Source organism: Emys orbicularis, chromosome 2, assembly GCF_028017835.1.
Source record: "Emys orbicularis isolate rEmyOrb1 chromosome 2, rEmyOrb1.hap1, whole genome shotgun sequence".
Lineage (NCBI taxonomy): Eukaryota > Metazoa > Chordata > Testudines > Emydidae > Emys > Emys orbicularis.
This window is the reverse complement of record NC_088684.1, coordinates 179974483-180095579: the sequence shown is the minus strand read 5'-3', so window position 1 is coordinate 180095579 and position 121097 is coordinate 179974483. Positions and strand designations below refer to the sequence as shown.

Below are 121097 nucleotides of genomic sequence, written 5' to 3'. Positions count from 1 at the left end.
CACTGCTTGCTCTTTCAATTCCACTGTGGGTGAGCACCTGTAACAAGAGGTGAAACTTTACAAAGAATGTATCTGTGATAGTCCTTTGGCCTATGTGTGATTGATAGTAACTTTAGTTATTCCATTACAAATAACACTATCAAATATTTTCCCTAAACAGCCATCATTGTCTAAGGCTTTTATTTTACTCTCCATAACTTTACTGAGTATGAGCTGTACTCTGGTACTCTTTCACCTACCAGTACACTAAGAGTCACATTCTCTACTGAGATCCGCCCTCTTTGGTCTCTCAGGCACCACAAAGAGGGTGGATTCTAGCCAGCAGAAAATTTCCCCGTCAAATGTGCATTGAATTCTACAGAAAAGGACCTGGGGATTACAGTGGATGAGAAGCTGGATATGAGTCAGCAGTGTGCCCTTGTTGCCAAGAAGGCCAACGGCATATCGGGCTGTATTAGTGGGAGCATTGCCAGCAGATCGAGGGAAGTGATTATTCCCCTCTATTCAGCACTGGTGAGGCAACATCTGGAGTATTGTGGGGGGCCCAAAACTGGACACTACAGAAAGGATGTGGACAAATTGGAGAGAGTCCAGCGGAGGGCAATGAAAATGATTAGGGGGCTGAGCACATGACTTATGAGGAGAGGCTGAGGGAACTGGGGTTATTTAGTCTGCTGAAGAGAAGAGTGAGGGAGGATTGGATAGCAGCCTTCAACTACCTGAAGGGGGGGTTCCAAAGAGGATGGAGCTAGGCTGTTCTCAGTGGTGGCAGATGGCAGAACAAGGAGCAATGGTCTCAAGTTGCAGTGGGGGAGGTCTAGGCTGGATATTAGGAAACACTATTTCACTAGGAGGTTGGTGAAGCACTGGAATGGATTATCTAGGGAGGTGGTGGAATCTCCATCCTTAGAGGTTTTTAAGGCCTGGCTGGGATGATTTAGTTGGTGTTGGTCCTGCTTTGAGCAGGGGGTTGGACTAGATGACCTCCTGAGGTCTCTTCCAACCCTAATATTCTATGTTTCTATGAATATCTTGTCTGATTTTAAAAAAATAGCAGTTAATATCTGATGCAGCTTACTCTCTTATCCAATAAAAATGGATCAGGTATAATCTATTTTTAACTATAGTCTGATTCATAACTTTCTTGAATATTTTTCTTGTAATCTTTTTCTAATAAAAGAAATTCAAATTTGATCTCATACTAATTACTCAATTCTGATATACAGTAAATACAAGTCACTTTTACTAACAGCTGTTCTTGAGGGAAGCAATAGTAAAAGTGTATATATAACTTTAAAAAATGAAGGTTTTTTTGTAGTTGGATTAGTCAAAAGGGTTCTCTTATACTTGAGACTTCCCATAAGTATTATGTAAGAGAGTCAAGTATCAGAGGGGTAGCCGTGTTAGTCTGGATCTGTAAAAAGCAACAGAGGGTCCTGTGGCACCTTTAAGACTAACAGATGTATTGGAGCATAAGCTTTCGTGGGTGAATGCCCACTTCGTCAGACGCATGCCTGCAGGGGGTTGGACTAGATGACCTCCTGAGGTCCCTTCCAACCCTGATATTCTATTCTATGTGCTTTTCCTTTTGGGAATCTTTCCAATGAACTTAATACATAAACAAACCTCAAAAATATCATACCTATGTACTCATAGCAGTCGCCTGCACGTTCATGGTAACTTAAGCCCTCATTAATCATATTCATCATGTGGGCTGTCACTGGGTAATGACTGGCAAGAATCCTGGCTAGTCTGAATGTGATAAGCAGGGTTGGGTCTGGTTCCTGTTTAGATAGAAGCTGTGGAACAAATTCCCATGATGCTGCCTGGATGTAGACAACTAGGCTGTGGGATTGGGTTAATAAATGAATGAAACGTTGAGCTTTGAACAGAAGCTCGTTTATCTCATTTTATTAAAATTGGACAAATTTAGTCATGGTACAAAACTATTCATTAAAGTGATATTAAACAGCTGTTTTTTAAAAAAAACGTGTTGTTTATTGAGGGGTAGGGGAGAAGCTAAAGTTGCCTACATGCCTATGCTTCAAGAAAGGCTATTGGTGATTCAGAAAGTTGCCCTTTCCCCTTGGCTGGTACTGATCCTCTGTGTTAGCATAGCATTAAGAGTGCCTCGAACGTGAGTGAAGCTTTCTTTCCAATATCCTGCCAGCTTACTCTCTCTATAGATACCATGGCCCTGTATGCAAGGGTTGAAGGGCTAGCCCCAGCATCCGAGCTAAATCCCAATTTGAATCATTGTCCATCAGGACAATTCCCCCTGCATCTCCGTTGGTTACAGGATTCTTTACTTCCTGTTTTACATTGATGTGTAGGGTTGCTATGTGCTATCTTTCACCCCCCTAGATCCATTTCAGTGGTGGCTGAAGTGACTCCTGTAAATGATTTGTCTCTCTCACCAACAGAAGTTGGACTAATAAAAGATACTGCCTCACTCACCTTGTCTCTCTAATATACTGGGAGCGACATAGCTACAACACAGCATAAATATAAATGATAGTCTTTAGTGATACTCCATAATGCATAGTGCTGTATAAATACATTGTAAATACTAAGATATTGTGCACATAGTGTAAAACCAGCAGATCACTTTTTCCTGGTGCAAATTTCCACCTTAATATTAGCATAATATTTACATCTTAAATGTCAGAGGTAAGGCCAAGGAGCACACTTTTGCAATGGATAGAGCTCAGTAAGAGTGATGTAAACACATTTGCAAGAAATTAGCCAAACCCTATTTCTAAGTTCCCAGTGATTGTTGCTGTTAGAGGGGAAAAGGGACTTGGGTTTCTAGCTGGGTGGAAAAGATGGTGAATATGAGAAACTGAGGTAAACAGAAGTCATTTCAATTACTTTAAATAAGGGGGTAGGGAGGAAAGGAAAAGAAGCACAAAAACAAAGTGAAGAGGAGCAAAAGAGAAACTAGGGAAGAAAAGAAGTCTCAATGCCTAGAAATTCCCCGTCGTCTGAGGGTATGTCCTCACAGTATAGTTAGCTCAGGTTCTTAGTCAGGTGTTGCCCCTGTAGCCCCCTCTCAGCCACACGCACATCTCACCTGAGTTTAGTGCATTCAGGCATAGCTGGGAGCATGGGTTAGAGCCTGCTTTCATTCTGGGTGATAACCAGCCACCTTTGCTGTGAGCATGCAAACTGACTCACTTCAGCACTGATAGTCCTCCACCACCTTGCTGTGAGCATGCAAACTGACTCACTTCAGCACCGATAGTCCTCCACCGCCTTCCCACAATTCCCTCCATCTGCCCAGAAGGACAAACAAGTTCGCCCATAATTCACTAGGAAAGAATCATAGCACTTACAGCAGCACAAAGAACCATGAGATATGCCTCCAGAAGCTATAGTGACAAATGGAGAAGTGCAGCACCATTGATGACAGAGTAACTGGGTATGGCTTTGAATTGTGGCTGCTCGCACCTGGGCTACACTAACTCAGGGCCTTAGACCCAAGTGCTGATCACTTAGGGTACCTGTGTAGTGAAGACATATGTTAATGATATGAAAACAAATAGAAAAATAAGAATCAGCATCTAAGCCAAAGTGAGATGTAGCATAAGCACTATTTTCTGCCATCATTTCATGGCTTAGGAAAGGGAATTGGTCCCGTCCATCTCATCTATGTAATTTCTTAAATCCGTGGACTGAGTTGCGGAACTAGACCAGGGATATACAACTGGACAAACAAGAAGCTGCAGCGGAGCTAGTGAGTTAGGCACACTTGCCCAAAGTGTTCCAGCTACAGTAACAACTAAAACTTTACCTTTGCGTTTGTGCTTGCAGCATCCTTTGATGTTGAATGATTTTTGTATTTGCAATTAGAAAACATTGTGGAAAAACAAACAGCCAAAAATGTGCTATATGCATAATGTATTCTTGAATGCAGAAACTCACGAGCGCAAAGCACACTTATGGCATACGCTTTCACTGAATGGTCAACATTGTCTGGCAAGAGAGGCAGGTGTACTAAGCACCAGCCTACTTTTAAATGATTCTATACAACTACACCAACAGTTCTAGGCATTCTAAGCTGACTATAAATAAACCAGCAGATGAGATCAAAAGATGAGTGGGCTCTAGCAAAGGAGCTAGTTTGCTAAATCAGCTTTCAGATAACACACAACATTCGCTTATTACACTGCTCTACAGCCAAGATGCTTCTGAAATAAATGTAGTCAAACTTTACTAATTCTGGGTCACTGAGAACGAAAATGATGCTTAAAATTGTTGATAGGCTCTAGTTTTCAAGATATGCTATTGGGTCAGTATATACGACCCTTGACTTGGGAATGGCGGAGGATAAGTGAGTTATAAAGGGAAGGGATCTCAGTTTAAACCAGAAATGACTAAAATACATCTTTGACTGGATCTATGAATAAATCTATGACTGGGTTTGGACAGTACTTGCTTTTTAGGCAAAACAATGAATGATGCAATCTGAAGCTGGTATTGCGTCATACATGATATGAATTGCATCATGTTATTCCTAGAAGTCATGGATGATGCAGTCATAACCAAGCTTACATCACTCTGCTGAACAAATTGCCCTATATCAGCTCTAGAAATCATACAGCGTCGTGCTCTCTTATTTGTCAGTGTTTGATTTTGCAAAGGGACACATTTCTGTTTAGCCAAAGTGAGCAGAGATGCCTCGTACTTGTGTGAACAGTGCAGATAACTTCTGCTATGTTTGTGGTGAAGTGACTTTTGCATCACACAAGCGCAATATAACCACTATAGTTAAGAAAGCCTATCACCTTGATTTTGGCTGCAAAATTGGAGATCAGGACAAGAGGTGGGCCCCACACATATGCTGCAACACTTGTGCAACAAATCTTCGCCAGTGGTTGAACAGGAAAAGGAAATCTATGCCTTTTGCAGTGCCAATGATTTGGAGAGAGCCAACAGATCATATCAGCAATTGTTACTTCTGCATGGTGCCTCCAGTTGGGAAAGGTGTGTCAAAGAAGAAAAAGTGGACTGTGCATTATCCAAACATTCCATCAGCTATACGCCCAGTACCCCACGGAGAAGGACTGCCGGTTCCTGATGCACCAGAATCATTCTCTCTTGAGTCAGACGAGGAAGAGGATGAAACTTCTGGTCTTGAACCATCAATGTCACAGGACCCACATTTTCTCCCATCCTCCTCCTCTGAACCACACCTCATAACACAAGGTGAACTGAATGACCTTGTCAGGGATTTGGAACTATCCAAGAGTAAGGCAGAGCTGTTGGGCTCCAGACTACAGCAGTGGAATCTCCTGGCAGGTGATGTTAGGGTTTCCATGTTCCGTGACCGTCAAAAGGATCTTGTCCCATTCTTCTTCATGGAAGGTGATCTTGTAGCCTGCAACAACATCGAAGGTGTGATGGCAGCCCTCAACATCGTTCACGATCCAGATGAGTGGAGACTGTTCATTGATTCATCGAAGACGAGTCTTAAAGCTGTTTTACTGCATAATGGCAATGTTTTGCCATCAATTCCAGTTGGTCATGCAGTTCATATGAAGGAAACCTATGACAACATGAAACAACTTTTGAGGTGCATAAACTATGACCAACATCAGTGGCAGCTTTGTGGCGATTTGAAGGTTGTTGCTCTCTTGCTTGGTCTGCAGACTGGATACACAAAGTACTGCTGTTTTCTCTGCGAATGGGATCGTCGTGCAAGAGATTCCCACTACCTCAAGAAAGATTGGCCACTCCGACAGTCATTGGAGCCTGGGAGGAAAAGTGTTCAGCATCCACCACTTGTTGAATCAAGGAAGATTTTGTTACCACCCTTACACATCAAGCTGGGTCTGATGAAGAACTTTGTCAAGGCCATTGACAAAACACAAGCAGCTTTCAAGTACCTCCATGGAAAATTTCCAAGGTTAAGTGAAGCTAAGATAAAGGAAGGTGTCTTTGGTGGTCCTCAGATTCGTGAACTTCTTCGAGATGATGCATTTGACCATGCACTGTGTGGCAAGGAAAAGACGGCATGGAAAGCCTTCCAGTTAGTGGCAATAAATTTTCTCGGAAACAACAAGGCAGACAACTACAGGTTGTTGGTGGAAAACCTCCTCAAGGCATACAAAAGCCTTGGTTGCAACATGTCACTAAAGATACATTTTTGGCACTCTCATCTAGATTTTTTTCCACCGAACTGCGGAGCAGTGAGCGACGAGCACGGCGAGCGATTTCACCAGGACATTGCGACAATGGAGAAACGCTATCAGGGCAAATGGAGCCCATCAATGCTTGCAGACTATTGCTGGACAGTGACAAGAGATGCTCCATTTAATGAATACAAGAGACAAGCCAAGAAGCGCCGAGTAGACACTGAATAGGACTAAACTATGTACAGAATAGTTTTTTGCCTTTTGTTTCATAATAAATTTTATTTATATAACCCCTTTTGCTGATTTTTAAAGTGTTACATAAACAGGACAGGTGAAATATTATCATGTAAAGCAACCATAAAAACATGAAAAGACCTAGGTTTACAATTTATGATTAAAACTCTATCTACACAATATACATAGACATAAAATGTAAAAACTTAAATATCTTAGAAACAGTAGCCAATCAGTTGTATTAATTGTCATATTTGAATTCAGCACATCAAAATACATAATAAATAGCACATTTTATCTCGGAAGCAGACGACTTCTCAAAAATTGTAGACCAGTGTTATAGGACAAGCACACTTTGGCCCCAAATGCCCTTTGACTAGGAATGGCAGGGTGGACTTCGTTTGGGCTTATTTGCTTTGTGCTATATAAAAATGCCCCACTTAGGAAGGTCATTTATCATTGAAATGTTCTCATTTTTCTAAAAGTGATTCTCTATTGCCACATTGCCTTGGATACATAAACAGTACACACCACTTTTGCCTTATCAGTATTTAATTAGCAGAGTCAAACAAATATTTATGTAGTTAGTTGTGAGGGAAATAGTCTGTGCTGGCCAAATTCTGTGTTACGCCTGCACAATCCCACTGAAGTCATAGTGTTTGTAAAGCTGTACAAGAGGGCAGGATCTGGCTTAATGCTTTTGCCACAGACCCAGGCAGGCTTCCTTTGCTGGCTAACCCCCAATCTGCTGTGAGGAACCCACCCTCTGGAGTCCCAGGTATTTTAAACCCCTAGAGGCCAGTCATTGTCTCAGTCTTGGGGTCCCAAAGCCTCTGTCTAGCACTCCCTCCTGAGAGCTGGAACCTGCTGTTCAGCTGCCTTTAAGCATATGCTTAAGCGCTTTGCTGAATAGGGATGGATTTAAGAAAATGCTTTAAGTTAAGCACATCTGTGCTTTGGTGAATTGGGGCTGTGGTTACTATGCTGCTATCATAACCACTTAAAAGATGTTTGTCTAGTTTTAGAGCCTTCAGTCTCAGATCATTACAGTCTCATGAACACATCTCAGCCTTATACACTCTGTACCTCAACCAGATGGGTATGCCATAATGCAGGGGTTCTCAAACGGCAGGGCGGGACCCCCAAAGTGGTTGCAATCCCATTGTAATGGGGTCGCCAAGGCTGGTGTTAGACTTGCTGAGGTCCAGGGCCCAAGCCGAAGCCTGAGCCCCACCACCCAGGGCTAAGGTTATATGCCCCTGCCCATCTTTGCCCTCCCCCCCCAACTCAGGGTGGTGGGGCTCAGGCTTTAGTCACCCCCTCCTGGAGTCGTGTAGTAATTTTTGTTGTCAGAAGGGGGTCATGGTGCAATAAAGTTTGAGAACTGCTGCCATAATGAACTTGAGTTGATTTAGCAGTATCAGGCTAATTAAGGAGTCAATCTCAGGGCTACCCACAGCCCTGGTGCAGTAGGGGCGGGGCAGGCAGGGGAGGGACCAGAACATCATGCACTCTGAAAATGAATTTGGCCTATGGACCCTAGAGCACTGGAGCTAGCAGCTGTGGTTTGGCTTAGCCCCCAGCTTGCTCTAAGATGTACGTGGGGCTGGAGTCAGGGGGATAATCATGGAGCCATAACCAGCTCTCTGACAGATCCCCCTCTCTGATGCAGCCCACAGAAGCTAGAGCACAGAGACTCTGGCCCAGATAATTGTACATATTTTAATTAAATAATACTATGTCACATACACAGTATACATATCCTGCGTGCACATATACATACATGGAATTACACAAATACATAAACACAGCTCCTTGAAATGGGCCACTGAAAATCCCAGGCTTATTCTGTCAGTCAAAGGATGGTGCAGGCCATCCTCTTGAAATTCTGTGGGATTTGGACCCTCAGCTCAATTGGGCTCCTTTGAAAACCCTAGCCTTAATTTCTAGATTCCCAGTAAACTAGAGTAGTGGACTGTAAAACACCCTTTCTTTAGAGGTTTTTGAGTTAAAAAACTGACCTTTCCATCAAAAAAAAAAAAAAAAAAAAGCTCCAAAAAGTCATGTTTTATTTGATTTCTGTTGTTCAGGTGACCAACCATACATGCTTAGGGATCACAACTTCACAAACGACAGAGTTCTTTGAGGCAGTCATGTTGGGTCTGAGGCCTCTATGGAGAAAGAAGGTCATCGGAGGTTTTCAGTTCTACTTATCAGATTTTAGCCAAAGACATTTCCATAGGTGTGTTTATTGAGGAAGTGATTGCAAAAATAACATTCATTCCAATAGTATGTATGGGACAATTCAGTGGTATGTTGCACTATAACATGTTCAATCATAGATTGATATTAGTTTTGTAGGAAAGTACCATGTACAGCTTCCAACATAGTACTTCTACAACTCTTAAACAGCACGTTATTGTGATATTATCTGCTAATACTATTTTAGTGTACGTTCTGATAAAATAGCTTCATTCTATTACTTTTTATCATACAACTGCAAGGCATTGAGGAATATTTATATTTATGGATAAAGGCTCTGTGATTAAGTTAAAAACCTTATTGAGCACAGACTACTTTTTTTGTTTAAAATAAAACTAAATAATGTTGCAATGTTAAAAAGTCATTGAGGGCGAGCAAATGCACCATTGATAGATAGTTACATCTGCCCAATCATCCAACAGGCAAGACAGTTCCTCTCTCCAAAGTCCATTTGCTCCACCGAGAAAAGAATGTGTTTGCTTTTTCAGAAGGGATTATATTTATTGACGGCTCTTCCTGGGAGTAAAGCATTTATTGTCACAACACTTTCTGTCAACAGTAGAGTAGCAGCCTAGGAGCTTGAGATCAGAGACCAGTTTAAGTACTGTGAATATCCAGACTTTTATTCACGATGAACTTGTATTCATTTTTATATGTTCAGAACTCCAGAACACTCGTTATATAGTCCTAGTGTCATAATAAGATGCTTAGCTCTTACACTAAGCATCGCTTTTCATCACAGTACTTCGCAATCATTAACGAATCCTCACATCGCCCCGAGTAAGATAAATAGATAAGAATAATGATCCCCATTTTGACAGATAGGGTAACTAAGTCTGAACGGAAATGTGTCTTTCAAAGCTAGAAGTGGGAGGTGTCAGTCAGTGAAGTGTTTTTAACCGTAGTTTATACATTTATTGCCAATTACCTTAACAGCTAAATTACAAAATGACTTGTAACAGACAGTTTAATAGTTAGTATCATTTACTTTATGAAAACAAGAGGCTAACATGTATTAACAGATTTATTGATCACTTTACCGACTTAAGATACAATTTTATACAATCAGTAGCAGTAACATACATTATGAAAAGCTATACTCCTTAGAAACAATGGCGTATACAATATGAATTTTACTAAAAGTTTTCAAACCAAGCTTTTACAGTGCTAAACAGACTACTGCCATACTCAGACTTTTCCTCTAATCATCAGGAATAATGTTGTTTACTTGACAAAGTAGCTTGTCCATGGTTAATGTGGTTTTAGAAATCAGCAAGACAACTTTAAAAGGTTTAAACATCCATAACATTGTCATTACTTTAACATTCACACTGATAAAGTGATATATTTAATACTTTATAGCATTATTAAACAGTGTAAAAATATATTGCATATATATATATAGATATATTTGTTTCCTTTTTCCTGAAAAAAAACCTAGTGCAAACTAGTAGTATATGATTCCCTTTCAAGTTTCTTTCTTTATTTTTTTTGTTAGATTGAATAGTAGTTGAAATGAAACTAAGATATGGGAACAGAGAATCACTGATGTGCTCCCCTCTAACCTCTGTCATAGCTACTAACCCCTTGGTGCACTGGTGGGTCCATCTTTCCTGCCATTAAAGCCAGCGGATGAAATCCTGTCCCCATTGATGTTAATGGGACTTTTGCCATGGACTTCAGTGGGGCCAGCATTACACCCGGTGTGTTCTGCAATGAAAAATGCCTGGCTCCCTTCACCAAGAGGTTAAATACCGCAGTATGTTTAGCCACTACAGTAAAAATTAAGAAATGCTACAGTCAAATTGTTCATTTGCAATAATGAAAAAAAATCAGTGATAAATTAGTCTGAAAAAAGTAAACTTGTAAGGTTAAATGATCTTAGGTTTTTACAATGTTGAAAATTTCACAGTGGACACAGTATGCTAGTACAGATGAATGTTAATGTTTGCAATACTAAACATTGAGTATAAGGTAATCATAAGTACACAGCAGCTTCCTGGTTTTCTGGGCCAAGACGAAAGACATAACAAAACAGGAACAAGAAATAAGATTAATTTTAGCTATTTATCAGGCTGTACACGGCTCCAAGGAAAACAAGAACAAGACCCATCTCCATGTTGCAAACAACTATCTAACACAGATTGCTGCTACTACTCTAGCCAAAGCAATTCTCCTTCCACACTAGTGGGCAGGTCCTGACAGTAAGCACATCCAGACATATGTAGATCCAAGACAATATAAGCCAAATCAGATGTGTATATTGGAACAGGATGAGACAGATAAAAGATGCAATTAAAGAGCAACGGATAATATGCATAAATAAATGGCCATGGCTGAAAATGAATTATAAAAAACACCCAGAAACTGAATTCAAAAAATACTCTTCTGTATAAATATATATTTTTCCGGTGATGTTTAAATTTATGACATGATTAAATCTTGGTAACGATAAACCTCAACCTACATACCCATTATTGACCATTTCTTTAATCGGCAGCATTTTGAGACAAACAAACCATCTTATACTATTGGCATTATGGGGGAAAACCTCCCAGTGGAGTTGTCTGCTGAGGCTAATATATTCTGAATCCAGCACAGAGAAAAAACACTCATGTTACACACTATAATTTGTTGTTGTCTTTGACTTTGTGACTTCATGTAATTCATTGCTTAGTGAATGTACTTTGTCAACAGGTTTAGGTTCTTGTGTGTGTGTCCAGGCTTTTACACAAGGCTTTTATAAAAGATGTGTGTATAGTTAGTAAGAATAATTTACCACAGAAAAATAAAAAGCTATATTTGATGGCTCCATTAACACGATCTGTCTTTAACAGAGCCCATGCTGAACTATTTCACATTTTTAAAATTACTTTGTTTAAAATAGCACTTGAGCAAGTACCAACACAAATTCATCTACTGTAAACTGGAACCTGAAATAATGCACCATCATCTGGAAGTAGATCACCTTTCTGTCTTTCCTCATTTTTTTTAAACCATCCATAGAATAACTCCTGATTAAAATGGAGAGTTATGTGAGGCACGTGAGTATATTTTTTCAAGGCTGTATTTTTAGTTAATTTGAATATAACTTTATTCATGTGGCACTAAAAATCAAAAGTAATTGAATCTTGAGCATGCATTATTAAGAACACTGGCTGAAATAACCACTAAGTGACGGGTCTCTTTAAAACATATATTCAGAAAAAAATTAACAGTACAATGGAAACGGCTTCCATCAAGTGCCATGTACTTTTCAGTTATTCAGGAAGTTAACAGATGCTTATACATATATTTCAAAAATTAGCTCATCACCTGATGACTGATTGACTTCAGTGGAGAGTGCTGGATGATCAGCACTTTTCAAAATCAGGCCAGTTATTTGGATACTTAAATAGGAATTTAGGAGCTTAACTTTAGACAGCAACTTTGGATAATCTTGGCATTTGTTTATATACTGTTTACACTTGCCCAAATAGATCTGTATACATGAGAAAAGATGGTACAGTATAATAGCCATTTCAGAATGGCATTAGAACACTTCAATAATACCATGCATGTGTCAATATCCAGCAAATGTACTCACGACTATTTTCCTTATTTTTAATCAAATTGCTTTGTGTTATAGCAAAAATCCACTTACCCCACATAAGCAGGAAAGAGGAAGGTAGTTTGAATGAAATAAGAGCTAATCCAAAACCCAAACTAATTCCAATCCTTTTTTCAAGGTTAACAAAAACTAAAATTAGACATGTCTTTTTACCTTGTTTTGAAATCCACCTCTCTGGCTTCAGAGCAATATAGATGAGGAAATATTGGAAAACTATGAAAAATAGCTGTCCTTGCAGTCTTCCCACAGCTCCTGATGTCATGATCAGTTCTTGGGCAATGGAGGTTCTGTCTGCAGCGCATCCAAACCTTCGGAGGCTGCCCCATCACTAGTTTGACAGTCAAAGTTTCAAGAGCTTCCTTCTTATATTGCCATTGCTTTGGGGATCTAGCAAGTGATTGTGATGGTGGTAGAGTGTCTCTTGCTGGCTTTATGGATAAAAATATGAAAACAGTGTAGGCACTATTTTCAAATATTTGGGTGCTCCAATGGGCATGTGGGCACCAAGTGCCAATGTGGGATTTATTTAGGTGTCCAGCTGAGGCACCCAGTTTGATTATGTAGCTTGTAGCATTTATTATGAGTTTAGTGTGAGTTTGATCTCTCTGCACTGATGTTTCATATTTTGAATGTTACTTTTTGGGCTTGTGAAATAATTATGGGCCCACACCTCAGGCCCTGTTCCACAGGAGTAAAAGGACACATTATTAGTCCTCCCCCCCCTCCCCATGATTGTTGCTGAGGATGGCTGGCCTGCTGTAGTGTTCTGTACAGTAACTGCAGACCTGTTTAACAAAAAAAGGGGTGCAAAAGTGCATGAGGCCAAAGAGCTCAGAGTATGAATCAGGGCTCCCTGCCATGGATAATTGTAAAATGTTGCCCAGGGGGCATGTGAGGGCATCCATTCTGATGACCTACTGTCCTCACCCCGACTGACAGCTGTTTCCTTTCCTAGTGGAACATCAGGAAGTGCTCCTGTGATGTTACCTCCTCTACTCTGCAGCTGCCCTGCAATGTAGTCCAGTGAGGGACAGTTGTGGACACGGCCCCCCAGAACCAGGAACGGGTTAGACATCTGTGCAGGAGCTATAGAGCTGCTCTGACAGGGATTTCTGTCCTCCATTGTATGGAGAGGGCTTTGCAGTGTCAGAGTCAGGCCAAGCCACACAGCTCTGGTCCGGTTTGGTAGGAGGGACAGGATTTGGCACCAATAGCTTTAAGTTTTGGATCAGCACCTATATGGCACAAATACTAGTTACATCTACAGTGTAGGTACACACACGTACACACCTGCTTACAAAACATGTACAAATCTTGTGTATAGTATTACTCACTACTGAGTAATTGGCATGGTAAGTAAAGTACTTATAGTTTGCACTACAAATAGAATGTACAAAAAGGTGTGCTTACTTTGGAACACACTGAAGACTAATAGTTTGGAGGGCATGTGCTAATGCATGCAACACATTACATTTTCTCCTTATTATGAGGTCAAAATGGTTCTTGGCCAATGGAGGGCAGAGAACACTTATTCGGGATTACAAACAGGACACAGATAGACGCCCCCAACAAGTACATACATACATCACCATAAGGCAGGGTTATGCTTTGAACAGCAGTACGGCATTGCACACCGAGGCACAAAGAATCAAACTTTATTTTGTAACAGTTAATAGCCTAAAAGAAATAAAAATTGATTTTCAAATTAGTTTTAAGATGTTTTGGGAAGGATAATGCGTCTCTAGAAAAAACATGAAGGTACAACCAGCACTGCAAACCAAGTCAGTAAAAATTACTTCTAGATCTGAAGCATGAAATGAAATGTCAGATGTTGTAAATTAAAAAAAATTAATAGAGCTAATGGAGGGAAAAAACCAAGCATTGTTCAAAATATTTATTCAGGGTTCAGGCCTTCTATAACCCCAGCATGTTTTCTTGTCCACAGAGTGTCAATAAAATGCACTGGTGCCGTGCTTTAGCCAAAAAGATCTTTGGATGGGAATCCCTAAACTGCTGAAAACTATGAAGAGGCTTTTGAGTTTAAAGATACCAAACAGAAAACCAACAATAAATCTCTTACTGAAGCCACAGTTACTAGGAAATTTTGGTGAACTGCAAATATAAATCTGGTGGCTTTATCCTGGCCAGTCTCCCTGTGTAAAATATTTACTTAATCTGGACTCATAAAAATACTTGATTACAATCCATCATGTAATTGCTCATGCAGAAGAGTTGTTAAAGCAAAATTGCCCTTTTAAATGCATGCGATATCGTAAGGCTGTTACAGCTTCCATGGCCATAAATAAAAGGACAAAAACGTTCATTACTGACTGCTTTATATAAATGAGATTACAGGGAAGAAATCCTAAAGCGTGAGAGAACTACGCTGACTAAACATTAAAGCACATCATGTACTCAAAATCATTTATTAAACTAGCACTAAAGCAAGAATCGAATATGATTTTTGTGTAACTTCACTTTTTAAAAATCCATTTGTTTCCCCCAGTCAGCACTTTAATTTCTTGGGCCCTGAGCCTGAAAAGACTAACAATGCATTGGTTAACTTTGCACACAGGGCGTAAAGTTAAGCACATGTGTAAGGCTTTGCAGGACTGGGCCCTGCCTTAGTGTTAATGGAATCGTAGGCATAGTATGACTTCTATATTTTGGGGGGAAGAGGGCAGCTCCAGTCAGGCCCACAGTGTCTGCCCCAGGCTTGCAGTTTTGGGGGGGGGGGGGGGGAAGATGCAAACTATGCCCATGAATGCAATTTGTTTTTAAAATATAGATTTTGATATCTGCCATATCACATTTGAAGTATCTTGTCATGTTTCAATACTATGAACTTCAAAGGATGCAAAATCAAATTATAAATGAAAACAAAAGATGAGGACTGCAAGATTTGTACAGTGACTTTTGTGTGTGTGTGTGAACGGAGAAGCATTGGGTGCTTCAAATCAGACTGACGTGAATGCCCAGTGAGATGGAACGGACTTAGATGCATGGAAAAAGATCACAAGCAGAAAACCTGCAATGTACACAAATCCTGACACGGGACCATGCCATTTACCCTGCCTAGAGTAATGATGTACAATAGAAGCATACCTACTACTACACTGCTTAATGGGGTGCAGCGTGCTGCCTCCTACACATATGGCTGTTATCCTCCACACACCCTGCTCTCCAAGTGCAGGGGCTGCAACTGTGCCTGGCCCACATGCAGGCTACACAAGGGGCAGGCTCTTTCCATCCTTCCCACACTGAGCACCTTTGTAAGGGCTAGGTAGACACTGAATCTAAGAAAGTAAGTGTCTGTTTTGTGTTCTCACCTCCAGTTAGCAGCAGAGAAAAGACTCATCACAAAAGATTTTCTTTCCTACTATCTCCCCTCTTCACCCTCATTTTAAAGTAACTTTTCTTCACCTGTTCTATTTGGCTTTTAAAAATTGGCAATTGAAAAAATATTAAAATAGATACGCATTTAACATATAAATGCTTCTGTCAACCTATAATGTTGCTGTCGGTGTTATTTTCTTAAGGCCTGATCCAAAGCCTATTGAAGTCAATAGGAGACTTTCCATTGACTTCAATGCTCTTTGGATAAGGCCCTTTTAGAGCATGTTTCTTTTGGTAGGAACTTTGGTGGGCTTGGAAGGATTCAATTTTTATCTTTATATGTTGGTAAACGTCCATGTCATCGCACACACGAACCAACAGAAAATATTTCCATAGATAATCATCAAAATTTATCAATAGGCAATGTAAGAAAAATGCTGCTTGAGAACTTACTAGAATTTGATTTAAGGATATTTACTTTGTGTATTACGACATACGATGTTGATTTAGTTGGGATTGGTCCTGCTTTGAGCAGGGGGTTGGACTAGATGACCTCCTGAGGTCCCTTCCAACCCTGATATTCTATGATTCTACAATTTGTGGTTTAACGGTTGCAAAGCTACCTTTTTTGATGTGCAACATCAACTGTCATTAAATAATTGTCTGACCACCCCCAACTGGGAAAGTTTAACTACAACCTGCACCCACTAGCCTTAGGGTCCGGATCTGCACACTCTCCAAACATGGAACTCCTGTACACAGTCAGTCCCTTTATGTTGTAAGGCTTCTCAAACACCCAGAGCCACAATTTTGAATCTCTTCACTTCTGTGCCCTGCCACACTTGTGTAGCAGTAGAGCACAGCAGCACTCTTTGAAGCCTTGACACTCTGTGGGATCAGCAGCATTTCAAAGATGTGAAAGCTCCTACATCTCGCACTGCAGGAGTGGGTACAGCCTGTCACACTAGCTGAGGCAGCTTCCTAGTGATGAACAGTGAAGTCAACAGGAGTTGATGGGGCTCAGCAACTTGCAGGACTTGGCCTTCAATTTGGGCTTGATGCAAATCCCATTGACTTCAGGTCAGGCTCTCAACGACCGTGTGAACTAAGGTTGTCAAGTGATTAAAAAAATCACAATAAATCACGTGATTAAAAAAATTAATCGTGATTAATCACGCTGTTAATAATAGAATACCATTTATTTAAATAATTTATGGATGTTTTCTACATTTTCAAATATATTGATTTCTATTACAACACAGAATACAAAGTGTACAGTGCTCATGTTATATTTATTTTTTATTACAAATATTTGCACTGTAAAAAACAAAAGAAATAGTATTTTTCAATTCACCTCATACAAGTACTGTAGTGCAATCTCTATCATGAAAGTTGAACTTACAAATGTAGAATTATGTACAAAAATTAACTGCATTCAAAAATAAAACAATGTAAAACTTTAGATCCTACACGTCCACTCAGTTCTACTTCAGCCAATTGCTCAGACAAACAAATTTGTTTACTTTTGCTGGAGGATAATGCTGCCCGCTTCTTGTTTTCAGTGTCACCTGAAAGTGAGAACAGACATTCACATGGCACTATTGTAGCCGGCGTCACAAGATATTTATATGCCAGATGCGCTAAAGATTCATATGTCCCTTCATTCTTCAACCACCATTCCAGAGGACATACATCGATGCCGATGATGGGTTCTGCTTGACAAAAATCCAAACCAGAGCGGATCGACGCATGTTCATTTTCATCATCTGAGTCAGATGCCATCAGCAGAAGGTTGATTTTCTTTTTTGGTGGTTCGGGTTCTGTAGTTTCCGCATCTGAGTGTTGCTCTTTTAAGACTTCTGAAAGCATGCTCCACACCTCGTCCCTCTCAGATTTTGGATGGCATTTCAGATTCTTAAATCTTGAGTCTAGTGCTGTAGCTATTTTTAGACATCTCACATTAGTACCTTCTTTGCATTTTGTCAAATCTGCTGTGAAAGTGTTCTTAAAATGAACATGTGCTGGGTCATCGTCCGAGACAGCTATAACATGAAATATATGGCAGAATGCGGGTAAAACAGAACAGGAGACATACAATTCTCCCCCAAGGAGTTCAGTCACAAATTTAATTAATGCTTTTTTTTGTTTGTTTTTTGTTTTTAAAAGAAGCATCATCAGCATGGAAGCATGTCCTCTGGAATGGTGGCCAAAGCATGACAGGGCATCCGAATGTTTAGCATATCTGGCACGTAAATACCTTGCAATGCCGGCTACAAAAGTGACATGCAAATGCCTGTTCTCACTTTCAGGTGACATTGTAAATAAGGGCTGGTCTACACTGGGGGGGGAATCGATCCAAGATACGCAACTTCAGCTACGTGAATAGCGTAGCTGAAGTCGAAGTATCCTGGATCGAATTACCTGGGGTCCACACGGCGCGGGATCAACGGCTGCGGCTCCCCCGTCTTAACGAGACGCGATATATTGATCCCGGATAAATCGATTGCTACCCGCCGATATGGCGGGTAGTGAAGACGTACCCTAAGAAGCAGGCAGCATTATGTCCTGTAAATGTAAACAAACTTGTTTGTCTGAGCGATTGGCTGGACAAGAAGTAGGACTGAGTGGACTTGTAGGCTCTAAAGTTTTACATTGTTTTGGTTTTGAGTGCAGTTATGTAACCAAACAAAAAAAAAATCTACATTTGTAAGTTACACTTTCACGATTAAAGAGATTGCACTATAGTGCTTGTATGAAGTGAATTAAAAAATACTATTTTATCATTTTTACAATGCAAATATTTGTAATAAAAAATAATATAAAGTGAGCAGTGTATCCTTCATATTCTGTGTTGTAATAGAAATGAATGTATTTGAAAATGTAGAAAAACATCCAAAAATATTAAACAGAATACCATCTGAAATTTATTAAACAGTGTGATTAATCGCGATTAATTTTTTTAATCACGATTACTTTTTTTGAGTTAATCACGTGAGTTAACTGCAATTAATCGACAGCCCTAATGTGAACTTTGCAATATTCAGATTTGATAGTGTTTTACAAATAATTCAAGGTTTGTTACACATCTGTTTGTTGTAGTAAAATGACTGTCCTTGAGCACTATCCAGATTTGTAGCTTTATGGGACATTTCAGGAAGGAATGTATTCTCTACACTTTACCAGTTACTCTGTGTTCCACTGCTTTTCTGGAATAATTTGGCCATAACAAATATCTGAAAGTGGGTTTGTGCTGTTACCTCTCCTTGAAGGGGAAGGCAGCTAGCCAGTATGATGTGTAAATGGATAACTAACATTTCCTTTTCCAGGAACTGGAGTGTTCAGGAAAAGTGGATAACTTTGAAACACTTGGAAAGGCTTCACAAACAAATACTTCCACACTCTGGCAGACCTGGTGTATCTCTAAAATTGTGTCAGGTAACCAGAGCCACCAAGGAGGGCTAAAAGGGGGGGAAACACATACAAGACCTTTTAAAAGCATGCACTGGGTTGGGCAGACTTCCCTCTCTCCTGAAAACCAAAAATCAAAACAAACTATAATCAAACAAAAAATTCCAAGCCCATGAAGGAGTTCTTCCTTTTGTTTATTATTATTTTGGTTTCACGTTCATGTGTTGGTTTGAAAGGTCAGTGGTGGCAAAGTTACAGAAAAGGCTTCTATAGAAAGTCAGCAGAAAACAAAAGACAATCTGTTCAAAGGCTGAGAATCTGTGTTCAGTGTCTGGACATGTGCCAAATACAGGATGTTGGCCTGCATGAAAAACTAGCATATGTTACTGCTTACTGTATGTAAGTAGCTCACTAAAGCTAGCTGTTCTGTATACATTAGAACCCTGACACAGATGGTGGCAGAGAGGCAACAGAGGTGATTAACCTGTACTATCTGGAGTTACAAAGTTAATGCTTGAACTCCTTTTAATAGAAAGCAAAGCAGAATTTTAAACGGTTATCAAATACCCAACTAAAAGTCCTCCTTTATCATCTTATATTATACATTGTGGTGCTTATTCTGCTTTGTGGAATATCAATAACCACATGTAGAATATATAGATCAGCTAATGAGCCCCTGCACTTTTTCTGTATGGATATTTCTCCTTACTTTTTAAGCAATATCAAATGAGTGAGGTTTTTCAATGATTTATCAATTAATACCACTTGTTATGTGGGCCATATGTGGGATACTTAGTGGCCAGTTCGTTAGATCATTAAGACTGTGGTCCTGATTCTCCTCTTACAGCAGCCCTAAACCAGTGAAAATTTATTGCCTTCAAAGAATTATTCCTGACTTACACTGGACAGTCCAAATAAGAGGAGAATAGAGCCCCTAGCTTCAAACATAGAACACTTAACAAATCAGTTAGCTAACTTTAGTAATATATCTTTAGAGGGGGTGAGATGCACCTAATTGTGAATAAAGGACTAACAAATTACTATTTTGTGGTGATAATTTAGTTGTCCTTACATGAACTTATGTATTTCAGAGTTGTCACAGACCTTCCTTAACTCAGTCAGAACTTAAAAGGAGCAGGTGCCTGTGTATGTGTGTACATGTGCATGAGAATTCGTGCCTAGCTCAATGAAAATCTGATCAGTGGTGTTTAGTTCACACTTAACATAAAGTTTAAAAAGTATAATCCATCTTAATGCCCCCTTCATTTTCACTGTGCAAACCAAAAAACAGATTGCAACCAAGATTAATATTTCCATCAAGACTTCCTTAGCAATATATCTAGTTCCTCTATATATCATGTTAGTATATTAGTGCCTTTTATGTCCTGTAGTTTCAGTTAGAACCATGCTACCAATATACGCGGTAACTTCAGGAAGTACAGTATTGGTTTTGAGAAGTCCTGGGTTTTGGGGGGTAAGGAAACGAGGGCTAGTATCTTCCACATCTTTCTGCTGACAAATAAATTGGAACCTAAATAGGCTCAGCAAGGAGGAATAAGTCCTTTGTTGTTCACAAATGGTGTAGGAAAATCTATTTCTTTTCAGGATAGCAACCTGTTACATTACAGCCATTTACTTCCCACTAGTACAATACTGAATTTTTGTCTTTGAGGGCAGAGCTGGATCCTCTTTAAGACATCTTTCAAATAAATAAGTATTCAAATCACACTACATAAATATTGGGGTGCTCTTCGGAAAGGCTGCTATCACAGGAAGATTTACAATGACCCTCTTTTCAACTATCTGGAGAGCGGTTTTCTTCTATACCCAAGAAAGAACTGGACGTTTAGGAATGTTTGAGATCTTTTACCAGCATTGACAAAGTGTGGTAGAACAGCCCTTGCATTTGGTTTCTTGTCTAAAGCTCAACAACTTTGTATTTTATATTTTTGCCAATGTAAGCATGAGGAATGTAATGAAGTGTTGCTGTGCTGCAAGTATCTCAGCAGATGTTGAAATCAGTTCCAGTTCCTGAAAACACTTCTCGCCAACATAGTCTTCGTATTCACGATAACTGAAACATATGGGATTCATCGACATCATTCTTACAGGTATATTCTCTCTCTTTTTAAACTCCCCAGGCTTACTTGCTTCCTTGTACTTTATGATCATATGTGCCTGCGTGCTTGTACCCAGGCACATAGCCCGACGCGTCAACCAGGTCTTCTCGTCCTGCTTTGCCTCTTCCTTTCCCACTTGGATCAAACCTCTCTTTGTGGGAACCAGTGAATTTTGACGTGTCTGTAAGTCGTGATACAGTTGGAGATGAAATGGTTTTCTATTGGGAGAAAGACGACAAAAGAAAATACTTTTAATTGACAAGAAAACTACTTTTAACATTATAAATCATTAACTACTGTTGATATCGGAATTGCAGAGTAGTGATACATTTTAAGAGACCGAAAACAAATGAGAAATGTTGGTTTTGTGGCACTAGATGTAATGACTTCATTAGTTACAAATTGGAGTACAGAATGGCTTTGGGCATGAAGGCCAAAATTTCAAAAGTGGTTCCAGATTTCGGGTGGGGAGGGTGGAACATCTGGATTCATGTCCCTACTCCAATGAATATCCAGGTAAGTGCCCTGATCATCAGGCTATGGAGTCACACACTTTCTGGCCTAATAATAATTATTTTTTAAAAAGTGGAAAAGCTTCAGCAGAACAGATTTAGAGAGCCCTGCCCGAAAATATCCCATAGCCCAATGGTTAGGGTAGTCTCCTGGGAGATAGGTGACCTGGGTTCAAATCCCTGCTCCATATGAGACTAGGAGAACCTCAGTCTCCCACATCCTAGGTGAGTGCTCTGGCTACTGGGCAAAAGGGGGGGTGGTACCACTAAAACCACATTTTTTGGCAAGAAATAGGTGACCTGGCTTTTACTCAATAGCTGGGATGAAAGGAGAGAAAAAGGTATTTCACAAAGTCCTATGGGATCATGAGAACTTCATTTTTGACCAGAAGCAGAGGTAAGATAGTGGCCATCTTTGACAATTTAGTTTTGTAGATTTATAGTTAAGTCAGAGGAGAAGAGAAAAAATACAAACACGCAGTTTTACACCTCTGTGTTTTTTGCATTGTGATAGAAGACAGAGAAGGTGTGACATCTTTGGTGCTGTCAGTTGATGCACCTGGCACTAAGATGATCAGTGTCCAATAATACTTGCTAATCTATCTCATGTGGGTGCTGCAGTATTAGTAATTGTTTATACTGTATTTTAAAGACAAAGTGCCAATACTATTTTTGTGTGGCCCAGTGCATGTTAGGGGAAAGAGAGTGCTTTCTTTGAGATAAAGCAACCTTCAGGACAAAAGATAATAGTTAACATGCAATTGTTTGCTGTCTTTTATGTTTCTTTCTTGATTTACAAAATACTCACAGTACAAAGGATTCTTGACATGAAACACAATCTGGTAAAAAAAATTATTAAAAAATAATTCATGAAAGATTTCATAATTTCAAAGTTGTTTCTGTTTTTGAAAGACTTTTTTAAAAAATCAAAAATTGTTTTTATCTAAACTCAGTTTTCAGCAAACCAATGTTGATAATAATTTTGATAACATTGGGAATAAAATTGATAAAAATCACCAAAAAAAACCCACCTCTTGTCTAGACTTCAGCAATGCAATATACCTTCAGCCCTTAGGAAACTTCAATTAGCACAAAACGCTGCAGTGCACGTCCTCAGTTACACAGGTGACTGAGAGCACACCAGACCTGTCCTCTGCTCTCTACACTGGCTTCCCAGAGAATTTCTGATCAAGTTCAAGGTCTTAGTCCTTATCTTCAAAGCGTCCTGGTGTGGGCTTGGGATATCTAAAAGACTGCCGGCCGTAACTGACAATTACTCTCCTCTGGTACAATGGAACTCTCAACAACAAGAGTAAAGCTTTTCTGTGCAGGAAACAGAACCTTCTCTAGGGGTGATCTCAGATCATGGGATGAACTCTCCCAGGAACTAAGCATCATCACAACCTCACCACTCACCTTCTCTAATATAAACACATAGCAACAGGTACATTTAACAACAACAACACCCTACCAAAACAAGACACTCCATCACACACGCTTCTCCCTCTGGGGAGCAGATGAGAGAACAAACAACATGACAGATGTGTAATCACACTGCTTAATGCACTACTGGAAGACGCTCAGATACTACAGCAATAAGTGCAGTATAAAAACCTACACAGAACAGAAAAAATCACAACCCCTTCCCTCCACCATGACCCCAAAATACCCCCAAAGTTGTTTTCCATTTTTTTTAAATTTGTTTGTTTGTTTAATAAAGAAAAATAAGACTATTTATCCACAAAATAGTTTTGTTAGAAAAAATTTGACCAGTCCATCTGGTCACATTAGCAGGTTTTTATAACAACACATTGTAAAAACAGACAAGCAACTTCCATTAAATACAACACAACTCAAATACGTACTCCCTTTGTCAAGAGAGCTGAGAGAAGAAAAGCACTACTTTCACTTTGTCCTAAAGGTCAACATACAGGTTTTAATACACCTGTCATAAACATACAGCTAAGGTAGCATAACATCCCTCTTTACCCTGTAAAGGGTTAATTCCTCTTTTACCTGTAAAGGGTTAATTCCTCTTTTACCTGTAAAGGGTTAAGAAGTTCAGATAACCTGGGTGACACCTGACGAAAAGGACCAATAAGGGGAGAAGATACTTTCAAATCTGTGGGGGAAGGTTTTGGTCCGTCTCTCTCGGAGACAGCCAAGAAACCAGGTGGGGAAATTACATCTTTTTAAGTCTATCTGAACTAAGCATCCGGTCTTGCAGAAATAGTAAGTAATAGCAGAAAAGAAATGCGTTAGATTACGTTTTGTTTTAGCTTGTGAATTTTTCCTGTGCTAAGAGGGAGGTGTATCCCTGTTTTTATAACTTTAAGGTTTTGCCTAGAGGGGAAATCTTCTGTGTTCTTAGTCTTTTGTTATTCTGTAAAGTACCTACCATCCTGATTTTACAGAGGTGATTCTTTTACCTTTTCTTTAATTAAAATTCTTCTTTTAAGAACCTGATTGATTTTTCATTGTTCTTAAGATCCAAGGGTTTGGGTCTGTGTTCACCTGTACCAATTGGTGAGGATATTATTCTCAAGCCTCCCCAGGAAAGGGGGTATAGGGGCTTAGGGGATATTTGGGGAAGGTAGGGCTCCAAGTGGCCCTCCCTAAATGTTTGTTTAAATCACTTGGTGGTGGCAGCGATACTAAGGCTAGAAAGGAATTTGTGCCTTGGGAAGTTTTTAACCTAAGCTGGTAAAAATAAGCTTAGGGGGTCTTTCATGCGGGTCCCCACATCTGTACCCCAGAGTTCAGAGTGGGGAAGGAACCCTGACAACACCAAAGGCAGATATTGTCTCCAATGTCAAGGACCCTCCACCACTGAGAGCAACCTGCCCCCATCACCAGTTAAATAATGAAGCTGAATGTTTCCAAATTATATTTTGCTTTACACGAATGACATTTGATGGGGACATGCAACATAACAACAACATAGTGGAGGTGGCCTTAAAAAATTATGTAAACTTTTTGTTAGATATTGAATAAACCAATTTATACACTTCTCCCCTCCCCTCCCTGCAAACAAACCCAACACACCTGAAATGTCTGTTGAGTCACTGTGAAATGATGGAAACCGCTGCAAGTGTGGTTCAGAGCTCTCTGCTCAGAATACCACCAGGTTCAATCATCACTGGGATTCCTTGTCTGCTATTGTCCACTTTTTAAGGTTTCAGCCATTTTGACTTTATGAATTATACCTGTGCAGTGTACAGCTACAGTAAGGCATGGAGCTATGCCATGCCAAGAGTCAGACCATTGTGAGATCAGAGGTAGCTCAACCAATCACCACCCTTACTCTGCAGTTAGTTTGCATGGAACAATTTCATTGATTGTATGAGGAAGACTGCACAGATGGTGGTTTACTTGGTCCAACTGCCATCCGCACAAATCAGCACAATTCTCCCAAAACAATACAACCCCCACACAAATTAACACCCACACCCACACAATGGGATTATTGTGTGTGCTGGTTGTGGCAAACATCATTCATGTTTGCAGCTTTTTTTACACGTATGACTTCACTAATTATACTGGGGAGACAGGACAGGCTTTCAGCCACTAGTACACAGAATAAGATGTTCTACAGTGCAACTTTGGGGCTTAGTTTTGTGGTGGAAAGGTTAGATCATGTGGAAATAGGCCAGCATTACAGAAAACGTTGGTAAGAGCTGAAAGAATGAGGCTTCTGGAGTATTTATTTCTCAAATAATGTTGTTGAAAGATATCTGGGCCCTTTTTGACGCTTTTTTTGAGCTTTAGCCCTATATGAATCCAGGGGTAAAGCTCCACTTTACCCTTGGATTCATACAGAAATGAAAATGCTGGCTGGGAAGAAGTGCCACTCTTGCAAATATGTATATTTTATTGGTTTGTTTTGGCATGGCAGTACTTTATATGGGGCTTTATTTTGTTTGTCCTGATTTATCACAGATCACCCGTACACTGCAGTCACAGTGATAGTAGGAAATACACCCCCATCAGCACTTGCCTTAGCTGCACAACTAGACAAAACCAAAGTGTAATAAAATGAATAAGCTCAGACAACAGGACAGCGGAATTGGACTCTTGGCCTGATGCCCAACAAGGATCTTACTGTTGTTAATATGTACCCAGAGCATTAGTGTATCTGACATGTACTCTGTATATAGATAGTCACATGCTGGTGGGTGGGCAGCTTAGATACTCCACAGCTACTTGTATTAATGCTGACCACAACTGTCCACTGCTGCAGCTGTCCTAATTCACAGCTGACTGGTGTGGGAGACATGCTAGACCTCAGGCACAGAGTTAGCTTGTTAATTTCCTTGTAGCAAATAACCCAGTTCTGCTTTCTTCCAGGCAGAACACCCATAGAGTTTTTGAAATGGGATTGTAAGAACAAGATTGTTGTGTGGGCTGGCGTCCATATCCACACCTTGCACTGCATGTAGATTACTTGCATATGTGTGTACTATTTGTAGAGCTGTTTCAGCACATCCACAATACATTACCACCTACTGCAAATGCAGCACCCTCAGGATATGACATGCCCGTCAGGAGAAGCAGGAAGCCGGGGGTTCTTGCTGCAGAATTCAGGACCAGTTTACTGTGGAGTACCCAGGCTCCTGTGTATAGTCAAGTCTCCCTTCCAGCCCCCACATCACTTGCTGTGAAGATTTCAGTGGGCCAAAAAACATTGATAATTGTCAAAAAATAATTTAAAATACCAATGTAATTACACAGAGCACGGAGTTTGCAACAGGTGTGAGCAAAGGGTTAGTCAGGGCTTTGGTGCAAAACACATGGCCCTTTCCTCTCCATCCTCCACCACCCCCAGACACGATTTTCAGTATAAGGAACAGCTAAATTAGGCAATTGGTGAGCAACAGCATGTGTCCCCATCTGTTATACAGGCTGGAAGTGGAGGGGAGAACCCATCTCAGCCCCTTGGCTGCTCAGAACAACAGTTGCAGCAGCATATCAGCAAAGGGCAGGTTGTAAGACAAAATGCATTTGGGGCATTTATTGGTCAGGGTTATTTATAGGTGTCTAATTCCCTCTCTGTAAGTGAGAACCAGGAGCTTCCTGCTACAAGCATCTCCCCCATTTGGACAGTGCTGACCCAAGCTCATTGAAAAAATAAATAAGCCAGAGCAGATTGTATAGTCTGTGGGATGAGCGAATGACCCCAAGTAAGCAGGAAAAAACTTAATCAAGCTGTGATGCTTGCCGAAGTACCCTTCAATTTCCCCGGACACTGGAAGCAATTGTAGGGGCTGTTGGGGCTGGAAACTTGCAAAAAGCAAAGCTTATTAGTAAGTAGTCAAAGGGGTAAACTTAGTTTTTTCCCATATGTGTTTATAGAACATTGTTGCTAAAATAGTTCTTTACCTGCACACCACAGGATGCTACCAACAATTAAGGCTGTTTGTTTTGTAAACAGAAATAATCCACATGCAAGAGACAATCTTTTCAGTGTGAAGTTATTTAAGATCACGGTCCCTATTGTAAAACACACACATTGTGTAGCACTCGCCTCATCTTCATCTCTGCTTACTTTGCTGAACTTCGGTTTTACACGTTATACATTCTCAGGTCACGAGACGCCCTCTACGTTTTAGGTGACTTCCTTAAACTTCAGCAGATTAGTCTTCAGGACAGAATTCAGTTCTGATGGGTTGTAAGGGCACATCTCAAAGAGTTGGATGAAAAATGATATGCTCCAACTTTTTCTCTTCCCCCCTCCCCAACCTTCTCCCCCCCCGCCCATGAACAGCAGTGACAAGTAGAGGTTTAATAGACTTGTCCATATAACCCAATTCAAACCCTAGGATTGCTGAAGTTAGGATGGAACACACACAGAGAGTCAATTTCTGAGCAGATGTACAATTGATTTAACCCCACTGGTTTCACTGGGACTGCAGAAGGTGTACATCAGTGCAGAATGTCTCCAATGTCAACATTACAATGCACAAACAATAGTGCTACATTTGTTTTCAGAAGTTGCCAGTCATTTACCTGGGAACTTTCTTCATTTTGGGAGTTATTTCCCCAGGTATCTACACATTTTTCTATTGTTATCTCATAGAACCCCAATGCTAGGTCTAATGCACATCAACAAAAAGGTCCATACGTCTTCATCGGTAAGGATCAAACCCGTTTTCAATGCCATAGCAATACTCTCTCTAAAGTGTGGTAAATAGCAATAGATGTAATAAAACAGCCCCATCCTACAATTTAGCAACTCTTCCTCATTTCTCTAATTGTCTAGTTCAGCGTTTTTCAAAGTTAGGGTCACGACCCAGTACTGAATTGCGGCATGTCAGGCACTGGGTTGCTCTGGTCAGCACCACCGACCGGGATGTTAAAAGTCCCCTTGGCGGTGCTGCCCAGCTAAGGCAGGCTAGTGCCTACCTGTTCCGACACCGCGCTGCGCCCCGGAAGTGGCCAGCAGAGGGTCCGGCTTCTAGGCAGGGGGGCCACAGGGCTCCACGCGCTGGCCCTGTCCTGCGCACTGGGTCCACACTTCCATTGGCTGGGAACCAGGGGTGGGGGGGGTTGTGGTACCTGCAAGCGAGAGTCGTGCACCTCCGCCTAGGAGCCAGACCTACTGCTGGCTGCTTCTGGGGTGCAGCACAGCCCCAGGCCAGGCGGGAAGCCTGCCTCTGCACCCTGGCTGCGCCGCTGACTGGGAGCCACCAGAGGTAAGTCAGCGCCCCAATCCCCTGCCCCAGCCCTGAGCCCACCCAAAACCTGGAACCCCTTCCTGCACCAAACCCCTCATTCCCAGCCCCAGCCCAGAGCCTGCACCCCCATCCCAGAGCCCTGACCCCCTCCCACACCCCAATCCCCTGCCCCAGCCCAGAGCCCCCTCCAATACCATGAACCCCTCATTCCCAGCCCCACCCCGCAACCCTCACCCCTGCACCCCAACCTTCTGCCCCAGCCCTGAGCCCCTCCCACACCCCAAACTCCTCATCTCCAGCTTTGTTGGGTTGCGGGCATCAACAATTTTCTTCAACTGGGTGCCCAGAAAAAAGTTTGAACACCACTGATCTAGTTTTCCAATAAATTCAGGTCTGTGGACTTTGCAACATGAGAGTTTAAAATCATTAGCAAGTTGATGTGAAGGCCTATAGCAAATTCACCAACCAACCACAATTCCCAATGAAGCCATTGGAAAATGAGGATGCTCATTACCTCTGAAAAATCAGGCCACAAGCCTTCAAAACAGTGTCTCAATTTCACAATCTTAGAACAAAGAAAATAGTGATCCCACCCATCATGTGCATTTCCATCACAAGCTGGAGCCATCTATTGAGAAGAGTTCCAGCACCGGGGAGTCAAGAAGTATATGTAAGAAACATCAAAGTAGTATCCATGGAGACTGACAGAGTCTCTCTCCAAATTAACTGAGTAATGCGTAGGTCTTTTCTCCAATTGTATCTGAAGGTATTGAGACGAATCCCACCCTTGTTTGTATTACAAGCAGGTGATGACAAGCCTGTCTGGCCTTAGCAAAGTTTCCCAAGAGACATATTGATTGTCCACCATGCTTCCAGAAGTGTGAACATCCAACAGACAGAGAATTCTACCTTGGCAATTTCATATTTCTTTTGGATTTGTTCAAAAGACAAACAATAGCTTCAGTTTCCATTTCTTTGTCTTCCAGGTTTTCTTGGTCCAGGTATGTTCACAGATTGTGAAATTTGTACATGCTCAGATAGACGAATACTCAGACGATACTACTTCTACTACACTTACTAGTTTTCTAAATGCTTTGTTTACATTAACAGAACACTAAAGAAATAGTGAAGTTGAGTGTAGACCAGGTCTTTGAAAACATAAACAGATAGCATAGGCAGATTTAGTTCCTTCCACAATCTAATTTGCTCTCACTCTGTAGTGATTAACGAATGGGTTTCTCATTCTTATCAAAAGATCAATCCAGAGAATTTCACACTCGCTGCTATACAGAATTAGGAAATGCAAGATGCTCCTTTGGCCAAACTCATTTACTTCTAATGAATTCTTGGTTAATATAAGAATAAAATACTTTTCTACATCCATGAAACAAATGGCATTGGAATGTGGGATTGGGAAGATGTGGACAAAATGATCATGGTAAGATGTACATTTTCAAGCAGGTCTGTTTTCCTACAAAGACAAGGACTTTCATCATTCCAGGTCTCTTCTGTCAGAGGTCAATTGAGATACCACAAAGCATGATTTGGTTAAGGTCAATTGTTCTTTATATATCCTGGTATTTAAAAGAATTAAGCAGGCCAATAGAAACACTGGTCTTCAATAACTTTTTAGTATTCTGACTTAACTACAACTTATACTAAGCCTGGACTAAAAAAAATATCCAAAGTACCTGTAAGGCAGGGGGCCTGAACAAGAAGATTTTTTTCAAGGCAAGCATGTGGTTGTTTACACAGACTTATTTTAGCCTCCAGAAAACCAAACTGAATCCCCCATATTGCTTCTTCATCCCTGCTATTCTGATGCAAGCAAGGAAAAGAGGAACTCTTGCCTTCAAATGAAAGGGATCCAGTGGACACTAGTTTGTTATAAGTAAACCTGTAGGATATTTATACAGCTTCTTCAGCTGGCTTATGAGACGTTCCAAATTTCAACAGAACTCCCTGTATGTGCTGTTGTGTCTGCAACTTGCTCTATCAAAGTGTTGTCTCTTCAGCCATGGACAAAACTAAGTATGGGGGCTGGACTGGCAATTGGTCCATGGATAAACTATAGGTGGGAGCATGTTAACTCTTCTCAGTAGCACATCTGCACTATACAGTATGGAGCAAAGAAACAGCTGCCCCTGCATGGATTCTTCTTCTGTACGAGTTGTTTTTTAAATTCACGTTAGTAAATGGCCTGCATGTTTGAGATGATGGCCAATTTATTTATTTCTGATTTTGTTTTGCCATGTGGGCTATAACTTTATCCACTCTACTCCTTTATTTGTTCTGAGTAGACTCTTTTGAAATACAGAAGGTATGATCTCTGCCCCAAAGAGTTTACAATCTAGGAAATATCTTATAGTCTAAAATATTACTATGTAATCTGAACCATGTATCTCTTTGTCTGGAGTAAATTGGTTTTATATCCCACATGGGCCGGGGTAGGAGTTCAAACAGGACTTCAGCCTGATAACTTGAATTTTAGACAGTGCTTTACAATTACTGGTGAGGGGATTACAGGTCTGTAGATCACACCTTCCCAATACATTCATCATTATATGGAGATATACCTATCTCATAGAACTGGAAGGGACCTTGAAAGGTCATCGGGTCCAGTCCCCTGCTTTCACAGCAGGACCAAGTACTGTCCTTGACAGATTTCTGCCCCAGACCCCTAATGGCCCCCCCTCCTAGAAGTGGACAGGAAACCCCTCTTCTGAAAAAGGGTTAAGTTGTCCAGCAGCCTGAAAAGGAGGATACTTGGGTGTTACAGCAGTGACAGAACTTGGAAGAGAAGCCAACCCTTAGACCAAAGCATCTAAATTTCCCTTTTCCTTCAAAGCTTCAAGGATTGCTATTTAACTGGAGCACCCAAATGATCTCCCCATCCCGCTAAGTTAAAGGAGTTTTACTTCTTGCTATATGGCCTCTTGGTCAGTGTTTGTTTCTGATGTAAATAACATCTTATAACATTTGAAGAGAGGGACGAAGTTATGTGCTTGTCCCCACCTGTGCCTAAAAAAAACAAAAATGTAACACTGTATTTAAATTAACTCTGTGGTTACTTTAAATACAGTGCTACTTAACCCACTTAGCCAGCCACCTATCTTCTCCTTCATACTGATGGTTTTTAGCTGAAGAGCAGGCAAACAGTTCTGCTCTTTAATTTAGCAACCCTTCCAGCTGCTTGAATTGTATGATAATTAGCCACACTTAGAGGCACCGTATAAATAAAAAAAACTAACTAAATTATTCTCAAGACAATACTTCACATACAACTGACCTTCTGTTGTCAAGACACCATTTTATGATCCATCCCCTAATGAATATTTTCAATCACAAAAAAAGCGTGTGCATGCATATACCTATATATCCGGGCTATATCTGGTAATACCCATTTGCACATGTAATTACCCCAACTTGGAATGGCACAAAGCTGAACAGAGCTCCACTTTTAAAAAAAGATGAATTAAGTTATTGAATCCAGCATTTTCCTGCAGAGCAGAGTTAAACTTCTAGCCCTTCTACAAAGAATCCATTCTGGATTGCCAAATTAAGCTGCCCAAGGCATTTTCTGAAATATCAAGAGCTGCTTGGTGTAGAATGAGTAGATAAAGTGCTGAGAGACACAAAAGACCCATGACAAAGTCTGGGTCATCTTGATTTGTCACAGGCACTTTCCCAAAATACCGCTTACCTCTTTCACCACCAAAATTGGAATGGAATTAATTTATGGGATTCTCTGGACTCCCAAGAATTACCTCTCTTCCCTTCACTCAGTTATCTTCACTCTCCCCAACATCTGAGCCATCAGTTGCAATTTCGGTTTCCATGCTTCTGCCAACATGAGGGAAAACCCCTTTACAAAAATCAATGTTCCAACACATCTGTTTGCAATGCATAACCATTTGATAATGTTTTGCAGGAATGCTGATGCAGCTCACATTCTAGAATACAGATCAACATTTCCACTCATCTTCGTATCTGGCTGCCAACTGTTGTCTTTCCAGTCACATCAATCAACAGATAATTTTGTCATTCTAAAAACATTCTGAAGAAAAAAAAATATGAATCCCTTATAGCAAAAGTTCCTGTGCCCAGCACCTTCCAATCTCAAAAGTAAGGACTAGTAGATCTCACTGCTGAAGCAGAGATCTCCCTAAGCAAGAATGGGCAGTCCTTTAAAATAGATGTGCTCCACTATAAAAAAATCTCAGCCAAAACTCAACCCAAGGTAAGCCATCAAAAGCCCTTGATCTTCCACTGAAGTCTACCAACATCTGAGTCCCACTTCATAATATTTACATCCTCCAGCAACTGCAATAGTGGGATATGCCTAAAATATTATTTGGGCCCCAAAAATGGCCCCCTGAAGTCTAAAAAGACCATCAAATACACATCCCAAGAAATACAGATTAATTCTGTCTTCAGCAGAACTCAATGCACAGCCCTGATATGCACACACAAAATCAGTTAAAACATGAACAGTCAAAAGCATCAGAAAACGAAAACAAAAAAGTAACCCTTGGAAAACATTTTATTGGCCTCTCCACTAACGTCTTAAAATGTATTGCTCCTCTCTGCACGGTGGTAAATCTCAACATTAAACTAGACTGGCATGAAGAGCTGGTAGGATCAAATTCTTTCTGGGTGCCATTGAAAACAACTTTGTATCTCAATTAAATGTCATTCTGGCTACTAACTCTCAGAATAAGCTTTTATTCTAGAAACCTGATGATTGAGGAAAGTATCTGGAGTTACTGGATTAGTAGACAGACTACTGTGGAAAGCTTCCAACTCCGGTTTACACGATATTATAGGTTGTTGCGTCTGTTAACGCCTCGTGGTCACCAAGAACAACAGGTATACTATAACTCCTCCTCCAACATTCAGGGGAACAGAATAAAACTGGGTTCCACCTCAATCAGAACCCTCCCCAAAGCAATGATGGAGAGCGCCTCACAGCATATTTTAAGAACCACAGGATCCCATCTGAGTTTCACTTATGAGATCATAGCTGTTAAATGTATCAATTTAGAAGTCCTGCATAAGGAATAAAAACTAATTCAAAATCGGCCCTCATTTCCCCAGGTTTGATTTTCTTCCACCCCACTCCCCAAATTCCATTCTCTCCCCCGCCCCCTTTCCCTTCATGTTATCTATGCTATAGCTTGCCGATACAAGAGGGAGCAGTGCAGGGGAGAGTCATTCTGCCTGCCTACCACAGAAAAAATCATAAAGAGATGTCCAAAAAACCAGTGGTGGCATCTGTTCATCTCATCCAAACAGCTTGGTTTCTTCAAGCTTCATTGGTTTAGAGTGAAAAATAAATTAAATGGTTTAAAAAAAACCCCAAACACTACTGTGTTGGCATATCTCAGGGTATGTCTACACTGCCGCGCTAGTTCGGCGGCTGGGGATCGAAGTTCCGGGTTCGATTTATCGCGTCTGGTGTGGACGCGATAAATCGAACCAGGAAGTGCTCGCCGTCGACTGCGGTACTCCAGCTAGACGAGAGGAGTACCGCGGAGTCGACGGGGAGCCTGCCTGCCGCGTGTGGACCGCGTCTGAACCGCGGTAAGTTCGAAGTAAGGTATGTCGAATTCAGCTACGTTATTCACGTAGCTGAATTTGCGTACCTTACTTCGACTTGGGGGGTAAGTGTAGACCAAGCCTCAGTGAGAATACTAAGCACTTACACAGTGCTACACTGTGCATCTGCAAACAACTCAATGCCCCTCAACACATGCAGGAAGCAGGTATGTGTGCATTGTTAGCCATTGCTCATTTAAGTACCTAATTACTGACAACACCAAAGATTAGAAGGGGCCTGGAGTAAGCTTTATAGAATGTGTACAAATCAAAGTAAGTAGTGAGTTAGTTAATATAGTTCACAAGGTTAAGCGCTCCAGCAAGGCTGAAATGTAACATAATTTTGGCAGATGTCAAACACGATAAAGGGTGAAACATTTATCCCATTTCAGTCAATTGCAAAGTTACTACTGATTTCAAACAGAAACAAGATTTGGCCCTTAATTAATCGAACCTTAGAACTGTAGCATCATTATAGTTATCACAGATTTCAAAGATCCTGTAAAAACCTGGTAAGTACTACAAGGATTATGAAGATTGCTCTCTCTGAATCGGTCTCTCTTCTCCAGAAACTCTCACTGTGTATTGGCATTCGTCCCAGAACCTCTCCTTGGAAAAACTGTTTAAAATTAAAGTTTTAATTAAAAGACCTAGGCTCAGTTTCAGTAAGATAGTTGAACACATGCCTAACTTTAAGCAAGTGAATTGTCCCATTGACTTAACTTCAGCGGGAGTACTCAGATACTTAAATTTAGGCATGTTTTTAAAACTCTTCCAGAAACTGGTCCTATGTTACTTTTTATCATGTATGCTATTTCATTTTGCATTTCACTCAGTTTTGATAGTGAAAATAAATGAGCCCATGTAACTGGGCCAGATGTTACATTGTTTGGGTGACAACAGTAGGGAAATGGGGTGGAGAGGAGGAAAGCAACGAAACTTGACATTAAAAATAAACAAATCTATCAACACTAGGCTTTGTAAAACTTGATTTTGTTACATAAAACCTATCTATTGGGACTAAGCTATCTAACAATATCTCTACCAATATTAAAAACACTGAACAACGTTATGGGTCTCACAGTCTTAAGGGGGGGGAAACAGATTTAAGAACAGACCATACAAAACTGAGAATTCTGCCCTTAACATTCCTATGTCCCATATCGTGCGCTAGGTTTATTTTAAGACTTAAGTCCTTGCTTTCTTTTGGTTTTGTGAATTTAATCAAAACCTTTTAAAGTTGTTTAACAAGTTTTGTCTTTAACTCCCATTTTTCTTGCAGCACAACTTATAACGAATATTACTCTGCTCAGATCACATGCTAGAGCTCTCTTAATTATTTTGACTCTCTTTTCTTATTGGGTGGTACTGAGCAGCATAGCAGGACTATGTAGTATCCTTTGTAATAGTGTGATACTGAGATATTTCATGAGCTTTGTTGCCATTTATTTCAGCACAAACATTTCAGCAGCAAATATCTGCAATGACCAGTGATTGGACACTAGATGGGGAGGACTCTGAGTTACTTCAGAGAATTCTTTCCCAGGTGTCTGGCTGGTGGGTCTTGCCCACATGCTCAGGATCTAACTGATTCCCATATTTGGGGTCGGGAAGGAATTTCCCAGGTCAGAGTGACCCTGGTTTTTTTTCAACCTTCATCTGCAGCATGGGGCATGGGTCACTTGCTGGTTTAAACTAAAGTAAATGATGGATTCTCTGTAACTTGAAGTCTTTAAACTATGATTTGAGGACTCCAGTAAATCAGCCAGAGGTTGGGGGTCTATTTGAGAAGTGGGTGGGTAAGATTCTGTGGCCTGCAGTATAAGATTCTGTGGTCAGGCTAGATCAGTAGTGGGCAACCTGCGGCCCGTCAGGGTAATCTGTTGGCGGGCCACCAGACAGTTTGTTTACATTTGCACGGCCGCCCGCAGCTCCCCTTGGCCAGGAATGGCGAACTGCAGCCACTGGGAGCTGCGGACTGCCATGCAAATGTAAACAAAACTGTCTGGCAGCCCACCAGTGGATTACCCTGACGGGCCATGTGTGGCCGGCAGGCCGCAGGTTGCCCACCACTGGGATAGATGATCATGATGGTCCTTTTTTACCTTAAATAAAGTCTCTGAGTCAGTGTTTAGGCTCCTAAAAGGAAACAGCTTTGGAAAGGAGAGTGAAATTTATTGTATGTCACTACTCAAGTACTACTGTACCGTTACTCCAGATATGATCGGGGCTTTTCCTTCGATTAGTTTATGTATTTCTTGAACTGCTTCCTCATTGCTCTTGTCTTTAAATCGTTTCTTGGAGAGTTCTTGAAGAGCTTCCTTAAACTGATCAAAAGTAATCGTCCTAGAAGATTTCCCCCTGGCAAAACACACACACAGAAATCAGAAGAAATTACAAAAAGGATACACAGTCCTCCAAGAGAAGGATAACAGATGCAGTCTGCAATAGTGAAGAACAGCCAACATACAAATACTACATAAAAGGAATTGCCCTTCATCCCATTAAGACTTTCAGTGCAGCGCCTCCCCAGGACAGCTTCATCTTGCTTTCTTGAATGTCACTGTAACAGTAATGAACCTCGCTTGGCTAGGCTTCAGAATTGAGGAGAACCTAAAGGAATTGGACTACTGCTCATACTTCTCTCGGAATGCTTGGACCAGTCTAAACCAAGGTCTAAAACTACAACTAAAACTTAGCTCAACCTAACTACGTTTCTCGGGGGGGGTGAAAAAAAAATATCACATATCCCTGAGAGACATATTTAAGCTGACCTAAGACTGGGTATAGACAACCCTAGCTTGATGGAAGAATTCTTCTGTCAGCCTAGCTCCTGCCTCTCAAGGGGTGAATTTACTACAGTGAGAAAAAAAACCCACTTCCATTCCTGTGCTGTGGTAGTGGTTGTAGTGTAGACATAGCTGAAGATGTAATCTAATTTGGGTAATTATTTGTAAACTCAGTTTGCATAAATGAAACGAGTGACAGCAGTTTAGGCCAGGTCTACACTAAAAAGTTAGGTGGACCCAAGCTACATCACTCAGGGGTGTGAAAAATCCATGCCCCTGAGCAATGTAGTTAAGACGACCTAACCCCTGCTGTAGACAGCACTAGGTCAACAGAGAATTCTTCCATCAACCTAGCTACTGCCTCTCAGGGAGGCAGATTAAATACCGTGATGGGACAACCCCTCCCATCATTGTAGTGAGTGAGTGTGCAGTGGTTTGAATATAGACATAGCCTTAGTGTTGAACGCAAAAGGTGACTTTAGATGATATTGCATAGGTCTCCTCTTTGAAATGATGATTAGGACCTACCCTATCACACAACATGTATTTTGTGATATGAGCATTGTGCAAATCAAGCTTAAACAAATGATAAAGAAAACATGTCACTTTTAATTCCTCATCCTCAAAAAGCAGCATACAACCCATTAGCACTGCATGTCTGATATCATATCCTATTAAGTTAAATAATAAACTTATTTTAAAATAGGACTTCACTTCTCTCTGTGGTGTCCCATTTATGAGACAATATTCACAAATAAGAATTTATGGAAAAGGTTATTTGAGGGCTTGATATTCATGAAAAGCACAGAAATTCATAGTTGAAGCTGAAACTATCATTAATTCTTCGTGTTGTCTTGATAAATGATTAAAAGTGAAAATGAAAGGTGCACCACATTTCCAGGCTGGTGACTTGCTTGGTTGTTTTTATTTGCTAGAGTGGAAAAGTGTGCTGTAGAGGTGCCTATGGGTAGACTTTGATAAATTATTGCTTCTGAAAATACCTTTTTAAGAAGAAGTCAGTATATATTTAGACACTTTCATACATTATACACCTGACAGACCATAGTGACCCATTTAGAAGAGCTCTGAAAGCTCCTAACAAGAATGTCTGAATAATCACTGTGAAGATGTGTTTAGTCAAAAGGGCATTTATGTAAATCTGCCTTTTGGCAGTTTAAATAAAAGTGCATTTCAGACAGAGAGCATAACTTCAGTTCACAGATCACTTTCCAATAGCAAGGCACGTTCTGATTTTTAAATCAGACTAATGTAATTTTAAAATGAAATTATTAGACCATAGCAAGGGGAAATTACTTGCCATAGCTTAATTTGTATGGAGGTTGTTTTGAATTTTGCTAACAACAAAAACTACACCTCTTAAAGTGGATATAAATATATATCTTTCCACTTGCCTAATTTAGTTTCCCCAAACATTTAGACCAAAATTTACACTTCTTGCCTTTGAGCCATTTAGACATATAGACATATCCCAGGCTAAAATGTAACGTACTAAGGGTATGTCTACGCTACAGCAGCCCAGCTACAGCACTGCTTCTGTGCTGCAGTAGCACTGTAGTACAGATCCTTCCTACATCAAGAGAAGAGGTTGTTCCGTCGATGTAGGTCATCCACTTCCCCAAGAGGCAGTAACTAAGTCAACAGAAGAATTCTTCCATCAATTTAACCCTGAACAATGCAGCTAAGTTGATCTAAGTTTAGGTGTATACCAGGCCTAAGTATAAAACCTTTCCAGAAAAGCTGATAGTATTGTTAATGCAATCCCAAAAAGCAGCATCTCTAATATAGAGGGATCCATTCCAGTACTTACAAAGTTAGGAAACTCTCAAAGTCAAAAACTGTTTAATGCAGAGATCTGTGTTGCTGGGCAACATCAGTCCAGTTTGCAGCCCAAGTGTTTCTTTTTGTGCCAATTTAAAGAAGCGTCTTGACAAAATTAGCAAAAAACCAGACAAGTCCTTTCAGTGATGACAACTGTTTATACAGGTGTAGGTGATGGATGGTGAGGACAGGGAAAGTGTGTGCTGGCAACAGAAAAATCAGGCTAGACAAACTGCACTCAGAAATCTAATTTGACTTTAATGACTAGATGTCATTATCATCATAAACAATAATGTTAGGTCCTTGCAGGACCTCAAAAAGATGTTGGCAAACATATCAGATTCAAATGCTAATGTCATTTTCTGTGCAACTATCCTGTTACGGAACGTGCCTGACACAAGCAGGCATAGTAGAATGAGGACAATTCTTAAGCAGATTTGTAAACATGCACTCCAATTGTCTCTCATCAGAAGGGATGATAAAGAAATTGAAGCTAGATTTTGGTTTGAATTAAAGGAAGGCAGTTTGTTAATGTATTCCCACCCACCCCCACCCTGCAACAAAACAAATGGTGAGAATCTAAGTTTTAGGGCACTGGAAGTGACCTAAAACAGCAAAGTCCAACAATTCTCATTTCACTTTTGTGCACTCTAGTACTATTTGATACAAAATAAATCTGAAATCCTCAGGCATGAAGAAAAGCTTTCTATGAACTGAGGCCCAAAAGCCCACAAAGTTTACAACACCTAACGTTTAGATGCACAGCCACCAAGTGGAATCCACAAACCTCAAGTTAGGCTCCCAGACTCCCTATACAATGCACGGGGAGAGGGAGAATGAGATCCATAAAAGCCAGCACGCTAGGTGGGGAGCTGCCTGAGCTAGCCAATAGCAGATGCCGAGGAGCAGATGTGTTCTAAGCCCTCCCTCCCCCAGGTAGTTAGGCACCTATATCCACTCACAATCCAGGGTTGGGATCCCTCTCCTGGGGTCAGGCACCAAAGCAGTTTCTTGTAAGATGGCAGCAGTAGACACCTAAATCTACACAGATCAGCCGAGGGAGGACGATGATTTCCCCCTTATAACCTTTAGCCCAGTGAACTCACCTGGGATATGGGTCCGATTCCCCCCTCTGCCTGATGAGAGGGGATATGAATAGGGAACGGCCACCTCTCAGATGAGTGACTTACCCACCATGCTAGGGAATGTTCCCATGTGGGGCTCCCTCAAATGCTGCTGTTGAAGCTGTTCATCTGTGCATATATAATTAAATAGTCACTGGGCCAGACAAAGAGAGAGAATGACTCTATAGTCCAGTGGTTGGGGCAATCATCTGAGAGGTGGGAAACTTGGGGCAATGCCTACATTAACATGGTGTGAGGATCATGCTGGAGCTGAGGCATGAGATAGGTGTCCAGGCACCTAGACTTTGTGTTGTGCACATGCCGACACGCAGAAACTTAGGTGGCTAGGGGACTTTAATGGTATTTAGGCACTGATGGATTTTAGGCGCCTCCATGGTAAGGCAGCAGCTGAGCAGGGGATTGATCTTGATGGCACCTAAATATTGGACTTCGGCACCTAATGCCCTTTTGTGGACCTGGGCCAGACTCTCCCTGCACACACCGTTGGCTTTTCACTTGACATGTCTGTATGCTCATTAACATGTTTTTGCGTTTGAAGGAACAGAGGTTGGTAGTTGGCAGAAGCATGTAAGAACTGTCAAGCACAATTCACTTATCCTGTCATAGTCAAGGGTCGCTTCCTCTGGTAGTCATTGAAGATGAGTATCTATGACAGGATTTGTGCTTGTGGTTCCAAAAGGGAGGTGGGGAGGGAAAGAAGAGAAAAGAGCAAAGAGAGGCCGAAAGAATAAATACTGTAAAGATGGTGTTATCTAGTGACTACATATAAAACTCTTGGGGTTTTTACAGCAAAGAGGAATACATTGTTTCCAAAAAGTGAATATGTTTATGCAATAATATTTTACATATGCTTTATATAGGGAGCCTTTCATCTCAAGAGAACCCCAAAGCACTTAATATGGTCTAAGTTCTGCTGTATGTACACACACACACACACACACACACACACACACAAAATGACTTCAGCCAGTACTGAAATGCCTCCATCTTTGCGACAGAACACAGTAGCTGTTTGTGACTACTCACGTGCTAACAGAACACAGTAACACTAGATAGCATGTTTTTTAAAAGACAGGAAGTGAAGAAGAATACGATCTCTAACTAAGACTGCAGGGGAATGAGGCAGGCAGACTGTACTGTAATTATCCACCTGGAATTTGGCCAGGAAGCTTGTTAATGGGATTAACATCCCTATTCTTATCAGAAATGCCAAGGGATCTTTAATGAGCACAATAGGTCAGCACCTTGTCTTGCGTCTCATCCAAAAATGCAGCACCTACAGCAATGCAGTGGCCCATCATAATGCCACACCAAGGCACAGGTTCAGCACTGACTCACAGCAAAAGGGGCTGCTGACAGAATTTCCAACACTACTTTTTAGATGTGAGTTATACCTGGAGGTCTCCCATCCAATACTGCTTAGCTCATGAGGTCTGACAGAATCACAATCCCAGTTGAAATGACTGCATATAGTCAGTATAATCCATGGGAATTAATAATGTTGACTCTCTGCCAAACAAATTTTATTCTGGCATGAAAAGAACTTTTATCAATTACATTTTTTTCACAGCTGCACTTAGTTGATAAGAGAGTGACACTGATTTACCTTTTTTGTTTGGTTAAATGGGGAATAGTGGGGAAAGGGGTATGCAGATCTGACTCCTTCCAATCAACAAAATGGACAACCCTATCTCAAAAAGTCTGCAGTGTTCACTCTCACACTATAAGACAAGAAATACCTAAGACATAACCACAACATATATTCTAATTCCCCACCACAAAAGTGCATGCTGGAGCCACCACAAACAGATGCCTGAAAAAATGAAACAGTTTAATTTAGAGAGATCTATTCCATATAAACAGTGAAGAAATTAACGCATGATTGGCAATATGAGCTATGCTATATGGTATATAGTGTTGTAGCTGTGTCATTCCCAGGATATTGAAAAGACAAGGTGGGGGAGGTAATATATTTTATTGGACCAACTTCTGTTGGTGAGAGAGACAAGCTTTTGAGGTACACAGACCTAAGGAAGAGCTCTATATAGCTCGAAAGCTTGTGTCTCTCACCAACAGAAGTTGGTCCAATAAAAGATATTGCCTCACCCACTTTGTCTATGCAATACTGGCAGTACAACTGGCTTCTAGGGAGCTCCTCACCAAATTAACTTCTGGGCTGAATTAATTATGCTTTCTTCTCAGTCCCAAAGCCGTTGTGCCCCCCCCCCTTTTTTTTTAAGTTGGCAAAAAGTCTGTTCAGCTGTAGCGTCTAGCGTGAAACCCTCCACCACCCCACAACCACTCCCAATATTATTCAATTATATCTAATAGCTTCATTAACACAAAAAACTCTGGGTGGTATTTTCAAAGGGAAATAATGGAATTAGATGCCCAGTGAGATTTGGGCACCTAGACTATGAAAATCCAAACTTCTGTGAATTTGACCAAGTGACTATACAGAGGAAAGAGTGAAGCTCACTATTATTACTATTTGCAAGGTGGTAGCACCTAAGAGCCCCAGTCATAGACCAGGACCTCCCCGTGCTAGGTGCTGTACAAACACAGAACAAAAGGACAGTCCCTGCCCCAAAGAGCGACAATCTAAGACAGTATAAGACAATACAGGTTGTTGTCAAATTCACAAAGCAGGGGAAAAAAGACTCCAAAGAAGCCAAATATTTTCTCTCATTTTTTCAAGTGTGGTAATCTTAGGTGTTATGTGCAATGCCAGTAAGTAAAATACACATGGGATCTAAAATGAAATTCGCTCATTTTTCGCTCAGAAAATGTAAGATTAAGAACAAATTTAACCTGTTATTTTCTTTACTGATTTAGGGCTTAATTCTACCCCCATTGACTTCAGTAGGAGTTGTGCCTGAGCCCTTAAACTGCAGCATTGTTGATCATCCAGAAGCATCAAGTAATGCAGCCAACCCCGCAGCTGCAAGGACAACTCCTGGTTTATGGGTTAGGGGCTCCACCCTATGGACAAGATTAAATGTCAGTGCTAGGTTCACTGCTCATGGACCAGTGCTGGTGGTGTTAAGCACAAGCCACTTCATGCTTATTGTGAGGTCTCTGATGGTATAAATCTAAATTCAACCCAGGTGTATCATCATTATAGTAAATGGGATTATACCAGGGATGAATGTGGCCCAATAACTTGAGCTCCTTGGGGAATCAGAATATCACTTCCTTTATTTTAACTTTGGCTGGACACATCCCAGGTGTCCTCTCCCCACCACCTATTTAATAGGAAACTTCCATCTACTGTTTCTCTCACTCCCACCCACAACACACCACTTTTTATTTTGGTGCATCCGATGGAATTAAGCCTCTTCCAGCTGCCATGGCATACTAGCTTGTGAAAGATGGGAGTAGAAGAAAGTTGCACACTTGATTCTGAACCTTACGGATAAAGGTCCCAATCAAATGAAATTGTAGGAGCCCAGGTTTGCCTGATCCAACCCTGACACACACACACCCCTCCACACAGTGAAATACAAAGTGAACCAATCAAGCAGAACCAGTCAGACTCAAGTGGTCAACAGATCTCCCAACAACCTTGGATAGGACTCGATGCATATCACTGGTGAGTCACCCCAATCCTGCAGATTCTCTCTATTTACATTTCAGAGGATGACCCAGCAGAACCGACTGTCTTTCTACTGAGACTTAGCTCTGAAGTTTCAAGGTTTGTTTTCTGAGGCTGTAAGTACTGCACAATGTACAAGACAATCAGGGCCTCTGGGTGGTTCCTGCTTTTTCAAAGGCCCCATTCACACAATACAGTTGAAACCATTTCCATCCATATGGTGCACAAGGGCCAAGGAGTTAATGTACAAAAATAGAAAGTTTCCATTAAGCAATTGTTATAAAGAATCAGACTCACTGTGTATGTTTGTAACTTGTTTTTAGGAGCTCATTACAAAATAACTATCTTGTTTCCATGGGAATAACAAAACAAATGTATTAACTTCCATGTGTTAAAAGTTCATAGGACTGTCTCTTCCCACTCCAAATGGGCTGACTCCAATTAAGTATCCCAAAGAAGAGATCTGAACTATTCGGTCTCTTCCCTTTGGTTTTTTACTTCAAAGGGGTTAATGGAAGTCTGGGGAAGAAGATAAAATACTCACTGAAAAGAAAGGACAAAGAGGAATGCACTGGAAGGAAAGTGTAAACAACCCATTACAATATAAACACAATGACAAAATCAGATAGAGGAAATGCAAATTAAAACTAATTGACTAGAAAATGAAACCAACAGGAAAATCTTTATAATGGGGTGTGCAAAACACCAAGGCTTTTATGAAAATATTGAAACAGTAGAGGTGGTGTGTTCAATTAAGAAAACAAGAGAGTCATGAAAGGGAACATGAATATCATCAACTTAAAAACCTCTCTGCGCTTGTTTGTGACATGAGGAAATCTTTATCTTTAGGAAGGATACATTCTTACATACCATTCTATTTTAAGCTCGACTTCTTACACAAGCTGAATCACTCAAATATATCACCCTGGTGCACAGCAAGCATAGCTGAGCACATAATTCACAATACATTTGATAAATGTGGGTTTTATCCCCATTTGTGAACAAATTATACATTCTTAAAATTGGTTATTCAAAATTAGTCATTAATTTTTTCTTCCTCTAGTGGGTGAACTACATAGCATGCTCAGGAGGGCAGATTCTGAATTTAGGCCTTGATTCTTCACCTGGTTTTCTAGGATTTAAATTTATACCAGTGAAAATCTTAATTCAGATCCCTGACATCAGTGCAGTGTCTCTGACCATACTCAAGTGTAAAAAGATCAAGAACTGGCAGAGGGCAGATTGTAATTGCAAATTTTATTTCAGTGATTATTCAAGCTTAACTTTCAACTTTTGAAAGTATCTGCACTAGTGTAATGCCTGAGCAATCTCACATCACAGGATGTGAACAACTATGTTGAAATTTACACGAAAACTTTTGTAAATATTCACATATTATTTCTACTCTTTGCTCAACTCCTGTAATAAATAATCTAATTTCAGCAAATTAAGGGTTCAACTTAATAGATGAGAGAAATTACGCAGATAGATACATTTCACCTCGGCATGAAGACTTTCCGGTGCAACCTTAGCTTTAAAATTTCCTGACTTTTAGTGCCTCATCTAGCACATTTAATGTTTCATAAATGGTAGGTTTTGCATTTAATTTCCTAGTTTTAAGAGGGAAAAGAAAACCTGGGAGCAATCAAAGAAACTTCCCATTACCCTATAGGTTTCTACATTGCACAGGTCACAAGTTCCTCTCTCAAAGCCAGCAAAGCTTGTACATTTTGTGGCCTGAGTGCACACTTAAACAGAGATCCACTGTACATGCAAAGGCAGGATCCATGAATCTGGCTCTGATGTGAAGGGGCTCATCAACCCACAAAGCGTGGTTCTGAGGGAAGCACCACCAAAGTCTGACATGGGGATTGGGGACCAGGAGATAGCATTAATAGAGCTGGGAGGCCATAAACACTTTTGCAAGTGGGGAGTGAGTTTTGTTTGGATTGGATGCAGGCCTATTTAGTCCACCACTGTGGTTGTGTGTGCAAGTCTGTTCTGCAGTCACTGTTGAAACTTGTCAGTGTTGCCTTGAATAAATAAATAAATACAGGTACATTCAGGGGGCATCTGCAGGAATTTAAATTTGACCGCTTTTGGAGGGGCATTTAAACACATGATGTTATACGGAAATCCAGTACACCCTCACGATAACGAACCCCTGGGGATCCAAGCCATTTGGCCATTATAGCCAGGGGTTCATTATAGCAAAAAAGAGGAGGTGGACAGCTCCTTCAGTCCCAGGGTTGTGGTGTGGGCACAGAACTCCTCTGACCCTTGGGCTGTGGCAGGGGGAAAGAGAGCTTCTCTGGTCCCGAGGCCAGAGGAGCTCTGTGACCCTCCCGTGGCCCTGGGTCCGGAGAAGTTCTGTGCCCCTGCTGATTATTTGGGGGGGGGGGCGACCCGTGCCCCTTCTTCCCCCCCCCTTGGGCACATCCCTAGGTACATCAGTATTTGGAGTATTCCCTAGATTTACTGTAATGAGAGCCCAAGGAATGTAACAAATACTGAGGTAATTTTATTTAGTTATTCAAGGCATCTGGCAAGTTTAACAGCAACTGATGAAATTCTGGACATAAGGAATTTTATGTGTTTGTTTTTCAGTGCGTGCGCTCAAGATATAATTTGTAGGCAATAATATCTGTTGTTTTTTTCTCCTACAACTAACACAGGCACAAGTCCTCAGTGAGGACAGTATTCAAGCTTGATTCCAAACTTCAGCTCTCCTTGCTTTAGCCTGGTCTAAAAAATGTGGCGAGGGTATTGTGACAGACCCAGACCAGTGGGGTACAGGAGTCTGGTAGAGGGCAAATATACTGGTCACTGGATGAGTAGTTTTCTGTTCCCTGAGTGACCAGAGCAGGGGCTGCACTAGAGTAATCAGGAACCTGCTAGAACCAGTTAAGGCAGGCAGGCTAATTAGGACACCTGGAGCCAATTAAGAAGCTGCTAGAATCAATTAAGGCAGGCTAATCAGGGCACCTGGGTTTTAAAAGGAGCTTACTTCAGTTTGTGGTGGGAGTGTGAGGAGCTGGGAGCAAGAGGTGCAAGGAGCTGAGAGGGTGAGGGTGTGCTGCTGGAGGACTGAGGAGCACAAGCGTTATCAGACACCAGGAGGAAGGTCCTGTGATAAGAATAAGGAAGGTGTTTGGAGGAGGCCATGGGGAAGTAGCCCAGGGAGTTGTAGCTGTCATGCAGCTGTTACAGGAGGCACTATAGACAGCTGCAGACACAGGGCCCTGGGCTGGAACCCGGAGTAGAGGATGGGCCCGGGTTCCCCCAAACCTCCCAATTAACCTGGACTGTGGGTTCTCCCAGAGGGGAAGGTCTCTGGGCTGTTCCCCAACCCACATGGTGAATCTCTGAGGCAAGAAAATCTGCCAATAAGCGCAGGACCCACCAAGATAGAGGAAGAACTTTGTCACAGTATGTTTGTGGGCTTTGAGTTTTGGGGGGTTCGGTGGTTGTTTTTTGGTTGGTTGAGGGTTTTTTGTTTGTTTGTTTTTTAAAGTGAATAGTAGCTTTTCTTTCCCATCCTCAACAAACTAAAGAGTTTATGGGATTTTGCTCAAACTTTCCAGAAATTTTTCATTTTTGAGCACGGCTCAAACATTTGTCAGCCTGAGTTTGACTTTTTATCCCTGTATGAAATCCAGGAGTTAAAAGTGCAACTTTTTTCAACCCTAGCTACAGCAGCACTACCAATCCCCTCTGGTAGTATTTCAGAGTGTGCTAAAGGCACTAACTTCTGTTCATTCATCAGTATCGTACCTCTTTCAGGTATTTTCTAGCCTGCTACTGCCAAGAGCAGTGTCTCTCCTTGATGTCATCTATAAACACAAAATACATTAGCACCAGTACTTTGTGTCAGGTGCTCTGGACTGACTGGCACCAAAATGGGATTTGAAAGAAAAGAGTTGTATAGATCTGTGGATAATGCAAGCATTTGTTTGGCAAGTTTATTCTTTTTGTCAGGGATATTTGTTTTAGTGGCACTGGCGTGGAGTCCAAGGCTAATTTGTCTGTGTAGAAGGAAGTAGATTATCCATCTACCCGCCTGGTTTTGTTTCTCTTTTCATTGTGCAGCTTACACATTCCACTTTCAGCTCTTTGGAGGTTAATAGCTCAGTACTTTTACAGCCTGTGCACTCAACAACTATGACTGCTACAATCAATGATACTCTTCCTGCGAGCTGGTTAAATCCTTGGTGCAGATAAGTTAATGGTACTCTGCCAATGCAGTTTCTCGACTGTCTGTATTTATACGTTCCGTGAAGCTGCATTTTGTATTTCCACCAAAAAGTAAATCACAAAAAAAGTACAAAGGCCACAGTCATAAAAGATGAACATTTCCAAATGAGAAGAGGGTAACATTGTACACTTCCTGTGTTCAAACCTATCAGAGCAGAACCCACCCTAAGCAAGAACTTACAAACAAAACAGACAGAAGTGAAGAAGAAACTATTCCAGTGATATAACCCTTTCAGACCTTACTAGGCAATACCCTTTATTGCTCCTCGGAAGATCGGACTAGGCTGTCAGATAGATCAGCAGGCAGGAATAAGTCAATGAAGGTAATATAAAGAAAATCAAAAGGATAACAAAAACCAATGGCTCGCCCCCAACCAAAAGCCTCTGCCCACAGTCTATCCATGGTGGAGACCTGGAGCTGGGCACCTGGACACTGGGGCTTATGGAGTCTGGATGTGTCAGTAGTCAGTACTGGGGGGACAAATGGGTGTCATCCTGAAGGCACCTGCAGCAACTGATTCCAGGAGCAGACTTGGGTTCATAAAGCCAGAACCAGTAATTTTTGCTAAAATAAGTCACTCAAGATGAACAGGCAGCCTCGAGTGTACAGCTCTTCACAGGCAACTGCCTGCCCTACAGCAGCCAAACAGAAAAACTGGCCTAAAGTACAGAAAGCTGTTATTGCTTCTTTAGACACATGTGATCTCTCTGGCTCCAGCATCTCTGCCAAGTCAGAGATAAGGTGCTGTGACCTGGAAGAGAAATAAAGAGGCTGCATTCCTTATCACTGTGCAGTTCCACCAGCTTTCTCACTGCACTAGAGCAGAAAGGCATCAGGATGAACTGTAGAATGATAACAAAGGGATTGGAGATCCTCATTTGTATTTTTAACAAGGATGTTGGCGCATACAATAAGGAGCTTCTCCTTTACCTATTGAATTCCTGACCTAGATGCAAAGGGCTCTTTAGGGACATTACAATGATAGAATCAGCGATGCAGAAGTCCCTTTGGAGTCAATGACTGAGCAGCACAGGCAGGAGAACATATGCCATATAGCAAGGCACCGAACATCATGGCATTGTTTCGTCCTTGCCATTTGAAGCCAGGAAAAGTATTGCGCCCTCTGACATGTTAAGTTTCCCACAATGGAGTCATTCTAATGGTAAGGCTGAAAGACCCATTCCAATCCAATCCATATGTTTTAACCCCTTTTAGTAGTGTTAAAAACTTCTTTTGGCTTGTGAATTGTCACACGCAGGCTCAGAGCGGACGTGAAAGAGTTTGGAAAAATTTGAAGCAGGTCACCCAAATGGATTTTGGGGACCCACCAATAGCAGTAGGGATCTTTATGCTCTTCTCATGCTAACTGGGAAAACAGGAGGCAGATGTTTCTTTGGAGGATTCTCCTATAGCCCCTTCTCTGCTTCACTTTTCTGGTGTTTCCTTCCCCTGTGCTTTGTTCACATTAAACGCTCATTTTCATTAAAATGAAAGGCTAAAAATACATGTTCACCAGAGATGGGTGAAGGGGAAGAAGGCAACTAAACAACAACCTGTGAAGGCGTGCAGGGAAAAACAAAGGGAGTGCAAAATGCAGACTGAATTCAGTGAAAAGGATTAATGGAAATCAGGAGGGCTTATCAGGTGAAAAGGAAACCTAGGCAGAAAATAGGTCAGTTAATAAATGATTGGGGTAGGGGTTGCAAAATGAAATCAATGACTCCAAACTGGCTGAAACAATTAATTTGTTTAAAGAAAAGAAACCTAGGAAGTTAAGAAGCAGGGACCATGTAATAATAGCTATTCATAAAGAGCAGGAAAAGGAATATTTGGAAAACTCAAAAATCTAAATATAAGGCAGACTAGGGAATATACATGCAGATCTGCTGCTAAAGGGATTTGCTAATTAACCTACTGCACCAGTGTTGTACTCGACCCTAACTTACATTTGGAGAGAGATGTTGACCTGGGGAAGTACCAAAAGGCTGGGGAGGGACGTGGGGGGAGAAAAAACAAAATGTGGCACCAATTTTCAAAAAAGTCAGGAGGAGACATTTTGGCTGCCACCACTCTGGCCTCTCTCCCCTAAATTTCCACCAAAGTGAGAGGCATGCGAGAACTGCACAAAGAAAACAAACACTTGCGAATAACAAGAGGGACACATACAATAAGAAAGTTGTAAGACTAAACATTAAAAACGCTGTCCGGGGTATGTCACTTTAATCCTCAAAATGCTGCCTAGTGTCTGGTGCATGAGTCCTGGAAATGGCATGTTCTTTGGGGCACATCAGGAGGGGGAAATTTGGAAGGTGGGAGCAAGGAGGGCTGGCATCACTGGCTGGTGCAACTGGGAGGGCAGGTACTCAGACCAGTGTGCGTGCCGGGGGTCTGATAGTCACAAGAGAGTTTGGTAGGGTAGGCTCACTTGTCAAGGAGACTCTGTGAGAGTTAGATAAGTGAGAGATGATTGGAAGCAGGACCTTGCCATGAGATGGGAGCTACTAAGTGGATTCTTAAGTAGGAGACTGAGTGCTTCAGGGTTTGAGAAGGGTGGTGGCAAATCAGGCATTTGTTGTGTCCTACTGCAGAGACGAGCACAGCCATCCTCCATTATTAGCAAGAAACAAAAAGAACTAGGCTCTTATTGGCCTCCACCATGTCTGGAACACACATGTCGACTGCATGAAAAGAGGGCAGCGTTAGTAAACTGCAGAGATCCAACAACCTACCATGGTGACAGCTGCCAGAGACATCTTTAAACACACCAAAAATATGAAAATCCAAAAGGGTGAAGTCATAGTGCCCCATGCAGATAAAGACAGTGGTGGAGACTGCTTTCAACAGCTAATCATTTTACTATTCAGTGTGCCTCACAATGGCCAAGTTCTGACTAGTTCTTACATGCATTAGTGATAAGAAACTCTTCTCTTGTAATAATACTACTTAGCACTTATACAGTATGACAGATATTGCAGCCTTGGCGTCTTTGGGAGCCAATGTATTAAATGTATGAATTGTTTATGTCTGATTGTGCTCTGCTCCATGGGGAGAGGGTTGTCACAGCTCCTCCCAGGAACTAAGAACACAGGGGTGTGATTAAGGCAAGTCACTGAGACTAAACAACTCTAGAAAGGTACCAGCCCCTGGAGAGATTCATACTAGGTTTTTCAGAGACTAGGACACAAAGAAAGGACTTTTGGTATACAATGATGAGCTTGAGCTCACAGATGGTCTTCTTCTGAACCAGCAAATGGACAGGATCTTCTATCCAAGGGAGGCCCCACCCGGGCGGAAGGGTTAGAAAGACTTGGGCCTACTAGGGCACAAAAGACTAGTGGGTGGTACTGGGTATGGACAGTGTTGGTTTAAATCTGTATTGTTTTTGTGATTTATTTGTCTAATGTTTTTACCTTAAGAATAAATGTGCTTGCTTAGTAAGATCTGTATGATAAGTCATAACTGCTGGCAGTACCCTGTTCATAGCCCTTGGAGAGAGAAAGCAAAGCACAGGTGCTGGCCTTTAGACAGACTGGCTTGCTGGGGATATCACAGTATAAGGCAGGGAGCTGTGCAGCCTTAAAATCCCATCAGAAGACAGAGAGATGCGGGTGTCTACCTGTAGCGAGGCGATGTGGCTCCCCGCCGCCCCGGAAGGGGAAGAGCCCATCCGGAGGCCGGAGTGGGCGGAGCTAGGGAGTTCTGAGCCCGCCCCTCAGAGGGTCAGGCGGCGACCCGGAAGTATAAAGCCGGGCCCTCAGAACTCAGTCAGGCCCCAGCAGCCGGAGGGACCAGACGTCTGCAGCCTAGCTCAGGGCTGGGAAACCTCCACGGCCTGGAGTGACCACCAGGAGCCGCCGGGCCTGCCCGGCGCCCGCTACCCCGAGGAGCCGCCGGGCCTGCCCGGCGCCTACTACCCAGAGGAGCTCCCGGACTTGCCAAACGATCCTTGGCCGGATGAACCCATGCTCCAGGATCCCTCCGATGCCAGCACCCAGGTAGGCCCAGAGGGGGAGTCTGGAAGTAGCCCGGGGGCAGCCGACCCCAGTCTGGCTGCAGCACTGCCAGAGCCGATGTCAGTGTGTTGCGGCCAGGATCCCCACTGATGAAGCAGCGGGTCTTCTGCCACTGCTAGGGCCCCGGGCTGGGACGCAGTGGAGTGGGAGGGCCTGCGTCCCCCCCCCTGCCACCCACGAGTTGGGTGGCAGTCTCCCCCTCTCCCAGGCCTGTTGAGGCTCAGGCCTATTACTGTGGCTCAGCCCTGCCTGAGGGCCTGAGCTCTGCCTCAGCGTTTGTTGCCCCGCCCTGACCTAGGGCCTGGGCTGAATACTTTGTTTACTGTTGCTCAACCCTGACTAAGGGTCTGAGCCCTGACCTAATGCTGGTGCCCGCCCTGAGCCTAGGTTGGGCTTCCTGTATCTTTCAGGACTGCAAGGGCTGCCGGACGAGACCCGACAGCCAGACAAGGCACTCAAGCCCCAGCAGGGAGTGAGTCGGTGTGGCTCCCCGCCGCCCTGGAGCGGGTCGAGCCCCGGCCAACTCCTGTACACTACCCAAGAGAGATGATGGTTAGAAACTGGACATCTTAAGTGGGTGCCCTTGAGGGACTACGGAGGGGAACCAGAGGTGCAGCTACCCTGAAACTCTGACATACAACATTTTACATTTCAAAGTGTCGTGCTAACTAGTTAGGAGACTAATACAGTTACCATGTGCTTGGACTGCTCTTTCTGTGATTGGAAAGCAACAAAGCAGACCATGGCAAAAGACATTACTCCTAATAGAATAGCTGAAATCCCAGGGCAGATGACAGACTAAAGACCCAACATCTGTACTTTGTCTGCCAATCAAATAGTACATGCATTCCAACATTGAATGCGTAGGGAAAGAAGGTAGGCAGCCACAAATAAGGAATCCTTCTAGCGTTAATGAGCAGTTCAATGGAAGTGGATAAATCACGGCCCTATGATGGAAAAATAAAGACAGGTTAATAAGTGCATTTTGATTCACTCTCCACAACAGTGTGAAAATATTTGTTTAAAAAGGAGCCCAGTCGACATACTAGTGAAAATATGCTCAACACAAACACTGCTGAAAGGAAGCTGGAATACCATCACAGGCTGAGTAAGGATAACTTTGAATAACCAAACCGAGTGCTCCAGTAACAAGGAATGCATTTTGCCCCAAGCAACAGTCAACTATCAAATAAACAGACTACAGAAAACAGCTTAAAGGTAAACAAAACAGGAAATAAAATTTTCAGAACAAAAACAATATGATCATCAGCTGTTTTTCATAACTTCTGTTTTTTATCAACCTCTATATTTTATGGATACATGGAAATTAGAGCTGGAAAAGACCTAGCTCAGTTGTCCCCAATCACTAATATCAGTGTTGGCACTTCAGGCTTTTAATGATCAGTACCACTGCCGACCTTAATGCAGCGCTTCTGCGCTGAGCACCTACATGCTACAACTGCCCATGTCCCAATCAGTGACGCTTGTTTTACCCCGGTTACCTAATAATTGGGGTCTTGTGTGTTGTTTGCATTGGAGGAGAAATGGAGTCAGGTATTTCTTTGATTCAATCCTGTTTATTTAAAAGAATGTACATAAGTCCTGTTTTTCTCAACACAGTAGAAATCAAACAGGAGATGGTGCCTTTGCTCACAGTTCAAAACCTCTTTCTAGCCAGCACTCTACCCAAAGGCGCTCTCGCTCAGCTTTTTCTCAGACTCATGCTACAAGCGCTGTCTGTCTGTTTCTAGGGCTGGCTTGCATGCTACTCTCTGTGTGCGCTTCTGTGGTATTTCTACTTTTTTCTCTCTCATTCACTCCTATGGTGTGGCGGCTCCTATTGTCTCAGATATCTACCATAAACATGGCTAACGGCTTTTTACATTTATCCTGAATGAAGGACAGCTATTTCAACCACTAGCTTCAGCAAGGTTTCAGCTCCAGGGCTGGAGGACCGATGGAAAAAAAAATAGTGGGTGCTCAGCACCCACTGGCAGCCCCGCGGATCAGTTCCTCTCCCTCCCCCGCAGCGCCTCCCACCCGCGAAAATCAGCTGTTCAGCGGCATGCAGAAGGTGCTGGAGGGAAGGGTCGGAGCAAGGGTGGGGCACACTGGAGGGAGGGGGCGGAACAGGGCTGGAAGAGGCAGGGCAGGAGCAGAGAGGGGGCAGGAAGAAGCGGGGTGGGACCTTGGGGAAGGGGTGGAGTGGGTGTGGGGCTTGGGGGTCGAGCACCCCAGGGGAAATGAGGAAGCCAGCGCCTATGGCTTCGAGTGCTACAATCCTGGGGTTCTAGCAGTGTTTCTCAAAGGGCAGCATGCATTCATCCCAGGACTCGCTGGAGCCCGCTGAAGAGGTATACAGCTCGGTGAAGTAACTGGGAAGGAAGAGCTTCATTTTCCCAAAGAGTGCCTCAAGCTTTCAAATGGTTGGAAAAAAGCATTGGGTTAGAGCACACACAAATGAATGGGAAACAACAGACACTAGCTAATCAGCCTACTCTGGACTCACAAGACTGTTGGTGTAATGTCCATATGTCTTTAACTGCCCTCCCTCCCTTTAACCTCCCTTCCCATTCAAGAGACCTGTAATGAAATTCTGCTTTGCACTGTGAGCAGGTGGGATTCCTATCCTGCTTCACACAGATTATACACACACTGTATAGATCACACATTGACCTCCTCCTTGTAGTTTAGCTTTATGGTAACACAAGCAGAGACAACATTTCCCCCTTCCCCCCAGACATCACCCTATGCTTTCTCCCTAAATCTGGATCTTCCTAGCATTTTCCCTAAAGAACATATCTTTATCCCTAGCTCCTTCTGCCTGAGAAAGACATTCCCAGTGCTTCTATATAGAACTCCTTGCTTGGAGCTCATTGGATAGATTTGATCTAACTTCAGTGTCTCGGCAAAAATAGCCCCACATCGCCATACAAGGTTCAAGCATCTAACATCAGGATACTCAACGGAAGAGCCTTACATCCCTATGAAGGATCTTAGGGCTTGGCTACATTACCACTTACTTCGGTATAATTTATATCACTCAGGGGTGTGAATAATCCACACCCCTAAGCAATGCAAGTTACAGCGACCGAAGCACCGGTGTAGATAGCGCTGTGGTGGTGGGAGAGCTTCTCCCGCTGACAGAGCTACCACCACTCGCGCAGCTGGAGTAATTAAGTTGACAGGAGAGCTCTCTCCCGTCAGCTTAGAGCATCTTCCCCATACACGCCACAGGTGCAGCTGCACTGCTGCAGCCCATCTAGTGTAGACTAGCCCTTAGCATCGGTCACGCCGGTAATTATGCCGGTAACTGTGTTAACCCATTCCACATCCGAGTGATATGGAAAAAACCAAGGCCGGGATTTATTTATTTTTAATTGAAGCTAATCATGACAAATACAAGTGCAAGGTCAATTTGAATATTTTATTGGTCAAGATCAACACAGAGTAAGAAAGCAAAGTTTGGTCTCATGGGGAACAATGTCTGGAACCCTTGGTTTTATATATATATCTATATATATAGATATATATATAGATATATATATAGAGAGAGAGAGAGAGAGAGAGAGAGAGAGAGAGAGAGAGAGAGAGAGCGCGAGCGATATACCTATCTCATAGAACTGGAAGGGACCCCGAAAGGTCATTGAGACCAGCCCCCTGCCTTCACTAGCAGGACCAAGTACTGATTTTGCCCCAGATCCCTAAGTGGCCCCCTCAAGGACTGAACTCACAACCCTGGGTTTAGCAGGCCAATGCTCAAACCACTGACCAAGATCAATTTTTTTGCCCCTTAATGAACATTTTAATTTGTAAATTTGATTTCCCTTTAATTTTCCATTTTTTGTTTGAGAGCATAAGTATAGGGACAATGATTAACGTTACGTGTAAAATAACTGCCACCCTTCCCCAAAATACTCCGTAGAAGATTATCGTTTGAAAACTTTACGCAGAAATGAATTAGCATGGATTGACACCCACAGACTGTTTTTTGGGAGTTCATTGCTTATAACAAATCTTGCAGCCAAAACTACAGTGCCTTGGTCTAATCCAATACTGAATTTCCTTTTAAAATTTAGTGACCTGTATCCTGAAATAAAATACCTTTAGTGGTACAAAACTAAGGGTTTTTTGTTTGTTTGTTTTTGTTTTTTGAAGTTTTATACAAGTGTCTCTGTTCCAGCTGATTTTACACCCACAACATTTCACAGGATGTCAGAGGGATGGATATTTTTCATATAAAATCACATGCAAGCATGAAAACAAACTTCTGAACAAAATGCTCCCAAAATATTAAGTGGGATTATGGCCATCTTTGATTATTTTTGTTTGTGTGTGGTTTGGGAAAAGAGACAGCAAAGGAAAGTTTTATACATATGAGCATGAGCACATTCTGTTTGTGATACAAGAGGGGAAAGCAGACAGGAGGAGGGGGTAAAGAGGAGATAGCATGGGTAGCTGATGGCAGAGAATGAAGGGGTCAGAGTGTTAAAGCCAAGGGTATCTTTCACACAGGATAAGCAAAGAGGGCTGTGAAATTATGCTTGCTGTACACGCTGAGGGAAGGAGGTTAACCTTGGTCCTGGTCCATGCCCAGAGGCCCTGTCACTCTGGGGACATTTCGAGAGCTTCCTACAAAGAGTTGTACTTGGAGCATCAGGTTGGGCGCATGGTCAAAAGAGAGCTCACAAGCACAGCTGCTGCCAGGTGGATTCATCAGTGATTTACTTCCCAGATGGCTCCTCAGACAAGATCCATAGGTACTCTTAAAGAGCCAAAGACCATGATACAGCTAAGGAGCATTACGAACAGTGATGTCAGGCTGCTGACCAGCCTCCCCCAGCCCAGGAAGGACTAATGCCATGCCCAATCTCTATCAGGCCCTTCTAGGGTTGCCAACTTTGGTTGGACAAATTCCTGGAGGCTTCATCACATGACATTATCTTTAATTAAAAAGATTAATCTTTAATTCCTGGAGACTCCAGGACAATCCTGGAGGGTGGGCAACCATAGACCCTTCCTTCGGGGCAATTTATTAAATCAAACAAAAAATTCCCAAAGTCACACAAAACAAAGCATTCCCCAACGAACAGAGGCTGCAGGGGCCCAGAGGCTTTTCACACCGTCCCCTTCTCTCTGCTCCAGGGCCAGTCACAGGAGCCAACCTCTCTCCTGCAGTTCTCCTCCACTGGAGCTCTCTCAGCCCTTTATAGGGATCACCTGACCTCTTCCCAGCAGGGTCAGATCAGAACAGGGCTGGCTGGCCCTAGGGTGACCAGACAGCAAATGTTAAAAGTCGGGACGGGGGTGGGGGGGGAGGGGTAATAGGAGCCTATATAAGAAAAACACCCAAAAATCGGGACTGTCCCTATAAAAATCAGGACATCTAGTTACCCTAGCTGGCCCCTAAAGTGGAAGGCCACCTCTCCGACATGACCAGTGCACTGCAAACAGGCACAGCAAAGTGTAGTGCAAAAATACTGAAGAAGGCCCTCTCTACTTTGGATTGCAAAGGTGAAGCTTAGGCATAAGAGGAACAGTTTGTCTCAGGCTTATTATTAGTCACATTTTACTGATTTTTTTTAGTTCTCCTCAGTTAACAATGTGATCTCATTGAACAATAGAGATATGATTATGTAAGAATAGAATACAAGCCAGAGGCGTATCTGAGCTCCAGTCCCCCAACTCTTAAAGTTAAGCTCCTTTAACAGATTAATTACCCTGCAAACAGCCTCCAGAGTCCTTACAATAGGTAGTTCTGAACGTACCAACAAAACTGAAAGAGAAATTAAAAGTCATGCTTGGCGCACTGCCAGCAAGTGAGCTCTGTTGGGAAGAGCCAGGTACAGCACAGATGGCAAACAAAATTACAGTAGAAATGCTGTTAATTTCACTCTGTCTAAATTGCCTGTGTGGAACAAAAATGTATGTATTGTATATACAAATGCTGTAAGTAGAACATTTTTACCTACAGGATTATATAAACTCATGTAGGTACTAATATGAAAGAGACCCATTTCATATACTCTAGTCCATAAAGACTTCACATATACATGGCAGACCAGCGATTACACCTGGTTGGAATACGGTAGAGATTTTTCATGACAAAATTTTGAAAATGCCAAAATTATTGTTGATCAGTCCAAAGGAAATGCATCCATGCTGATGACGCATTCTGCTCAATAATGATCCAAAGCAGAGCGGACCGACGCATGTTCATTTTCATCATCTGAGTCAAGTGCCACCAGCAGAAGGTTGATTTTCTTTTTTGCTGGTTCGGGTTTCGTAGTTTCCACATCGGAGTGTTGCCCTTTTAAGGCTTTTGAAAGCATGCTCCACACCTCATCCCTCTCATATTTTGGAAGGCACTTCAGATTCTTAAACCTTGGGTCGAGTGCTGTAGCTATCTTTAGAAATCTCCCATTGGTACCTTCTTTGCATTTTGTCATATCTGCAGTGAAAGTGTTCTTAAAACAAACAACATGTGGTGGGTCGTCATCCGAGACAGCTATAACATGAAATATATACCAGAATATGGGTATAACAGAGCAGGAGACATACAATTCCAGTATGGGAAGAGGTGGGGCAGGGGCAGGGCCTCATGAAAGGGGTGGGGGCAAAGGCGGGGGCTTTGGAAGTCCAGTTCTCGCAAACATCCTTCCTCCAACCATCTTGTGAGAGATGGGTATGTTGTGAGAGTACAAGAAGCCTTTCATTAACCAAAAGCTCCTGCTCCATGACCACCTTGTTCACCTGCCTCGCACTCATCTTAGGTCCCACTGCCCATTCTGGGAGCTGGAACAGCTCTTGTTATCCAACTTCAACCCAGAAGACACCCAGCGGATTCAATGGGCAGGCTCGGATATAAACAACAAGCATCTCAGAGATGATCCCACCATCGAACTTCCTGGTTTCTTGCTCCACCGAAAACAGCGGACAACCATCCATGGTATTAGGATGTTACATGGAAGATGTGTATACCTGATAGACAAAGGTATAATCAAGGATTCACCAGAATACAAATGTAGAGACCTCAAAAACAAACCATTGTGAACAAGTGCCCCTTCTTGTCTTTTCCAGGAGGTATAGCAAAGGTGCACTCTGCATCTTCTGAAGACCTCAACTGGATTTCAAACTTTTCTATTAACTTGTAAATGTCGCTGTTTCCATATAAAATTGAAATATTTCATAGTTAAGGATGCAGCTGACTCTCTGTTTGTACCTGAATTTTGCATGCTCCTTAAAGCCCATCAAAAACAAAAGTCAGATTAACCTGAAAATTGGTAGGTCAAGTCAAGGACCAGACTCTGTTGACAAAGTCTAAAGTCATTTGAACACGGGGTTTTCAAGATAGCACCCTAAAAAAACTGAATGGCTTGCAAAGAAGCATTAGAAGATTGTTTACTTTTTTGTCCACACTTAGAGAACAAACACAGGAGACACATGAAACTTATATCACTGGTATCCTCATACTGAGATCCAGTGCACAGAACCAAAAACAAAGTTCATAACCTAAAACAAGTAAAAAGGTTATTTGAGCTTCACTTTGGAACACTCCATTATCAGTGGAGACCATGGAAGGGAGGGAAAAATGCATGGTCAGAAGAGATCTGCAGACATACCAACCCCCTCGGAGTGCGCCAATCCTCCCACCATAATCCGAATCCCTCTTAACACATTTCTAGGCTCATTACACTCCTCCAAACCCAGGAAAGTCATGTGCTGCAAAGTTTGCTCCTGCAGCTTTAGTTGTGCAAGTTTTGGCACAGACTTCTTTGCGAGTTCAGATTTTAGCATTAAAACATCTAGCCACCAGACTATGCATATAAATCCAGATTTTGGAAAAAGTGAAGCTTTCAATTACTCACTGAACACCCCAAAACCTGCGTAAGTAGTACTGTGATCCAAATGGACAGATCATTTTGAAAACTGCTCCCTGGGAGTTTACTTTAAAAAAAAATTATTCCAGAAAACATATAAAATATCAAAGTATGTACAGTTTGCTTATTTTCTGATATTTTATCAGAGCTATGAAGAGTCCTAACCACAGTGAATACTGCTTTGGTACCAGTACCGATGAGCAAGTATGTCTTCAGAACAGCCATGCTAAATTCTTCTTATGCAAGATCGTATAATACCTGCACATTAATCTCAAACCAAAGGACAATCAAAAATAGTTAAATCACATCTCTATGAAAGATACTGTCAAAAGACAAGTCTACACAACAGTTGGAAGTAGTCTACAGAAAATTGCAAAGCTGCTTCCATTCAAATCAAATGATAATGTAAAAAAAGGTCTTGATGTCAAATGAAGACTTATTTAGACATTAAACAGCAGTGGTATTTAGCTGTTTTTTTCTGGATCAGAGAAGCAAATTTGGCTTTGTTTGTTTTGAGGTCAGGCATGTGCTGTACTCCTTGGAAAACCTTAACTGAACCATATTACAAAATATCTGTACACACATTTAGTGCGGGCTTTTCCAATACATTCCGCATTGGCCTAACTGCTCCTACAGAAATCAGTAGGAGTTCTATCATCAACACCAATGAGAGCAGAATTAGGCGATTGCTGAGTGTTTTTTTTGGGCGGGGGGGAACAAAACACCCTTCGTCTGCAGGGGCTGTAGTAAAATAACCATGTGAGTGTGACCTCAGGATAGTTGGAAGGTATGTGGTTTTGGATGTGGAAGTTTGAGTCCTCAAAAGTAGCAACAAGCCCTTGCTAGCATTACATACTGAGGCATTTCCATCTCTCTCCAAATCATGTATGTAACAGAAATTACCAAACTCATCTGTCCTTATCTCTTACTACATCAGGCCTTCTGTTCTGCTAATGATGCTGGCCTTGTTTTCCCATTTGCCCACTTCTCCCACTACTGTCTGCACACTTTCATCCATCCTCCCACCACGAACAGATGACCCTCTCCTGAGCTACTCCACAAAGCCATAAATGTCGCTCCTCATTTAAATCTCTCCTGAAGACACCCACTTCTTCTGAAACACTGAGCTAATTTCTTTTAACAAAGTTGCCCACTTAGTTACTACATTTATTTCAGCAGTCAACTGCTCATTTATATGGACTTCTCACCCCCAAATAATGTAATGTTAAGTTGACAAGGAACACTTCAATTGAAATAAAGACACATCAGGATGTATTTCTTTACAGTGCATAACCTAGCCCACAAACTCCAAGAATAGGTCATAGAATCATAGAATATCAGGGTTGGAAGGGACCTCAGGAGGTCATCTAGTCCAACACCCTGCTCAAAGCAGGACCAATTCCCAACTAAATCATCCCAGTCAGGGCTTTGTCAAGCCTGACCATAAAAACCTCTGAGGAAGGAGATTCCACCACCTCCCTAGGTAACCCATTCCAGTGCTTCACCACCCTCCTAGTGAAAAAGTTTTTCCTAATATCCAACCTAAACCTCCCCCACTGCAACTTGAGACCATTACTCCTTGTTCTGTCATCTGGTACCACTGAGAACAGATCCTTAATCTAGGAGACTAACTGTGATGGGTTGGATCACAGAAACCCCCTTGGGAGCTGCCACCTAATATACCAAGACTACTTCTATCCCTATTTTCCCTGCCAGCTCAGGACTCCAGCACCCTGTCTTGCTGAGCCAGACACTCCCGTCTGCTCCAACACAGACCCAGGGTCTGAATTACTTGCCCCAAAGCTGCAGGTTTACCTGAAAACAGCTCACAGAAGTGTGCCTGTCTATAGCACTCAGATGCCCAACTCCCAATGGGGTCTAAACCCAAATAAATCCGTTTTACCCTGTATAAAGCTTATACAGGGTAAACTCATAGATTGTTCACCCTCTATAACACCGATAGAGAGAGATGCACAGTTGTTTGCTCCCCCAGGTATTAATACACACTCTGAGTTAAGTACTAAGTAGAAAGTGATTTTATTAAATACAGAAAGTAGGATTTAAGTGGTTCCAAGTAGTAAAAGACAGAACAAAGTAAGTCACCAAGCAAAATAAAATAAAATGCGCAAATCTATGTCTAATCAAACTGAATACAGATAATCTCACCCTCAGAGATGCTTCAGTAAGTTTTTTCCTCAGACTGGACACCTTCCAGGCCTGGGCACAATTCTTTCCCCTGGTACAGCTCTTGTTCCAGCTCAGGTGATAGCTAGGGGATTTTTCATGATGGCTCCTCTCTCTCTCTCCTTTTGTTCTGTTCCACCCCTTTGTATATCTTTTGCATAAGGCGGGAACCCTTTGTCCCTCTGGGTTTCCACCCCCCCTCACTGGAAAAGCACCAGGTTAAAGATGGATTCCAGTTCAGGTGACATGATCACATGTCACTGCAAGACTTCATTACCCACTTGCCAGCACACACATATACAGGAAGACTCGCAGGTAAAACACAGCCATCTGCAGACAATGGTCCTGGTTAATGGGAGTCATCAAGTTTCCAAACCACCATTAATGGCCCACACTTTGCATAATTACAATAAGCCCTCAGAGTTATATTTCATATTTCTAGTTTTAGATACAAGAGTGGTACATTTATACAAATAGGATGATCACACTCAGTAGATTATAAGTTTTGTAATGATACCTTACAAGAGACCTTTTGCATGAAGCATATTCCAGTTACATTATATTCACTTATTATCATGTTTTTATAAAACCATATAGACTGCACAACGTCACACTGACATTATTCAAAGGAGACAAAACTCCCCCCCCCACCCCCCGTCCCTAGCACAACAGCACCATTACCTGGGTAATGCTGCTTTCAAAGACTCTTCCCAAGTCCCTTTTACTCATTGGGAGCAAACTGTGTTGCACTGGGCATGGTTAGAAATGTGAGACATGATCTGAAAGAGTTTCTTTATCTGATAAACTTAGACCAAGCAAACTACAGCAAAGTCAGTCCCAGAGCCTGTTTTAAGAACAAGGTTTAGACCATTCAAGGTCCAAAGCCTATTCAAAAGTCATCTGTATTCTGGTGCAGTCCTTGGATTTTTTTAAGGAGAGGTTGTTCCTGTCTTCTTTGTGGACAAACAGGGAAACAGAAATTCACAGATTGGTAATGGAAGGCATCCTTGTATAAAGAGAATTTGCAGGTGATGGCTGTAACACTTTGTGAGGACTACAAACAGGCAGCGAACAAATTTCATTATGGGAGTGTCCACACAAACATTTAGTTTGTGGCAAGCTGGGGTGGGAATCAACCCACACTAGTTTACCAGATATTAACTGTGTGGACCCTGCTTATGTGCATTAATAGTTTGTTAATGCACTCTGGTTTAGTCCCATTTCTAAATTAGCATAATGTCGCTTCCCCTGGATTAAGCGCTTGTTTACCATTCCAGCTGGAGCTGAACTATGAACATTTGTATGTAAAGTTGGACAAAGAATTGTGGAAATTTACGACAATTAAGCACAGACATAAAGGCCTATTTATTCCAGACAGCCTCTCAGAATCACATAAATGCATTTGAAAGGATAATAAAGGTTAATCCATACAGCCATCTACTTTGATGACATCATCATCATGAGCTAAAATGACAAGGAACACCTGGAAGCCTCCAAGAAGATGCTGGAATGCATTCTGAAAGTAGGGGTGAGACTGGGGAAGAACAAGTGCACATTCTTGTGGGATTCTGTGACTTATTTAGGGCACCAGCAATCGAAGGAAGGTATCAAGTCAATGCCAGAAAAGATTCCAGCAATTTTGGAAGCGTCTGACATGACGTCAGTGACTGCACCGAGGAAGCAGCTAGAGTTACTGAACTATTATGGGAAATTTCTGGCAAGTTTAGCCTCCTTGTTACATCTGCTGTCAAATCTATTGGGAGACAGGGGGTAGGGTTGAGGCAGAGGCTGATTCTTCAAGAGTCAAATTGAGCACTTCTCCCCACAGACATTTTGTTGCATTGTCATTGCCATTAAGTATCCTTAGGGCCTTACAGCACTGAATTCCCTGGCAGCTAACCAGGAATTACCCTCCTCAAAAGAACAGAAATGGAGGAGGAGCACAAACTGCCCTTCAGGTTTCCACCCCCACAACAGAACATTTTTTTAGTCCTAACTGACAGGATATGTGAGTGCCCTCTCCACTTGTGGCTTTCACAAGGGGCACTTCCTGTTTGGTTGCCATGGAGCTGTAAGCAATATTCAACAGCTCTTGGTTGTTTCCTCACCATGCAAAATCAGAAAGAAAAGCTTTACAAAATTTTCAACGACATCATATGCAAAAATAGATGATTTCTCACAAATCAACTGCAGGAAGAAGCTTTGGGGCATGGATGACACTAGTGAAATATTATTTCTGCAAACTGTGATTTGTAATTTGCAAGCATTGTGGCAGCTTATGGTGAGGGGGTGAAAGAGGTTACCATTTGACATTGCCCCTTCCCACAAAGCACTTACCTCAAGTGTGTTTCCCTTTCAGCTGCTTTTAACTAATTTTCTAGTGAAAAAGCTAACCCAGGAGATGTTCAATATTCAGAAGTTAAATTTTATAAAAGACTGAGTTAAAATTGACTGCTGGAAGATAAACTTCTGCTTAAATGCCAGCTGGACATCTCGGAATAAGGGCAGGGAGAGAGATCCAAATAGTCCATAGAACATCAAAATGAAAGAGTTAGAAAAAACTGATGAATATGTTCAAAACAGTAAATAAGTGGCATTCATAACCTGTTCCCTCCTATTTGACAAGGAACTAACTTTTCAGACTGGAAGCATATATTGCATAAAGCCCACTAAAATGGTGGTTTATTTAAAAAAATGAAATGTAAAATCAATAAACCTTACTGTAATAGCAACAAGTCATGACAGGTATTGCATTAGTAGATTAGTGAATTTAAATGTTTGATGCACACTTACATATGCACCAATCACCTACTAATAGGATGCAAGTCTTTTTCTGTTAGAAAGAAGGAAGCTTTTTTATGGTACATTATACTTTTCTCAGTTAGGCTTTAAAGTATGTTGTGGAAAGGCTGGTTTCCTACAATCTGACATGCCAAATTTTGCCCTCGATTGTGTACATGCACATATGTAACTGCCATTGAACTCATTGGAACTTATGAGCAGGCATGCAAGTGCAAAATTTGCCTCCTACTTTCCTAGCCAGTATTTCATAAGAGGGATTCTTGACCAAAGAGAAAGGCTATCTTTTCCTTTCACCCTCTAACTCCATGCATGCATGTCTTTTTCTATGCAAATTAACTGTAATTCAGAATCCTAGGTTGGAAAGTAGTTTCTAGTTTTGCAAATCTGGCCAATTTGTCCAGGCCATAAATGCTGCAGCTGTTTTATGTTCCACTGAATTTTAGAATGAGATCATCATCAACCATAATCGTGTTTTGCAATTAAAACAGAATAAAATTCTAAAATAAAACATAAGGTTGCACTCAGTTCATACTGGAAATGGTAATGTCAGTCGTGAATCTCTGTGTGTTCTTTGAGACATGACATTAGGTAAAGGTCTATGAGCACTAGTACATACTGTACAACAAGACTGAAAAGTGACTCCTGCAGGGAATTATGGGAGCTGGATTTAGTACAAAACAAAGCCTACACACTTTTACTACAATAAAATAAAACTCCAAACCCACCCAACTTCATTTTAGACGACAAACACTGCATCTTTGTCACCAAGGTAATGGCTCTATAGTCCACTTGTTCACTTCAGTCTGTGGGTCAGTAGTTTCCCACTAGGACTCTTATTTCCAGTCATTATAATATATGTCTATTCAGAGCTGAACACTTTTCAGTTGGCTCATTCTCACTCTATGTACATGAGTGTCAGTTATAAAATGAGAGCCAGTGGAATGACTGGATACATTGGGCCAAACTGTCAATTACACTGGACTAAATCTGAAGTGACTCCTCTGTTATCAATGGAGTTGTTCTATATTTATTCCCAGTGTAACTGACAGCAGAATATGCTCCATTATTCTTTATGCTTACACATTTAAATGTCTGATTCATTTAAATTATCTGAATGTGGAACCTCCCAATTGTTTCCTTCTGAAGTCTAATTCTTTATCTGGGCTGGTCATCACTCAATCTAGTAGCAATTACTGTAAGGTGGGTCACTTCATTTTAAAAGATTGCAAATCTGATCTATTACCCCAACTCTGCTATAGCCACCAGAGTGATATCAACTCCGGAACAGCCTGAGTAACTTGGCTACTCGTGGGTGGAACTAGGGATGTAAAAGTTTAACCGGTTAACTGATAAGCTTGATGCTTATCAGTTTCAGTTCCACTGCTGGGCCCAGGCACCCGGGGTCCCAGCTGCCGCCCAGTGACCAGGACTCTGCTGCCACCCAGCATCCCGGCTGCTGGCCCCGGGGCTCTGCTGCCTGCCCTACTGGATTCATTATATGTTATAATATCTATATTGTCAATTCAGATATATTACTTACTGGTGAAGTTTATGGGATCTTATCTTGCAGGGTTTTTAGAGAAAGTAAAAAGCACACGTGACCAGAGTCTTCATCTTGTAATGACAGAAAATTGATCTTGTGATCTCTGGTTAATCTTCTTTTGGAAGGTGAAAATGGTCCTACCAATATGTCCTTGTTTTACCGCCCCAAATACAGCGTTAATACTATGGATGTGAGTAAAAATCACTGCAATAAAACATCTAACCCTGCGCTCCCGGCCCCTGCCCGCCCCTAGCTTTGAACCCAGGCTCCACTCCCTTACCCCTGTCTATGTCCTCCCTCCTGGAGACATGACTATGCTCCGAGCCCCAGCTGGGTGGAAAGGACAATAGGAGGAGGCTGGCTTTCAGCAACCCCACTACTAAAAATGTTCCGGCGCCACTGGTTCACACTGAATCTACCGCACATATATATTATTATCTTTGTCAAGTGCCTTTATGAACAACAAAAACAAACAGTCTTATGTGTAAAACTAAAACCCACTTTTTTGTTTAACTTTTTACATAAATATCCCTGAGCCGTCTAAAAACACAAAAAGTCCAATTAGAATTTCAACTATACTGATTTTTTTAAAGAAAAATTAACATGTTTACATGTTCTGGTGTCAGTCTTGTGTGCAGCCCATTAACAGTAAGGCCAGCGTTGGAAGACACACGTTCTGTGGGCACAGATGATCCTGGAATGCACAGGTAACTCTTGGCCAGTTTTCCAAGCCTTGGAAAACACTGCGCATGGACCTTCCACCACTCCAATGGACTGCATTCCAATGTAGGACAGGGCGCCCTGAAGTAATTTTCCAGTTTGTTTTCTACTGCATTCTTCTCATTCTCCTTTTTGGTGTAATCTTCACCTAAAAGCATCACTATAGCACTCCTCTCAGTTTCACGCATTTTTTTCAGCACTGGCTTTATTGGCTCGTCCAGTTCAGCACTTCTCGGTTCAGCCCTGGCACGCGGAGGTTCTTCTATTTCTAACCTCGATGCTAGTTGCAGAAGCTTTGATTTAGCAGCGATCTGGACAACAGGTGAAAGAAACCACATGTGTTTATGGCGTGGATCTAACAAGGAGGCAATAAGTACAGGTTTGGAACTTATGGCAGGACCGTTGGGTTTCATGCAATGCTCCAGAGAGCGACGAACAGCAGCCTTGGAATCAGCAACTTTTCCATTTTCGACAGGAGCTTTGCTTCTGAGGTGAGTTTAGAGAAGACGGTTGCAAAGGGGATAAATATTTGAAATTGATACTGACTGTTCAGCAGACATGGCAGTTGTAACACATTTTAAAGTGGAAAGTCGTGGTAAGATGTCCTCTATGAATGGTCATTGCTTATCTTGTAGCTGAAGCGTTTGGGCATTAGATGGTTTTGTTACAGAGCTATCTGAAAGCGCAGTGGTGATAGCCCACGCCGGGATGCTGGGTGGCAGCAGAGCCCAAGGCGTGGGGCCGACGGTGGGGATCCCCACGTGCGGAGCCGGCGGCAGGGCCCTATGTAAAACGTGGGAGTGCTGCAGCACCCCCACACACATACCCAAGTTCCCCAGTTAAACGTTTAACCGATATAATTTTAATTGGTTACACGGTTAGGTTTTTTACACGGTATTTACATACTTACATGGAACACAGGCAGCCCAAGCAGGTTAAATCCCCCCCACCTGCAAGGCCAGGACCAGACCATATAGATTTCCAGGCAGTTTCCCCTGCAGGTACTAAAGTGGCAACCACAGACCTTCCCAATCGTGCAGGATGTTGGGTTCAGTGGGTCTGCATAAACTGAATTTATATCAGGTTAGTGCAGAAACCCCTTCCACAGGGGGTGGAGGTGGTAGACAGGCGCTCTCGTCTGGCCACTGCAGTGGTATCGCCATCACACGGCCCCAATGCAGGCATGAAGTGTTGCAGAGGACCTCATTCTGGCTTTCTGTACCACAGATTAATTTCACTCTCTGTGACCCTGGCTAGATCACTAAGTCACACTCTGTGCCACTTTACCTACTTGTAAAGTGGGCAAATGACCTACCCTCTCAGGGTATGTCTACACGGCAATGCGTGCAGCACAGGTAGACACACCAATGTTAGCTTTAATGTAGAGAACATATGGTGGTATGGGTTGTACTTAGGCTAACTACCCAAACACAAGCCAGTCAGGGATTCTGGATACATACTCTGGTTGCTAGCCCACACTGAAGTCCATGACGCCCCTTCTTCACTACAACTGTTACCTGTGCTAGCTAGATTAAAGCTAGCATGGGTGTGGCTGCCCATGCTACAATCACACCTTCACTTTGCAGTGAAGCCAAACCATCCGAAGCATTGGGAGAAGTAAATCATTTACATAACATCCCAGGAGGGAAGGCACATATACAATAATACTATTCAAGTCAAGTCCTGTTATTACTTTTATTCACCCAAGTAGCCCCATTGACCAACATGTGGAAGCTGAGCAGAATTAGAGCCAGAATTTTTTTTTTTTTTTTCAAAGTTATTTTTTTGGAAGGACAAATCAAGCACACATTACTTTCTTCATTTCCTTTAAATTATAAAGTTTTAAGTTAAGTTATAAAGAGAAACCCAACAACACCAAGTTGTCAAAGGGGTGGTTAGCCACCAAAAATATCTCTTTGAATTTCCTGTCCTGTCCCAGGGAAGCTGTGCTGTTCAGTGAATGTGACCATGTTTTTCTAGGATTAAAAGCAGTACTTGCAGCAACTGTATGCAGGAAATGACACAATATTTGAGATTGCAGCAAAGAGTCCTGTGGCACCTTATAGACTAACAGACGTATTGGAGCATGAGCTTTCGTGGGTGAATACCCACTTCATCAGACGCATGGGTACGTCTATTAGTCTGTTAGGTGCCACAGGACTCTTTGCTGCTTTTACAGATCCAGACTAACACGGCTACCCCTTTGATATTTGAGATTATTACACAAGAAAGCATTTGGGTAAACGTATTCTAACACTTCAGGCCATCATCTTATTACCTCAGCACTGACAAAAGCAGATGAAAACACTTAAAAAATAAATGCCATGACATATACAAAGCACAAAGTGAAACTGATAAAATGAAAAGCGCCTTGTACATAAGATGGCTCAGACATGTTTTTAAAATAAAATCATCATTCCACTTCTAAGTTTATAGCTGCTTCACTGCTGTTGAACTCCTTGCCTCTAAAGAAACCCCATTCTTCACAGGCAATCCTCATATCCTGGGCAGTTGTTGAAGCTGTGGTGAACTTTCATTTTTTTTCCCCAGCAGAAACACAAAGCAACCCCAAAACAGAAGAAATTCAGATTGCCCTCTCACTCCAGATGGTCCTCCTTCACCACACCTTTCAACGTTAATATTTATTATCCCTAGAACTAGGCAAAAGCCAACCAATGACTGACCTGTGTGTTGTGGCTGGACATCTGTGCTGTTGGCTTTAGAATAAAGTATCAAATTCTAAGCAGAATGATTCAACCCAGGCAAAATAGCTTTGTTTAAAGTGATCAAGTTGTGATTTGGGGATGGAGCCAAAGGGGTTAGGAGGTCAAACTCTAAAAACAGGCTTAGAAATCAAAGCATGGAGCACTGACTTCTTGTAAGTAGTGTGACAGGGTGAGAGCAAATTAACTTCTTTAATTGGCTGCTCTGGGGCCTTTCTACAGACCTTCTTGACTGGGCTGGAGGACAGCCAATAAGTCAGAGACAGTTGTTTTGGCAGAAACTGGGACCAAGCTAATTTTGCATTGTGTGCATTTTGCTTTAATAACCACCAACTCCTTCATCATACTCATCATGATACGAAGTGTAATTCTCCTAACCAATTACATTTCTCCCATGTCATTCTTCTGTGGAGATTGGTGGATTAGTATGCAGGTATCTGCAGTAGCAATTACTACGAAAATGCAGTTTATCTCCAAAATTGGCAATCATGTCTTCTAAAGATGACATGATGATTTCTTTTGTTGATTACTAAGAATTGTTTTAAGATCTGATGAAAGGGAGATGCGAGTTTGGAAGAAGATCTGACATTTCCCCCTCCTCTGCTTATGTAAAGAAGTAATTTGTATCGTCAACAATTCTGTTTATCTTTACGATAAAACTACTCACTAAAATGCAACTGACAGCTTATAGACCCAAGCCATTTATGGTCATACTAGTAAAAACTGACCTACTGGAACAGAATGCTTTGGTTGTTTTTGTCAAAATCCCATCAGTTATCAAACTGAACACACACTACAATGCATTCTCAACTAGTACTAGCCCTTCCATTTCCTAATGTGAGCAACAAGCAGATTGCCATCTACTTAACCACTTAATAGGCATCCTGCTCAGATTTGCACATGTGATTATCAAGGTCCTTACCACCTTTAACTAATGGGGCAAAAAACCACAAATCCAACCATAGACAAACCACCACCTAACTTCACATAATCCCAATAAAAAAAGGGGGTGTTTCATCACAGTTCCTGAAAAAAAGTTACCTGTTCACCTTTGGATACATTCAGGAATATCATCCAACATGGTTATCAACGATGAAGTATTTATTGCCCTCCATCTGATCTGCTTTATAGTACCCACTCATCCCAATCCAACTTTCAAATCTGATGAAATTCACAGCAGGCTTTTTCTTTGGAGGTTTGGGCAATGTCACCAATTTACATACCATTCTTGATAAAATATGAATGTCTAATCATCCCCTCTTCAGTAACCTCTTGAGCTAAATACACACAGCTCCGCTTTTTCTTCTTTCCTCATAACTCAGTCCCTCTCAATTCATCAATAATTTTTGTTGCTCTTCTCTAAAGAACTTCTAATTTGACAATTTCTTTCTAATGTTGTAGTTCTAATAAATAAATAAGAGATTTTCACCAGACCAGTAGGAAAAGCTTTGTATGCAATCCATAATTAACTTTTTTTTTAAGTGCTATTTCATGTTGCAAATTAGTTTATACATTTGCTTTTCGCTAACCTCCCTCCTGGAAATATTTCAGCAAGAGCTTTCCAGGCTCCTCCAACTCACTGAATCAATGTGTTTCTCTGTACTAGGGCTCGTCAAACACTTCTGTTGAAAAAAAATTTCCTCCACCTCAGGAAAAAGAAAAAAAGTGATTTTACTAATTTACAGTTTCATATAAAATGTTGTGATGAAAATTTTTTTAAATTGTGCAAAATTTCCCACACTATTTTTTAAAATTATTTCCAAATGGGAAGGGGGAAGGGAGATAAGAGCGTTACTTTCTATTGTCCTTCGTATTTTGAGAGACTTCACACGTGCGCATACACACACACACTTTTCCACTCAAAAAAAGGGGATGAATAAAAATAATCTTTTAAAAGTGTGAATTTTCCCACAACTTTTGAAATTAAAAAAAAGACTTCCATCCTTAACCCCAGCCAACAGTGAACCTCCGCTTGGTTCTTTAACATTCCTAGTTCCTCAAGGTTACCATATCTGCTGGACTGAAAGTAAAGAATCTCCCCACGCAGAATAGATTTTGTTCCCTAAAATTTATTCTTTTCTGCGTTACCCATTAGATTCAGATTTCAAATGCACAAAAAAAAAAAAAAAAATCCATTCTACAAACTAGAAAATTATGAGCTCAAAGCTCTCTTGGTTCACTGGCATTAGATTCCCAACAGCAAGCCCCAGAAAATCCTTTTTCTGCTGAACTGATCCACTTCCCGTCCCAGTCTGCTTTATTGTAATCAATACCACCTTCTAATTGACATTGGTGCAATATCAAAGCTTGCATCCTTCTCTTTTTGGCTTACCTTTACCGGATACCATTTACTAACTAGATGGAAAAGTTTTACAAAAAATTAGTTATGGGCTTGGATACACAAGAATATCATCCAAATGTGATTCACATATACAGGGCATCTATTTTTCTTTTTCATGTCATCTGGAAATACAAATGATCTCTGCACTGCCTTCTGAACTCCTTTATCTGTGTCTTAATTTCCCCTCTTAAGAAATGCCAGCACATTTCTGTAAGGGAAAGTATTTTTCATGGAGATGCCCATAGTAAAACTGTAAATACAGTACAATATTCTGAAAGGTGCTGAGCACCTGTGATTTCCCAGTGAAGACATGGAAGTTGCAGATGCTCAGCACCTATCAGAATTTGGCCCAGAGTGGTGGAAGCTTTGAGCTGTTATTCCCACTGATCTTGGGGGCACTGCTAGCTGCTCAGCACTTTTAAAAACAGGCTACTTATCTGTGTCTCTAAATATGAATTTAGGAACCTAAAATTGTAGACTTATTTTAGAAAATCTTGGCTGTATTGCTAAAAATCATTGCTGGATTGGGCAGCAGTATTCTTAATAATGGATCCTTGTTTAAAGTTAGATCAGAATCTCCCATCTTCACTTAAAATGATCATCAACTACACTTAACATTTTCTTTAAAACTATGATTTTTTTAAAATCTTAATCACAGGACAAACTCTTATTGACAAAATCCTCTTTGAAGACTCACACAATTTAACAACGTTTCCATTGTTTTTCTTTTTGGCAATAGAAGATTAGACAAAGATGGTTTGGGGAGTTTATTTTATTACTATTGCAGACACAAACATACCCAGGCACTTGCACTGTGGCATTGCTGGGGATGTCAGAAGGAATGTGCACAGCTCTAGTAACTAACAAATGTCTATGGATTCAATGTTTTGGTGCCTCCTTTCTCTAGTGGCATAGTTTGTTAGGTAACTGCTGCTATGGAACACTAAGGCTATGTCTATACTACCACTTATGTCAGTATAACTTACATCGCTCAGGGGCATGAATAAGCCACCCCCGAGCGACATAAGTCACACCAACCTAAGCACCGGTGTGGATAGCGTTATGTCAGCAGGAGAGCTTTCCCTGCCAATATAGCTACCGCTGCTCATTGGGGTGGATTAAATAAATCAACAGGAGAGCTCTCTCCTGTCAGCTTAGAGTGGCTACACTAGAGAACTCGGCCGGAATGGCAGCGTGCATGGTATATTCCGGTGCTATCACAGGCAAAGGAGGATAGTAACTGGATGGTCCAGCGGTTGGGGAACTAGCCTAGGATTTAGGAAACCTGGGTTCAATTCCCTGTTCTGTCACAGACTTCCTGTGTGATCATGGGCAAGTCACTCATTCTCTCTGTGCCTCAGTTACCCATTTGTAAAACAGGGTTGATATATTAAGTACCTAAGATAGATATTAAAAACATCCCTTGCAGCTCCAGAGCTGGAAAAGGACAACTCATACTTCCTCTCTGATTCCACACTCACAGTGTCATGGGGAAAAGCTTAAGAGCAGCCACTACACAGGCATTACCAGCCGTAATGGATAAAGGTGGTTTGTAATTCAAAAAGGTGCATTTATGATTATACTAAGTGAAATCAGTGTCTTCAATTAAATTCCTAACTGGTCCAAGATTATTTACTTGGTAAAATTGAAGGAAACAGCCTCTTCAAAGAGGTATACTTTAAATGGATCTAAAAATCTTGATTCATGATTGATGAAAGCAGTAATCATTTCTAAATAGAGACTCCTCGGAGTAATCAATCAATATATCACATCCTCCCAGCTGCCAAGCCTTCCCTCAACCGTATCCCAACTCAATATCCTGCATGCCTGTCCCACTTACCTACCCACACCACACACCACTCCCCTCCTAGCTGCCATGTGCCTCAGGCATCAGGCATGCTCCCAGCATCCAAGCATCATCCACTTTGAAATTATAGTGAACTTGAGAATGCACAGCTGGAAGAAAGGCTACGTGTTCGCTGTCATAATTGGGTACATGAGGCGATAAGAGCACAAGGGCCTCTTTCCCAGTGCACCCACATGGGAAGGAGCCAGAATGGGGCCGATATGTTCTCCAAGCATGAGGAGCAAGTGTGGCAAGGCAACACTCAGCACTCTAAAAGGACAGTGATCAGGCAGGCTGGTGACAAGTTCAGGCACTGTCTGTCCTGAGCCAAAAGCTAAGAGGCTGCACTGGGGGATGAGAACATAGCCCTTTTTTAAAGGTTTAATACATATTGGACACAATCCTATGGCTGTCCCCAGCACTCCTGGAGCCATCTGCCCATCTCTGTCCTGTGCAGGCCAAATGCCTCTGGCCACTACTGCTCGCGTGCTAGGCCACCTCACACTGCACATCACTCTGGGTCTCAAAGTCATAATTTCATGCCCAGTTATTAGTGAAAAGTGCAGTTAACAAGGGTAAAGGATTGAATGGATAGTATGGGGTAATACCATATAATCAACTCCTCTGATCCACAGCAGGCAGCCAAACTGTGGATTAACTGGCATTACCCTGTGGCCTGTTGTGCTTTAATGGTAAGTATGTCTAAAGACATTGTACTTGTATACATAATCTGCTTCTGATTATTAAGCACACAGCCAGTCTGTTTTCTAAACCAATCAGAACTCAGATTTTCAATAATGACACAAAGAGCAGCTGTCACGTTATGGTACCATTCCACGGATTCATTGCTTTTGCTTGCTGCAAGAAACCATTATTCTGTGACACACTTTGCTGATGATGTTAGAATTTACCATCTTTATTGATGATAGGATCCATAGAGCCTAAGAAAAATACATCCACTCACTCCACAACTACTTCTCTTATTAGTCTACATTATTTTGAACTACAATATTTGCAGATGGAGGGCATGAGAACAAAGATGTTTTGTTAGAACATTGGATGGTGCAGTGAATAGCTGTACTGAGATGCACGGCCTTGCATCCATCAGTCACTGATGCCTATCTATCCCAATTTGCTAACCATCACAAATGGCACTAACTGTCATCCTTGTTGGCAGGCTCAGCAAGGACAAAGAAATAAGTGACTATGGAGGATTAAGTATCAGAGGGGTAGCCGTGTTAGTCTGGATCTATAAAAAGCAACAAAGAGTCCTGTGGCACCTTTAAGACTAACAGATGTATTGGAGCATAAGCTTTCGTGTCTGACGAAATGGGTATTCACCCACGAAAGCTTATGCTCCAATACATCTGTTAATCTTAAAGGTGCCACAGGACTCTCTGTTGCTTTTTATGGAGGATTAATTTCTCTCTCACTCAGTTATGAATCTGTGTCCTCCTAGGGGTCTTCCTACACTCTTGTTCAGGGAAGCTCTTTTGCCTGTTAGTTGAATAGTGGCCAGCATCTGTCATGGAGTCTTAGCTGGATGCAGGAGAGCCTCATTAATAGGTAGTGCCATTCTGGAGGGCGTTGGTGACTGCAAAATATCAAGCAGTCTGTGGGAGTCTCTGGGATGATTTCCTCATCTACACTAACCTCTAACTCCTCAAACATCTCCTTCTGCTGTGAAAGGATAGAGGGACGATGTGAAACCCTGGTCTCCCGCAGGGAGGGTACTGGTGTTCCACTGAATTGTTGCCAATAGGCAACCCACAGGTCACAATATGGCCATTGCAGAGATGCATAAAGGAGCAGAGGTAGCATAGAGAGTTTGCTCCACCATCCTGTGGAAGGGGGCATTCCCAAAGGGGTATGTAGGAGAACTGCTAACAGAAATCAAGGAGACCGACTGGGAGTCCTCTTCTTCCTCCACATCCTCACATTGGGGCACAGCCAATGAGAACAGAGTCCTGTGCTACAGAGTGCCAACTCAGAGACCAAGGTCTTGGTACCGTGACAACAACGGGGACTCTGGTTCACCTGACACAGAGACCCCTGGAGTATTAGAACTCCTGCATTACCAGAGAAAACCCCGGTACCAACACCATAGCTGAGGTTGCCATGGCAGGAGTGGACAGTAGCAGTAACAATAAAGGAACCATGAGCTTTGTCAGACACTTACTAGGTACCAAAGGTACCGCTTGTACAGGCATCCCCAGCTGAGCTACTTGCATTGGCATTAATGGCTGGGTTAAAGCACACAACAGAACCAATGGGGGATGCTTCAGTACTGATGACGGGGCCGAGCTCGACGATACCCTGTGCTTACTCTCCTTACTAGTGGAGGGTACAGGCACCTTATTAGAGTCATGCTTCCTCTACTTGGATCTCTGGGGCTTCACGGGCCCACAGGTACCAGAGAAAAAGTGTCCTTGGCCTCAACAGTACCCTTGAAGACTAGGGACCTGGTCTTTTTTGGGGCTGACTCCTCAGATTCAGAGTCCATGCTCTTCTTTTTGAGAGTCTTGCTAGGATATTCCAAAAGCTTCCCTTTCTTAGGAGAAGCATTCCTCAAGGCTGACTGGCCACTGGATCTGTTCAGGGACAGATGTATGGGGCAGAGGGCAGATGGGGGTCTCCTGACCTGACTCAGAGGCCAGGGAATGTTCCATCGTCAACATCCTGAGCTTTATCTCCCTGTTCTTCCTAGCTCTGGACTTAAGAGCTATACAAAAGGAGCACTTCTAGGAGATGTGGGACTCCCCCAGGCAACAGACACACTTGGACTGTCCATCGCTCACTGGTATAGCTGACAGGCAGCATTTGAAGCCCGGCAAACTAAGCATATCCTGCCAGGAGAGGACAAGTCTCCTGGGGGAAAAGAGAAGGAACACAGTCCTCTCACCTTAACTAACTAACACTAACAACAACTCTAAACTAAAAGGATGGTGTTTGCCAGAAGTTGGAGGTGGATGACAGGGACACTAGTTGAAGAAAAGTTGTTTTTAACCAGATACATTTACAACTGTGTCACAGGCATTCCCCCCACTCTCCTTTTCCTATATATGAGATTCAGCTTCAAGAATCCTTCCTTATTATCCTCTCCACCTCTAGACAAGATATAAACAAACAGAGAAGGAGCAGGCTGGAAAGGAAGAGCAGGGTGAGACAGATTCAATTTTTGTCACCCTTGAGAAATGTACTCAAAGGTTTACTGCAAAGGGACTAAAAGTAAAAAGAAAGTGGGTGGGGTGGGGAGGGGGAAGTTGTGAGGAAAACATGTTCTGATTTCAGTACAGCTTAATCTGGTAATTTCCCAAAGTAAATTGTACCTGTGTATATTAGAAGTTAGTACTGGTGTAACTAATTCAAAAGTCTAGAGTTGGAAGGTGTTGGACTACAATAATATTACACATGAAGGCTAGAAATAGGGCATATTTGTTAAACAGTGAGAGTATTTAACCATTAAAACAACTTCCATAGGGATGTGGTACATTCCCCATCACTTGCAGTCTAAGTCAAGACTGAAAACTCTTTTTCAGAGCTATCCAAAGCTCAAACAGCAGCTATGGGCTTGATGCAGAGATTACTGGGAGAAGTTCTTTGGCCTAAATTAAGCAGGATGTCAGATTATATGATCATCATGGTTCCTTCTGGCTTTAAGAAATAAAAATAAAAAAAAATTATGAATGTCATTTCAATCTCAAAGAAGGAGACTAATAATGAAGTAGTGGAGGCAAGAATTACAGTCAGACCGAAGTAGTGGCCTGCATACATATACCACCTTTTAAACTTTAGCTTGTGGGATATAACAATAAATAAAATAAATTTAAAAAAAAATTCACAGCATAAAAAGTGTTGGCTAAATTAGAATTTGGATGGGAGAGCTACAGGAAGCAGTACTGGTTACTCAATAGGTGGTTTTATTCCTCAAAAGGGTATGTCTACGCAGCCCCGTGGCAGTAAGCCTCCCAGCCCAGGTCGACAGACTCATGTTCGTGGTGGGGCTCACGCTACTGCACTAAAAATAACTGTGTAGATGTTTCAGATTGGGCTGGAGCTCGGGCTCAGAAGCCTAAAAAAAGGGGTGAGCTTGGAGCTACAACTTCAAAGCTCTGTCTACACAGCTATTTTTAGCGCAATGATCCAAGCCCTGCAAATCCAAGTCCATCAAGCCAGGCTGGGAGGCTCATTGCCAGGGGCTGTGTAGACATACCCAAAATAACTCTTAACCCAGGAGCAGTGCTGTATCGCACAGTAACAGCATGGTGCTTGTTGGGAGTGTGTTGTTGAAAATGCCGATTTTGGATAGCGGGGTCATTAAAAAGCCCAGAGCATTTTTTCCCCGTGAGAGGAGGGATGCTAATCCAGGTGTCCTGGCTACACCCCAACTCTAGTAATTATGTTCAATCTACCTAAATTCCTCATTAAGTTTAAATTCAATAGCTTCCTCCATTTGCTGCCCTAACCTATTGTTTAGCAGTGGTAAAACAGCTGCTGTATTTCACCCTAGAGGGGGTTGCCACGGAGACTCATATACATAGTGTAAGTATTCTGGGACCTATCAGGATTATCATCACTAGATAAGTGCAAGCAATATCCACATTATTATTACTAAATTATTTATATTACAATAGCAGCTAGGAACCCTAGTGAATAACCAGGGCCTAGAGTTGATTCAAAATTGGGAAAGTTTTGTCCCCCATGGAACATTTTTGAAATTTTCCATTTTTTGACCAGCTCTATCAGGGCCCCATACAAAAGAAGTACATGCTTTTTAACCACAGCTGCATAAATAATAATAAACCACAGCTGCATAAGGTTTAAGTCTTGAAAATTACTTGAAAAGGGTAAGAATTATCCATTTTACTAAAGTCAGTGCAAACACCCTCAGAGGAATGGTTTCAAGTAACATTAACTTCAGTGTTTCAGCACTGCAAGTAATTCTATATACAGCCTCCAAAACGTCTCACCAATAAGTAGCCAAGCTAGCACATGACCAAATTATGGAAAGAAGGCATCTTCTTGACGGCATCACTTCCAGTAACATGCTGAAATTAATAAATTACACTGTACTCATTTGGCTTACATCCAACACTGCCGATGTAAGATCATGTCGTGTACAACTCTATGGGCCGGATCATGTACTGCACAGTTAGCATTTACAAATGAACTTTTCCATTCCTCCTCTGTAACACTAGCTCCAGATTCCTGCTCTCAAGTATCCCAAGATCCCAACCAGTTACAAACCAAGGGTTCCAATAGCATGATTAATGTGAGCTTATGTACAGCTCAAAATGTTCTTCTGCCAACCTATTTCCACAAGAGAGCCTCACATTAATTCGTGACACAAATGGAAGTGGGAGACCATGTAACACAGAAGCTTCAGCAATCACTCAAGCTGGATTTTTGGCTAATCCTTCCTCAGTTTACTAGTGCTATCAATATCTAAAGAGGGTTCAGAAATACATTTGAAAATAGAGGTACAACACAGCCTCCCTCACTAAGCATGGCCATGCAGATTGTTCTGGTTCTATTACAAACACCCTAAGCAGCTCTGGATAACAGGAACAGCACAACAGCTGTGCCACTGACTCAGGTTAGCACATGCATTTTTCCTTTAGTACAGTAACATACTTTTTCCCCAGAGAGGGACCATATCTTTTATTTCTTTTAGCGGTTATCTGGCCAAAGGCAAATTAAATAAATTCCAGGTTACTGCTCTAATGGTATGTTAAAGTATCTATTTCAGGTGGTTATAGTAACCTTTCCTAGTTGATCTAGTTACTTTATGATGCATAGACATTAGATCTTTCTTCCACTAATGTTTTTCCTCTAAAAATAACATGTATTTAGCTCCTATAACTTCAAGACAGTACTTAACCATTTTTACAAACCTTCAGGAATAGTGTGAAGCATATAATCAGGAATATTTGCAGCTTTGACTGCACATGCAATACATACTGTCCGGTAACTTTGTTTCATGTCTAGTATAGTTTGTTGTATGAAGCAGTTCTGGGTTATTAGGTTTAGTATAAATGCAAGACATTAATCTGGCTAATAATAAATCCCACCGCCTACAGACATACCTTATGAGGATCTCAGCAAATCATCTGAGGGGATTTTAGAGTAAACATTTTTATTAAGACTCTAATCAGAATTCAGGAGCAATGTGAGTTTTGAGGATTCTTCCTTTTCTAGGTATATGAATTCTACCTACATTTATCCATAAAACAACCAACATTTTTGTGAAAAAGGTGCTTAAGGAAGGAGCAAAATGTTAGAGGCAGGCTATCCAGGCAGAGTTTGTTTTGCTAAATTCCTTACAGGTAGACTAATCCTGCTAGGTTCCTTATAGATTGGCTAATACCTTATTTTGTTTTGGTTTTGTTTCCATGGAGAAGGGGAGGGACACAAACCTTGTTGTTGATCTAGAAAATACTTATTTGTTATCAGTAAACAGGGTTCCAGCTTTTAGCTTTTATAGTTAAACACACATTTGATTTGGTTGATTAAATAGGTAAGAAAAAAGTTACAGTCTAAGTGGAGTAATATGAAAATGCAGTTCTACTTGAAGTGATGAGAGCTATACGAGAGACTGTCTGATATCAGAACCCTATTCTTATTCCAAACCAAAAAAAAAAAAAAAGCCCTCATAATCCAGAACTGCTTCATGCAAACTGTACTGGACAGCAACGCTGTTGGACAATACGTACTACATGTGATGTCGTGTAAGCACACAAAGGAGCTGGGAAGTTCCAAGAAAACACAAATACTGCCAGAGATAAGTATTCATGTGAAATATGTTCACACAAAATACTATTTTTAAAATCATAACTATCATACATTACTGACCTATACATTTTACATTTGTACAAATTAGACAGTATGTGAATATTTATCTACCTTCCCAGAACTGCCCACTTCTATGCTTGTAAATACTTAGGTTGTTTGGGTTTTTATTTTAAACAATAACCATCATCACCACCACTAACATTTGCTGGTATACATACATAATAGCAACCTTAATTTAGGTCTTTGGCTTCTTGGATACTACAGTGGATTAGGCAGCCCCATCTGAATTGTAGTTTCAATTAATGAACATATCTGAAGTGTGCTGAAGGAAGAAATAACTATTTTAAATCACTTTCTGCTGTAATTTACCAGCTTTTTCAGCCTTAAATTGTGCCCTTTCTCAGTCAGCCTGAAAGTCAGAGATTGATTAACACAGATAATTCCCTAGGTACCATTCCAAATCCAATTAGTACTCATTTCCCCATATAGTCAGATACATAAAACAGATAGAACAGTTATCTGGTGGGATTCTAAAATCAAAATACTAATGCCACTTTGAGAATAATTCCAATAGGAAAGATGACAATTTTCAATTGCGTATTACTATAAATTTGCTTCATTTGCCTAGGACAGTTGATTTGGAAGTTTCCCTGCATTGCACAATGTATTTATAAAAAGCCACAAGAGGCATCAGAAAGTGTTTATTAAATAGGACGTTCTTCAGTCCAACTTCTTGGGAGGACTTTTGAATGAGCACAGGTTTCAAAGTGCTGCTCTTTTACAAGCGTTTGAAGTAATATTTTTCAATGCAAATAAACGACAGCTGCGGTTGTATTTCGATTGTCAAGTGGGAAAAGCATATTCTCATCCTTGCCAGGAGTCTAAACTAAGTAGCTGTGTAGGCTGATCACATCTGGTTTAATCTTCCATGATTTTACCACAGCAGTTAGCTACTGTTGAATTAAAACCCAGTTGGCCTCAGGTAGAAGCATTACTTGTGAGACTTAGTTGACCCGGACTGTGGGAACTAGGCTAAACAGCTGACTTGCAAGTATGTTAGAACATGGGTGGATCTGTTCAGATCAGGACGTAGCACAGTATATTGTGAGGGTTCTCCATGGGAACAAAAAAATTCCTCTCTCAAAAACATGGAGGAGAGTTTTCTGGTCTTTAGAATACATGGCTTTCTCAGCAACAATGAAACATGTCAAAGCAATGTCAGAAACGATTACTGGAATTTAAGAGTACAATTATGCTTTGATTGATTTTTTGCTGCACAATATTTTTGGAGGGTAGGAGAGGTAAAGTATATTTACAGGATTTCTCTAGTTTAAACAGGAGTCTTCAATAACAAACTGGTATAGAACCACAAAAAAAATTGTTTAAAATTTAACACATAGTAACATCAAAACAAACAAATGTTTCCATGGAGACAACTACCTAAATAAATGTTCACAAGAGAGCCAAGGCATGACGTCACCCAGGCCTGCCTGCATCCATAGTAACATGCCAGTATAAACAGAAATATTTTGATTTTTCTATAAAGTAATGTCATAGAATTAGCAATTTTATGGCAGTGCATAAACCATTTTCTTACAGTGTTAAGTGCTTGCACTTCTAAAATAAGGGCAATGATATTTATATCAGGGCTATTATTACCACCACCACATTAACTGCATCCAACAAGTGGAGCATGTGTATGGCATATCTAGTGTATCAAATTCCCCTGAGCAGTTGCTGACCCCAATAAACAAAGAAATTTATGTTCCCAAAGCAACACGTCGGAATGCTGGTCAGAGGGCAATCACATCTATTCTTCTTAGATATTTTGCTTTCCATAGCTTGAAAAAACAACACTCCCAGACCTGCTGTCACAGCCTCAATGTTTTGGTGGACTAACATGAAAATCCAGATACATTTTACATTTTTCCACTTCTAGCTAGTCATCAATTAGCCAGCTTTCTCTAGGGCCACAAGACTCACCAAACTCATCACACTGTCCCTGCAGGTACATGGCTTAGCCATTACAAGAAATGCAGATGAACAGATTTTACAAATCAGCTGTCAGCCCTGAGGAAGAAGCGACATAAGAGTAGGAAAAAAAAAAATCAGTGAAAAAATGGTTACTAACCTTTCTGCAATGTTGCTCTTTGAGATGTGTTGCACGTGTCCATTCCAATGTAGGTGTGCGCATGCTCTGAGCACAGATGCCAATATTTTCCCCCTTACTGGTATCTGTTGGGTCAGCTCTACTGCCCCCTGGTGTCGCACACTCATACCATGGATATAAAGGGCCCTGCCAACCCTGCTCCCCTTCAGTTTCTTCTTGCCGACCGCCTCCAAGAGAGGGGACAGAGAGTGGGTTTTGGAATGGAGATGGGCAACACATCTTGAAGAATAACAGTTACAGACAGACAGATTAGTAACCATTTTTCTTCTTTACGTGCTTGCACATGTCCATTCCAATGTAAGTGACACACAAGCAGTTGTACTGGAGGTGGGTTTGGAGATTAAGGACAGGCCAACCATAACACAGCCTAGCTGAAGTCGGCATTGTCTCTGGCCAGTTGTGTAACGTGTCATGAACGTGTGAACCGACAACCAAGTTGCCACCCTGCAGATGTCATGAATTGGAAGTTATGCCAAAAAGGCAATGGAGGAGGCCTGAGACCTTGTAGAATGGGCCGTTATTAGCTGGGGGCAGAATATCCGTGAGCTCCTAACATGCTCGGATACACAAAGTAACCCACAACGAAATTCTCTGGGCAGAAATGGGGAGACCTTTCATTCTTTTCGCTATGAACAGGTGAGTGGATCCACAGAACAGTTTGATTGTTTGTATGTAAAAAGACAGGGCACGCTGAATGTCCAACAAATGGAGGCGCTGTTCCTCTCTATTCGCATGTGGCTTAGGGTAGAACACTGGCAGAAAAATTGCTTGATTGCAATGGAACCGCAAGACCACTTTTGGAAGGAACGATGGGTGTGGTCTCAACTGGACCTGGTCTTTGAAAAAGACTATATATGGGGGCTCCAGGTGAGGGCTCGGAACTTCGAAACCTGCCTGGCCAAAGTTATGGCCACCAGGAAAGCTACTTTCCAGGAGAGTGTAACAGCGAACATGTTGCCAGAGGTTTAAATGGGTCATGAGCTTTGACAGGGCAAGATTTAGGTCCCACGTGGGGGTGAGTATACCCTCTCCAGACGCTTGAGAAACCGGATGACCACGTTGCGTGAAAAGACAGAATGGCTGTCAATCTTGAGATGGAAGGCTGAGATAGCCACTAAATGTCCTTTGCTCAGTCAAGGTCCTAGACCTTGTTGTCTGAGCAGAAGCAGGTAATCTATAACAAGTTGCAGAGATGACTGCAAGGGCAGGACTTGACGTTGGGAACACCAGAAGGAGAATTGCTTTCATTTTGCTGGGAAGCGTGGCTCTGGTGGATTGCTTTCTACTGCCCATTAGGACCTCACTGACTTGCTCTGAGCAAACTAGTTCCTCCGGATTCAGCCATTGAGCTTCCAGGCCATCAGATGAAGGAATGTGAGGTTTGGATGCCGCAGCCAGCTGCAATTCCTGGATATCCAGTCTGGGGACAGTGGAAGCTGCAGTGGTGTCTCCACGGACATGCCTAGGAGGATGGAGAACCAATGTTGCCTGCGGCACGCTGGGGCTATGAGGATGACCTGTGCTTGGTCCCGCTTGATCTTCATCAAAAACTTGTGAATCAGTGGGATAAGAGAAAATGCATAGTATAGGCACCTTGTCCACTGTAACTGGAATGCATCTGCAAGAGACCCTGAGCTGTGACCTCTCAGGCAGCAGAACTGGTAGCATTTCCTGTTGGTTTGGGTGGCAAACAGATCTCTAAAGGGAGTCCCCCACCATTGGAAGATGTCCCTCATGATGTCTGGATGGAGAAACCACTCGTGGTGAGAGGAGAAAGATCAGATGAGGTGATCTGCCAGCTGGTTCTGAGTCCCGGGAAGGTAAGATACCTCTAGGCTGATGGAGTAATTGATACAGAGCTCCCACAGGCGGATTGCTTCCTGGCATGGGGGGGGGAAGAATGCGCCCTGCCCTGCCTGTTTATGTAGAACATAGTCATATTGTTTGTGAGGATCAAAATGCATTTGCTCACCAGGTGGGGCAGAAATGCCTGGCAGGCTAGACGTATTGCCCTGAGTTCCCTGACACTGATGTGCAGGGAGAGCTCTTCTTGGTTCCAAAGACCTTGAGTTCTGAGGGACCCCAGGTGGCTCCCCAGCCGAGGGCCAATGCAGTGCATATCAGAGACAAGGATGACTGGGGATTTGAGAAAGGTACCCCCACACATACTGTCTGGCTGTCCAGCCGCCATGTCAGCGAGTTGAGGACCTGTTCTGGAACCGTGAGCACTGAGTCCAGGTGATGGCAAGAGGGGGAGCAGACTGCGGCTAGCCAGGCTTGTAGAGGTCTGAGTCTTAGTCTCGTGTGTTGCACTACGTGTGTGCATGATGCCACGTGACCCAGGAGGCTCAGGCACTTCCGCATGGTCATGATCTGATCTTGAAGAGATTTTATCAGTAGGGCCCTACCTAATTCATGGCTATGAAAAACGCATCACGGACCATGAAATCTGGTCTTTTGTGTGCTTTTACCTTATACTATACAGATTTCATGGGGGCAACCAGCGTTTCTCAAAATTGGGGCCTGACCCAAAAGGGATTTGCAGGGGGGCTGAAGGTTATTTTAGGTGGGGGGGGGGGGGGTCACAGTATTGCCAACCTTTCTTCTGTGCTGCCTTCAGAGCTGGGCGGACGGCCAACAGCCGCCGCTCTCCGCCGGGCGCCCAGCTCTGAAGGCAACGCCCTGCCAGCAGCAGTACAGCAGTAAGCGTGGCGATATCAGACCAGGCCACCTTTACTTCTGCACTGCTGCCTTCAGAACTGGGCAGCCGGAGAGTGGCAGCTGCTGACCGAGGGCCCAGCTCTGAAGGCAGCAGCACACAAGTAAGGGTGGCAATACTATACCAGGCCATCCTTACTTCTGCCCTGCTGCTGGTGGCGGCTCTGCCTTCAGAGCTGGACTCCCGGCCAGCAGCCACTGCTCTCCAGCCACCCAGCTCTGAAGGCAGCACCGCCGCCAGCAACAGGGCAGAAGTAAGGGTAGCAGTACTACAACCCCCCCCCACAATAACTTGTGACCCCCCCCCCCCCCCCAACAACTCCTTTTTGGGTCAGGATCCCTACAATTACAACACCATGAAATTTCAGATTTAAATATCTGAAATCATGACATTTATGATTTTTATAATCCTATGACTGAAATTGACCAAAATGGACCATGAATTTGGTAGGGCCCTACTTATCAGGAACACAATCGAGAGTAACCAGTCGTCCGGACATAAAGCCCATGCTTACACCAAGTCGAGTAGTGCTCCGATGAACTCTATCTTCTGAACCAGGATCAAGGTGGACTTCTGGACATTTAACAGAAGGCCCAATGCTTTGAATATCGATTGGATGAGCCTCCACTTGAGACCAGCCAGTCGTTGAGGTATGGGAACACGTGGACTCTCCTTCTTTCTGAGGAAGGCCGCTACTACCACCAGGCACTTAGTGAAAACCCGCAGGGCGGCCACCAGGCCAAATGGGAGCACCGCAAACGGACAGTGGTTTCGGTTCATTACAAACCTTAGGAAATGTCTATTTCTATATTTCAGGTTTTCCTGGTCACAGACATCCTTTAGATCGAGGGCAGCATACCAATCCCCGGGATCCAGCGAGGGAATGATGGAAGCCAAGGAAACTTTGCAGAACTTCAGTTTCTTGAGATATTGGTTAAGACGTTGCAGGTCTAAAATGGGTCAGAGACCACCTTTAGCTTTCGGAATTAGGAAAGAGCGGGAATAGAACCCCTTTCCTCTCAAGTGAATGGGAACCTCCTCCACAGCTCCGACCCGAAGGAGGGACTGGATTTATTGCTCCAATAAGGGCTAGTGAGAAGGGTCCCTGAAGAGGGACCAGGGGAGGAGGGAGAGGAAAGGTGGGTTAGAAAGGAATTGGATGTTGTAAACCCAGTTCTATCATGCTAAGAACCCAGTGGTCTGAGGTGATATGGGTCCAGGCATCCAGGAAGTAGGAAAGGCGGTTGGAGAATGGGGGGTAGCTAGATCCAATACATAAGGGATTGCAATATCAACCTTCAGCATCTTGTCAAAACGAGTGTTTGGACGACCCAGTGTGTCTGGGGGCTAACTGCGTAGGGCCTGTGGAGGGGGCCTGCACCTAAATCCCCGTTCCTCCTCCTCTGTCGGTCCTGCCTGGCAGTCTGCAGGATCTAACGGCTCATCTGCTGCGGCCTATACTGCTTCCTTGAACCTGCTGGTACATAAAGTCCCAGGGATTTCAAAGTTGCCTTGGAGTCCTTAAGGCCGTGCAGTCTATCCTCCCTCTTCTCCGAGAAAACCAAGGAGCCCTCGAACTGGAGGTCCTGGAAGGTCTGTTGCACTTCCTGGGGAAGCCCTGAGGACTGTAGCTGCCTGCAGGGATGCTCAAGCCATGGTCTTTCCTTACCCAATTAGAGTGGAAAACTCCAGCCTGGGGAAGTAGCTCCCTAAATTCCGTTAGCGACTCCCACATATTAAAGTCACAGTGCCCCAGCAGGGTATGCCTTCTGCCCAAAGAGGTCCAACTTCTTAGTATCCTTTGCTTTGGGCGTAGAACCCGGCTGTCCATGGTGATCTTGCTCGCAACCACCAATGACCCCCAGGGGGCGGGAAGAGAGGGGAGTGCGAAAAAAGAAATGTGTAACCCTTGGCAGGAACAAAGTATTTACGCTCCATGCACTTTGCCATTGGTGGGAGGGAGGGCTAGGCTTTGCCACAGGGCCTTAATCGGTTCCATGATGGCATCGTGCAGTGGTAGAGCCACTCTAGACAGGCCCGCTGGCGAAAGAATGTCCAGGAGGCCATGGGTCACCTCCTTGACCACCTCCGCTTGGACCCCTAGGCTTGAGGCTACCCATTTCAATAGGCCCTGGTAAGCCTTATGGGATCGTCCGGAGGTGGGGAAGCCCTGGTGCCACCACGGCCTCATCTGGGGAGGAGGAAGAGGAGGCTAATGTTGGACTAGGCACCTCAGCTGGTTCTTCAGCATCCACAGGAGCCTGCAGGGCTTCCTCCTGGGGCTCGGTGCTGTGTTCGGTACCGGAGTCCGTTTCTGGGGTATCCCTGTGCGGTACTGGGGGCACACTGGCTTCCAAAACAACTGAGTAAGAGCATCTCAAGAGATACCCTGAGGTGGGGGAAACTCCCATGGGTTCCAGAAGGGCCACCACCTGGTAGGCGGACCCCATGGATATGATGGCCAGGCTCCCGATGAAGAACTCGGTGCCAAGGTGGGGTAAGAATGGCTTGGGGAGCAGCAGGGTCAGCTGTGTTGATGGGGGAAATACGATCCCACTTCCGAGTCCAATGATGACGAGCTATGCTGTGGAGACCAGGGCCATGCTGTGCCACTTGGTGCCTGAGAGGGTCACCAAGGAGATCTTGCAACTGTCAGAGACAGTTTTCCCTTGCACAGCTATTGCAGCACTGGGCAAGAAGCTGGTGGAGATTCCCTTCCGCTTGGGGACACCAGAGGTGCCAGATCCTGAGCCTTCGGTGAGCCCAGTACCAGCAGGATTAGCAGACCCCACAGTGAAGGCTTCAGGAGTGACGGCACTGCAAACTGGCTGGTGAGTTGACCCTGAGGAGGCATCATAGGGCGCTGCGGTGCCGTGGGTGCGGGCACCTGATGGTGAGGTGCTGGGGACAAAGAGTGGCTCAGCATGGGTCTTGCTCTCTATCTCCCTTGTCCTTTGGCACAGGAGATCTGCTCTTCTCTTGGTGCTTATGGTGTTTCTTCCTGGGCACTGGGGAAGATGATCGGTGCCCAGGGACCCGTGTCGATGGAGGAACAATCTGCATCGAGGCCGAGTTGCTTGGTGCCATGCAGGGCCGGTGCAACCATTTAGGCGACCTAGGCAGTAGCCTAGGGTGCTAGGATTTGGGGGGCGCCATTTTCTTCGGCAGCGACCGCGGCGGCCGGATCTTTGGCCGCCCCGGTCGCCACCGGCATTTAGGCGGAGGGAGTTGGGGCAGTGGAGCGCGGGGAGGGCCGCCTGCAGCAAGGGGGGGGCGCGGCACGCAGGGGCCCCCCTGATTGCAGTGCCTAAGCTGATTGGCGCCGCAAGCCTGGGAGGTGGGAGAAGTGAAGCAGCGACGGCGTGCTCGGGGAGGAGGCGGAGCAGGGGTGAGCTGGGGCTGGGGGGGTGCCTCAGGGTGGGGGATGGGGAGCTGCCGTGGGGGGGGTGCCTCAGGGTGGGGAGCTGCTGCAGGGGGGGTGCCTCAGGGCAGGGGCTCGGGGACGGGGGGGGCGCAAGGTGGAAGTTTCGCCTAGGGCGCGAAACATCCTTCCACCGGCCCTGGTGCCATGTCCACGCACAGCGCCGAGGCCAGTCTTAGGGCCGCCTCCATGAGGAAGACCTTCATTCGAGCAGCTTGGTCCCTCTGAATCCAGGGCTTAAACTCCTTGCAAATTTGGCAGTGGTCTTTTCTATAAGCTTCCCCTGAGCACTTGAGGCAGCTTGAGTGCGGCTCGCTCATAGACATAGACTTACTGCACGAAGCACAAGGCTTGAATCCCGGTGACCAAGGCATGCCTAGCACCAGGACGGTGGACAACTCCGCTATCTCAGAGCGGAGGAGACCAAACTATCTAGAAACTACTAAAACTACACTAACTAGGTACACTAAAAATAAGAGAAAATCCACTAAGAGAAGGATTGCCTAGACAATGAGGGTTCCAGCAACTGTCACGAGCAGTAAGAAGGATCTGAAGGGGATCAGGGTCAGCAGAGCCCTTTATACCGATGCTATGACTGCACGATGCCAGGGGTGCTAGAGTTGACCCAATGGATACCACTAAGGGAAAAAATTCCAGCAACTGTGCTCGGGGTGTGCGAACACCTACAATGGAATGGACACGTGCAAGCACTCAAAGAAGAAGAAATCTTCTAAAAAGGAAGGCAGCTGCCCCCAGTGCTGAAAAAAGCCTAAGGAACCCTCCATTCCAAACTTTACCTAGTGTTTGCTTGATGTGTTTCTCTAACAACTTTACAGTACTGTCCAGCCTGCATTACCACTCTTTTTAGTATGCCAATCATAAAAGAAACATACCTCCTAAATAAAGCACGGAAGGTGCAAGAAAAAATAGCAGCGATCAAGTGAGCTAATATTATTAAATATTTTCTATTAAAGCAGAGTATTTTAACACTAGCCAAGCATACAGGCAGAAGTACAGTTGTCACAGTTATAGAAACATCCATGCTAAATAAATGACTTTTTGAGGTTCTGCTATGAAAATTCACTATCCAATATCTTGAAAAAGTGTCTCCCTTCTGGTGGGGCACTATTGTGGCTGTGCCTTGCTTTGAATTACAGCATTAAATATGCAAAGAGTGATTGAGGACCTTTTGAAAAATTACACTTCCCACAAGGTAAACCTTGGCTTCTTTGCTTATCAGTGGTATGTATAGGTTTCTGTTTTTGCTGGTTTCATACACAACAGTAAAACAATTATAATAAAAATCACACATGAGGAAATTGAAATCCAAAGCTATCTTTAAAACCAGGATTCTCCTTCAATATAAATAAGTGCACAGGCAACATACCATAGCATAAAACCCAGGGGTATGTGGAAAAAAAAGACTCTGTAGGCTGGGATGACATTCTGAGTCTACGGTCTCCCATGACAAGTTGAACTTGTTCATCTGATAAATATCATTTACATAGTTTTGCTGGTAGCTTCAGGGAGGCAATGAGCATTTCCACCTAACAGTTCTCTCTATGAAAGTGTACGTGGCAAGGAATGCTTTCACAGTCTTGGTTTACTGGATTTAATACATTATTTTATCCCATAATGCATTGTAAAACTTTATCATTCATTTGTAATAATTCCACTTGCCTTTACAAGGCAAGAAAAAAATGAAATAGCCCTGTTCAATATCCATACGATGTTATAGATATTGAGAAATGTGTCTGAACTTTTTGTAGCATGTGAAACATGTAAAATCAGAAATCTGTTTCCCTATTCGTGGTCTCAGACTGGTTAATTTAACCCTTTTGAATCGAACTGGTTTGATTATTTGCTGTTAATTTAGTTCTTTTTCCTGTTCAGAATCCCAATTTCTACCAATGAATGCTTTATACATAAATATTCATCTGTGTGAACAGCCTTTGAATTGTTCTCAAGCTGTTCACTTCAACTATTTACAGTCTGTAACTAGTCACCTCTGCTTACATTCTCTGACTGGGTGACAAAGTTTTTAAATTGGAGAGTAATGAATGGTGATCAAATAGCAAATAATTAAGGCCCTTCTTGAATGGCTGGATGACTGTTAAATAACTGTGGCTGAGTTACAGACAAGACATGGAAAAATCACGGAAAAGTAATAATGAACCTTTATTAACTGCGGTAATGTGGAAAAGCCAGAGAAGACCTATTTGTTTAAGAAAAAATTGCTGGAATAATATAAACACCCAAGTATTAAGTTATGCCTAATTTTTTGGTGATAACCAGACATTTTGCTGCAACTATATTCAGTCATTAATGCGCGGGGGTGACAGCCCAAGCCCCAGCCACCCGGGGCTGACAGTCCGAGCCCCAGCCACTATCAGTTTGGATAAATGAGGTTCTATTACACTAATGGGGGAAAAAGTGTGTGTTGCAAACCTGAAAATGTATGCAAAATTGTGGACTGCACAGCAAGCTAATAAAAAAATCAAAATTGCGCTGGAAGCCGAATATTGAGGAATCCGCAATTGCTGCACTATCACAAATTAAGTAGGGCCTTACACATAATACATTTCTGGAATGACAGTTTAGAGGATAGAAATTTGTGCTAAAATCCATCAAACATCTGGGATTTATGAGTGTTTTCTTAAGTGTCTGTAAATATCCGGATGATTATCAAACAAAAAATACATTCTCATAAATAACAATGACCTCAACTCACGTCTTCTTGTAACACACACATTTTTGTATTTTTCCAATCATCTCGACTTTTGTATGTTCTTCATACCTACGCTTCCCCTTCCTCTTACCTTAATGTACATTCAGAAGCCATCCACTCCCAGATCTGTTCAATTTACCTTCTACCCTGTATATCATCCTCTCACACAAGGCCACCAGCATAACTACAATCCAGTCTGAATTTATGTCCCCATCTAGAGACTGACAGTGACTCCAAATTTTTCATTTTAATTGAAATAGTGTAACCAAGCTACCACACAGCTTCATCATCAATGCTAAGTAATATAATGAACCTTAGCTGAGCTTCCTTTAAAAGCTATAAGGAAAGAAAGACAGACATTTCCAGCCTTTCAAACAGTGTAGATTCACTATAACTTTCATAGATTAAGTTTGCTTAGTCCAATAAATGCTGTTCATGTTGAGAAAAGATTACCAGATCCTACAAGGTGTTCAGCACCTCCCAGGGAAAGTTCCAATGTGTTCTATCAGTACCAGCACTCTGCAGGGGGGGAGAATGCTTTCCTGTAGCAGAAAAAGGCATATCTGAACAACTGAACCAACTCCATCACTCAGATGACTTTGAGCAAAGGAGTCAGCAGTGATCACCTACTCCTGATTTTTAGAAGCTATCCTTCATCCCAGACTAGCAGCCATACATATGTAGATATAGTGATTCTGACTGAAGACTGATTTCACTAAGCTTAAATTGTCTCTAGATTCCAGAAAGTTTTCCAGTTATACCCTAAGAGTACGGCTGATCAGAAAATTGTCCCCTCTGAAAATTCCAGCTGAAAATCCAATTTGGAAATGCCTCCTTGGTACCTTATGCCCCCATTGTTCTCTATGGGCCTGGCTCCCTGACTAGACTACATCTCCCATGGTGCATCATGGCTTCCCTATTGCTGAGCCATCATAATGCACCCTGGGAGTCCTTGGCCGTGGTGCATCATGGGAGACGTAGTCCAGCTGGGGAACCCAACCCATAGAGGAGAATGGGAGCTTTAGGCACCTAAACTACAACTCCCATGAGGCACCACAGTGGTATTCCCCTATCAAAATGTTTCCATTTTCAGGTGTTTGATGTTGAAAATTTTTGTTGAAAAACAGTTTGGATTAAAAAATTTCAACCAACTCTGCCTAGAACCCACATACCTTACACTGATTATTATTACCTTTCTCTAGAAATAATCCCACTGGGGGAAAATGGGACTACTCACAACAAAATATGGTTCTACTCAATCTGTGAGTAAGGGTCACAGAATCTGCCCATTGATTTTTTGGTCAGGTATGGAGGGGAGGAGAAGGAAAGGAGATGTTGCATTTGTTTGAGCACAACCAGTATACACCAAGCTTACACATGTCTCCCAGGTGTCCAGAAAGTGACTACATTGCCAGTGTTCCAGCAGTTGATCCTCTTAGCCTTTTACACGTATAAGATTTCATTCTAGTTTTTATTTAACTTTTTTTAATGTGTGCACTGTTCAGCACTTCAGAGGATTTCACTGATCCTGTTAACACACCTGTCATAATTAAAATGCTACATGAAATATATATGTGATCTCTAGTGAAAATTAAAGCTTCTGTCACAATGAACCAACTCCTCAAAACAAAAAAATACAAATCACAAAAAACAAGTTGGAAAAATAACTATTGAAAAAGGGTATACAGAAATGATGTGGTAGAATCTTTTAAGGAAGGCTTGAAATATTGAAATTTTCACAGTTAAATGACAGTTATTGCCTATTTCTCCCTCCACCGATAAAATACAAAAAGAAATGTCAGAGCTAAAAATAATAATATATACAGAGGGAACTTTCAAAACTTATGCTGCACTTGCCGACAATGGGTGGGCAATTAGTTAATAAGGAATTAATATTCTAAAATAAATTATTTTATCTTCCAATTATTAAAAATGCAGTGACTTCAGGTATCAACAGACAACAGTACCTGAAGGAAGAACAGGAGTACTTGTGGCACCTTAGAGACTAACAAATTTATTTGAGCATAAGATTTCGTGGGCTACAGCCCACTTCATCGGATGCACAGAATGGAACACACAGTACCTGAAGGCTAATCCTGGGTCCTGGCACCTTTGCGTAGAAGCCTCTGAAAGCCACCCAACCAGCAGTGGCTGCTCAACACTTACATCCTACTCATGACTCCACCCCGCCTGGGCACTAAGGAATGACATTAAAGAGGCAATGACCATGCATACGGTCTCCCAAGGTAATGGAAGACTGGTTTCTCCAGTTGTTTGACAGGGGGGTAAGAGGCCAAGTTCCCTTCTTCCAGCACTGTCCTTGGCTGACAGCTCCAAAAGGAAACAAGGTGAGTGAGGTAATATCTTTTATTGAGCCAAATTCTGTTGGTGAGAAAGACAAGCTTTTGAACCACACAGAGCTCTCCTTCAGGGCTGGGAAAGGTACTCAAGAGTGTGACAGCTAAATGCAAGGTGGCACAGATTGTTTAGCATAAGTAGTTAGCAAATATGCTAAGGGACCATTCAAGGTAAAGTGACTCATTGACACCTCTGCAGTCATAGGACAAAAAGAGGCAATTAGTGGATTATAGGTTGTTGTAATAAACCATAAATCCAGCATCTCTGTTCAATCCATGATTTTTAGTGTCTAGCAGAGTTATGAATTTAAGCTCCCAGGCTTGTCTTTGGAACGTGTTGTGGATGAGAACAGAGGTCAGATACGAAGTGATAGCTGAAATGTGTTCACCCACGGGTGGGAGGGTGGTTTTGTCTTTTATCATTTTTCTGTGTGAGTTCATTTGAGAGCATAGTGATTGTTTGGTTTCACCCACGCTGAATAGATCTGGGACCAGCACATCTACAACTACACTGCATAGCTCCAGAAGGAAGCAGACAGCCAGGAGAAAAGACAGGGTTCTCTCAGGCAGAAGAGCCAGCACCCCAGGGCAGTTATGAGAGGAAGAACCCAGTGATCCCCATTCCTAAAGAGGGAAGCAATTAACCCTGTAATAGCTGCATGGGAGTTACTGCAGCTCTGTCGTTCCAGCAAAGGTTGAGACATCAGGAATTCCTGGGCTATTTTTATACAACAAAACACGTATTGGTTACCTCCTTGGGAATAGGGAGCACTGGGGAGTGGAAGTGGCCTGTGTTTATATCAGTGTGTTCTCCCTCTAGCCCCATGTCCCTAACGCTCCACACAGTGGTGCAAATAGAATTTATTTCTTACCGGTACGCAGCACCAGCTAAGGGGAGGGGGGGGGGGAGGAGAAGAGGCGCATGACGTCCCCATGTGACTCCACCCTGCCCCCAGCCCAGGGCCCCACACTCTCCCCCTCCCCATGATCCATCCCACATTACCTGGGGAGGGGAGCGCTCCCATGGGTGGACACGGCACAGCTGCTGTGTGGGCTACTAAGAGAAGAGCAGGGCTTGCTCTCTGGAACAATAGCCACTTCACAGTCACACATGCCTTGGGAATTGCCAGCAGAAGAGCTTCAAACCAGCTCCCTCTGACAGCACAGAATATTTTTTTCAGACATGCTGTCATAACTATAAAGGGAAGGGTAACCGCTCTCCTGTGTACAGTACTAAAATCCCTCCAGGCCAGAGACTCCAAAATCCTTTTACCTGTAAAGGGTTAAGAAACTCGGGTAACCTGGCTGACACCTGACCCAAAGGACCAATAAGGGGACAAGATACTTTCAAATCTTGCGGAGGGGGGGGGGGGAGGCTTTTGTGTGTGCTCTTTGTTTTAAGGGGTTGTTCGCTCTTGGGACTGAGAGGGACCAGACATCAATCCAGGTTCTCCCCATCTTTCTAAACAAGTCTCTCATATTTCAAACTTGTAAGTAAAAAGCCAGGCAAGGCGTCTTAGTTTTACTTTATTTTCTCAACTTGTAAATGTACCTTTTACTAGAGTGTTTATCTTTGTTTGCTGTACTTTGAACCTAAGACAGAGGGGGGTCCTTTGAGCTCTTTAAGTTTGATTACCCTGTAAAGTTATTTTCCATACTGATTTTACAGAGATGATTTTTACCTTTTTCTTTAATTAAAAGCCTTCTTTTTAAGAACCTGATTGATTTCTCCTTGTTTTAAGATCCAAGGAGTTTGGATCTGTATTCACCAGGGAATTGGTGAAAAGTTTCTAAAAGCTTCCCAGGGTAGGGAATGGTGGCAGCGGACCAGAACTAAGCTGGTAGTTAAGCTTAGAAGTCCTCATGCAGGCCCCTACATTTGTACCCTAAAGTTCAAAGTGGGGATACAGCCTTGACACATGCTGACAACCGAACCCGGTACGGCTGTACTGCCCCCAGCCCCTTCCCCCAGCCCTTCCACGCAGCTGCGTCTGCTGAGTCCTGTCCGGGATCTGTACAGCAGCCCCGCCAGAGGACAGCGCTGGGTGGACAAGGCAGGGGGCAGTACAGCCATGCTGAAGGAGCTGCCGGCGTGGGGTTCTGCTCCTTTTGTGCTCCAGGGCTCTTCTGGAAACTGCAACGGTGAAAGGAGCAGACCGTGGGACTGCTGGGCAGCCCCATGCCGGCAGCTCCTCCGGCACGGCAGCCCCGCCCCCAGCCCTGTCCTCCGGCGGGACTGCTGTACAGACCCCGGACTATAAGAGTTAACAGGAAAAGTGGAAGGCTAGGTGGGGTGGACAGGACAGGAGACGTACGCATGCAGCTGTGTGGAAGAGCTGGCGGCGGTACAGCCGCACTGGAGGAGCTGCCACCCTGGGGCCACGCGGTGGCCACACGTTCTGCTCCTCCTGTGTCTTTCCGGTACGCCGTACCGGCTATAAATAGCTTACTGGTACAGTGTACCGTACCACCCTACTTGCACCACTGGATCCACACCTCACTCCCACAGAGCATAAGTGAATCCACTCCACCCCAGTAGGCATCAGGTCTGAGTCCTCGGGATCCATCAATCTAGTGCACAGCCAGTTTCTGCAATACTAAGGGCCTATCACATCATTTACTGCATGGAAATTGGCCTGAGAAAGTAGCCCTAGGATTTGTCATTTCCTGTTAGGCTAGCAACAAACAAATACTTAAGTTTATCAAAACCAAAGAATACTTGAAAATAAACATTGACATCATCCATCAAAATTCATTAACACACAAAACTGCAAGCCCAAACACCTCCAAGCTTAGCCATCTACTACAGTGGGCTAGTTCGCTGATAAGATTCCACTTGAAATACAGAGATTGGTTATGGCAACAGAATCTCCGGAAAAATACTGTCACGGGAGCAGAGATGGCAAGAGGCTAACCCAAGAACAAAAGGGTTGGAGTGCCTGCGCTGGCTTGTCAGCTGAAGACAGAGCAAGAAGCAAACAGCCGTGAGAGGAAACACACTCACCACAAACAGCATTTTTTCCCCACTCAGAAAAAGCCAGTGGATGAGGTTGTTCAAGCATAAACAATAGATTCATTCAGGATTTAATGACACGATATCTTATGACTCGTGTACATCACATTGGACAACCCATGAAGGGTAAAGGGTCCTTTCTTCTCCGTATTTCTGATCTTTGGTGGGCTCTAAGGGTCACATTTTCAGCAAGTCTCCCTAATTGAACCTGCAGCTGCCTCAATTTGCATGGCCTCAAACTGGCATTTACACATGAAGCTGTGGGTCTGGGCGAGTGCAGACACATACTCCTGCCAACTAGTAGCACAATTAAGGAAACTGGCTGAAAATTTGTCCTTAAATAAAACTAAGTGTTGTGCAACTTAAACAACTTCTAAGGTAATGAAGGACAGAGGGCCTAATTAGCTGATAGGTTTGTGTCCCCACATCTGATCAAACTTAAGCAGTTTGGAGGGGGAAGCAAGTAAGATAGCAGTTTTAGGTCTTGATGCAAAGTCCGCTGAACTAACAGTCTTTCCATTGACTTTATTGGGTTTTGGAACAGGCCTTCACTAGTTTTTCCCCTTGGAGGTTAGGATTCCAATTTGGCTGAGGTAATAAATAAAATTTGCTTGGCAGCATAGGCGCTGACTCCGTGGGTGCTCCGGGGCAGGAGCACCCATGGAAAAAAATTGGTGGGGGCTCAGCACCCACCGACAGCTCCCCATGGCCCCGCCCCGCCCCTCTGCTCCAGCTCACCTCTGCCTCCGCCTCCTCCACGAGCGCGCCGCCGCCTCCTGCTTCTCCCCCCTCCCTCCCAACACTTGCGCCGCGAAACAGCTGATTTGCGGGGCAGAGAGGGAGGGGGGAGGAGGGGAAACGCAGCGCACTGGGGGAAGAGGCGGGGCCGGGGCAGGGATTTGGGGAAGGGATCCAATAGGGGCAGGGAGGGGGCAGAGTTAGGGCGGGGACTGTGGGGATGGGGTTGGAAAGGGGGTGGGGCGGAGTCGGGGCGGGGCGGCACGGGCACCCACCAGTGCTGGAGAAAGTTGGCGCCTATGCTTGGCAGTGCCAATCTCTGGGCAGCAGGCGCATGCGTCTTCATTACCAGTACACCATCCAGTTTTTGGTGGCTGATAAGTAGAAGGCTTCAGCCTCAAAAAAATGGATGGTGTATTTGTGATGTAGATGCGTGCCCATGCCACACAAGATTGGGAACATCAAGAAAATCTTATTTATTACCTCAGTCAAACTGGACTCTTAGCCTCTAAGGGGAAAAAACTAGTGAGGGTCTGTGGCTGCTCTTTGGACTGCCCCAGCTGGTGAATCTGCCTTCTGGCTTACAAGTGTGTTTAAAAACTGTAAAACTATGCATGGGTGACCCCTCACTTACCAACACTGTAGCCTGACTTGAGCCAGAGCTCCTTTAGTACAAGCATTCATGACACTTACCCAACACTTTTTTTTTAATTAAAGTTAGCAGCTTGTAGTGATAAACATGCATCTTTCCTGAACATACTGTAGCTTAAGACATGAAACACTCAACTCAGCTAAGGACAGCTGCTCAGAAGTTTAAAGGACATTTTCAAACAAAGTGTCATAAAGCAAATATGAAAGGGTGTAATTGTGGCAGAGGTACATGTGTGCTGTACCTGCTATTGCTCATAAAATGTTAATTCTATGAGTCAAACCAGCTTGGGGGGGGGGGGATATAAATATAAACCTGGGAGGGGGTGCAAAGTATAACAAGACAAGGGAGCGAGAAAAGGGAAGGAACTTACTTGATTTTACTGAAGACAATGTCAACATCCGTGATTGTCACATTCTTCCCATCTATCACATGACAGTCCTTACATAATTTTGACCAGTTTTTCCCATGCAGTTCTTTTCCTGTGGCTCTGGTATCTCCGTGGATGGCAAATTTTCTAAAAGCCTCTTCTAGAGCACTAAGCTCTGCTGCCATGGCCCCTTCGTGGGAACTGTTTGACTCATAAGATAGCCTTTTGGCTGCTCTCTCTTTTGCCGGATCTGCAGGAGACTTTGGAGGAGTCTTGTTTGCAGATTTAGTGGACTTTGTTTTATTGTCAGCCATCATGCTGCAAAGAGGAGGGGGGAAAAAGATCAATGCATTCCCTGCAGATTAATTTGCATAGTTTACCCTCTTTATTTGGTTGTCCCTTGAGAACTAGACTTTCCACATGCTACAATCTGTGAAGGGAGCTTACACTACACACTTAGTAGTAACTTGATACTTTCTAGTAGGGTTTATGTACATGGAGAGCTAGTGTGTGGCAATCCAGGGTGCAAATCTACAGCACACTAGCTGAACACAAAATGGCAGCATGGACCCTGCTACTGCACACTAAATGTTTGAAACAGCAGTACGTCAAAACACACTATGGAACTTTTAGTGCCTAGAAGCAAGGTCCACACGGCCAGGGATTCTCGTTAAATTCTTGGACAGTGCCCTTCTGTTAGCAAAACTAACTACGAGTTAAAAGATCTGAGAACTGACCTGCTACAGCATGTTGGATTCAACACCTGCAGGAAGTAGTAGCACTAGAAAAGCATGTTCCTATTCCAGATGACGCCATTCAGATTTGATTTCATCTGGTCCCTCTGCTTTACTTTCTTTCACTCACAGTCTGATATCAGGGGTGCTAGAACAATTTTTATAGTGCGGGTGCTGAAGGTGGAAACCATGTATCTGGGTTGTTATTACTACTTCAAGCCAGGGGGTGCGACAGCACCCACAGTACCCCTAGTTCCAGCACCTATGTCTGATATGCCCTTCTGGAGAAACTTTAGCACACTGCTAGTTAGCGTAACACCTGTTTGCCGACAGCATCAAGAAGAAGCAACAATACAAAAGAGCAGTACAATTTCTGACAATTAGAATCCTCCAACACTGATTTATCCAGAGCACTCATCAGTAGTAAGGGGAAAATACACAACTCCAATCCAGTTCAACCCTCTCTGGATATGGGCTGGAAAACTCTGTGTACTTATTCTGTGTTTGCTTCTGAAATGGGTAAGAGACCACAATCTTTTAACATAGTTTAGTTAGTTTGTGTAGAGAATACCACATGTGACCAAGTGTGGGTTTTACTCCTGAATTATGTGCAAAGTCCTTTTTGTTTGATCCCAGTGCTCACTAGGGTGAAAGTGTGAAAAATCAGGACAGGGATGGGGGGGTAATAGGAGCCCATATAAAAAAAAAAGCCCCAAATATCAGGACTGTCCCTATAAAATCAGGACATCTGGTCACCCTAGTGCTCACATATGACAGCAATGAATAGTATATAATGCCTAGATTAGATTTTGGCTCAGCTTCTGCCTCCCCTCAGGCCAGTCACCAAATTATCTGATGTAACCTCAGAGGACTCAGACATACCCACATTTCTCCTTTTCCTACTTAGCCTGAGTCCCACACTCTGCAACAGCAGCTGACCATCAGCTATTTGTTGTGCAACAGCTGCTGATCTATTTGGGGCCTTTTCCAGGATAGAGCCTGGGTTCCAAGGACATGCCCTTAACCTGCCCCAATACGCACCAGATACATAGACACCAGGCTGTATTCAATCTCGAAGTGCGGGTACAGGTTGTAACAACATGCAACTAAAGACCGTACCACTGGAATTCACACTCTCAACAAGGCACACAAATTTCATGTGGCCAATGATTAGCATCTCCCACCCTTAGGCAGAAGGGGGGAGAAAACAGAAGGACAAAGTTTAGTATTGGAACAGTAAATTTCCTTTTTTCTAGTATTTCAGATTTCTTGTTTAAACTATAATAATGTAATTCTCATTTGAATTTTCTACCTTAACTCATTCTTAAATTTACTTCCCAGACAAAAATATTTAAGAAATCACTATATTATTTCACATTTACCAGCAGGACAATACATTTTCAGAATTCATACTCTTAATAAAAGCACCTAGGTTAGTTCTACACAACTCTCAAGACCCTCACAGGTTTTCCCAGACATCGCTTTGGTTCTGTTAACAAAACCATATACAACTATTGCATATATCTTTACCTATTTTCAACAGAGCGCATCCTCTCTGTAGGAGTCTTTGTTGAGAGCTGAGAGAGCAATCTATTGTGAAGTAGGAGGTTAGAATGAACTTCTTGAAGCTAGAATTTTGTAGCCCTACACTATAGGCAATCTTGTAACAAAGACTACTACAACAAAGGGAGCTTTGTACTGGCATTACATGATAAACTTGCATCACGTAACGTGTCCATAAGTGATATAGCTCAGACTGTGAAGCAGCACTGTATATTTTTAAAGGTTTAAATAAAGACTCAGAGATCCAAATAAATTACATTAAAAAAAGAGAGGTCTTCATACTATTAAGAACATAAGAATGGCCACAATGAGTGATACCAAAGGTCCATCTAGCCCAGTATCCTGTCTTCCGACAGTGGCCAATTCCAGGTGCCCCAGAGGGAATGAACAGAACAGGCAACCATCAAGTGATCCATCCCGTCGTCCATTCCCAGCTTCTGGCAAACAGAGGCTAGGGACACCATTCCTGTCCATCCTTGCTAATAGCCATTGATGGACCTATCCCCCACGAACTTATCTAGTTCTTTTTCAAAACCTGTTACAGTCTTGGCCTTGACAACATCCTCTGGCAAAGAGTTTCACAGATTGTGTGTGTGTTGTGTGGTAAAAAAATACTTCCTTTTGTTTTTTTTAAATCTGCTGCCTATTAATTTTATTTGGTGACCCCCAGTTCTTGCGTTATAAGAAAGAGTAAATAACACTTATTTACTTTCTCACACCAGTCATGATTTTATAGACCTCTATCATATCCCCCAGTAGTCATCTCTTTTCCAAGCTGAAAACTCCTAGTTTTATTAATCTCTCCTCATATGGCAGCTGTTCCCTACCCCTAATCGTTTTTGTTGCCCTTTTCTGAACCTTTTCCAATTTCAATATATCTTTTTTGAGATGGGGCGACCACATCTGCACACCATATTCAAGATGAGGGCGTACCATGGATTTATATAGAGGCAATATGATATTTTCTGTCTTATTATCTATCCCTTTCTTAATGATTCCCAACATTCTGTTCGCTTTTTTGACTGCCACTGCACACTGAGTGGATGTTTTCAGAGAACTATCCACAATGACTCCACGATCTCTTTCTTGAGTGGTAACAGCTAATTTAGACCCCATCATTTTATATGTATAGTTGGGATTATGTTTTCCAATGTGCATTACTTTGCATTTATCAACATTGAATTTCTATCTGTCATTTTGTTGCCCAATCACCCAGTTTTGAGAGATCCTTTTGTAGTCCTTCGCAGTCGGCCTGGGACTTCACTATCTTGAGTAGTTTTGTATCATTTGCAAATTTTGCAAACTCACTGTTTACCCCTTTTTCCAGACCATTTATGAATATGTTGACTAGGACTGGGCCCAGTACAGACTCCTTGGGGACACCACTATTTACCACTCTCCATTCTGAAAACTGACCATTTATTCCTACCCTTTGTTTTCTATCTTTTAACCAGTTACCAATCCATGAAAGGATCTTCCCTTTTATCCCATGACAGCCTACTTTGCTTAACAGCCTTTGGTGAGGGACCTTGTCAAAGACTTTCTGAAAATCTAAGTACACTATATCCACTGGATCCCCCTTGTCCACATGTTTGTTGACCCCCTCAAAGAATTCTAGTAGATTGGAGAGGCATGATTTCCCTTTACAAAAACCATGTGGACTCTTTCCCAACAAATTATGTTCTTCTACGTGTCTGACAATTTTGTTCTTTACTATAGTTTCAACCAGTTTGCCCAGTACTGAAGTCAGGCTTACTGGCCTGTAATTGCCGTGGTCACCTCTGAAGCCCTTTTTTAAAATTGGTATTACATTAGCTATCCTCCAGTCATTTGGTACAGAAGCTGATTTAAATGATAAGTTACAGACTACAGTTAGTAGTTCTGTAATTTCACATTTGAGTTCCTTCAGAACTCTTGGGTGAATACCATCTGGTCCTGGTGACTTATTACTGTTTAATTTATCAATTTGTTCCAAAACCTCCTCTAATGACACCTCAATCTGGGACAGTTCCTCAGATTTGTCACCTAAAAAGAATGGCTCAGGTTTGAGAATCTCCCTCACATCCTCAGCCATGAAAACCGATGCAAAGAATTCATTTAGTTTCTCCACAATGGCCTTATTGTCCTTGAGTGCTCCTTTAGCATCTCAATCATCCAGTGGCCCCACTGGTTGTTTAGCAGGCTTCTGATGTACTTAAAACATTTTTTGCTATTACTTTTGAGTCTTTGGCTAGCTGTTCTTCAAATTCTTTTTTGGCCACTGATGCTAGAACAAGGGTGACAGATTTTAAGAAAACCCCCAATGCTGGTGCAGCCTAAGAAAAGAGGCACTAAAACCAAGCCACAAAGACCTATAAACTTCAGCTCTGTCAAACCAGTGGGAAAAGTGAATTCTGGAGCAGAAGACCCTTCAGTGAGAATGCCCTGCTCCACGTCCACAGAAGTTTTTGAATCTAGGAGCTATTAACTCAGGTGCCCCAGCTGACCTTAAGTGTGACAAAGGTTTCCTAGAGAAAGGAAGGGTCTCTGATAGCCACCACTACGCCGAATAGGATTTCATAAGTCAGTATTAGCATCTTGAATTGTACCCAGCATAGGGTTACCATACGTCCGGTTTTTCCCGGACATGTCCGGCTTTTTGGTAATCAAACCCCCGTCCAGAGGGAATTGCCAAAAAGCCGAACATGTCCGGGAAAATACCGGCCGGGCACTTCCTCTCCCGCGGCTGCTCTGCTCCTCCCCTGACTCTTCGGCTCTGTTTAAGAGCCGAGCTGCCCGAGCGCTCCGGCTTTGGGCAGCCCCCTTGCCTCCAGACCCCGAGCCGCCGGCCGGGCACTTCCCCTCCCGGGCTCCAGCTGCTCTCCTCCGGCGGCGCAGTGTCCAGAGGCATGGGGGCTGCCCGAAGCCGGAGCGCTCGGGCAGCTTGGCTCTTAAACAGAGCCGAAGAGTCCAGACCCTGCGCCCCCAGCTGGGCGCTTCCCCTCCCGGGCTCCAGCTGCGCTGGGGAAGCGCCGGCCAGGGGCGCAGAGTCTGGGGCCTGCCCGGCAAACCGTGAAGCCGGTAGCGCTTGGCAGCCCTTTTCGCGTGGCTGGGAGGAAGGAGGGGGAGTTAGGGCAGGGACTTTGGAGAAGGGGCGGGAAATAGGCGGAGTTGGGTCGGGGCCAGGGTCCCGTGGAGTGTCCTCTTTTTTTATTTTTTAAATATGGTAACCCTAACCCAGCAACAAACAAGAGGAGTGAAGTTGTCAAAGACCTGCTGTGGTAGGACACCAGCAGCTGACATCATTCAGCAGCCCCATGTTGCACCAGCTAATTCTTCCAGGAAGTTTTCAATGGTCATCCCATGTAGAGCACATGGCAGCAATCCAATCTAGAAGCCATATAGGTTCAGAGAACTGCGACAAGGTGAGTGTGCCAGTTTATAAAACAGATGAAAAACAGCAGCTTTGTTTGGCCACTGAGGCCATTTGGTGGTCCAGAACCAATCTGGGATTCAAAAATCAACACTGAACATGACACACTGAAATTTTCTTGGACAAAGGGTAAGCCAGGCCCCACCACAACCGCAAAATGCTTCCCCAACTGACCAGCATTGCTTTCATTCTGTCCAGATGGAGCTTCATCCAGCTTCATGTCAACCTAGCACTAAGCAAGCACAGACACTACAGCCAAGGTTTTTGATTACAGCCTAAATAGTCATTAGTGATGCTGGGTACCCAGTTGAAACATGTCAAAGAGGCCTACTTTTCAGAGACCAGGTGTTCAACATTTTCTGAAACAAGTTTGATTTTTTTTAAGTTGATGGTATTCCTTTAACTTACACCTTTTTCAGTGTGTTAATTACACTTATTGAGACCCTCTTGCACATATTGGTAAATCTGCATAAGTGCACTTCAGAGTCTAACTTACATATCACCTCTGAACCTGGCCGCAAGAATTAGTCAAAAAAAATTTTCCCTACATTATTCTGAGAAAATCATGTTTGAGAATGGTCTGTGAGCAAATCAGAGATAAAATATACTAATTAACAAACAAGTTATTGGCATAGCTAAATGAAGGAACATTCATGGCCTTGAAATAATTCCTTTCTGAGGTGAACTCTATTTCTCGCCCATAAATAAACCACCCTCATACCACAGTATTTTCAGTGAATCGGGAAAAGCTATCAGAAGGGCTCCAAATCCATACACTTTGAAAGTCAAATTTCAGATGAAAAGCAAGCTAACTTCAAAGAACTTCTCTGACTATCTAAACCACAAGATCCAAGATCTTATAATTAGGGCTGTATCTTTTCTCATGGCTGGCACAGATTTCCATGGAAAAGCCCTTTTGCTTAGACCACCATATATCTATAATTAGGGCTGTCAGTTAATCACAGTTAACTCACATGATTAACTCAAAATTAATTGTGATTAAAAAAATTAATCACAGTTTTAAATCGCACTGTTAGACAATAATAGAATACCAATTGAAATTTATTAAATTTTTTGGATGTTTTTCTACATTTTCAAATATATTGATTTCAATTGCATCACAGAATACAAAGTGTACAGTGCTCACTTCATATTTTTTTTTATTATAAATATTTGCACTGTAAAAATGATAAAAGAAATAGTATTTTTCAATTCACCTCGTACAAGTACTATAGTGCAATCTCTATCATTAAAGTACAACTTTAAAAAGTAGATTTTTTTTGTTACATAACTGCACTCAAAAACAATGTAAAACTTTAGAGCCTACAAGTCCACTCACTCCTAATTCTTGTTCAGCCAATTGCTAGGACAAACACGTTTGTTTACATTTACAGGAGATAATGCTGTCTGCTTCTTATTTACAATGTCACCTGGAAATGAGAACAGGCATTCACATGGCACTTTTGTAGCAGGTGTTGCAAGGTATTTACATGTCAGATATGCTAAACATTCATATGTCCCTCATGCTTCAACCACCATTCCAGAGGACATGCTTCCATGCTGATGACGCGTTCTGATCGATAACGATCCAAAGCAGTGCGGTCCGATGCATGTTCATTATCATCATCTGAGTCAGATGCCACCAGCAGAAGGTTGATTTTCTTTTTTGGTGGTTCGGGTTCTGTAGTTTCCGCATCGGAATGTTACTCTTTTAAGACTTCTGAAAGCATGTTCCACACCTTGTCCCTCTCAGATTTTGGAAGGCACTTCAGATTCTTAAACCTTGGGTTGAGTGCTGTAGCTATCTTTAGAAATCTCACACTGGTACCTTCTTTGTGTTTTGTCAAACCTGCAGTGAAAGTATTCTTAAAATGAACAACATGTGCTGGGTCATCAAATATATGGCAGACTGCGGTTAAAAAACAGAGCAGGGGACATACAATTCTCCCCCAATGAGTTCAGTCACAAATTTAAACGAGTGTCATTATCTCCCGTAAATGTAAACAAACTTGTTTGTCTTAGCGAGTGGCTGAACAAGAAGTTAGACTGAGTGGACTTTCTAGGCTCTGAAGTTTTACATTGTTTTGTTTTTGAGTGCAGTTATTTTTTGTACCTAATTCTACATTTGTAAGTTCAACTTTCATGATAAAGAGATTGCACTACAGTACTTGTATGAGGTGAACTGAAATAATGTTTCTTTTGTTTCTTTTTTACAGAGCAAATATTTGTAATCAAAAATAAATCTAAAGTGAGCACTGTGCACTTTGTATTCTGTGCTGTAATTTAAGTCATACATTTGAAAATGTGGGAAACACCCAAAAATATTTAAATAAATGGTGTTCTATTATTGTTTAACAGCGCGATTAATCACAATTAATTTTTTTAATCACTTGACAGCCCGATCTATAATTTATCTGTACAAATAAAACTGTTACTTACCTTCTGTAACTGTTGTTCTTCGAGATGTGTTGTTCACGTCCATTACACATTAGGTGTGCGCGCACCGCGTGCACGAATGTCGGAAACTTTTTCCCTCAGCGGCTCCCGTCGGGCCTGCAGGGTCTCCCCTCCCGCCAGAGCGGCGCCCCGCTCTAGCGTATATATATCCCTGCCGGCCCGACCCTCCCTCGGTTCCTTCTTGCCGGTGACTCCGACAGAGGGGAAGGAGGGTGGGAAGTGTAATGGACGTGAACAACACATCTCGAAGAACAACAGTTACAGAAGGTAAGTAACCGTTTTTTCTTCTTCGAGTGATTGTTCACGTCCATTACACATTAGGTGACTCACAAGCTTACCATTGGAGGAGGGTAGGAGTCAAGGAATAATCGACTGAAGCACAGCTCTACCGACCGCCGCGTCCTCTCTGGTCTGATGATGGATCGCGTAGTGGGCTGTGAACGTATGCACCGACGACCAGGTGGCCGCTTTACAGATTTCCTGGAGTGGAACCTGCGCCAAGAACGCCGCCGAGGACGCTTGGGCCCTAGTAGAGTGAGCCCTGATCTCCGGGGCTGGTACGTTAGCGAGCTCATAGCACGTGCGTATGCAAAGCACAATCCATGCCGACAAGCGTTGCGTCGAGATAGGTTGGCCTCTCATTTGTTCCGCAATGGCGACGAACAGTTGAGTCGACTTGCGGAATGGCCTGGTCCGTTCTAGATAAAAGGCCAAGGCCCTACGGACATCGAGGGTATGCAAGCTGCGGTGGCTTGGGTCCGAATGTGGTTTAGGGAAGAACACCGGTAAACAAATGTCCTGTCCCATATGAAAATGCGTGACCACCTTCGGAAGGAATTTCGGGTGCGGTCTGAGTTGCACCTTATCTTTATAAAAAACTGTATATGGAGGTTCCGAAGTGAGGGCCCTCAATTCCAATACCCTCCTAGCTGATGTGATGGCCACGAGAAACGCTACCTTCCATGAGAGGTGCATGAGGGAGCAAGAGGCCAGGGGTTCAAAGGGCGGCCCCATGAGCTTAGTCGGGACCAGGTTGAGATTCCACGCAGGGACCGGCGGGCGCGAGTAGGGAAACACCTTCTCCATCCCCTTGAGGAATCGGGCTACTGTGGGGTTAGAGAACACCGAAGCCCCCGACTCCCCAGGGTCGAACGCCGATATGGCAGCCAGATGCACCTTAATTGAGGCGGGGGCGAATCCCTGATGCTTGAGGTGCAGCAAGTAGTCCAGAATCGATGGGACTGAGGCCTGCAGAGGCTGTATGTGACGGGGCTCACACCAGTGGGAGAACCGTTTCCATTTGGTGAGGTAGGTCGCTCTTGTGGAGGGCTTCCTACTACCAAGGAGAACCTGCTGGACCTGATGGGAGCACCTGTGCTCCATATCGTTTAGCCAGAGAGAAACCACGCCGTGAGATGTAGCGACGGTAGGTTCGGGTGGAGTAGGCGACCCTGGTCTTGCGTGATGAGGTCGCGATGGAGGGGGAGGGCGATCGGAGTGGTCACGGACAGTTCCAGCAGGGTCGTGAACCAGTGTTGGCGTGGTCACACCGCGGCGATGAGGATGACTGTCGCCTTGTCCCTGCGGGTTTTGAGGAGGACCCTGTGGATGAGCGGGAATGGGGGGAAGGCATACCTCAGGTTCCCGCCCCACGGAATCGCGAAGGCATCTGCCAATGAGCCCGGACTGAGGTTCTGGAATGAACAAAACTGAGGGCATTGGCTGTTGTCCCTGGTGGCAAAGAGATCCACCTGGGGAAACCCCCACCTCCGGAAGATTAAATGCAGGACGTCCTGTCTCAACGTCCACTCGTGCACGTGGTAGGACCGGCTGAGGCGGTCCGCTAACCCGTTTTGGGCCCCCGGGAGATATGTTGCTAGTAGGTGGACTGAATGGGCTATGCAGAAGTCCCAGAGGAGGAGCGCCTCGTGACAGAGGGGAGAGGACCGGGACCCGCCCTGCTTGTTTATGTAGAACATGGCGGTAGTGTTGTCCATCAGAACTGACACGCTGTGGCCTTCTATGGTAGCGTGAAAGGTCTGACAGGCGAGGCGAACCGCCCTCAACTCCTTCAGGTTGATGTGAAGCAACTTTTCTTCCCTGGACCATAAGCCCTGAGTCCGCAGGTCCCCCAGGTGCGCCCCCCAACCCAGGTCCGACGCGTCTGTTACTAACGTCAGAGCGGGTTGCGGGGTGGCGAAAGGGACCCCTGCGCAAACCTGCTGCCGATCGAGCCACCAGCGGAGAGAGTTCGACACCCGATTCGGGATCGTCACGACCAGGTCCAAGGGGTCTCTGTTGGGGCGATATGTTTGGGCCAGCCACAACTGCAATGGCCTGAGTCTTAGGCGGGCGTGTCTGACTACATGTGTGCAGGCCGCCATGTGCCCCAAGAGTTGCAAGCAACATCTGGCCGTGGTCGTGGGGAATTGCTGGATGGAGCTCACGACCTTCTGAATGGCCAAGAACCGCAATACGGGAAGACTCGCCCGTGCCGCCACTGAGTCCAGGACTGCCCCTATGAAGTCCAGTCTCTGTGTGGGGACCAGCGATGACTTGGGTACATTGACCAGTAGACCGAGCTGGCGGAACACCTGTAGTGCCAATGTCACATGGGAGCGAACCTCGGCCTCTGACCGGCCCGCAAGGAGCCAGTCGTCCAAGTATGGGTAGACGCGCATCCTTCTTTTCCAAAGAAAAGCTGCCACCACGGACATGCATTTTGTAAACACTCGCGGGGCCGTTGCCAGGCCGAAGGGCAAGACCGTAAATTGAAAGTGGCGCTGGTTGATGGTGAAGCGCAGGAACCGCCGGTGGGCCAGGCGGATGGCGATGTGAAAGTAGGCATCTTTCATATCGAGGGCAGCGTACCAATCTCCCGGATCCAGGGACGGGATAATAGTACCAAGGGAGACCATACGGAAACGTGTTTTGAGCAAGTATTTGTTTAGTTTGCGTAGGTCCAAAATAGGACGGAGGCCCCCTTTTGCTTTGGGAATGAGGAAGTATCTGGAATAGAACCCTTTCCCCCTGAGGTCCGGAGGAACCTCTTCCACCGCTCCTACTGTGAGGAGGGTCTGCACCTCTTGCATGAGGAGTTGCTCGTGAGAGGGGTCCCTGAAGAGGGACGGGGATGGGGGGTGGGAGGGAGGGGGTGAGGAGAACTGAAGGGTGTAGCCCGCCTCCACCGTGCGCAGGACCCAGCGGTCCGATGTTATGTGTGACCAGGCACGGTAAAAATGGGACAGGCAGTCCCTGAAACACAGAGGGGGGTCCGGAATAGAGGTTGGTACTCTGACCTCGATCGCAGCTTCAAAACCCCTGCTTGTTTCCCAGCTGCGGCTTGCCTTGGCCATGATTCTGGCCCTGGTTAGGCGTGTTGTTGCGTCTACGCCTGTTATCCCTGCCCCTCCTGCGGTACGGTTCCTGTCTAGGACGAGGGTGGTACTGTCTCTGCGGAGGTTGGGGCTTAAAGGGCTTCCTCTGCGTCACTGGGGTATGCATCCCCAACGACTTGAGGGTAGCTCGAGAGTCCTTGAGGCTATGCAGTCTGGCGTCCGTCTGGTCCGAGAACAAGCCTGATCCCTCGAACGGAAGGTCTTGGAGGGTGTTTTGCACCTCTGGGGGAAGGCCGGAAGCCTGTAGCCACGCCGAGCGTCTCATTACCACTCCTGACGCGATTGTCCTAGCGGCTGCGTCCGCGGAGTCAAGGGAGGCCTGCAGAGAGGTCTTGGCTACTGCCTTCCCTTCGTCTACTATGGCCGCGAATTCGGGTTGCGAGCCCTGAGGCAAGGCTTCCTTAAACTTGGAGACCGATGCCCAGGAATTGAAGTTGTGTCTGTTCAGAATCGCTTGTTGGTTTGCGATCCTCAATTGGAGGCCTCCGGACGAGTAGACCTTTCTCCCAAATAAGTCCAAGCGTTTTGCCTCCTTGGCCTTGGGGGCCGGGGTTTGCTGGCCATGTCGCTCCCGTTCGTTGACCGCAGAGACGACCAGCGAACATGGTGTTGGATGAGAGAAGAGGAAATCAAACCCTTTAGATGGGGCAAAGTATTTCCTCTCCATGCCTTTTGCAGTAGGCGCACTGGAGGCTGGCGTTTGCCGTACTGTTTTATAATTGGACTGGACCGTTTTTATGAGCGGGAGCGCGATCCTGGAGGGGCCCTCCGGGCTTAGGATGTCGACCATGGGGTCCTCCTGCTCAACCGTCTCCTCTGCCTGCAACCCCAAATTGAGGGCTACTCGGCGGAGCAGGTACTGGTGCGCCCGATGGTCAATCGGGGGAGGGCCGGACACGGTTGTGCCCGCCACGGCTTCGTCTGGCGAGGAGGAGGAGGTCATGGCCTTTTGCGCGTCTTCCTCCTCCTGCAACTCCTCATCGGCTGGGTGCTCCTCTGGAGTGCGTTCCCTGCCATGGGTTTGGGACGGTGCCGGGCTCAGTGCCGAGTCAGCCTTTTCTCTCTCTGGCGGCCTGGAGACCGTGGCCTCTTTGCGAGAGGGTGGGCGCCACTGTGGAGAGCGGGACCGGTGTCCCGAGGGGCCAGATCTCGAGGTCCTGGACGGGGGGCCTTGTTGGTGGTAGGCCCAAGGGGTCCAGAATGGCCATTGTCCTGGATGGCCCCACTGTGGGTGCCAAGTGGCTTCGTGCTCCCTACTGGCCTGCGCTCTGTCGGCATATCTGCTGGAATGGCCCAAGTCCACCTCCGAAACTACGGACGGTGATCTAGAGGGCCACGGCGGTGCCGTGGAACAGTGCTGGTCCGGGGTCAGAGAGTAGTGCTTTCGTGACCGGGACTAGCGTCTTGCTGACCTGGACCTGGATCGGTACCGGTGACCCCGGGACCGGGAGCGACTGCGGGAGGACGGTCTCGGGGATCGCGCAACCGACACGTCCCGGTGCCCACTCGAGCAGGGCTGCTGGGTCGGTGCCTTGCGCTTGTTGGGGCCCGACGGTTGTGCGGCTCTCTGCGCGGAGGGAAGCCGGGAGTCCACCGAGGCGGAGCTCGACCGGGACCGGCGCCGTGAACGGTGCCGAGGTGGCGACCGTGATGGGCCCATCATAGCCGGCTTGCCTTTGGATGGCAGTCTCGGCGGAATGTCCTTAGCGCGGAGGGTGCCCTCAGCGGACAATTCAGTGAGGTCCTTTGCTGCCTCAAATGTGTTCGGGGTGGAGGGCTGTTCCAAAAGTTCCTCCAGCCCTTCCTCCTCACTCGACGCGCCTATCCCGGGGCTCGACGGGCCTTTCGGCGCCGGAGCCACTGGCACCGGGATCTGTGCTGGGGCCACAACGGCCTTAGGAGCACTTGTGGTCTTCGCGGGCGCTACCCTCTTGTGCGGGGAACGTCCTCGGGCCTTGGGTTGGCCCTTCGATTTAGCCGGCGAAGCCGACTGGTGCCGGAGGTGTTCCCGCTGATTCGGTGCCGTGGGCTTAGGTTGCCCCGCCGGCGTCGGATCACGGACCGATGCCGGGGCACTCCGCACCGAGGTTGACGGTGCCATTGAAGTGGAGGGCTGTAACGCCGTCTCCATGAGCAGCTGCTTCAAACGAAAGTCTCTCTCTTTTTTAGTCCTAGGCTTGAAAGCCTTGCAGATCTTGCAGCGCTCCTTTTGATGTGCTTCCCCCAGGCAACGGAGACACGAGTCGTGTGGGTCGCTTACTGGCATAGGCTTGCGGCACGTGGCACAAGCCTTGAAGCCTTGGGCGTGCGGCATGCCCCGCCGCCCAGGGCCGGTGCCGGGGTTGGCCAAACACCTGACACAAAGAAGTTTAAGTCTTTCTAAATAGCCAGGGGCTTGCAGCTTAACACTAACTACTAAAGAACTGATAACTGAAGATAACACTGAGTACTATGCTAAGGGACACTCTCAGACGAGAGATAGAGTTGTTCCAACTTCGCCTCGGATGGTAAGAAGGAACTGAGGGAGGGTCGGGCCGGCAGGGATATATATACGCTAGAGCGGGGCGCCGCTCTGGCGGGAGGGGAGACCCTGCAGGCCCGACGGGAGCCGCTGAGGGAAAAAGTTTCCGACGTTCGTGCACGCGGCGCGCGCACACCTAATGTGTAATGGACGTCAACAATCACTCGAAGAAGAACCTTGGTTACACTAGGAAGCTTAGCAAAAAGGCTACCTTGTATCTTGTTTAGGAAAAAACCTGATTCATCATCAACTGAAGCTACATCCTTCCATGCAATACAAATAAAATACTTCTGTAAGCTTTCAAGTACAAATGTTCACAAACCCCTTAAAAACAAAAATTAAGAAATTTAATCAGGCACAGAATAGCACAACAAAACATGAAAGCTAATAAACCAACTCCATTAATTTTACATTATTTTCCATTAATCAAAACAGAAATTCAATTTAACTTATCAAAAACTATGTAACCCAGCACAATCATGGGAAGGAGATTTATATTCCTAAGTGAATATGGACCAGTTGTGTATTTTTAAAAAGTCAAGCATGGTTATGAATTTAGTATTAACTAAAAAGGATTTTGATTCTCCTTTACATTCTAAGCAATGGAAAAGGAAAACAAAAACACCAACTTCTGTGCAATGTTAAGGGAAGAAGAACTTGAGAACACTGTATACTTAAAAACCTGAACATTAGAAAGTCAAGAAATTCTAAATAAAGGTTGAATTACACACACACATAACTGTATATTTTCATATTTTGTAAGGTTACCCAAACAACTATAATTTTGTTTTTCTTCCCTCAACACCACCCAAAAAGCCCACTGAATTGGGGGAGAGAGAGTGTGTGTCATCTAAAACTTATAACCTCCACAGAGACAGCCTGAGCACTTTTTAGCAGGCCTGAGAACCAATGTTTTGCCACCACTCTCTTCCCCTCACCCCACCCAAACATCAATCCACCATGCTCACACTACTATGCCACAAAGATGACCTTAGGATATTTTTGTCCCTTCTTGGGGTTTTTTTGTTTTTGTTTTTTTTGGAGGGGGGGAGGAGGAGGAGGACGACAGGGAGCAGAGGGAACAAGGTTAGTTTTTGGGATGCGCCCCAAATGTAACAGACTCGTGTTCAAAAAAAATATTATGTGCATTTAGGTCTCTGCTCCTTTAAGTCTCCCATTGCTGGATCCCATCTCTGTGCTGAGGCCTTTGCATAGCTGCCAACATTTTAAAAAAGCTTTGTAAAGGGACAACTGTTCAAATGAACTGGGGTTTCAGGAAGCCCTTGGCCCAAACAACTGGAGGATTGTGTGTGCAGCCCAGTGAACAGTACATATACACAATCCATCGTCTACAGCCAAGCGCTGAGGTACAACCGCATTTGCTCCAACCCCTCAGACAGAGACCAACACCTATAAGATCTTCACCAAGCATTCTTAAAACTACGATACCCGCACGAGGAAATAAGGAAATAAATCAACAGAGCCAGAAGTGTACCCAGAAGCCTCCTGCTGCAAGACAAGTCCAAGAACGAAACCAACAGAACTCCACTGGCCATCACCTACAGTCCTCAGCTAAAACCTCTCCAACGCATCATCAGTGATCTACAACCCATCCTGGACAACGATCCCCCGCTTTCACAGGCCTTGGGAGGCAGGCCAGTCCCCGCCCACAGACAACCCGCCAACCTTAAGCATATTCTCACCAGCAACCACACACTGCACCATAGTAACTCTAACTCAGGAACCAATCCATGCAACAAACCTCGATGCCAACTCTGCCCACATATCTACACCAGCGACACCATCACAGGACCTAACCAGATCAGCCACATCATCACCGGTTCATTCACCTGCACGTCCACCAATGTAATATATGCCATCCTGTGCCAGCAATGCCCCTCTGCTATGTACATCGGCCAAACTGGACAGTCCCTACGTAAAAGGATAAATGGACACAAGTCAGATATTAGGAATGGCAATATACAAAAACCTGTAGGAGAACACTTCAATCTCCCTAGACACACAATAGCAGATTTAAAGGTAGCCATCCTGCAGCAAAAAACTTCAGGACCAGACTTCAAAGAGAAACTGCTGAGCTTCAGTTCATTTGCAAATTTGACACCATCAGCTCAGGATTAAACAAAGACTGTGAATGGTTAGCCAACTACAAAAGCAGTTTCTCCTCCCTTGGTGTTCACACCTCAACTGCTAGAAGAGGGCCTCATCCTCCCTAATTGAACTAACCTCGTTATCTCTAGACTGATTCTTGCCTGCATATTTATACCTGCCTCTGGAAATTTCCACTACATGCATCTGACTAAGTGAGTATTCACCCACGAAAGCTTATGCTCCAATAAGTCTGTTAGTCTATAAGGTGCCACAGGACTCTGTCGCTTTTTACAGATCCAGACCAACACAGCTACCCCTCTGACACCAGTACATATATTGTGCTTTATAAATACTATTTCATTCTCATACTACAAACTGTTGTTCCTCCTTCCAGTTTGAGGTAGGTAAACATTATTGCCCATTATAGAGATGGAAAAAGTAAGCTGGAAAAGTTAAATGATTTGAACAAGGCCACAAAAAGATTCATGTTAGAACTGGGATTATAATGTGGAAGTCCTTTATTTACAGTTCCATGCCTAGTCCACTAGATCATGTTCCCTCCCATGTTACTGAACTGCCTTTCCTTGTGGACACAGATTGCCCAGATTAGTCACACTAGGCCCAAAGGTGCCAACTCAGCTGCAGGCAACCAGCCCAGAGCATAGTTGTCCTAGTACCATCAATGGACGCCACATAATGATCTGGAATCCTCCCAAAAATGCAGGAACCTACAGCTAACATTTCCATGCATCCCAACTGCCAGTGCTGGGTAGCCATAGAGGATGCACGAATACCCTGTGATCATTAGGACACTGAAACTTTTAGCCCTACTGATCAGTTTACAAAGATTTACACCTGTTTATTTTGCAAGAAAGAGGGCTGTACACTTACTGCTACAGCCTTGGAATTTTTTTAATGAAAACAAAGATTGTCTTTTATATTTACCAATCCTCAAATATGGAAGACCTGTGGGCTTCACTGGCTTTAAATGTCCTGTGGGGTTTATAATTTCAGTAGCTTACAAACCCTGCAGAAACATCTGTGGGTCTTGCATGTTTTAAAGCAGTTACCGCAGACCGTGTCCAACCCAGCCCCCTGTGACCTGCTGCACTAAGGCCCTGATGTATTGTGTAGGAAGCAGCAGAGCAAGTCAGTATATTTTGTGTAAAGCAGGCATGAGCCAGCATGAAGCATTCGGAACATTGATGTTCCTAGCATAAGTATTGTTCTTTCTCCCACCCCACACAGAACTAGACAAAGGTATCATTCCTCACTATGGGCAGCCTATTAACTCAAATGTAATATCTACACCAAACCATTTTTGAGTTACAACATTACAAGCATTAGAAAAATCTCTAAAGTGAGATTGCCTACATTTTTGAACCTCCCTATTTCCTTTCCCAAATGCCTTGTCCAATTTGTCTCCAGCTTTCCAGAAATATTCTGGGCTGGCATAGGACCACATTTAAGATTTCAAGTAGCTTGCTTTCAGATGGGTGTAGCGGGTGTCACCACAGGTTTATAATGGAAGCCTTGTTTCAACATTAACTATGGAGACACACTAGCTTTTGTATCAATTGAAGTGTACTTTCTAGGGCAGAGGAGTCAAGGGGTTAGAGCAATCCAACCAGTTTATTCTACTATCTATGCAGTGTATAATTATTTACAGCCTCAGTTTCTTAGACACAATCCAGCTAGCTGAGAGAGAGAGCGAGCGGTTTTGAATTATTACTCTCCTTGCTGATCAGTATTTTTTTTTTCCTTTAAAACTATTCAGCAGCTGGCTGCGACAAGGTCAAAAGTCTTGTGAACTAAATAAGTAAAGCTTTCAGTCCAGATTATTTACAGGAACAGAAGACATTTTTAAAGATAGGCATACAGGGACAAATCCTGGTTGGACTCTCCACTGAGGCTGGGAGAAAAGATTCAGCAGTTTTACCAGCTACAGTCTCCTTTGCAAAGGATTTACCATGACCTTATCCACCCCACCTCCAGCCCCTTATTACTCCAAACCCTAAATTGCAATGACACAGATGTGAACCACTGCTCCATGGGACACCAAAGAATGCAGCTTCCCTTGACTGGCCTCTACATAGCCTGCTTCCCACCCAAAGGAGAGAACTGTGGCAATTCTGCTGTATTTAGAGTCTTCCATGCCTGCAGAGTGGGACAGGAAGAGTTGAACCTAGGGAGACCAGATGTCCCGATTTTATAGGGACAGTCCCGATTTTTGGGTCTTTGTCTGATATAGGCTCCTATTACCCCCCCCCACCTCCATCCCGATTTTTCACATTTGCTGTCTGGTCACCCTAGTTGAGCCCACAGTGAAAAGATTACATTTATAAGAAAATCAATTGTCCTACAGGTTGGAAAACTTCATCTCCAGATTGCAACAAGTCCTTCAAGCATTATATCCTGGGGTAGTAATTTTTTTTCTAGCAATAGGTTCCTACTATCAACTTCACCTCCATGCAAAAGCGTATGCCTCCCAAACAACTCTAAGCCTCAGATCATAGGCCTTCTCTTACTTCCACTGAAGACAAAATTGCCAAGCATATATGCCAACCCTCTGAGTTTTTAGACCCTGCTAGGAGTTTATGGAGAGGGGGGGGAAATAGTCTATGGGGAAATCCCACCTGATTGGCTGCTCTTCCCCATTTCCCTGCCTGCTAAATAGGATAAATGGGAACAGTCTTTATGCAGATCAATGAAAACATATGCATATATTTGTTTAGTTGGCTGAGTGGCAACTTGGTGGCATTTCTCTGTCTGTAGCATAACAACTTTTGAACACTGCAGGAGATCAATTCCAAAATGGTAGGGAATATCCTAGGCATCAGTGAGCTGAACTCTGTTGATTTCAGTGAAAATCAGAAAAAACAAAAGGTAGGAAATGGGGGGAGGAGGGGTACGCATAGGGTATGTCTACACTGCAAGTAGACACCTGTGATGCCAGCTGACTGGGGCTCACGGGGCTCAGGCTAAGAGGCTATTTAATTGCGGTGTAGAAGACCCTCCCACATCCTCAGGTCTTTAGAGCTCAGACTCCTGCCCAAGCTCAAGTGTCTACACCGCAATTAAACAGCCCCTTAGACTGAGCCCCACAAGCCTGAGGCAGCTGAGAGGGGCCAGCCACAGGTTTTCAATTGCAATGTAAACACACCCGCAGAGCCAGCAGTTTCAGTCACCTCAATAACTCTCTGTAGATTAAATAAATGGTTGATGGCAACCATTAACACCTTCCAGCATAATATCTGCCCATCCTTCCAATAGTTTAACATGTTGACACCATGAAACATTTCTCTCCAAGAAAAGGAGTTAAAAAAATGCAGTAGTAGGAGAGAAGGTGTGTGCGGGGGTTGGAGGGGGGGGTTGGGGGGGGAAGAGTGGCCCAACTCCTGGCATGGGGCAGTGGACAAATAGGTAGCCCTGGCATAAAGGAAAGTAGGGATGAATGGGGGACAATGGTATGGGGGCAGGGGACATGGGTTCACACAGAACCCCTTATATGTGGCAAGAAGGAGAAAAGTGGGACGGGAGAAATGACAGGGGCAGGTGGAGTGCTGGACACACAGAGCCCCTGGCACATGGTAGGTGTTGCAAGAAGTCCCTGAAATAGAGGAGGATGGGGAGGTGGCAGCATACAGGGAGGTTTTTTGGGGGGCGAGGGGTGTGGAACGGATGGATGCAAGGAGTCCAGGTGCATGCAATAAGGTGCAGCCTACAGAAGCAACAAGGAGTGTATAATTTTCTGTCAGGACATTTTTCACCTTGCCTTCACAAATCAATTTTACTCCCATACAAGTCTGTTTGGAGTTTTCCTCTCCTTGTCTGATTTCACTGTCACAACAGTTCCAGCCTCACCTTCCACAGCTACACTGTCAGTTTCGGAGGCCAGCCAAGCAAAGAATTCTGCCTCCCAAATACCTTCAGATGGTCCTTAAACCTGAAAAGCCATTTGTACTTAAGTTGGATAACACACAGTGCTCAGCCTTCATCAGTAGCAAAGTGTGCGACCCTCTAGTTTTATGTTCATTACAATCTTGTTTGTTTATTTTCAAGTATTGGCAGATATGCCATTGACTTCAATGCAAGTAGGATCAGAACTTCAAATTCTGAAGCAAAATAGATCAAAACGTCACGTTTGTCAGTACTCATTAAAAAAATATTAGACACAATTAGCAGGTGTATCCAACACTACTTACATCCGTCCGAGCAATCTAAGCAAAAGGCAGAAACACAATTTTTAGCAGAAAGAACAGGAGTACTTGTGGCACCTTAGAGACTAACAAATTTATTAGAGCATAAGCTTTCGTGGGCTACAACCCACTTCTTCGGATGCATAAGTATCATAACATCCACTTATGCATCCGAAGAAGTGGGTTGTAGCCCACGAAAGCTTATGCTCTAATAAATTTGTTAGTCTCTAAGGTGCCACAAGTACTCCTGTTCTTTTTGCGGATACAGACTAACACGGCTGCTACTCTGAAACCTGTCAATTTTTAGCAGAGCATTCTAGATGCTGTTTATACAAGAGAGATTTTAACTGTATGTAACTATAGTGTCCTTGTGGCCAAGATGGAGACTACTCTGTGGGCAGCTCCGTCCCAAGAAACTCCCTTTCGCCCCAGCAGCACCTGTTCCTAAGCCCCTGGAGTAAATACACACACACCTCGGAATAGTACAACAAATACAGGGAAGGGAAATATAGATTTGCAGAGTCATAAATGGGGAAAAACAAGAGGGGTAGAAGATAGGGGGAGAGGAAGAACAGAACAACATCCAACACGAGGACCCACAGGGACCAAGCCCTGCATCTAGACTCAAGAGTTCTGGAATACTGGGCAGAGTTCCAGTCCCGCAGCGAGTCTTGGTTGTCTTTGGTGCCAGTAAACTTTCTCCAGCAAACCCCTTCAGTGCTCTCTGCAAACCCACACAGAGCAACAATCTCCCAAGAGGTGCCGCATAGGGGGAGGAGGGTCACGCCCCCCCCCCCCAGCTTTCTGCCGGGGTTATATGCATTGTCCTAAACCATGCTGCATACCACCAGAACCTTTAAATCAGAGGTTTTCAAACTGTGGGGCATGCCACCTGAGGGGCACAGAGGAAAGTTCAGGGGGGCCAGGGGTGATGCCAGGTGGCTTGGGCTTCAGCCCGGTACAACGGGGCTCAGGGAGGGAGCACCACGTCCACCCCGACTCACCTCTTTTTGTCTGGGTGGGAGGGGCGTAACCAAAAATTGTAACGCAAAGGGGGGCTCAGCTCAAAAAGTTTGAAAACCGCTGTTTTAAATAGTGCCCTCCCACTATCAACAGTTATGCATTGTCTCTGCCCAATGCAAAGTCACAACCCCCCGTTTTCACAGCCCTATACGGCTGTGCACGACAGCGATACTGGGTCCGGCTCCAATGTGTCCTTCTCAGATGATTCCTCCCTGGCACCATGCTCATTTGGGTCCCATCCCGGGGCCTCCCTGGTCAGCCGCTCTGTCCCTCCTGTGCTTTGAACCAGTTCTTGGCTACATGGGCAGCGAGTGAACCGCTCCCTCAGTGAGGCTAGCCTCCAGCCCCATCCCTTCTACCTGAGCCCCCCTCGCATGGCTGGAGGAGCCCTGGCCTGCCTGCCCAAGCCCCCCTGGGGGGGAGGAAATGAGGGCGGGGCCTCAGGGTGGAGCGTGGATGGTGCTAAGCCTCCCCTGCCCTACAATACCCATTGCCATGCTCGGCTGCTTTGCTAAATGAGGATCTGCTCACTATAGGCCCTCTTGTCTGAAGCTACTGGCACACACATGCCCCTGTGGGTCCTTCTCCCTTCGCCCCCTGGAATAAACAGCCCTTCCTCTCCCTCAGGACCAGGTTTTAAAGGGGCCATGCTCTCTAAACCCCAAGGGGGGGTAATGCTCTCCCCCAACAAAAATAATTCTTGTCCCCAGTAAGGCGGGCAACTCTAGGCAGCAGATCCCCAGCAGCAGACCCAGGTCCCCTACTGGTCAAGAGCATCCCCAGCATCCAACCCCCTGTAAAGGACCCAGGCGCAAGCAGTCTGGTGTAGAAATCTCCGCTGGGATGAGGTCTGACCACCAGGGATGGGAGTCACCAGGCAGGAGTTGGAAGAATGGCAAGGCCAGGTCCCATAAGCAAGAATCAGGGTCAGTGTCAGACCAGGGTCGAAGACTGGAGATCAGAGGCAGGACCAAGTTAGAATCAAGAGGCAGGAATAGGGGTTGAAACCAGACTGGAATGAGAGACCAGAGATCAGGAGACAAGGCAAATTCTGGCGTTGCAGCAGACTGAAGTCTGTGTGGTGGCCCAGAAACTTCCTGGGGTTAAGTAGGGGCACTTGGCCAATCAGCGGGCCACAGGGTACTGTTACTCCAGGTC

The 121097-nt window shown here is 43.6% G+C and overlaps 1 protein-coding gene across 1 annotated transcript; it reads right to left on the bottom strand.

Annotated features, from left to right (window-relative positions):
* Positions 1-21130: 21130 nt before the first annotated feature.
* Positions 21131-98840, bottom strand: TPPP (tubulin polymerization promoting protein). Its single transcript, XM_065399780.1, has 3 exons — positions 98527-98840; positions 36099-36252; positions 21131-21325 (listed from the first exon to the last, which is right to left on the bottom strand). Exons 1-3 carry the CDS (start codon positions 98838-98840, stop codon positions 21131-21133), a joined length of 663 nt encoding a protein of 220 aa, XP_065255852.1.
* Positions 98841-121097: the final 22257 nt, after the last annotated feature.

Bases quoted from the DNA above. Each gene is read 5' to 3' on its own strand.
- TPPP (XM_065399780.1), bottom strand. From the start codon at position 98,840: ATGATGGCTGACAATAAAACAAAGTCCACTAAATCTGCAAACAAGACT. The intron at 36,253-98,526 runs GTAAGTTCCTTC...GTGTTTTGCCAG, and splicing joins ATTGTCTTCAGTAAAATCAA to GGGGAAATCTTCTAGGACGA. The intron at 21,326-36,098 runs GTACAGTAGTAC...TTCTCCCAATAG, and splicing joins CGATCATATCTGGAGTAACG to AAAACCATTTCATCTCCAAC.